The sequence below is a fragment of the Pseudorca crassidens genome, chromosome 3 (genome assembly GCF_039906515.1).
Source record: "Pseudorca crassidens isolate mPseCra1 chromosome 3, mPseCra1.hap1, whole genome shotgun sequence".
NCBI lineage: Eukaryota > Metazoa > Chordata > Mammalia > Artiodactyla > Delphinidae > Pseudorca > Pseudorca crassidens.
The window spans coordinates 142226612-142370790 of record NC_090298.1 but is presented as its reverse complement, the minus strand read 5'-3'; the positions used below and the strand labels follow the sequence as shown (position 1 = coordinate 142370790).

The window sequence follows — 144179 nt, the reverse complement described above, 5'->3', positions numbered from 1 at the left end:
TCCAGCAGTGTCAGAGGCTACTCCTGAAAGAACATGCATGGCGGCTGCCCTCTTCCCGCAGAAGGAAGAGATTGCGGCTAAGAGGAAGATGCGATGAAAATTTGGGATGGAGGAGGGAGCGCAGTGATGTCTCCAGATAAGAACATCGGATTTCGTGAGTCGCGTAGCTTCTCGGGGCTGGCTGGGCAAGATCTCTGTTCTGCCCCAAACCACCCTCCTTCCAGAAGCCACCGCAGCCCTGGTATAAGGAGCCATGCTCTCCTCCCTAGCCAGTCACAGCCCAGTAACCTACCCCCGGTGACTCTGGTATTTAACAAGAACCAAGGAACCCACGGTGGCAAGGGAGGAAGTGTGGAGCGCCTTCGCTCAGTTACTCCGTGAACATTTATCATTATTATAGATCTCACTTACTGAGCTCCCACCGTGCGTGTTGTAGGTTCCAGCAGTGCAACTCCAGGCAAATCAGTTCTCCACTCTCGGTCTGTTTCTTAACTATAAAATATGCATTGTTCTACTGTCTGCCTTAAGAGATTGTTGGAATAAATAAACAGAATGAGTAAGCCCTCAAATAATGTTTGTTACTACTGTTATACTACTTCTATCCTGACGACAGCACAGCTCAGAAGGTCCTGTTATTCCCGTTTCCCAGAATAGAAAACTGAGGCTCAGCGAGGTTCAGGACTCTGCTCAAGGTCCAACAGGGAGACCTGGGGGTGATACCAGACACTCTCTTCTTACCAGCTCCATCTTCACTCCCAGCAGCATATCAGGGACCAGGGGCTATCAGACACATCAGGCCTGATCCCTGGTCCAGTGGGGGAAGACCGACACATAAATAGTTACAACTGCATGGAGTAAGGGCTGTGATGGAGGGCCTAGGGAGCAGGGAGGCAGGGGGTGGGGAACGAAGGAGACGTCCTAAGCCAGCTGGGGAGCCCTGGGGAGACTGCATGAGAGGTGACCTCTTAGCCAGGTCCAGAGGATGAGATCTATATATGGGAAGCAAACTACAACAGTGGTAAGAACATGAGCTCAAAGCCTGGCTCTGCCCCTCAGCTGTGTGATCTTAGAGAAGTCAGTTTGCCGCTCTGAGCCTCAGTTTCCTCATCTAAATAGCTTAGTAACTGTGAGACTGTACCGATGAAAATACCTATCTGGCACCTGGTGGGTATTTGTCATTTACAAAGTTCTATCTCCTTTCAGTCTCCAGATGCTTATTGAGTGCCTCCTGCATGCCTGACCCTGGATGCAGGGTTATGATCTCATTCTCAGGCAAAGATGTTCAACGAGCTGAAGCGACTTGCCTAAGGCCACACGGGTTCAGAGTCCACCCTGTGTTCACAGAGCACTTACAAAGAGCTCGTCACCTTGGCAAATCCTGTAAACGTCTCTGGGAGGATGAAGTGATTGCGTCTATTTCACAGATGAGGGAACAAAGACCCAGGACGGTGGTCTTGCATGAGATCATCAAGAACCCCCCTTGACAAGGTCGTGACCCTGCCCACTCCCATCAGAGCACCTCTGCCACCAGGCCCCGAATAAAGCCCCGGACAGAGGCAGAAGTCAACACAGACAAGCTGGTTCCCAAAAAAGGGCTTTATAAGTTGCTTATTTTATGCCCAGGTCCCATCTTTCAGAGGAAGTAAGATTATCAGAGTAAGTTGAACTAGCTGCTCACAGACACAGGATGTTTCTTCACTTGTGAAATAGAAATGAAAAGAATCCTACTGCTTGCTATTCCTCCGGTCTCAGATAGCAGAGCCCTGTCCTGATTTACCTCTGGGACTCACCCCATGCCTCTCACAGCCCATGAGGTTAGAACGGCGGGGCTGAGCCGTCACCCCCAGCTGCAGGCACAGAACCCAGCAGGGCTGGCCAACATGTCACAGTTCCCCAGCTGCAGCGTTCGGACCCAGACCCAAGACTCTTGGTGTCTCTAATGGGAAAGGAAACCTCTTTCCATGGAGCTGCTGAGAGAAGAGGACGGAAGCAAAATGCTGGTCTACCCAAGAGTGAGGGTGACACAGGGAGCAGAACCAAGAAACAGACACTGCATCCTGGTCCATTGTCTGATTGAATGCAGCCTTGTCTTTGGCTTAAGCAACCCTCTAGAATATTTAATTATAGAAACCGATAAATGTCCTCTTCTCCTTAAGCCACATTGAATCAAGTTTCTGATACTAGCAACAGCAGAAACTTGACAGATACAGTAACCCAAAGCGGAGCTAAAATATCACATTTGCCATGAGAGAATACAAGAGAGAACTAACGTCTTAATGGTAGTAATTAAACAAACAGGAAAACAATCAAATTAAATAAGAGAGTTTTATTTATCTAGAAGGAAGTACTTAAGGAGAAAATTATTTATTTAGGGAAGCATAAAGGGAAAACTGGAGACTCCTGAAATTCTGAAGAAGGCTGCAGGGCACTCAGAGGGAGAAGCCATCATGCATTGAGTGCTAACTGTGTGTTAGGTGCTTCTCCAACTGTGATCGCGTTCCAACTTCAAACACCCAGCACGGTCGGTGGTTATATACCCACTTTCACAAATGAAGAAACTGATGTTCAGAGGAAATAGACCCTGAGCCAAGCACACATGGAATTTGCACCAAGCTCCATTTCATGCCAAGTCCAAGGCTGTTTCCTCATCAAGTAAAGCATTCAACACTAACTTATTAAGAAACTATGGAGCACAGGACCCCAGGATGTCTCTGTGGTCACAGGCTCTGTTGCTCATCATATGAACACCATAGAAAGTACCCAAAAGTGGAAATCCATGATGAAAATCCAGGCCAGCACCAATGGGGACAGGGCTCCAGAGACAGCCTCCAGCCCCAGCCACTTCTGGAGTCTCCAAAGAACAAGGTAAATGTTCAGGACTGTCTGACTGCAGAGCCTGTGTATGTCCTATAGGACCAGCGCAACTCCTGTCTTTGGAACTGACATACTCTCTGCTCTTGAGAAAAGCACAGTCTTGCCTGAAAACCCTTTGACTCTTCTTTCCATAAACAAGGAGAAATCCCTTGCAGATCATTATACAACCTCTACCCAATGGTTCAAATGAAAGGCAAACCTTCTGTAAATCTCTTTAAAAATTCCATCCAGAAACTGAACCGATGGGAGACTCAAAGAACTCAGAGCCACACAGGGTCAAGCTGGACCCAGCTTAGCCAGCACAGAGCACGGGACTACCATCGAAGGGGCATCTACTGTGGCACCCAGTGTTGGACTGTGAGTTTTCCTGATGCCCCAGTCCTCTAGCAGGGAAGTAGTGCTGGTCTCCATTGCACAGATGAGAAAATGGCAGCCTAAAGAGGCAGCAGCACAGAGTGACCCAGGGCAGAGCAGGACTTGAACCCAGATCTGTCTGCCTCCAGAGACTGTCCAACTCTCACCTCACCACCCTTGCCAGCACACTGAGAAGCAGTAACCAGGCAGGAGCAGAACTCAGCTCCAGAAGAGATAGTTCTTTTTTGCTGCGAAAAGAAGCTAAAAGCCCCCCCTCCCTGGCATCTGCAGAATACAGTTGCAGGGACGCTAAGGAACAAAGTCACTCACATTCTGCCCTGATATCCTCAGAATATACCGCGGTGCTCTGGGAACATGTCTCCTTAGTCTCATAAATAATTGAGAACCAGTGCGTCCCGTGGCATTTCCACTGAAATCATCACTCACCCACACTCTGTGCTTCCGACAGAGCCAAAGAAATTCTTTCTGATTTTTAAAAAATGCAACCTTTTGTTGAAAGCAGTTTTTTGAATTCAGCCTCCACTGAGCACCTACTCAGTGCCATGCCCTGTCTTAAGCAGTGGAGACAAAGAGATGACCTGGACACAGCCCTGCCCTCAGGGAGCTCAGACCCTGCAGAGAGGAGAAAGAGAGACTCAACAGACTATTAGAACTGCCACCATGTAAATTATTTACCAGAATTAGGAAAAGAGGTCAGTGTGGGGGGTGGGGGGGTTGGGGGGGGAGGGCAGGCAGGTAAGCGCAGACTGGACTGGCGGGGCTGTGCCTTTCAGGGGGACAGGAGGAGTCAAGGCTGGGCCCAGGGGAGTGCCACACTGGAGAGAAAGGTGTTCTTGGAAGGGGAGCCTGTCTAAAGGCAGAAGGCTCTGCTATGAGCCATATGATTCCTCCATAACCCTCAGGCCTTTGGTCAAGCTATTAAACTCATAAAATCACAAGTGTAATGGGTTTTTCATGGAGATGGAGTATGTACCAAGGTGTGCACACCAGTAGCTGATCTGAGGGGACATGCACAGGTGCAGCAGTTGAAGGTCATGTGGGAAGAAAGCCAGGGGCATGCAGAAATCAGGGAAGGTGTGAACAGGCACAGGCTCTGAAACTGGCCAATTCATTAGTACACTCCAGCTCCCCATGTCATTGGCTTAATAATGGACACAAGATCCTATCAGCCAATCAGAGTCAGTCCTGGGACTTTTGCTGGAATGTCTAGAAAAGAGACTTTTCTCTTCCCCTGGAGCTGCTACTGATCACTGCGAGGGGAGTGCCTGCCTGAGGGAAGCCAACACAGAGGAAAGCATATTCTTAAAGGCATTATTTAAGCACCTCTGCATGACTGAAGCTCCCTCCACCGTGAGATATTCAATTACACAAGCCAATAATTTTTCCTTTCCTTTTTAAAGGTATTTGAGATGGTTTATCACACTGGTGAGCTCCAGGGTCGTGACAATGGGTGCAAAGACCTATAGGTGGAAGATGGCCAGTATGTCCAGATGTTCGCACTCAGTAGGTTGTGGAAGGAAACGCAGTTGTGTAGGCGGGTGGTGGCCAGGTCACAGAGGGCCATGATGTAAAGCCAAGCGTGGGCAGTGGGAACCAGGAAAGGACTCTAAGCAGGGGAGTGGTATAATCAGATATATATTTGTGGACTCACTCGGTTTATTCAAACGTGTTTAAAACCTAGAAAGAATTCCCCAAGTAGAATGCGAGCCAGTCATTTTTCTTCTCCAGTTTTTTTCAGCACAAGCGTGCTATCCGAGGTACTGAGATCCCCAAGAGGACCCTTCCAAGAAAGGGAGCTTGCTAAGTCTTGTGGGAGGAGATGGGCATGCTGGCTCATACATTCAAAATGCCAGCGAGTTCTAGTCCCTTGTTTCTACACAAATTGAATCAGGTCTGTGCTGTTTGTCTCCCTGCTCCCATAGACAGGGAAGAAAGTCTATTTGTGTATGGCTGCTCCCTGAAATCAACCTCAGGACACACACAGATCTTTTGTCCTTGCCTCTGCCTGGGCTGATGGAGCAGGGGACTAATAAAACTTATAGTCATAAGGACTGGGTAATGAGTTCGTTGATACTGAAGTGTGCAAACAACCAGAATGATTAACATACTCATCTAGGGTTGGTGGTAGATTATTGGCCCCAATTCTTCAATTCTTCTTGCATCCAAGTTCTTTTCCATGTGACTCGTCCTTCTCATTAAAAGAACAAGGTGTATCTCCCCTTTCTTTGATTTTGGGCTTGACCATGCGACTTGCTTTGGCCAAAACATGTGGACAGAAGTGACAATGAGCCTGTTCCAAGCTTAGACGTTAACAGACCCAGGCATTTCCACTAAGCTTCTTGCAGTTCTGCCATCACCACAAGGAGAGTTTGCATCAGTGAGGCCACTGCTGGGGGATAGTTCTCCATGTCCCACATGTGAGCAGAGCCATGACTGGCTACATAATTCTGCAGGTCCCACTGTAAAATGAAAATGCAGGGTCTCTTATTCAAAAAGTGCAAATAATTTCAAGATCAATAATTTCTATGTGCATGGCCCTGTGCAGTTTTACAGGTCATACACCCAGGAAGCCAGCCATGGCGGAAGCAGTGACAGCTTTTGTTTTAGACCAGGGGTGAACAAACTACGGTCTTCAGGTCAAATCCTGTCCATCACCTATTTTGATTTGGCCCTAGAGCTAAGGATGTTTTTACATTTTTCAATGGTTGAAAAAAATCAAAAGAAGAATACTATTATGTGGCATGTGAAAGTTATGTAAAATTCAAATGTCTGTGTTCATAAATAAAACTTTATTGAAACACACTCCTGAATATTTATTTATGTCGTGTCTGTGCTGCTTTCACACCATTACAGCAGTGCTGAGTCATTGCAAGGGAGACTGTGTGGTCCACAAAGTCTAACATGTTTACTTTCTGACTTGTTAACAGAAAAATTTTGCCAACCCTGTTCCCAGCTAGACAGAAGAGTCACTTAATCAATTCCTGCCTGGATTGGCCGAGCACCAGCTGAACCACAGACCTCTGAGAATGAGTGCTATTGTTGTGTGCCCCCTGAGATCTTGTTGTCGAGTGTAACGTGGCAGTCGCTAACCCATCAGGCTGCAATCTAAGTTGAGGTTTCTCAAAGAATGGTATGTGGGATGATTTCCCAAGTATGTGGAGGAGACTCGCATGGCATTGAATTGCATCATAGGGAAGCACTGCTGTTTTCCATTCTCTTTAAGTCATTTTATCAAGGAGGAAGCCTCAACTTGGTGCTGGTTAAGTCTTTAATGCTCTCCTCACTCCTGGTCATTCTTCATAACAGAAACAGAGCAGACCTTGAGCTCAGTATCTCTATCAGGTAAGACAACGCTCTAGAATAGATATGAGTGTTATTTTCAACTGTGTTTCTTTTTTCTAATTTATTTTCTATTTCTAGCAAGCAGTACTAGTTTTCTATTTATGTCAGTGTGTTAGTTTCCTTTTTAAATGCAATTGTTGTAAAAATTGTGAGTTTATGTGAAGAAAAATTATAAAGGTGGTATTTTTTAAATAAAAATATTGAGTAAATCATTGTGCAGATATAAGTAAATATGAGAAAAACATCACAGAGGTGGTGGACAAATGGCTGAAGTTTGGGAAGCACGGATACAGTTGATTTCTGAGGACCCCCCCCCATTCTCTGGTTGCAGAGCAGTATACTAAGCATGTTAAATCTGGGACGACCCTCCCTGATTCAGGCTCTATCTCTGCTGCTCATTGGCTGTTTAACTTCAAACAAGTTACTTGACCTCTCTGAGCCTCTATCCCATTTTTGCAAGATGGAGATGATAGTACCTGTATCCAAACTGTAGTGAACACTGTTCGCTGCCTACTAGCTTGCTTCCTCCTTTGGCCCCTGTGTACAGAACCCCAATTTTGTTAAGGTATCTACTACTCCCCCAAGTAACCACGAGCTTCAAGAAAGCTGATTCCAGCTCCAGACAGGGTTTAATTGCCCCTTCCCCTTGCCAGTGATTTCTCCAGAGGGTTGGACTAACGGATAAAAATAATAATCTAGAAGTCATCATTGCTTAGATGAGCCATGAGAGGCCTTTGAGAACACTTTGTAGCTCCTAAGAGAAAGTCACTGGAAATGATGTTCTCTCGTCTTTGCTTGGCTATTACTGGGTCTCGATGTGATCTCTGGAACCACTGTAGCCAGCTGCCTCTGATAAAGCCAGCACCTATACAAGAGAAGAGATGGGTGGACAGACCCCAGGCTTGATGAGGTTGTTGAGTTGCTGAATCAACCAACCCTGAAGCTAACCCTACCTCTGCAAGTAAAATATGTGGCCTTATAAATGTCCTTGTTTAATAAGTCAGTGGGAGATGGGGTTTCTCTCCCAACCAAAAGATTCCTAACTGGTACCAACATTGGTATTTTATGTTCCAGGTTCAAATTGCTACATCAATACGTCTACCAAATGGTCCACTTGGTCTGTGATTATTCAGACAGTCCTTTGCACATAAGCATCTGTAACAGAGACTTCCATTTGTCAGCCGGTGTCCCTTCCTCTCTTCTTCCTTACAAGCAAAGGTTTTATTCAGGGTGGCAACGTGACCAGTTAAAAGACTACATTTCCTACCCTCCCCATGCGGGTAGGTGGGACCACATGACTAAGTTCTGGCCGACGATGTGAAAATGAAAGTGAATTTTGAGCATTCCAGGAAGGCTGTCCCAAGGGAGCTGATTCAGCCAAAGTGCACTCTTCTCTGCCCTTTCTCTCTTCCTCTTCCTGCTGCCTCCAGGGGAACTGCGATGGTTGGAGCTCCAGGAGTCTTCTTGGATCACCTGATATCCTTGAGGATGGAAGTTTTGTACCACAGAGCACAAAGATAGAAGGAAGCTGGGTGCTTGGTGAATTTCTGGAGCTTCCATACCAACCCTGCACTCTAACTTTACTTGCAGTAAAGTAAACCCTTGTGTGTTTAAGCCCCTGTTACTTTTGGGATTTCTGTTACATGCGGTAACACCTAATCCTGATACATATCTAATTGGAAATTCCTTGTTCTTTATCAAGAGGCTGATGTCTGCAGATATATAAAAGCACTGTTGGAATAATTTTCAGATACACAAAAGACCTAAGATTTAATATGATCTTTATTGACACTCAGATTCTCCAAAGAAACTTCGAGTTGTTGGGAGAGTGAAAATGGATCATTTATGTCATACACTTAACTCAGAATCTAGTGCAGACAAAGCACCCAAACAGTGATGACTCCTAGATTATTATTGTTGTCAGCTAGTCCAAACCTCTGATTTGACATGTGAGGAAATGGAGACCCAGAGACAGGAAGCACCTTGTCCAAATAATGTAGCCACTCAGCAGTGCAGGCAAGACGAGAATTCATATTTCTTCACTCTTGCTTCAGAGGTCTTTCCCCTCTCCTGAGCCTTTCTGCAAGGTAATGAGCTCCACCACGAAGGAAGTGTGCAAGGGGCCTTGGATGCCCACATCCTTCCAGGGATCCTTCTTGCAGTGTTCTTAGTCCATTAAAATCGCTATAACAAAATACCACAGACTGAGTGGCTTATAAACAGCAGAAATGTATTTCTCACAGTTCTTGAGGCTGAAAGTCTGAGATCAGGGTGCTGGCATGGTCAAGGGAGGGCCCTCTTCCAGGTCACAGACTTCTCATTGTGTCTTCACATGGCAGACAGGGCTAGGGAGCGCTCTGGGGCTTCTTTTATAAGGGCATTGATCCCAATCACGAGGACTCCATCCTCATGATCTAATCACTTCCCCCTCCCAATTCTATCGCCTTGGGGATCAGGAATTAAACATACAAATTTGGGGCGGGGGAAACAAACACTCAAACCATCGCATCTCTCTCCCAGGCAGCCAGCTCAGTTGAAGAATCTTTTAGCTTTCTTGCAAGTTCAGGATTCCATAACTCATTCAGGACCAGAATGAAAAGGAAGGATTGAAAGTCCTTTCCTCTCCCACCTGTGTGCTCCCCTGTGTCTGTTTCCATTATGCCTGTGAGTGAGTATAATAACGTGTGATGGAAATGAGAACAAAACTGGGAAAAGTAAATAGTCTAGCCTTGAATTTTACCAAAGCCTGGAACACAAGTAGGGTGGGTTATGACATACTTCCTCCTTTCTTTGCGGTCTTAGCTTGCTTTCCTTTTAATTGCCCTGTCTCCTGTAGGGAAGATGGCAGCGATATGACATCAGGGTGGCTAACACAGCCATGCAAGAGGGTCTAGAGGTGTCCAGCCTCACTTGAAGACCTACAGGGAAAACTGGAAGGCTCCAGAGACTGTTTGGATGCAAACTCCCTCCTGGAGGACTGTTACTGACACAACTTTATCAACATTTCCTTAGTGCTGTTATTAAGGCAGCCAGCTTGCCCCAAGCTGATGAATTTTAAAAGAAGCATAAAATAATTTTTTTTAAATACTTTGAAGCTGAAAGAGTAATGAATGTTTAAAAGCTTGGCTCATTTGAAGCTTTTCTTTGGAGCAGATTAACCCATTCACTGATTAGGGGTCCAAAAAAATGATTATTAGCAGATTCCGAAAACCATGTTAGACATTAAGATATCTCTAACCATTTAATTCTTAGGAAAACCCTATGAGGCAGGAATTGTTGTCACACACCCGCCAACCCAGTCGTAACTAAGGGAGCTGGACTCAAACCTGGGCCCGTGAGATGGCAGCACACACTCTGGCCTCCATCCTGGGCCCTGCCGTGTTTGGTTCTCCACCACGGGGCCACCCCGGGATTCAGCCCATTTAGCGTGCCCAAGGACAATCTCCCATACTTGCCTGCCAGCTCTCAAACTTTCCAGCCTGGCCAACAAGGTCAGAAAGCTTTTCGGGGGGTGGGGAAGGGAAGAGAAGGGGATGCCGTGGGGCATCTTCTTGGGCATCTCCTCCGTTCTGGTTCTTGTTGGCTCAGAGGAGCAGGCTGCTGAGCCCCAAGAGTGGAGGGAAAGCTGGTCTTGGTGGCCCCAAAGGGAGAACTAGAGACGGCAGAGAGGAAGCCCACACAAAGGCAGATTTGAACTCCATAGAAGTTCAGCTTCTAGCAGAACTGTCCAACTAGACGGGAATGAGTTGCCTGTCACTAGAGGTAGGCAAGCAGAGGTCATGCTGCCACCTTCCAGGAATGCAGTATGAAGAATCCCGGCCTTGGATGATCTCGGCACTCAGTGACATCAAAATAACCCTTGTTCCAGGAGAATGTATCACAATCAGCATTGTGTTAGCATGTACTGAGCACCTGCTCTGCCAGGCTCTGCTCCAGGTACCCAGCCAATCCCAACAACTCTGTAGGTAGGGATCATTGGCCCCATTTTACAGAAGCTCAGAGAAGGTAAATGCTTGTCCACGGTTACACAGCTTGACCCACATCCTGCTGTCTCCCACACCTGTGCTTCTGCCACTCTTCATCCTGCTTGAAGTCAGTCCCATTGGTGGAAAGCAACCTTTCCACAGGGAAGAGAGATCTTGTCTTCATAATATCGAAAATCACTACTATTTATTGAAAATTTGCTACATGCCAGCCACTCTTCCATGCATTTTGCAGATATTACCTAATTTAATCCATCTAGTAAATCATCTTTCTCCATTGACATATGAAGGAACTGACTTCCAAAGGTGAAGTCACTTACCCAAGGCCACATCTAGCTGGTCAGTGGCAGAGTGAGCCTGACTGGGAGCTTGAGCTCTGCTTCATTTTGATACCTACCTTTCAGACAGGGGGCAACCCCAGCCACGAGGCATGTGGAACAAGAGGAGGACAATGAGAAAGACGAGGGGGTGGGGATGGTCTGGGGAGCCATGTGAAAGAACAGGGCTCATAGGGCTGATGGGAGGCTGGGGAGGACCTTTCCACACAAAGCCTGGCTGCAGAATGAGAGAGGCTCCCCCGGCTCTGCTGATTTGTATGGCTAGCTGTGCAGCCTTAGTCAAGTCACTGCCCCTCTCTGAGCTTGGAATAGCCCACAGTTTAAAGCAGAGCTCCAAGCCCAGCAGGAATGAGAGGACAATTTGGGAAACTGAGGCAATTAGGCAGAGTTACGAGAAGCTAGGAATCCATAAACTCAGACCCTCTCAGGCCCACTCGCCAGTGTGCCAGCTGGGAGCGCTAACTTACCCTCCCTGCCCTGGGGGCACTTGGGAATGGAGCTCCCACCACTTGCAAAGCACTGGGTCCCAACCATTCACAGAAGGAGCTGGGGTGGCCAGATCCCAGAGAGTCACACACTTTGCCCTCTTCCAACCAGGACCTGCAAGGGGTGCCATTTTCCAACCAGCTTCTAGGGAGTTGATCCTCTGGGACTCTTTCACCCATTTGTTTATTCATTCAACAAACGTTTATTGGGCACCAGCAATGTACCCATCCCAGAGTTAGGCACATTCAGATCCATACACTTGCTACTCTGAGATGAGGCTAATTGTCCCACATGGGCCAGGAGAGAGGAAGCAATTCAGCCATGATCATATGGCTAGGAAGGGGCAAGGTCCGCACTTGAGCCCATGACCTTGCTGCCACATGGGCCAGCCCTGACTCCCTGTGTCTGAGATATACCCACAACCTGGGGCCTGCTGCTGGAGCCACGTGCATGTGTGTCTGAAGGTCCTGGATTTCCCACCGTCCTGGCACCTGTCACAGTTTAGCAGGTTACCATGGTATCGCTCCCCAGCACCCCGGGCAGCGGGGACCACCATCTGTTTACACGGCTGTCAGAGGAATTGATGTCATACGAAATTGTCAGCTCAGCAGGATGGGAGGAGGAAGAGTGGGCGGCTCTGAAAGCTTCCAAGCCATCAAAACTCATCTCAATCAAAGCCATGAGCAAATTGCTGCTTCCCTGGGGGGAACAGAGGAAAAAGGGGTAGGCTGAAGAAAAAAATATTTCCCCAGAGGAAGAAGCAGGTAGCAATAGTAATGGTTAGTATTATTCTTTCCATTTTTACACTCATTTACAAATCACAAGTCCATTTTGGCCTCTCACAGCCCTGGGAGGTGAGTGTCACCATTAGCTCCATTTTACAGGTGTTTTTAAATATACCACTGAGGCTCAAAGATGTGAAAAGTGTTCTCAAGGTCATAGCAAATCAGATGGCAAGGCCAATAGGAAACAACTCCCTGATTCTCAGACTAAGAGGCTGAGACTTGCTTTTGGCCAAGATGAGAGGCAGGCCTGCCGCAGGTGGCACTGTCCAGGGATGCCCAGGGGGGATTTGCCTGCTGAACACACCTGCAGAAAGTGGGAGGGAAATGACATGAAGAGCATGGTCTGAGAGCTGGGAGTCCCGGCCTCTAATTACAGCTCTGACACAACTGATGTTGCAGTAAAGGACAGAGCAGCTGGTGGTTGCCCACGGCTCAACGAAGAGACATTTAATATCCCTAGAAATATAACTGGAGAGTGGAAATCCATTACTTGCTGCTTGGCATCCATCCTTCTTCCTCAGTCAACTACTGATTCCCCTGGGAACCAAAACTCCTCTAGTCTCACTCCACTGGGGTTTGGGAGAGGCTGACCCACTGCCAGATGATCTGGATCTAATCCAACAAGGATATCTCAACTCCAGGCTATGGTGATTGACTCAGGCATAGGCACATGACCCAAAATGAGCCAATGAGAGTCAGGAAAGAGAATCTCTCCCTTCTGCTGGGCTGATGAAAGGACATGACATAAGCCAGAAGTAGGCCACTGTGCTGCACCAGAGGGCAGATCCTGCCTGAGAAGGGAGCCAACATCAGGGAAAACAAGCCAGAAAGGAGAGGATGACAGATTTCCCCTGGATCCAACCAATCCTGAAGGAGACTCTATTGGACTTATATCGACCAATACATTTCCCCTTTTGCTGAGACAATTGAGTTGGGTTTTCTATCATTTGTGTCACCCCTACTCATCTCAGTGAGAAAACCCTGTGGGATTGGAAGGAATCGTTGAAGAAGCTGGGGCAGGAGTGAGACCCCAGGGCAAACTGGATAACAGATGGTTGCTAAACTGCCTTCAAAGGAGAGTGGGCAGGGTAACTGCAGGATTTTGGTTCTGCTGGGTGGGTTATGCAAGTTGGGACCAGAATGGAATTGCTAGAGTGAAGGACAGGCTGAGGCAACCATCAGGGTCCCCTGTCTTCATCCTTCTCTGTGCAGCTCCCAGCCTCACCTCTAAATAAATGTTGACCAAGTATTTAGAAAATACTAATTTGAAGGAACCGAAAGTATTAGCCTGCTTAAGCGACCCCTTGTCTCTAGCTAGTCCAAGTTCTCTAAAATCTGATAACTTTGGAAAAATCCTATTTCCTCTCTGGGCCTCAGTTTTCTCATCTGTAAAGTGGGGACTCTCATTTGCATTTTGCTGATGAGGAAAGGGAAACAGTGAGGGGACAGGACTTGATTGACCTGCACAGAGGAAGGATCAGGAAGATCTTAGAATCTCTCATCCCTCACTGGGGATCATGGTCTTCCATTTGCATATAAGCACAAGTTTTCAGCTGGAAAGTTTTTCTTCCTTAAAACAATCTGGTCTTGTTGCTTACTTATTTTATACACCTAAAACTAATATAATATTGTAAATCAATTATACTTTAGTATAAAAATTATAAATATATACAATTACCTCTTAAAGACATGAAATAAAATATTAGGTGAAATGATACAATGTCTGGGATTTGCTTCAAGATCACATGGAAGAGAGAGCATGGGTAGAGGTATAATCTATACCTCTTGTTTAATCTAAACAAGAATGGCCAGGAGCTGTTGAAACTGGTGTGATGGATACATAAGTGTTCATTACACTATTTCTTTACTCCTGTATAAGTTTGAAATGTCCATGATAAAATGTTAAAAAATAAAAATATGCCTCCTAGTCTGCTATCACTGTGGGCTGTTCTGACATGTTTCAACGTGCTCCACCCAGGACCCAGCCCAAGGGAGGTGAAAAGAAGTGTTCCAGGATAATTGACGGAGACAATCATTTGAGCTTTTCGCTTACTGTGGTTTTTCTCTTCCTGCATCTCAAACAAGTTGGTGATTTTGTGCTCCTTGACACACAGGGAGGCCAAGGCAGGGCAGGAAGGCAAGGCTGCTTAGGTCTTCAGTGAAGAGAAGGGAGAATTTTATTGAAGTTGGCAAGAGAGGAGTGGGAGACGCTTCCCCAGCCTGGACAGGGTCCCACCTTGACAAAGCTCCTTGAGTCCCAAGGGCAGCATAGAAACCACAGAACCACCAGTTCTACTGGAGCCGGGACTGGGAACACCGCCATGGTGACTGATGGGCACTGCTGATGCCCAGTGACAGAGGATATCACTTGGAAGCTTTGGCAAGGTCTAAGAATGTATGGCCTTTGCCTTAAACCAGGGGCAGTCTGCTCCCCTAATGGCTGACACGGACCCTCTGGTCTGTCAAATGGGTTGGGGGTTTGGATTCTAATTTAAGACAATTTAAAGAAAATGAGGAATATAGAATGGTGGGTACATGATAGGGACAGCAAAATAAAGCAAGAGACTCTGGAGACCAGACAGCAGGATTCTGATCTGGTTCTGCTGCTTATAGGCTATGAGACCCTGGACAAGTCACTTCCCCATCCAAGACTCAGATTTTCCACCTGTAAGATGGGGACGACAGAACAAACATGATGGGCTTGCTGGGAGGAGGCAGATGAGGGGATGCCCTGCATGGTGCGAGACACTTGCCACTGCCTTCTCTCTCCCCCATCCCACCTGCCCCTCCACCACCCTGCATTTAGGAAGAAGCCATTTAAATGGAACTGTAATTCATAGGCAGTCACCAGAGGCTAATTCAGAATTTCTTTTTTGCTCCTTGATTAAATAACAGTTTACAGTCTGGTATCTCATTTTCTTGGTTGGCTACACAGAGTCCTCTGGAGTTTTCTGCACACAGGGAGGAGGCCCCAGTTAAATCCACACACAAAAATAGGTCATCTATAGAGCCAACAGCCCAGTTAAGAATCATCTTGCCCTCCAGCAACTACACAGCAAGGAGGATGAAAGTCATACCGACAACTCTTGATTTCCTCCAAACTCGCTCCTCTCCTGGACTACTCCATCTCAGGGAATGGAACCCTATCCCCCCACCCCCAATCATCCTTGGTTATCTCCATTCCTCACATCTCCCTATCCACCTATCACCAAGGCTTCTGTCTTCATCCTGCCCCCCGACATCCACTCACTTCGCTCCATTTCCACACCACCTCCCAATTCAAGCTGCCACCTTCTATTGTCTAGAGCTTCCTCGTTGGTCTCCCTGCTGCCCTTGCCCCCCACCCCCCAACCTTCCTCCCTCCACATGACGGCCTGAATTTTTTTCCAAATATAAACCAGAATGTTTAAAATATTAATCAAAGTCCTCCAAAGGCTTTGTACTAAGCTTAAAATAGAAATCCACTACTTATCCTTATCCACTCATACCAGCGTCTCCTATCCCCTGTTCTGTCCTCCCACCTCAACTCATTGATCATGGGCCCATCTTTGTTCACGCAGCTCCGGCCCCTCTGGCTTTGTCCTGTCTTCTGAACACAGATGCTAAGCGTTTTCCTACTTCCAAGGCCTTTGTATCTTCTTACAGCTGCCTCCTTCTCATTCCTCAGGTGTCAGCTCAAATGTCCCCTCTTCAGAAAAGCTTCCCCTGACTGCCCCGTCTAAAGTAGTCCTCTGACCCCCATAACTCTGTGCTATTTAAATGAGCCAAAGATGGCTACTGTATACTGGCCCCTACGTTATTTCTTCGAGACCCCTGTCAGCTTGAAAGGCCACCAAATTCAAATTTTTATACATCTACTTATTTTTAAATACCAACAAGCAGATTTTTAGTCATTTAGAGGCTTCCTGCTTTGCATAATCCACAAAACTACACCCAACATCTGCTGGCCATTGATAAGGCAGAGCTTGTGTTTATTAAGACATAAGCTGCTGGGACTTCCCTGGCGGTCCAGTGGTTAAAACTCCGCGCTTCCACTGAAGGGGGCGCTGGTTCCATCCCTGGTTGGGGAACTGAGATCCCGCATGTCAGCATGGTGCGGCCAAAAACAAAACGCAAACAAAATACCCTAAGCTACTATAGCTCTTCAGAGGCCTCTGACCCAGGGGTTCCCCACCATGATGCTGAGCGACACCACCTAGACATAAAACCTCATCTCTGGCGCCCCCAGGAGTCCCCTTCTGGATGTGGCCTCCTTGCCATAAGCCTCTGGATAGACTCCTGCTATGAGAGACTCCCTCCAGTATGCAGCCCCGTCTAAGCACCATGTTACTACCTCTCATGGTCACAACTTTCTCCTTGAGAGGCCCAAATTTCTTGAACCTCCTATACTCTTATCCACTAACCTGTTTTATTTTCTTTGTAATACTTATCACTCTCTGAAATTACCTGGCTACTCTGCTTGCTTGCTTTTTGTCTCTCTCCCTTCTTAGAATGTAAAATCCATGTAATCAGTCAATAAGTCTAGGAAAAGGATATTTACCCTCCTTAGTAATCAAAGAAATTGCAGAGTAAAGTAGTGAGATGTTATTTGTTCACCCAAGTTGGTAAAATTTCTAAAGTTTGACAATGGTGAATATTGCAAGAGTATGGGAGGAAAGGGGTACCCGCATACCCTGCTAGTGGGAATGTGAATGAACACAGCATCTTAGAGGATAATTCTAAACTTAAAACACATACAACCCCTGACCAAGAAATTTCACTCCTTAGTAGCTACCCACCCACCCACACACACACACACACACACAAAATCCTTATGTCTGTATAAAGAGGAATGTTAAGAAATAAATCAACAAAAGAGGACTCCTGCTTCCAGGAAGATGGAGTAGATGTGCTTTCCCTATTCCTCCTGCTAAGTACATCTAAAAACCCTGGATGGAATATATAAAACAAATATTAAAAGACTCCGAAAGATGAGAGAAGGCAAATGGCTGGGGATCTCAGAATCCAAGGAACAACACAATGATGAGTTCCCTGGGGTTTTTTGCTTTGTTTTGTTTTGGTTTTGGGTTTTGTTGTTGCTGTTGTTTGCCTCATTCATCCCAGAATTAGAGCCAAAGAAGCCAGCAACCAAGAAATGCCAACAGGCATAGACAAAAACTCTCAACAAAAGCCTGCTTTCACTAGCCAGTGGACTGGGAAAGGGACAACCAAGAAAGACACAAAACTTTTAGACAATAACCACTCTATTCCAGAAAAACCATCGTCCCACCCTCACCCGTACCAGCAAAGACCAGTCAGGGAGCCTAGAACTACTTCCTCATCAGGCTCTAAGAATGTGCCCCAATCCCCCACCCCATCAACCCCAGTTGATGTCTAAAAAACCCAAGCAGAGAGCAGAAATGAGCCCATCCTCCACCCATGGTGTCATGGAGGCCACACTGGGAGCAGTAATAAGGCACTCCTACCCCACCCAACCAGGGAGGTGTCAGTGGAGGCCACATGGGGAGCTGGAACTCCTACACCCAGCCAGCAGTAATGAGGAGTTCCCACCACCTTGGGTATCAAAGGGGGCCAGATGGGAAATCTGGACTTCCATCCCCATCTGGCAACAACAGAATAGCACCCACCTTCCCTTGCCAGAGAAGTTTCAAAAAAAGCCAGCTAAAATAGAAGGCTTAAATAAGATGCAGAGTCTCGTAACATAATACCCAAAATGTCTAGGTTTCAATCAAATCATTTTTCATACCAAGAACTAGGAAGATCTCAAACTGAGCAAGAAAAGGTGTCAACAGATGCTAACACTGACGTGACAAAGACGTTAGAGATGTATGACAAGGATCTTAAAACAGCCATCCTAAATATGCTTCAACAAGGAATCATGAATATGCTTGAAGCAAATTAAAAAATAGAAAGTTGAGAAGAAATATAGAGAGGCTCAGCAAAGGGTAAACAAGCATGAAAAAAGAATCAAATGGAAATTTCAGAACTGAAAAATACAATAAGAGTATAGGGCAATAGAAATTACCCAATCTGAACAATGGAGAGAAAATAGATTGAAAATATAATTAAAGGAAACTTGGGGACATATGGGACTATAACAAATATCTAACATTTATATCACTGGGGTCCCAGAAAAAAGTTTTCTAAATTAATTGGGAGTGATGATAGTAATATCAGATAAAGTGGCTTCAGAACAAAGAAAATTACCAGAAACAGAGAAGGACATTATATAGTGATAAAAAAGTCAGTCCACCAAGAAGATAGCAATTTTAAATGTGTATGCACCAAAAAACACAGCTGCAAAATAGATGAAGCCAAACCTGATAGAACTGAAAGGAAAAAAAAAGACAAATCCAAATATATATTTGGAGACTTTAACACCCTCTCTCAATAATTGAGAAAGCTATTAGACATAACAATTAGACAGAAAATCAGCAAGAATATTAAAGAGCTTAACAAAAACAACAAACTGGATCTAATTGACATTTATAGAACACTCTACTCAACAACAGCAGAATACACATTCTTTTCAAGTGCCCACAGGATATACACAGATAAACCATTAAAAACCAAAAAAAAAAAAGCAAACAGACAAAACAAACAACTTCAACAGATTTAAAACAACTGAAATCACAAAGAGTATGCTCGTCAAACACAATGAAGTAAAACTAGAAATCAATAACAGAAAGATAACAGAAAAATCTCTAAATATTTGGAAACTAAAAAAATGCTTCCAAATAATTCATGAGTCAAAGAGATAGTCTCAAGAGGTATCAAAAAGTACATTGAGCTAAGTGAAAATGGAAATAGGGCATATCAAAATTTGTGGCAAAACTAAGGCAGTGCTAAGACAGGAATTTATAGCACTAAGTGCATACATTGGAAAAGAAGAAAAGTCTCAGATCAATAATCAAAGCTCCCACCTCAAGAACTTAGAAAAAGGAGAGCAAAATAAGTCCAAAGCAAGTAGATAGAAGGAAATAATAAAGAGAAGAGGAGAAATAACTATAATTGAAAACAGTAAAACAATGGAGAAAAATCAATGAAAGAAAGAGCTGGCTCCTTGAAAAGATCAATAAAATTGACAAACTTCTGGCACAACTAACAAAGGGAAGAAGAGAGAATGAGGAATGAAGCCACGGATATCACTACAGACCCTGCAGACATCAAAAGGATAATAAGAGAATACCACAACAACTCTACACACATAAATTGACAACTCCGATAAAATGGATTAATTCTTTGAAAAGAACACACTACCCCCAACTCACCAAATATTAAATAGATCATTTGAATAATCTTAAAACTATTAAGGATATTAAATTCATAATTTAATTTTAGAATGTCCAAAAATGGACTCTCCAGGTTTGGATCACTGGAGAATTCTACCAAACGTTTAAAGAATTAACATCAATTCTCCGCAATCTCTTCCGGAAAATAGAAAAAGAGGAAAAAGTCCTGAACTCATTTTATGAATCTGCTATTACCCTTATACCAAAATCAGGTAAAGATAGTACCAAAAAAATTTTTAAATATAGACACAAAAAGCTTAACAAAATATTAGCAAATAGAATTTGCAGTATATGAAAAGAATTATTCACCATAACCAACTATTGGTCAATATTTGAAAAACAATTACTGAAACCTATTTTAACGGCCTAAAGAAGAAAAATCACAGGATATACCAATTGATGCAAAAAAGGTGTTTGACAAAATTCAACACCCATTCATGTTGAGAACTCCCAGAAAAATAGGAAAGGGGGAAACACCCTCAATTTGATAAAAGTATCTACACGTAATCAACAGCTAACACTATACTTAAAGGTGAAAGCCCAGTGTATGTTTTTCCCCTAAGATTAAAAACAAGACAAGGATGTCTGATCTTTTCCTTCTTATTCAGCACTGTGCTAGAAGTTTTAGCCAGTGCAATAAGGCAAGATAAGGAAATAAAAGACATACAGTCCAGGAAGTAATATATAATACTGTCAGCATTTGCAGATGACATGATTATGATTTTATACTTTAATAAATTCCAAGGAATCTGAAACATACAAACAAACAAAAAAATTCCAAAAAACAAACCTAAACCTTAGTAAGTATAGGTGAATTCGGCAAGATCACAGGATACAAGATAAACATACAAAAATCAGTTGTATTTTTATATGCTAGCGATGCACACGTGGAAGCAAAAGTTAAAAACAGTGTCATTTAGAAAGACTCAAAACAGAGAAATATTTAAGTATAAATATAACACAACATGTATGGGAAAACTATAAAATGTATGCTGAAAACTATAAAATGTTGATGAAATAAATCAAAGATCTAAATAAATGGAAAGACATACTCTGTTCATGGATTGGAAGACTTAACATAATAGGTCAATTTTCCCCAAAATTAATATACAGGTTTAACAAAATTACTATAAAAAGCCAAGTAATGTTTCTTCTGGCTATAGATTAGATTATTTTAAATTTATGTGTAAAGGTAAAGGAATTGAATTAGCTAATGCAATTTTTTAAAAGGAGAGTAAAGTGGGAGAAATCATTCTACCTGATTTGAAGACTTATTATATAACTGCAGTAATCAAGACCATATGGTATTGGTGGAGGTATAGACACATAGATCAATGGAGCAGAATAGAAAACCCAGAAATAGACTCACAAATACAGTCAATTGATTCTTGACAGAGGTGCAAAAGCAATTCAGTTGATTTCAACAAATGATACTAAAGCAATTGGACATCCATAGGGAAAAAAATCTCAGCCTAAACCTCACAACTTATATAAAAATTAGCTCAAAACAGATCATGGATTTAAATATTAAATGTAAGACTATAAAACTTTTTGAAAAAAAAAATAGAAGAAAATCTTCAGGGTCTAGAGCCTGGCAAAGGGTTCTTAGATTTGATGCCGAAAATCTAATCCATAAAAGAAAAGATCGATACATTGGATGGATCTTATTAAAATTAAAAAAAAAATGTTTCTCTGTGAAAGACCCTGTCAATAGGATGAAAGACAAGCTATACACTAGGATAAAATATTGTAAACTATGTATCCAATAAGGACTAGTATCTAGCGAGGAAAAGTATATACGTATTATATATATACACACATATATTATATATATATATTTGAGAAGTTCTGAGAGTATATAAATTATATATAACACCATTATATATACCATTTAATATAATATAATATATATACACATCACCGTATGGTAATGGAATGTTCTGTATCTCAGTTGTATCATCATTAATATACTGGTTTTGATATTGTACTATAATTTTGCAAGATGTTCCCATGGGGGAAACTGGGCAAAGGGTACATGGGATCTCTCTGTATCATTTCTTACAAGTGTATGTCAATCCACAATTATCTCAAAATAAACAGTTTAATTTAAAAATAATTGTTTGCAGCATTGCTTGTATTCTCAGGGAAAAACTGGAAACAGCCTTCATGTTCTTAAGAAGGAGAATGGTTGTCTATAATGTCAGCTCCATAAAATGGAATATTATGCAGAACCTAAAGGAAAAAGAAAAAAAATTCTCTCTGACCTGAAAAGCTATGTTGCAGAACTCTTTATAAAGCATGGTACCATTTATATTAAAATGCACACACACACAAATAAAATAAAATAAGATAAAATAAAATGCACACACACACAGAGTGTGGCTGCTGTGTAAATACACACACCCTGCATTCTCAATGATGGTAATATTACCAAGAAGGGGTTGAAAATTAATTTTGGGGGAGATGTATATATATAAAGCACAGATATACATAGCAGATAAACAGTATATCTACAGTATTAAGATACTTCATGGGGGAGGGGAGATGTGTTTAGTATTTTTTTTAATGTTTAGGAAAAAAAAAAAAAGAGAGAGAGAAATTCTTTAGGGGGACAATAGTGAAAGAACAAGTTAAGAACTAGCCTAGACCAGCATCTCTCAACCTCAGCACTACTGACATTTTGTGCTAGATAATTCTTCATTGTGTAAGGCTGTCCTGTCATTGTAGGATGTTTAGTGGCATCCCTGGCCTCTACCCACTAGATGCCAGTAGCACCAACACCCAGTTGTGACAATCAAAAATGTCTCCAGACGTTGCCAAATGTCCCTGGAAGGCAAAATTGCCTCCGGTTGAGACCTATTAGACAAAGGACTGGAAGTCACAGATCAAACCCCGGCCGTGGGGCACGCAGTGCAGCAGTAGTGATGGATCCGTAGTGCTTTCATTTTTGACCAGAGAATATATTCAGAGCTTACTTGTGTCATTAAAAATTAATTTTTCAAAAATTGCTCTAGCTGGGAAATGCAGTCCTAGAGAGGAGAAGAGACCTGGGCAGCCCTTGGGATTTGGATCTAATCTCAGCCCTTCCCCTCCCTGCTCTGGGACCACCAGCAAGCACCCCCTGTCCCCAGAGAGCCTCTGTTTTCCCCAGCTCCTCTTGCACACACAGCCCCATGCTGACACTTTTCACCATGCCCTCCATTCTCCATGCTTTGCGTCCAAACCTCCATGCTCAGGCAGCTCTCTATCAGGATGCTGTCTGCCTCTCCTCTGCCTGGAAAACTCTTACTTATCCCTAAACTCCAGTGTCCTGTCCTCCGGGAAGCGCTCATCACCTCCCACCAGCATTTAAAGGGCTTTCTGCTGTGACGCCACAGAACCATCCCTCCATGCAAGACACACACACCATGCCTGGCTGTTTACAGAGCATGGTGGATATTCCAAATTGACTGCCCCTTCCCATCCACCCCTTGCCACCTTGTTCTCAGCTGGGTTCCTTCGCCCTCTGAATCTGGTTGGTTAAGCAAATATGAGGCACCAGCTAAGGATGGAGTGGGGAGGAGAGTGAGGTGGGTGTTGCGTCTCCGGCTTCCTCCCTGCTGGGCCCCCCCTTTGGTAGGGCCTGAGTTCCTTTTCCTAGGGACACAGCTCTGGCAGGGCTCCAGTAACCACTCCTTCCTCTCATCCTCTGTCCCCTGAGGGTGGTAACGACTCCCCTGGTTCTACACCATCTCTTGTTAGCACCTTAACCTGGTCCCCCACCCTGTGAATCCTCCCTTCACTGAGCCCTCAACAGTTCTCGAAATGTTCCTGACGAGGCCCTGATCTGACACACACATGCATCCCCGAAACTCAACTATGAGCTCCCGGGGCACGAGACCTGTGTGATTTCATTCTGTTTGATTTTGTTTTTAATCTCAGAACCCCAGTGGTTGGCAGTGATAAGACCTAGAACATGGGCAGGGCTCAGTGAAAGCTCACTGAATAAATGGATGGAAGAATAGATGGATGGATCGACTTACCGATGGATGGAAGGACAAATGGGCAGATGGACAGATGGACCAGTGTATGGATGGGAGGACATTCAGACTCTACTTTTGCAAACATTAATATCAGCTGAAATTCCTTGAGTGCTCACAGCTTGTCAGGCATGGCACCAAGCCTTTTATATATGTTCACTCTACCTCTAGGACCAGCCTATGAGGCAACAGTATCATCATGAGCAAAGAGAAGCTAGGAAAGGTTAGGTCACTTGCTCAAGGTCACAGCTGGGAAGTGACAAGACTAGGATTCGATCCCACCAGCCACCAGGGCCTGCAATCCTGACAACATGGGGATGTTGCTGGGTGACTGAAGGACCCCAACGTCTACCACTGTCGCAGGGATGCTCTCCTGTCCCACGCCTGTCCCCCCACCTCCAGGCCCTGGGTGGCCCCTGCTCTTTTCACAGTGGGCCTAGCTTCAGCACGCTTCCCTCCGAGACCACTCCCTACCTCCGTCCACCCTGAGTGTCTCTGAGGATGTCTGGTTTGCACGTGTGGGGCCCAGAGAGGCACCAGGCCCCTTCCACTCCAGCTGGCAAGCCCTTGTTTATCTCTTGAGCAGGCAGGAGCTTTACAGGTCTTTGAGTTTCTGCTCAAAGGAAAAACCTCCTCCCCGGGGAACTGCTGGGCTTATGAAGAACAGCCTGGGGCACTTGCTCGTCCTAGAGGTGAGTTTCATCCTAGAGGTAAAAAGCACCGGCTTAGGAGACACGAGGTATGCTCGGTGATCCTAGCTCTGGAGTGTTGCGCTGGACCCTTCCCCTCTAAGCCTCGGTAAACCAGGACTCCTGGTGCTTTCTGGCTGGACTATGGTGAGGAACAGATAGAAGGTCATCCAGCTAAACTGCACAGGTAATAAAGAGTCATCATCATCACTCCCTCAGCCTGCCTTGTCCACCTGCTCACATTTCCCCAAACATTTCTGCAGAACCGTTTGATTTGGCCATCTCTGTGAGGATTGCCAAGAAGCCTTCCTCCTCATTCGGCAAATTAGGAAATTGAAATACAGAGAGCTTAAGAGGCCTGTCAGAGGTCACGCAGCTGGACAGAGGCAGAGCCAGGCTCTAACCCCAGAGATGTCTGCAACTTCCCTGCACCCTGCATCCCCCACTGCACCTGGCCCCTGGCTCAGCTCTGTGGTGGAAGCAGCAGGCGTTCTTTATTTCCTTCATTAGTTATGCATGGCACGTTTGGAACAGGGCCCTTGGTGATTAAAGCGCCTCGGGACAGAAAAGCCGAGCTGAAACATGAGTGAAACTATTAAAAGAAAAACAAAACAGCAGCATCAACAAGGATGTCTCCAGGCAGAAGCACAGGAGTGCCGCTGAGGACATGACCTCATCCCAGGCGCTCAAGGAGCCTGGTTTTCATCCATTTTGGCTGTGTGACCTTGGACAGGTGAATTAGCCTCTCTGAGCCATAGTGTGCTGGGCCTTGATTTCCAGGGCAGTCGGGAAGTATGTGAAAAGATGTAGGTGAAGCTATAAGCAGAAGACCTGCTACATTATAACTTTAATAAGTAATAGATTTCTGTTCTTCTTTTACATTCTAAAAAGCTATTTTACACACATTTTAGGGAAGGGCAAGCATTCAGGCTCTGCAGCAGGCGGTCTGCAATGCAGCCTGGCTCCAACTCTAACTGTGTGATGGGGGAGAAGGTTATATAACATTTCAAAGTCTCGTTTTCCACGTTCTTTAGATGTGGCTAACAATAACCTCTACCCCTAGACCTGCGAGAAGTTTAAATGTGATACCACATGCAGGGGCTTGTCACAGTGCCTGACACAGGACAAGTACACCACAACTGTTATTCATATTTTCCATCTTCCCAACGTGTCCACTTGGTAGTCGGGATATGTATTATTGCCCCTTTTTGCAGGTGATGGAAGTACGGCTCAGGGAGGTGAAAAAGCTTGACCAGGTCAAAAAGCCAGGAAATGGCAGAGCTGGGACCTCTGCACTGGGGTCCTGACTCTACATCAGTGAAGATCCTGACAAGAACCCTAAGGTTGTTTATTCCACAGGATCCTGTGTTCTTGGTCAGCTCTGCCCAAGCAGAATGGACTGGAAGTCACCTTGTTTAAAAAAAAGAAAAAAAAAAGCCTAGTACACAGCTTTGGGCTGAGCTGGTTTCAAACCCTCTTCATAGCTGTGTGACCGTGGCTGGCACACTTAGCTTCTCTGGGCTTCATTTTTTCTTTTTTAACTTGGCAATATAATTACTGCTTCACTCCTTGGGGTCGACACGAACAGGAAATGAAGATGGGTGTAAAAGTGCCCAGCACCGTGCCAAAGACACAGCGAGGCCTCAGAAAATGCCATCATTCCCTCCTGCCCCCACCAGTGCATCTGTTATTGCCTCCCCTGAGGCTCCTGGCACCAGCTTCATTCCCAGCCAGAGGGACCTGAGCGACTGACAGAACGTGATATTCTGGGTAACAGAGCAGCTTCGTCTCCATCAGCCTGCTCCAGCATCCCAGGAACCTGCCACAGCAGTGTCCTTCCACCTGGTCACTGGCGGCTAACGAGGCCACAAGGGGGGGTGGGAGAGGCCAGTCCAGATGCCCCAGGTCCTGCATCTCTCTTTCTCTCCCTCTGTCTTCCTCCCAACTCTGACTCTTCTTTCATTCCCCTCATCCCCCTTGAAACTTTCAAGGAAGCACCCTAAGGCCTCTGATGATGATTCAAAAATTATTAACATCCAGGAAGTACAAGATGATTTAATTCTACAAACTCAGTGGATTCTTGCTCTGATCGAGGGACACTAAGAATACCAAGTTGAATAGGACACGGTCATGCACTTGGGGAGCTCCAGAGAAAAATGATGTATCAACAGAAGTGTACAAAACAGGAGGATGTCCCGTAACAAATAAGATTTATAACAATGGCCATTTATTTATTCGGCTCTTTATATGTGCCCCTGTTGAAGGTCACAGTTCAGGTTCAGAGGGGTTGTGAGTATTGCCCCAGGTCACACAGCCAGGAAGGGATAGAATGGAAATTCAAACCCAAGTCTGTCTGGTCTCAAAACTTGGGCTCCTTCTACTTCATCAAGTTTATCTCTGACTATCCAAAACACAAAAGAAATAGTTGCCATGCAATGTGGAAAGTGAAACAGAGCACAAATGACACAGTGAATGACTTCGCCTGGGGAGGGGGCAGGAAGCCCTACACAGAGCATTCTCACGAGCTGGGTATGGAAGAGTGGTGATTGTGTATGTATTGCTCTGTATCTGTGTCTATATTTCTACTTTTCTATCTCTGTATCTATGTCTATCTATTATCTGGTCTCCCAACATCTAAGCTCCCTGCACTGTGTATGGTGATTATAATTGAATTCACACAGCTGGGGCTGGGAGTTGACTGGTTAATCAAAAAAGTCCATTAGAGCAGGAAATAATTTAAACAACAGAATATCTGCTGCCTGGCTTAGTCTGTTCAGGTTGGTATAACAAAATACCTCATGGGATAGCTTATAAACAACAGAAGTTTATTTCTCACAGTTCTGGAGGCTGGGAAGTCCGAGATCATGGTGTCAGCATAGTCATGTTCTGGTGAAGGTTCCTTTCCTGGGTCATAGCAGCACCTTCCGGCTGTGTCCTTACATGGTAGAAGGGGCTGGGAGCTCTCTGGGGTCTCTTTTATAAGAACACTAATTCCATTCATGAGGGCTCCACCCTCATGACCTAATCACTGTCGCAAGGCCCCACTTTCTAATACCATCACACTGGGCATTAGAATTTCAACATATGAATGGGGGGGGGCCTCAGGACTCAAATACTCAGACCCATACTACTGCCTAAACATCTTGTTCTAACTTAAAGCATGTAAATGTACATGTATCTGAACATATTTAGACGGAAGCCTGAGGCCTTTAAGAATAGTCTGTTGATAGAATTCTGCATCTCTTTCTCCATAAACTATAGCCATAATATGTCTCACATTTATACTTCAGGCACCCTCAAAATGAAAGAAGAAAAAGCAACCTGAGTGCCGACACCTTCTGGAATTTTCTGCTTATTTTCCTGACACTTTACAGGTCTCTCACCCACACATAACTGGAAAAAAAATTTTTTTAGCAACTGACCTTTATGGAGTCATTCAACTTCATTCAACTTACTTCTCATAGAAATGGAACTTTCTTCCCTATATTTTACTTGTATTGAACTCCTTATTGTAACTGTGTTATTTAGTTAAATATGATGTGGACTGATAAAGTATGAGTGCACAAAAGAGAAAGTGGTCACTCCTATGAAAGCTAAGTTGAATGCTTTGGAAACGCTCCATAAAAATGAGTGATTTCAAGGTAACAAATACAAATGACTCCTGCTACACTGCAGCTCAACTGGCAGAGCATAAAGACGTGTGTCAACTCAACTGGAGAGTAAGCTATTGGCCTTGACTTTCGCCCGCCACCAGCTTCAGGGAATTGGGAAGAGTCATTTATCGAGGCAGACGGTTAAGTGGAAGCCAGATGGAGACCATTTTGTACTTCTGAGCCCCTTCCCACGGCGTCCATGTAGGGTGGGGACCTGCCCATGTTCTGGCCTGGTCCTTGCCCCCCTTCTCCTCCCAAAAGGAAGGAAAGAACTAGCAAGACCCTGCAAACACTGAACAGCCTAGTTTTACTACTGGGTAGGGCCACTGTGCCAGAAATGGACAGCTCATTGTCACAGCCATCTCTTCTTCTCTCACTTTCAGAGCTCTCCTCTCTTGTCTCCTGTCTCACACTGGTGGCAGGAAGTCGTAAGAGCATATGTTGTGAGAGGATGGAGAGAGAAGAGGATCTGGTAGAAGAGGCGTCTGGGAAGTGGGCAGGCATCAGTCTGTGAAGGTCTTGGATACCAGGCTAAGGCATTTGGACTTTATCTTCCAGGCAATGAGGATTGATTGAGGTTGAATCTGTGCTAAAGAATGGTCACTTGAGCGGTTGACATGGAGAATGGAGAATTGGAGAAGAAAGGAGGCAGGGAGACCACGGAGGAGGCTGCTGCAGTCACCAGGGCAAGAGATGATGAGGCTTAAACTAACATGGGGAGGAAGGTGGGGATGGGGGGGACCATACCGTACCTAACAACGGATTAGACATGAGGAATGAAACAGAAAAATCTCTCATGATATCCAGGTTTCTGTCTTGATCAACTGTCACCACCCTGTCCCCAGTAAGATGAGGAAGACAGGAGGAGGATCAGGTTTGCAGTCAGAAAGATGAACGTCTCTCTGTAGACCATTTAATAAGCTTGAGAGGCAGCCAGAAGATTTCCAGAGACATTCAGACCTACAGAAGAGATGGCGTCTTAGAAACGGATCGGTTCTAGCTGCTTAAATCAAGTGAAAGCCACGCTCTGCCTTGAGGGTATTTGATTGTTCTTACTCAATTCAATAATTGGCAGCAGAACAGGTACAGTGGGAAAAGCCATGGTTGTGAGATCATCCTGATCTGGGTAGAAATTCCTAGCTCTGTTGATATGCATTCCATGAGGCTCTGCGTATGTGCAATTTCGTGTCTCTGAGCCTCTATTTCTTCCTCTATCAAGTGGAAATAAATAAAAATACATCTTCATGGACTATATTGAGAATCAAATGAGATCACGAATGTAAAGCCCCAAGCTAGTACCTAGCACATAGTAGCTGTTCAATAAACGGTGCTAACTAGTAATTAGTAGTGGTATTTTAATTGTAATCTAGAAAATGGCATCTATTATTTTATTAACCCTACAGAAATCAAAGAGTTGTAATTCTAGAGTGGTCGGTCTAGTGACTCCAAGGGGGTTAAGATATTTATTCATCTCAGTTCAACAAGATTTTCCAGGGCTCCCCTGGGTGCTAAAAATTTAGGATGAGCTTCCAGAGTTTGCCATGTTTCTCCCTGCTACACACACACATCCAAGGAGACAGTCGCGATCACCAAGGGGGTTCCTCCCAGTTGCGTAAGAGTTCTCAAGGGCTGAGTTAAACAGACATTGCACGCTGGGCACTGGGCACATAGAGAATAGTTATACCAAGCCAGTACCCTGTGGGCTTAGAGCCCAGTGCTGGGCATCAGTGAGTCTGGAATGAGCTTTTTCTCCAGGAACCAGTGTCCACCCCCGCCTCAGGCTCCCTGCCCATGCACAAGGCTTCTAGACCATCTGTGTCCCTGAGAACATGCTGGGCTCCTGACCCAGGCAGCAGCTGGTCCACTACCTGCTGCCCCTGACCAGGCACCTGTCCAACTCTGAGGCAGTGAGGACAGAGAAATAGAATCTGAGAGCTGGGAAGGAACGTGGAAATCATCCAGGGCATGGAATGTGCATCTCACTGAACCTGGAGCCAGAAAAACGTTTGATTTTCAGTGAACTTGGCCCTCTGCAAGCTCTGCAGGTAGAGGCAGGCACTTTTCACTTTGAGCTTGCTTCCTTATCTGTAAAAGGGACAATATTATGTCTCACATATATTAAAATATCTACCTCACAGGGTTATTGTACGGACTGTGTAAGAGATACACTATTAGAACTCTTGATTGGAAATGACAGACATTCATTGAATTCCAACTTAAGGGGAAAAAACAAGGAGGCATTTATTGGTTCAAGGTGTAACTGAAAAGTTTGAGTACATCTAACTTCAGAAGCCAGGTTCTCAAATGACATCATCAGAAATGTCTCTCTGTCTCTGTCTCCGTCTCTCCCATGTTTCTATCCCTCTCTGTCCCTCTGTCTCTGTCTCTCTCTTCTACTGTCCTCCAAAATTGCTTTATTTTCAGATAAACTTTCTCTTGAAGCAGCTCTAGACTTATATTCTACCAGCAGAAAGACAGTGTTTCTTTACCAATAGTCTTAAGATTGGCCTTTTTGGGGTTTGCTTGGCACAGTTTAGATTAAATGTCTACTCTTCAACCAATCACTGTAGCCAGGGAAATACCATATTCCCATCAGCCAAGTTTAAGTAGTGTGTCCAGGTTTGAAACCCTGGATTATGGGTTGGCTCAACTCCACCCAGTTAACAAGGACTGATCATGGAGAAAAAAAAGTACCCTAAGGAAAATCGAGATGCTACTATAGATAAAAGGTGAAACGATACTGGACATGTTAAAACAACAGACCAATAGACATGTGTAGGCTTTGTTAATTTTCACCAAATGGGGTTAATTTTCATCCTCATCAGCATCATCATCACTATTATTATCACTGTCATTATTAACATTTTTGTCATCACTGGCATCCTCACGGGTGCATAATAAATCTTACCTGTGAGCCACCGCTCCCCATGTAGCCTCTTCTACAACTATTCTGTACCTAGAAGAAGGCTCTTGGCACTCAGACAGGGTTTCTGAGAACGCAAGACTCCCCTGCTTGCCTGCCCCCTGAAACTGTCCAGCCCCTGCTTTCATCTTTCTCCATGTCCTGAGATGGATCCGCTCCGCATGTGGTCTCTGCTCTCACCCAGCATGAGATACCAGCTTTTACTCTCCTCATATCCTCATAGCTGAGGCCCACTGACCACCACTCTACGGACCCAGTTCTGTTCCAATTCTGGACAAATCAGGAAGTTTGAAAGAACCCCAGCCCCATTCTCTAAATCACATCACACACAGTACCACAAGTCTTTCCCCAACATTAGGACTTGTTTTCATCACTGGAATTTATCCTTGGTCCTATATCCTGAGTCTCTAACTGACAATCTGCGTTGGATGAGTATATCAGCAAACTTTTGTTTACAAATACCAGAAAACCTCATTCAAACTGACTTTTAAAAATAAAAGGAATTTATTGGCTGATGGGTGTTAAAAAAATTCAGAAGTATTTCAGGCTTCAGGCAAAGCTAGATCCAGCAGCTCAGTGACATTACCAAGGATCTGGTTTCTTTCCCTCTGTTAGCTCTATCTACTACAGTGTTGACTTCATCCCAAAGCTGTTACCCTAGTATTCCCAAGGTAGATTCAAGTAGCTTCCTGGGCTATATGTTCCACTTTTATGGCCAACAGGAAAGAACAGCTCTTTGTCACAGAATTCCTAGCATAATTCTAACAGATTAATTCTGATTGGGTCAGCTTAGGTCCAAAGCCCATGCTTGGTTGGCTTAAGAGAACCATGGTGGGGTCAATCCCAAGCAAACCACATGTCTGGAAATTTGGGATCTTATTACCATTAAGGAAGGGGGAATATTGCTGGCCAGCCCTCCGATTATGTCCATTATTGGATATTTTAAAGAGTTGTGCTCAAATTGTACCTGGAGGTGAGCCCAAGCTTTGCCTATATTCTCAGAGACATCCTGCCGTCTCCTTTCACTTAAACTCTCCTTCAGAGTTGGGAGACAATTAGTTGAAATTCTTTATCTTGAGTCTGGGTAAAGCATATATTGAGTTTCTTTGTACTCCTCTTGTTATTTTTCTGTAAGCTTGAAATCATTTCCAAGTAACATTTTTTTAAAAAAATCTATAGTGCATGACCCATGTTTTGCCCCCATAGATAAGATTCGTGTAATCTTGATATTTGCTTTATCTTTGCTGAGGGGATGATAGAAAAGGGAGGTGGGTATTCGGCAAAGTTGTTCAGAATGTTGGACGCACTGGTCTGGGAAGAAACTTCCAAGCTTTGGTTGGTTGGATGTGTATAAAGTAACAAAAAATCAAAGCCTTCCAAACAAAGATTAAGGCATGGGACCTCAAAATAAACACCTCCAAAGTGGAGTCAAAAGTTACTTTAGCAGGGTCGCATCTCCTGTCTCGGTTACCCCATTGCTTCATATGGGATGTGGGTTGATGAAAAGGGACTGGCTTGTTTTCTCTCTTTCCCAGTGGAAGCGTTTATAGCAATTATACTGTGCTTGCCTCATCATTTGGGTTGGGGGAGGAGGCATATAACTTGTCTGTTTAGTTCACCAGTTTTTAGATCAAGAAGAATGGCACTCGAGGAACTGTACGAAGACACTGCAGCTGAGGCGCCTCATCCACACCTGAACCTGATTTAGATGACATGATTCTAAACCTTGAGCCTGTACCTGACAACATAATTGATGAGATTTAGGGAAAGTACTAGTAGGAATGAAGGTAATTTACACATGGGGAAAACATAAATAGTTTCTGATTAGGGAGCAGACCATGGTGGTTTTAAAACATGGCCCCCAAATTCTCTGACATTCCTCCCATCGAGAGTTGGATCTATGTCCATTCCCCTTGAATCAAGGCCAAACTTGGTAATTGGTTGACCAAGGGAGGACGGCAAAAGTGGCACTATTTGACATTTGAAGCTAGATGAGAAAAGGCACGCAGCTTCTGCCTGGTTCTCTTGAGATACTCACTTTTGAAATCTAGACAAGAGGAAGGCTGACCAGCCTGTGGCACAGTCAAGTAGAGAGATATTGGGGCACCAACAGTTCTCAATCCCAGCTGAGCTCCCAACTGACCATCAGCACCAACTTGCCAGCCATATGAGTGAGCGATCTTGGGGGTGAAGTCACCAGCCCCAGTCAAGTATCCCCAGCTAATGCCACATGGAGCAGAGACCAGCCTTCCCCACAAACTCTGCCCAAATTGCAAATTAGTGACCTAAATAGATGATTGCTTCTTATCAAATCACTAGGTTTTGAAGTGGTTTATTATGTAGCAAAAGTAACTGGAACACCATGCAAATGGATGCAAAGGCACTTCAAAAGAGAATAATTTTGATATCAAAGTATTAAGAGACACCCTTGGGAATATTTTTTTAATCCATGAATATTTGTTCAAAACTAAGCCTCTTGATAAATGTACTGCAAAAGTCAAGTGAAAAATAAAGAAGGTTGTAATGAGCTGTCCAGTTGTACTGAAAAAAACAAAAACCCTTAAATTCAACACTTGATTCAATTCTTGTTTGTCCTTAAAATCAACACATAGCTTCCATTATGACCTGTGTTTTTCTAAATATAAGCTCTTGTTAATTTTATTTCATTTTTAAACTCTTGACAGAGTCCAAATCAAATCTATTATCCTGTATTTACTGCAAAATGGTAGTCCCTACTCGAAGTGGTTCATATTGAATGGGATATTTTTTTCTGGTCCCCAATTATTCTTGGGAAACCAAGATCCTCTTCAACTGCCTTGCCCACACCATGTTATTGTTGTGTCCCTTGGCTACCAGACTTGCGTTTTCCTTAGCACCAGAAGACCCCAATCTTCCAGGATATCCTGCCACTTCCAGCCTGCCCATCCTTCAGTATATGCCCACCTCCTTGTACCCACTGAGAAAGGACATCAGGGACAGCTGTCTCTTTCCACAACCCCACCATGCCCTGAACTACCTCATACCCTGCCTCCCACTCTGCTTTTCCATTTGTCTCCACCTCTTCAGTTCTTTGTCTTTCTTCACTCTCTTCTCTGTGCTGTCCTAAGCTCTCCTCTTCATTCCAGGTGTCTACTTGGATTATACCAGCCTCTTCCAGGGAATAACCCAGACCAATTCCATCCAGTCCCCAACGCCAGTTCACAATGCTGACATTTCTGCCAGATTGGCCCCACTTATCACCAAGAGAAAGAGGTAGCAGTTAACCATGGGTTCTCAAGGAAAATTGAGATTGACAAACGACTTGCCCTGGGGCAAGATCTTGGGACAGGAATCTTGTGAACGGGACTTCACATTAGGAAATTCCAAATCCAACCTTTTTTCATCAGACATTGGGGGCTCATAACCCACTATATAGTGGTTAGAATTCCTTATGTTGAAAGTATCAGAACCTCCAACTCAAACTGGTTTAAACTATAAAGAATTTCTTTTGTCTCACATAACCAAAGAGGGCAGAGGTTGGCCTAGCTTCAGATAAGGCTTGGTTCAGACTCTCAAGTGATGCCACAAAGAATCCAATTTCATTCCATCTCTCCTCTCTGCCTTCTGCAAAGGTATCTTCATCCTAAAGCTGGCTCCTCTCTTGTCAGAGGATATCTGTCAGTATCTCCCAGAATTACTAAATTCACTCACCAACAGCTCCATACAAGTCTCAGAAATGAGTCTTTATTATTATATTAATTCAGCCCCATCAGAGAGACCATAATCCTTCCCCCAACATTCTTCCTGCCCCCTGGTCCCCAATACATACATGTACATACACACACACACACACACACACACACACACACACACTGAAAAGCATAAAGGGATGTAAAGCAAAAAATAAACACTTGTCCCACCTCTCAGAGAATCCTGGACATATTAGTATATGCTTTTCCACCTTTAAAAATATATATATATATATACAAGCTAGGTAGAAAGAGATATAGATTATATATATATATATATATGTTTGTACACAACAAAAATGTTATACATAGTTTATACTTAACAAAATGTTTACTATATACACTCATTTTGAACTTTTCCTCCTATTAATTAATATTCATTTACAATATAATTTCTAATGGTACCATTTAATTCTGTCCCTTGTATCAGCACTTCTTACAGGCTTCCTAACCACCAGTGTTTTTATTTGGAAGCCCTAACCAATGCCTCAGTCTGCTATTGTCAAAAAACTTTAGAAAATTATTGTTAATTTTATTAGTCTTGATAATGGCATTATGGTTAGACTTAAAAGGAAGAAAACCTTTTTATTGGTAAGAGGTACATACTAAGTCAAATGATAAGATTCTAGGACTTGCTTTAAAATATTCCAGGAATAAATAAAAGGCAGGGTGGGGGGAGGTGGAGTGGGCAGGGGGTTAGAGGTTGCTGAACAAGAGAAAAAATATTGAGTCTTATTGGTCCCGGTTGGCTGACTTCAATTATTTCACTGGCTGACCCTTGTGTAACTTCTGTAACCAGGGAGATGAAAGACACTGTTGAGAGACAAGATGAGAAATGAAAGCTACTCTTATGAAGGGGAAAATGGTTGTTGGAAGGCTAAAACTTGACTCCAGACCACAAGTTCCACATACCTCCTGGATAGAGGGTGTGTTAAAGGTACTTAATTGCCCCCAAGGCGGTGATAACAATTTGTGTCTGCACACCTTTTCACATTTCATCCATTACCTCCATGGAGTCTCACACTTCCTCTTCCTCTGAAAGGTAAATACTAGTAACCCTGTTGTCCATATGAGCAAACTGACATTCAGGCCAAGAACATATGACAGGTCAGCAGTGGAGATGTGACTTGAACTCCTAAATTCTATATTTTTTCATGATAATGCCACTGACTTCTTACAAGATAAGTTTCTAGAAAACCAAATTCAAACCTGCCCCCAAATGGCAAAACATGGTCCAGGCCTAAGTTTTTGGTCCCCCACTCAGTACACAAATATATCCACTAGGACAGCAAGTTTTATGTTGATGATTCTGAAAACTCTGAATTCCACCATCGGTGAGTCTAGGGGATGATGTGTCCCGCCCTAAGGCTCCCTGACAGCATTACTCTTTCAGTTTCCCTACTTGTTTGGGTACTCCATTGGACTCCAAGGCCTTTCTTCTGTTCTTGCCTTTCTTCATCCAATGTTTATTGAATGTCTACTTAAACCCAAAGTCCTCACCATAACAGTCAAGCTCCCCCACCTCTATTACTCTTACCTCCCCTCCAACCACTTTCCCCTTGCTCACCCCAATCTAGCCAACTGGATCTCCAACTGGATTCCCATTCCTCAGATATGCCAAGCACACTGACACCCCAGGGCCTTTGCAGTCCCTGTTCTATGCCCACATGGCTTGTTCCCTTGCTTTCTTCAAGCTGCTGCTTAAATAGCACCTTATCAGTGAGGCCTTCTCTGACCCACCAGAGAAAATATCAACAACCCCAGCTCCCCCCAGTTCCATCTCTGCTTAAAATTTTTCCATAAAAATGTTCACAACAAATGTCTTACTCATTTATGTGTTTATTGTGTATCTCCTTGCCCTTGAGAAGGTGAGCACTTCAAAGGCAGGGATCATATCTGTTTTGTTCACTGATGAATTTTAAGAAGCTGGAACTATTCTTGGCACATGGTCGGTGCTCAGTAAATATTTGTTGAAATAATGAATGCTATCAATACATCCATCTAGCCATACTCTTTTGCCTTTAGGGTTTTCCAGACGTGGACGATGCCAGTCTAAGTGTCTTCTGATGTCAGAAGACCCAGATGAGACTCTCCAGGGGCATCTCTGCAGAGCCCTTCTTACTCTTCAGGTGCTCCTTTTTCTCCCCCATGGCAGTGGGAGGATGGGGTAGTACCCAGAACACCACTAGCTCTGAAGAAACCCTCTCTCATCCTCCCTTTTAACTTCAACATTTTTATGCCCGTAAGTATGGCCAAACTTGCTTCAGAATCGGTTAGTATATCTTTCTTGGGTGGACTGGCATCTCATGTTGCCTGGGGGTGCTTGTCACCTATATTTTATTTCTGGACTTTGTAGCCTCAGCTGACGTTGAGCTAGAAACAGGCCATTTTAACACATACAATAGATCATTGAATTTTCACAAGGACCCTGTAACATAGATGACTTTATCTCCATGTTGCAGATAGGGGAAATGAAGTTCAGAGAGTCCTTCCTCTCTGGTCTCTGAGACTGAGGAAACGCTCGTGAAGTAGTCTCTCAGTTGCCCCAGAGAGCTATGGATAATGCTGTCCTCAGCCCCTGGATGCCACCCCTATCCAGTGAGTCAGGGTCTGATTATCTGCTGTTTTCTCTGTAAGACTCTGACTCCCACCCAGTCATTAGAACATTCTCTACCCCCAACCAGGCAGTGCCAGAGAAGTTGCTGACCCTGACCACCTGGACCGTTGTCCACCACTGCAATAAGTAGCTTGGTGGGGAAATAAATGGATTTATTAGCTCAAATGAGGCTTGGGGTTATCTCTGGATTTTCTCTATCCTTATGGCAGACACACTGGAGAGGGGAGGGGCTGTGATTTCAGAAGCCAGAGGAGGGGACCAAGTACCTTTGTGACTTGAATTGTACCAAAGCTTGAGAGTCAAATGGGTTTGGGTTTGCATCCAAGCTCTGTGACCTTGGACAAGTTAATTCACCTCTCTGAGCCTATTACATTTCTCTGTACGAGCAAGCAGAGACACGCTCAGAATGTTCTTCCCCACTAGAAGAAGATTACTCTCAAAGTTCTGGTTTGAAGGATTTTACATACTTTTTTTTTTTTTTTTTTTTTTTTTGCGGTACGCGGGCCTCTCACTGCTGTGGCCTCTCCCGTTGCGGAGCACAGGCTCCGGACGCGTAGGCTCAGCGGCCATGGCTCACGGGACCAGTTGCTCCGCGGCATGTGGGATCTTCACGGACCGGGGCACGAACCCGCATCCCCTGTATCGGCAGACGGACTCTCAACCACTGCGCCACCAGGGAAGCCCCCGTTACATACATTTTAATTCTACATGAATTACTTCTAAGCATCTTATCTCCTGTTGCAACCCCTCAGCAACATCTTGAAAGAGCAAACTGAATTACTATTCAAAACAACAACAATAATAATAGCAGCCAACATTTACTGAGCTCTTTTATATACAAGCACTTTACAGGCAGATTACCATTTAATCCTCCCAATAATCCTAAAGCATAGATTCTATTTTATTGTCTCTTTACATATGAGGAAATTTGGTTTATGTGGCTTGCCCAATGTCACAAATTTGGTGAGGGGTAAGACCAGGCCTAGAACCCAAGTTCTATTCCCCAAAACCAAATTTAAATCCTCTGCTAAATGCCTCATTTGCATGTGCCATGAAGTCTGTGGAATATTCTGATATGGGCTAGAAGTGGCTTCATTAGAGTAACTTTTATGCAATCTGATTAAACTATTTTTTTGAGCACTTACTATACTTGTCTCTCTGAGTCCCTGTTTCTTCATCTGTAAACTGGGGGTGATAACACTTCAAATGGCTGTTTTGGATTGAATGAGATATAATAAGTGAATTGAATGAGATATAATAAATGTTCAAGAGGGCTTCCCTGGTGGCGCAGTGGTTGAGAGTCCGCCTGCCGATACAGGGGACACGGGTTCGTGCCCCGGTCCAGCAGGATCCCACATGCCGCGGAGCGGCTGGGCCCGTGAGCCATGGCCGCTGAGCCTGCGCATCCAGAGCCTGTGCTCCGCAACGGGAGAGGCCACAACAGTGAGAGGCCCGCGTACCGCAAAAAAAGAAAGAAAAAAAAAAAAAAACAGTGTTCAAGAAATATCAATGTTCCTTCTTTTCCCCTCAAAAATTAATATAAATTGATTTGATGAAATAATGACGCCTGGGATTTTAAGAACATCAATAAAAATAGGAAAATAAGTAAGGTATAAAATTGATAATGTTGGAAATTTTCAGCCTATCTATTCAGTGTGTCACTCAATGCTTCAACTTTTGAGATGCTGTGCACTGCACTGACACAAGAGTTGGATGACATGAAAAATAGAGTGGAGAAGGTGTCATTCTCACTGAATCAACAGACATCCATTGTGCCAGTTTCTCCAGCACTGTGGGCTCAGAGGTAAAAGTAATTGACTTGCTCTCATGGAGATTACATTCTGGTGAGAGAAACAGAAAAAAAATTAATGTTTCTAAGAGCAATAAGTGTTATCAAAATCAAAACAAGATAATCATATAGAGTGTAACTTGGGATAAGAGGGGCTATTTTAGAGAATGTAGGCAGCTAAAACTTCCCGGAGAAAACATTTGTACAAATGCCTGAATATTGAGGAATACTCAAGAGCAAGAGGATAAGTGGTGGAATAACAGGATTTGAAAGATAAGTGGGACCAGACAATGTGAAACCTTAAAACCTATGATAGGAAGTCTGGGTTTTATTCTGAGTTCAATAGGAAAGATGTATTAGACGTGTAGGAGGCTAATAACTTGATCTGTTTCATACTTTTAAAAGCCACATTGGACCCAAACAAATATGAACACTTGATTTATGACAAAGACAGCATGCAGAGCAGTGCAAGGGAAAATGATCTTTCTTTTAACATATGGTGCTGTGTCAATTGGGTAGACATACAGTCAAAAAAAATTAATCTTAAACCCTACTTCCTACCATGCACTAAAATCAGTCCTATGTGGATTGTAAATCTAAATATAAAAGCCAAAGCAATAAAGATGCTAAAAGATAACAAGGAGAATGTTTTCATGAACTTGTATAGACAAAAATTTCTTAAACAGAACACAAAAAGCACTAGCTGTAAAGGAAAAATTGATAAATTGAACTACAGTAAAGTTAGCAACTTTTGTTTGCCGAAAGGTACCATCAAGAGAGGAAAAGGGCAAGCCACAGGCTGGGAGAAGATATTTGCAATATATCTAGCCTTAAAGGATTCTTACCCAGAATATAGAAAGAATTCCTACAAATCAATAAGGAAAAAACAGATATCACCATAGAAAAATTGATAAAAGATATGAACAAGCACTTCACAAAAGAAATTTTCTAAATAGTCATTAAACATGTGGATAAGTACTTCATTAGCCATCAGATAAGTTCAAATTAAAACCACTACATACTCATTACATACATAGAATGGAAAAAAGTCAAAGTAGACTGACAATGCCAAGGGTTGGTGAAGATGTGGGGCAACCAGAACTCTCATACACAGCTTATAAGGCATAAATTTGTATCCTAACTTTGGAGAATTGTATGGAAGTATCTACTAAAGTTGAATATATACACACCTCACCCATTTATTTCATTCATGGGACTATAAAAAAAACTTAGATGTATCAAAAGATCTATACAAAATTTGAAAACCACTCAAAAATCCATCGACAAATTGAGATATAGTCATACAGTGGAATACTACACAGTGATGAAAAGCAGCACGTTGCTGACAAAGGCAACGACGCGAATGAATTCCACAAACATGATATTGAGCAAAAGATACAAAACACATGGCGTATGATTTTTTATAAGTCAGCAACACCCATCTGTAGTGTCAGAAGTCAGAAGTGTGGTTACCTATGAGGCAGAGTAAGGGCGGAATAACTGGGACGCCATGAAGGGGACCTATAATGTTGCATTTCACTATCTGGGTGCTGGTTGCACAGTTGTGATCACTTTGTGGTAATTAATCAAACTGTTTCCATGATTTGTGTTCTTTTCTGTATGGGATATATGCTTTAAAAATCACTTTGGGGAACAAGAGTGGAACCAGGGAGATCAGTTAAGAGGCTGTTGTAGTAGCCCAGGCAGAAGAGGATGATGGTGTGTGGGTGAGATGCGATGTGGTGGAGAGGGAAAGAAGTAGACTAATTTAGGATGTATTTTGGTGGAAGAGCTTAAATCATTTGCTGATGGATTGGATGCTGAGGAAAAGGAAGAATTCAACAGTGGCCAGTGACCCAAGCAGCTGCGCAGATGTGGAACACCTGGTCCAGATGAGGAAGACCAGGAAAGAAAACAGCACCATTTAGATGTCTTCATATATTACCTCATTTATTTCCCCACCAACCTTCCTTAGTAGCTATTTTTATCCCCAATTTACAGAGGAGGAAACTGGGGGTCTCAGAGATTAAATTATTTGCCAGGCTTACACAGGTCTGGGAGGAAACAGAATGGGAGGCAGTCAGGTATAACGTTGGAGCCTGCAGACCCAAGCCAAACAGCCAGGGTTTGAAGCCTGCCTCTGTCAGGCAAATCTCTTAACTTCTTTATGCTCCATCTGTAAAGTGGGGATGAGTCATACCTACCTCTCAGGGTTAATATATGTCAAGGGCTATAAAGGGACCTAATATAAGTCAGTGGTCTGTAAGTTAGCCATTATCAGGGTCCATGTGGACTTCCCAGAGGTGTGGAGAAACAGAAGGTAAATAGATTTTAGTTCTTGAGCCAAGACTGAGTTTCATTAGCATGGTGATTGCCCTTTAAAACACTGAAACAAATGATGGCATGTAATGTTATTGCCACATAATAGAGACCATCAGGACAGAATTTCAGGAGCCAAAAGACATAAAGTGCATACAACAGAGGAGATCCTGGCTTCGCTGTGCGCTGGTTGCCTAGGTGCCAGTGTGCTTTTCTGTATGTTGGAGAGGGAAATTGTTGCAATTATTTCAGCAACCATTCTGGATAAGTAAATTCCAGCCTTTTGACGGTGCTCAGGGGTAGGGGGCCATAGGTTTTTACCTTCCAGAGTCAGTAGTTCAAAGAATTCTGCACTCTTGGATTAAATGATGCTTCCCAACACTTCTCTTTTACTTGAATTATTGCAGCAACCTCTAAACTAGATTCCTCCAATTTCTTCCTCTTCAACACATACTTACTGAGCTCCTACATTGTACCAGCTTCTCTGCTAGGTGCTAGGGAACATTAAGAAAAGCCCCAAAATATAGTGCCCTCACGGAGCGTCACTCTAGAGCCATATTTCTGTTAGGAGAAAGCACTTTGCAGATTGTAAAGGACTTATCCAGTGTTGCTCTTGTGAGATGATCAAGGTGATAATGGCAGTTGTTAAATCAGAGCTCTTGCCTTTCAATTGTTCTCCACTGCCTGTAGGATAAAGGCATACAGCGAAGTCCAAACTGAATTCCAGACTCATTTCCCATCTCTCATCCCTTACACCAGCCTTACTCTCCATTCACACCAAACCACTAACCGTCCCTTAATTTCCATGCCTCAAGGACCTTGAATATTCCATTCCCTCTGCCTGAAATACTCTATGTTCTGTCTGCCTCGAAACTCCCACTTAATCCTTCAAGATCCAGTTTCCACCTCCTGTAACTCCTCCCCACAGATAGTTTTCATCCCTCCTTCCTCTCTTTCTGCAGCACTCTCTACATGAGTGTTTCTTAAAGGGGTTAAGATATTACAGAATGACCTAAGAATCATCTTCAAATCCCAGGCCCATCCCTGCTCACCAGACATTCAGGTTCAGTAGGTCTGGGGTGCATAATGGTTTAAGAACTCGGGCTTTGAGTCAGACAAACTCAGGTTAAGTCCCAGCTCAGCTGTTTACCAGCCTCATGACCTTGGCCAAGTTACTTAACCTCCCTAAGGTTCTGTTAGCTCTGAAAAATGGGGAGAGAAATAGGCAGGAATGATAAGTTGAGACAACATGTGTAAAACACTTAGTATAGTGCCTGATACCTGGGAAAGGCTGGACAAATTGAAGCTGCTATTGAAAAGAAGGTCAGTTTATTCTGACCCTAGCAGCATATCCATTTCTTTTCCAACCCATCCATCTCCAGGTTGAGAACCACTGCTGAATATTCATAAAACTGTATTATGATCCATTGTTTCTGTGCCATGTCTTACTAATGTGAAATCCCGGAGGGCAGAAGCCATGTCTTAGTTCTAGAGCCCCAGTACATAGCACAGTACCAGGAATAGCATCACCACTTACAAGCTGTGTCATCTTGGTCAAATGAGTCTTACTTTTTCGGCTTCAGATATTTTTGATGTTGGAGAGAATAATACCTGCCAGATAAGACTGTTATGAATATCAAATGAGACTTTGGATGTGAAAGTGCTTTCTATGGTATGGAGAAGGGAGTTGTTGTGGTGAAAGGGGGCTGTGATTCAGGCCTGTCATCTCACAGCCACATGTCTATGGCTCTCCACTTCCTCTTCTTCCCCATCCTATGGAATGTCAGTGTGACCTTCTTTCCTTAAACATTCTCAGTTAATTTACACCTAATAGAAGTTTGCACAATGACCTGCACAATAGCTCAAACCTTTCCAAGGGGAATGGGACTATAGATGCATTGGGGTGAGGTAAGTGCCCCTCAGAATGCTAACCGCTGAGAATACTGCATGGAGTAAGACATCCACGATCTTTGCCCTATTAGAGTTTCAATCCCAGCTGAGGGAAAGTCAATGATCAGCAAGAAAACATACTAAGAAAAATGAAATACACAATGTTAAAGAGTAATTCAGAAAGCAAACATTAGATGGCCAGAAAAGGCCTCCTTAGGAGGTGACGTTTGAGCTGAAACCCAAAGGACAAGGAAGATTCATCCAGGTGAAGATCAAGGTTATGAGGGTCCCAAACAGAGAAAACAGGAAAAAAAAATTTTTTTTAAAGCAGCTTGAGGGACTTCCCTGGTAGCTCAGTGGTTAAGAATCCATCTGCCAACGCAGGGGACACGGGTTCAAGCCCTGGTCCAGGAAGATCCCACATGCCGCGGAGCAACTAAGCCCGTGCACCACAACTACTGAGTCTGTGCTCTAGAACCTGCAAGCCACAACTACTGAAGCCTGCGAGCCACAACTACTGAAGCCCCAGTGCCTAGAGCCCGTGCTCTGCAACAAGAGAAGCCAACGCAATGAGAAGCCCGTGCACCACAATGCAGAGTAACCCCCGCTCGCCGCAACTAGAGAAAGCCCGCGCACAGCAACCAAGACCCAACGCAGCCAAAAATAAATAAGTAAATTAAAAAAAAAAAAAAAAAAGCAGCTTGGTACAAAATGGAAGTTACTGTAGGTGGAATTACTGAGTCAAGGGAGAGTTGATGGAAGGCCGCCATGTGGGGCTTTGTAGGCTGTGATTTTTTAAAAATAAATAAATAAATAAATATCTTCCTTTCCTTGCTCATTTGAATATACATTCATACGTTGAATGAATTATATGTTGAATATATATTGAATATATGCATATATATTCAAATGAGCAATCACATGAAGGAAAGGAAGCTACTGTGACTTCTGTTTCTCACATGTACATTCACTCAGCATATATAATTCAATGATTCAACAGTTCTATTGTGCTAGGAGATGGAGATACAAAGATAAAACATGGAAGCAGCTTTTATGAGCCTGGCGACAGAGGATATAGATACGTAAGTAATTACAAAACAATGTGACAAGTAGTCTAGTAAAGGAATTTAGAGGCTGAGGGAGCTTAGAAAAGAGAGTGATTGTGCCTTAAGGGATTAGGGAAATTTTCATTGAAAATGAAGACACTTTTACTTGCAAATAAAGCATAAGTAGTAAGGGGGAAGAATGTTCCAGCCCAAAGGAGCAGCAGGTGCTAAGGCACTGGGGCGCGCCTGTTCAGAAGGAGTGGTCATCTGTCCTGATGGGAACACAGCTGGAGAGGAGGCCCTGGGTCTTCCTGGTAAAGGATCTTTAAATGGCACACCAAAGAGTTTGCATTTTATTATAGATACACGATATATATGGAAGGTTTAGAAAGCTCTCTCTAGGGAATGATAGATGATGGACTGGAGTTACGTACTAGAGGCAGTTTGACCACTGAGTGGAGTTTGCAACAGAGCAGGTACAAGATATGCATTTGGTCACTGGTCACAGAAATGGAGAGGGAGGGAGAGATATTTCCAAGGCAGGATGCCCTTTGTCCCTTAAGTAACAGGACCCTGTTAGTCCCCAAACTTCAGGGCAGAAATGACTGTATGGGGAATTCCCCCATGCCTCCCTCTTGGTTTCATACACCTCTGCTGGCGCCCTCTCTCGTCCCCGTCGCCAGCCCCCGCCTCCTTTTTCAGGAAGCTTGGGTCTCCCTGGGAGCGGGTCTGCCCTTGGGGAAGGCCTCTCGGGTCTGTGCCCTGCAGCCCGACTGACATTCGGGTCGGATCGAAGAGGGGCTCGGCGGCCCCTGCGTGCACTTGTGCTAGCCCGGGCAGGAGGGAGCGCCTCTGCGGAGAAGCCCAGGAAGTGGGGGAGGGAGAGACGTGCCAGAATCTCGGTCCCGGGCGCCCTGGTCGGCCGCGGAGGAGCTGCAGCCTCCAACAGGTTCGTAGAACGCGCGCTCGCTCTCTGTCGCTGAGCCGCCACCGCCTCCGCTGGAGCAGGTTCGCCGGAGGCACCCTAGCCATAGGCCCCGCGCTGCGGAGCTCCCTGAGGGCGGCTTCCTCCGCCCTCCTTCCTTCTCCCAGTAGCTCTCAGCTGCCGCCGGCTCTTCCGGGGCGAGGAGGAGGGAACCCCAGGCTCCGTATCGCTTCAGCACCGCCTCAGGGACAGCTCCCGCTCCCAGCGTGGCACCCTCCCCGGGTCAGCACTTGCACAGGCGGACAGCGGCCGCCCGGGCAGCTCCTCTCCTCTTTCGGTTCTGGTTCAGTACCACGGCAGCGGAGGACAGTCCCTGGCCCCCTCTGGCTCCGCTCCCCGCGGCAGCACCGCGGCGGCGGACAGGTCTTTCCGGGCTCCGGCTTCCCAGCGAGCCGCGAACAAAGACAAGGGGCTGGAGCCTCCCGCGCTCCTTGGGAGTGGGTGGTTGACTCGATGGGGGGATTTCGACTTCCCCCAGAGCAGTGTCAGGGGCGAGCTGGGGAGGAGGGGCCTAGTCACATTCGCGCGTCTCTGGCTTAGGTCTGCAGTTCACCAAGGCCTGGCCGTGCAATGGCGGGTCCCAGCTGGAAGTCGGAAAGAGGGTGGGAGGGGAGACAGGCACGGAAGGGTCCCGGGCTGCAGCTGGGTAGGCTAGGCCTAGGCTAGGAGGAAGGAGTGCGCCGCCCCCTTTTTCCTCCAAGCCCCCACCCCTAGCTCAGGACCACGGACTTCCTTCGGAGAACCTAACACAGATGCCTGAGGCTGGCAGCTGCAATCACTGACTCTGGCTGTCCCCGGAACATCCCTAGAAAGTGTGAGCCTGAGTTTCCGTGGGGGGAGGGGGCCGAGAAACCGCGGGGAAGCCTCACGAAGCCGGCAGCTACATACTCCCCCTCCCTCCTGCCTAGGGTTCCGCCCCCACCTCCAGAGTGAAACCCGCAGGGAAGGAAGGGAGAAGGAGGGGACCTGGACAACAGGTTGTGAACACGGCTGGGCTCTGGGAGGTTGCAAGTAGCAAGCGAAGAGGTTGAGAAGCTGGGAGGTTCCCAAACAGGGAGGCCAGTTCAGAGGTAGGAGACCAAACGTGGAAAGAGGAAACGTTTTCTCTGCTAGCTGAAGCTGGGAGGGCCCTTGGATCACGTGATCCTCTCGCTCACTGATGGTCTCGCCGGGAGATGGGAAGACTGAGCTTAGGGGGCAGAGGTAATGTGCCCAAGGTCACTCAGCAATTTAGTAGCAGAATTGAGCCTAAAGTTCAGGCTCCCAAAACCCTGGACCTGTTATGTAAGATTCATAGATAAGTCTTAAAAATCCCAGATGCGCAGAGGAGTGCAGAGTAGTTTCAGTTCTGAGTCCAAATCTCAGCTCTGTCACTTACTGGCATGTGACCTTGGGAGAGCGACCTTCTGAGAAGACAGGTTAATAGTATCCACTGGCAGTGAGGATTTAACGAAATACCTATGTAATGTAATTAGGGTAGTACCTGGCAAATAATAAGTGCTCAAAAGTAATAGCTACCGTTCCTGTTATTATTCTCTCTGTAAACATGTTCTGAGGACTCTTATGTGCACTGGCTGTGAACTGGGGAGATAGAGAAGTGTCCTGAAAAGGACACAGACCAGCACAGGAAGCAGAAAGGAAAACAACTGCAATATGATGTGATACGTGCTATACTCAAGGTGAGTACACAAGGCTCTGAGATCACAGAGGCAGGAGTGATGAACAGTGAGGGAAGGAGGAATACCACCTTGGACAGATGGAACTGTGTGTAAAGGCCTAGAAGTGTGAAATCACAGCCACCAGGGTGATATCACTGTGCCAGAGGGTCCTCAGGGTGGGGACTATGAAATGAGAGTGGAGAGAAAGCTGGAGTCAGTCTCCAAAGGGCCTTTTGTGATTAAATATTTCAAACACATTTTTTAAAATAGAAAGAATAGTATAATAAAACCCTACGTACCCATCATTCAGCTTCAACAGTTGGCCAATTTTGTTTCATCTATACTCACTCTCGTCACACATACACGTACACACACACAGAGAGACTTATTTTGAAGCAAACCCAAGACATCGTATCATTTCATGCAAAAGGATTTTTAACATCAATAACGACCTCTGCCATTCGAATGCCATTCCACCTTGGAAGTCACTAACTCAAATCATGACTTTCTCTCTTCAATATGTTCTGAACGTTCCTGTCCTTAGCAGAAAGTTTTGAGAGAGGCCACCCTACGGCGACAAGCCACATGCATTAGAGAAACTATTTCAGAAAAAGCAAAGGGTACGTCAATCCTCAACAGATTTTACCAAGCCAGAATGATCTCCACTACCTACACTGGGGTTAGAGGCCAGTGACTAGTGGCAAGGCTGATCAAAAGACAGATTGAGCCCCATACAGAAAAAGAAAAGTAATCTGAATCATAAGCTCAGGAATATAGAAAGTGTGAAGTCATGGGAATCAATGATTTGGAAATCGTCCAACCCAACAGCTACCTTTTACAGATGAGGGAGACAAGGGTCAGAGATGGGGAGGAACGTATCCAAATGTCCACAGGACCAAGACAGAGTCAAGACTTTGAACTTATAATCAACTGTTCTATTCAGGTCACCATTTTGCCTGGAAGATTAAAGGTTAGACTTTCTCAGCCCCTGCACTTGGGATGCCATTTCCTTCCCCATCTCAAAGAAGCTGGAAGGAAGAGACAAAAGTGGTTCTCAAGAGGATGACGATGTGTGGAAGTAGGTCTCTGAGGTACCCTGACAAATTTCCCTTCTATATCCTTTTGCAGAAAGTTGAGGACGGTGGTACCTCTCTTCTGGCTGCTTCACATTAGCAATGGATCTGCAGTCAGGCACCCAGACCTTATTTCTGTGCATTTCTGTCCATCCTGCTTGCTTTAACCAGAAGCACGTGAAGCCTTTCTTTTCCCATTTGCCCTGGGTTTGGCTACACGTCCTTCTAGGCTACAGACTGCCACTCCTTCGAGGTGTTAAATGAGGCCCAGGCCCTGGCAGGACTCGGAGCTCTTGCACCATCCTGGAGCGTGATGTATGTCCTGTTACTAATGAAATGTGATGGCCGTGACGGGTGTGTGTGCTCCCATTGGGCTCTGGGCACTTCTCAAGTTTTTGCTTTTCAGGGATATCCCTGCCTGCAAAGTGGTGAGGACAATATCTAACAAGTTTCATTGAGTCTTAGGGGGACAAATTCAAACGTGTGTAAGAAGTTCTAAGCATCCCTGATAAAGAGAAGTCAGTAGAGAATAGTCAATAAAATTGCTTAATTTCTGAGAGTATGATTGCAGGTAAGACGTAGGAAGGTGATAAAGGTAGTGAATTTCAGCTTGTGAAATTCTCTCAGATTTTAGCCTGAGATGAGACCAATTTAGATAAATTATATTATATTATCTGGGCTTAGTCGAATTGTAGGATCCCAAAGGGACCTTGGAGAGCAATGTAATCTTCCTTCAACACGTACTCATTGAGTGGCTATGATGTCAGGTACTGTTCCAGGTGCTGAACGAGACACTCCAGACCCCTGCTCTCATGGGGTTTACAGACTTGCAGTAGACACTGTCCTTAACAACAATTAAAAGGTAAATATGAAAACATTTAAGTAAACAAACAAACAGTAGGGGAAGTCTGTCTGCAATGGTGACATGGAACTGAGGTCCAAATTACAAAAAGTCAGTCACATGTGGATGTGGGGTGAAACATTCCAGGCAGAGGAAATAGCTTTGGCAGAGGCGCTATTGGCTATTGAGAGCCTGGACAGTTTGGGGACAGAGAGGAGGCCAGTGTGACTGGAGCAGAGTGAGTGAGGAGAGTGGCAGCAGACGAGGGCGAGGAGGAGGCAGGGACCAGACCATGCAAAGCCTTCTAAATGCAATGGATTGTCACTGGATGGGTTAATTAAGCAGGTTTGATTTTACAACTGCCTCTGGTTGCTGAATGGAGAGTGGATGATATGGGGATGCTGGGCTGGGCAAGAGCGGGTAGGAAGTGTGAGTTGCAGCCTCCCCCACTGAGGTGTTCATCATCCAGCAGAGAAGACAATACACAAACCAGAACAACAGTATTCCAAGGGAAGGGCTGCTGTGGGGAGACATGTGCAAGGCATTCTGGGAACCAAGAGACAAGAAGAATTCATTCAGCCTGGGAGGCATGAGGGAAGGCTTCCTGGAAATGGCCAATGGCTGTTGAATTGTATCTAGAAAAGGAGAGTAGTAGGGCTGGTGTCCAACACAGACAGAGAGGTAACGTAGCAGCAGTGGAGTGCATGGAGTGAGAGCCGGGCTGCCTGTGTCCAAATCCCAGCCGGACCATTGAGCAGCTGCGAGCACTTAAGCAAGTTGCCTACCTCTCTGTCTCAATGTCCTCAACTTTAAAATGGAGATGTTGAGAATCACAACACATTTCAAGGTGTTTCTGTGAGGATTCAACAACTGAAAATCTGTGAAGCATTTAGACAGCGCCTGGCACTTAGAAAGTGACAAATGAGTGTTGTTTAAATAAAAATGGAGCAGAATGGGGGTGGGGGAGCAGGGAGTATGTGCTGAGGAAGGTAGACTAGAGGCCAGCGCTGAGGCGCCTTGAAGATCAGGCCAGAGATACCCATCTTGCTTTTTTTTTTTGCAACGAGGGGCCATCAAAGGCTCTTAAGCATGGGGATTAGGGGTAGTGAATAAGCTAAACCCCAAAGGCCCAGAGAGAATAAGGACCTACTCAGAGTCACACAGCCAGTTACTGGACACCGTCATCTGTCTCCCCTACAGATCCATTATGGTAGGAGGGCAAGGGCAGTATGTATTTTGTTCCCCCGTTGCAGCCTCGGGGTTAGAAGAATGCCTAGGATATTCTCAGTAAATATTTATGGAGGCATTGCTGAATCAAGGACTGAATAAGTCAGGGAAAGTCAGAATCCTTGAATATACTCAAGAAGGTCAGTGCATTTTGGGCAGCGGAGAAACTGCTCTCAGGAAAATAGATCAAATTCCTGGAGCTGTTGACTGGGGACCTTCCAAACCCTAGCTTCTCCCTCCTGTGACAGAGACACTGCCACCCACGCTCCTCCAGGTGCCCCCTCAAGCAGCAGCGAGCATTGCTGTGTAGGGTTCAGAAGTTAATCTTGGTAAAGTGCCTGGAAGATGAGAACTGTTCCCCAGACATTCAGCGTGGTAATTGCCGGTGAGAAGAAAATGTATGTCTCCGTGGGCAAGAGGCAGGACTTTGTGTTCCACAAAAACCAGCCATTAGAATTCCTGTCTCTGACTTGTCAGATTGCTGGGACGGCCGGGCGGGCAAGTAGGGTCTTGCTGTTCAAGCAGCAGATGACAAGAGACTCAGAGGCGCTCAGATCCAGCTCTCACGTTGCTGACCGCCTACTCCGAGCCAGGCCTGGGACCAGGCGCTTCTCCAAATTGAGAGAATCCTATAGCCCCAGCACTTCCAAGCTGGGTGATTTTGGGCAAATCCCTGCATTTTCTGAGCTTCAAGTTCATCAGATATAAAATGGGGATAATACAGCCGGCCCGCCTGGGTCATTTTCTTTTGATTCTGACACTGTGGGGTTCGGGTTGTTACCTCGTTTCACAAATGTGGAAACTGAAGCTCAGGGTATGGCTCACTGATCCCTCAATACTCGCGGAGCACCTATGATGGGCCAGTAACTATTGCAGGAGCTGGAGAGACAATGAAGAAAAAGATAGACAAGATACAGTCCCATCTCTTGCAGAGCTCACATTCTAGTGGGGAGACAGGAAACAAGCAAGTAAACCAATATAATTCCACCAAGTTATATAAGTGCTAGGAAGGAAATAAAAGAGGAAGTGTGCTAAGGAGGGTCGGGGATACTTACATAAGGCAGGCAGGGGAGACTTGAAGGAAGGGGCATTGAAGCTGACATCTGGATGGGGAGAAGCAGCTGGCCATGAAACACATGTCCAGGCAGAAAGTGCAAAGGTCCTGGAGTAGGAATAAGCCTGACGAGGTCACAGAACAGAAACCTAGTCAGTGAGGGGGAGGGTGGTAGAGAAGAGGACAGAGAGGTTGACCAGGGCCAGAGCAGACAGGGCCTTGAAGACTCATTGAAAGAGAGGGGTGACGGAATCTAAATTCTGAGTCACTTCCCTCCATCACCACACCAGTAAGGGACCTGATGTGGCAAAGCGCACATCAGAGTGATCTCCTGGACCCCTTCAGGCCCGCAGTCCCTGCTGCCATCTCCAGAGCAGGTCAGCCAACGGGCAAGCAAAGTGATGGATTCCCCCGCTGGGAAATAAATCCATCAGCTGGCTGGCTGTCGGGTGGGCACCACAGTGCCTCGCAGGCAGCATCCTAATGCCATGAGGCAGGAGAGGGAGGGAGAAGATACAGGGCCGGCCAAGAGGAAAATCCCAAGATGGAGAGAAGAGATCCTGATGTGGTCACCTCGTTAAATTTTAAACGGTCAAGTTTTGAAGCCAGGGAGTCTGGCTGAGCTCCTTCCATACATAACCATGTGGGCCCTCCATTTATCTGGAAAATGGGAATAATAATAATAGCAAGTATCCTAATGATTGTTGTGAAGAGCATTGTCGTGCTGAAGATCAGCACAGTGCTTGGCACACAGTAGGTGTTCACTAAATGCTTGTTGCTGGTGGTGGGAGGGGGAGGAAAGTGGGGTTCCATATGTCATTACTGCACACAGCTCACGTGATGAAATAGGTAACATTTGTATAGCTCTTTGCCATTTACAAAGTACTTTCAGTCATACCATTTCACCTGACTCTCAACCCTTTGGCTGAGATAGCATGAGATTTACTTACTTTACAGAGGAAAATAATCTAGGCTCAGAAATGTGCAGTGACTTGTCCAAGTAAGCCAGGATTTAAATTCCTGGAGTCTAACACTAAAATCCATGCCAGCAACAGAGCATCCAACCAATAACCATGGAAAAGATTAAAAACTAGAATAACTGGAATAAGACAATATTAGACTCTAGAGATGGTGCTGTCCAATCTCTTTATTTTACCAAAGGGAAAACTAAGGCCCGGGGAAGGGAAGAGCCTTGACCAAGGTCACAACGACAGAGCACCAGCCCTGGGGTCAGAACCCAGCTCACAAGGTTCCCAGTCCAGGGTCCTGTCCAGTATCCAGACCCACGTCCCTCATCTGATAGGCCTGTCTCCACCTGATCAACCCAAGGGTGCCGGCGGCCAGGGGTGCAGGGCTTGTTCCCTGGGCAGGTCTAGTGGACAGGAGGTGTCCCACCTCCTCCTTCCACTCCAGCCCAATCAGAGGACGAGAGTGCAGAGGCTGCAGTTGCCAGGGTGAAGCCTGCAAGTTGCTAGGACAGAGTTTGGGAGCAGTCAGGTGGCAGAGGAGGGCTCAGCTGGGGCCGGGGCTGGGCCAGAGACCAAGACCTGACAGTGCTCTTCTTGGAGCTGAGGGAGGACCCCTAACTCTACAGGGTGGGTCAGTCAAAGGCGAGGTTGACTCTCAACAGACAGCCCCTCATCTCTGCCCTCGACACACCACCTAAGCCAGGAGACCAGGTCGTTTCTCCCTGTATCCTGTAGCTCATCAAACACAAGTCCTGCTGCTTCCTCCTCCCATGCCCCTTAACCCCGTCAGCTCTGGCTCCAGAAGGAGCTCTCTAGAGCACAATGCCAAGCGCTGCAGTGCCCTCCATCACCCTTGGGGTGAAGCCCACACCCTGCTAAATTTAGACCCTGAAACTGGTCCCAACAAACACCCAGCCTCATCTCTTTCCCCAAGGCTCTGGCCAAACCTAATCCTCCGAATGCCTGGGTACACCATGCTCACTCCATGCCTTTGCAGATGCTGTTCCCTCTGCCTGGGAGACCCGTCCTGTTCCGCTGTCCTCTAAGCCTCAGCTCCAGACTCACCCTCTCAGAGAAGCCCACCCTGCTGCCTCCTGGCAGTGAGGCACCTCTGGCCAACCCACCTGAAGGTGGGTGTCACATCAGATTTTAACTATCCACTTTCCTGTTTGCGTCCCCATTAGGCTAAGAGGTTTTTACATCTCACTCCTAGACTTAACCCACGTTACAAATGTGCAAAATCAAGACTTCTCGGAGCCTCCGTGCCCTCCTCTGTGTGATGGGGATTATGACCCTGGCCTTGCCAGGCTAATGGAGTATTAGAGATTTTGGATGTGAAGAGCTTAACACAACACAAGTACACTGAAACTGCTGTCACTGTGCTGTTGTTTACGTCAATACCACTAGCGCCAGCACAAAGGGCTCACTTGTAAACGTCTGCCACATGGGCCCCTCACCTGCTCAGTGAGAATAATCACCACGGCTTGAAAGGGCTCTAGAAAGAGCAAAGCCCCTTTCAAGTGTCAGCATAATAATTCTGATAGTTAACACTCTTGATTCCCACAAGCCCCTAGACCTGTGTCATTCCGACATGCTCATTCGCTGAACAAAATTTATTAAGTACCTACTATGTGCCAGGCAACATGCTAGCTCTTTGGGACTCAGCAGTAGGTAGACACGAAATACTTAATTGCAACATCTACCTTTCTTTCCTTGCCTTTTTTTTTTTTTTTGAAGTATAGTTGATTTACAATGTTGTGTTAATTTCTGCTGTACAGCAAAGTGACTCAGTTATACACACATATACATTCCTTTTTATATTCTTTTCCATCATGATTTATCCCAGGAGACTGGATAGAGTTCCCTGTGCTCTACAGTAGGACCTTGTTGTTCATCCATTCTAAATGAAAGAGTTTGCATCTACTAACCCCAAACTGCCAGTGAAGGTCAGCCTCCTGACTCGGTACGCGCAGGCCCTTGCCTGAGCCCAGGGAGGCTGCCGTTTGCTCAGAGATGTTCCTGGTAGCCAGCAGGCTCCACCTGCATACCCTCTTCCTCTCCACCTCCCCCGCGTTGCCAGTCTGGAAACAGTAACTCTGCCCTGTTTCCAATCCAGTTGCTGGCTTTAAATTCAAATACTGTCAGCTCCCTCAGAGCAGGGAGCACACCTGCCCTTTTCACTGCTGTGTCACCAGCATTTAGGACGTGCCCTGGCACAGTCATTCAGCCTCTTATGTACTCATTCATTCACTCACTCAACAGATATTTATCAAGTCCTGCTAAGTGCCAGACTCTGGGGAACCAGCGGTGGAGCCCTGCCTCGCTGAGCTCCTATCTTAGTAGAGGGATTGGGGGGCGGAGCAGAAGACCACCAGTCATGGAAAGGGCCTTGAGTCAGCTGATCTGTTGGAATCCCTGACCTGGGGCAAAGCCCCAGGCCCCACCTCCGTTGATGAGATCAGGATCTCCACCTGGTGAGTCACGGTGAGCATGGTTATGGAAGGAAGAGAAAATACTCGAGGCGGAGGTGACAGGCGGTGCTCAGGTCCCCGAGCAAACATTGCAGGTCCCTGCAGTTTCTGAGGCCTTGGCGTCCAGCCAGGAGAGGAGCTGACTGCAGCAGGGTAGAAAGGTGGGGCTGTGGGTGCTCATCTGTCTCCACACTCAGCCCCGTGGGAAACTGAGCAGATCATTTCCCCTCTCGGCACTTGTGTTCTCATCTATAAAATGCGAGTGAAACATTGACCTCATTCTTCCTAACTGTGTGAAAGCAAATGGGGCAAATTTGTCGAGCGCTGCTCGGTCGACAAATATTTACTGGGTACCCGTTGCCTTTTCCGCAATGCTTGGTAAGCAGAGGACGGTAACTAGGATTTGAGAGGCTACCATATCATAGAAATCTTCACAGACAACATCTTATTTAACACCACCGCCAATAATAATAACACGCACTAAGATGGTGCTTAAGTACGACGCTGGTGCTGTTAGTAGCCCCATTTTATACATGAGGCAATTGAGGCTCAGAGAAATGTAATGGATTTCCCCAAAACAAAAATTCAAACCCAGATGTGACTGACAGTAAATCCCATCCATTGACACCAGTCAGAGATCACAGTTAAGCCAGAAAACAGTGCGGTCAGTGGTACCATAGAAGCATTGCCTGAACCAGTGACCAAGATTGGCAACTGCCGTCAGGAGTAGGTGAGGGGGGCCCAGGGGTTGGGTCTCATGCCAAGCAGGGCCCCACCCTGCCCAGCCCTTTGCTGGAATCCAGAGGATCAGTGTGGCCTCAACAGAGTCAAGGGCATGCCCTCAGGGAACAGAGTTGCGGGCATGCCCTCAGGGGGTCTGGGGTTCAGGAAGCCACTCCCCCCGCAGCTCTCTCCCCTCAGCCCTTAACACCCTCTCTCCTCCCCCAGGAAGTTGTGCGTCTCTGGCATGCTACCTGCTCTGCTCAGTAACTGAAGTCTCCCCCATCAGAGCTCGGCCAGGAAGCAAAGGTAAGGGTACCACCCACGGTCACACCCATGGGCAGTGTTCAGAGTGCCCCTCACTCCTGGGGAAGGGGGCCATGATATCACTTCCCCTTTGCAGTCGCCAAGAGTACTCCTAAGTGGGAATGAGAAGGGTCAATCTAGCAACTTGTTAGAACGGCGTTAGCTTGTGTTACAACAAACCCTTCCCTGTGCGTGCTACCTTATCCAGTGATGCTCCCCAAAAGACCTGAGGGATGGATCCCCAGTTTACTGATGAGGAAACTGAAGCACAGAGAGGGGAAACAACTTGCCCGAAGACATACACCTGGAAGGTGGTTAAGCCTGAATTCCAACCCACTTTTTCTTGTCTCTATCCCCGAGTGGTCTATGCACATTGTAGGTGGTTGGTATTTGTTAGATGAACGAATGAGTGAATTAATGAATTGCCCGAGATCAATGGCAGGGCAGAGCAGGGCTGGAAACTCGCTTTCCTCTCGCTCCCAGTTCCTATGTTTTTCTGCTGAGCTGTGGCTTTCTGCGTTGATGAGGTCAACACTCCCTTCTGCACCCCTACCCCAGGGTCTCAAGCATCTCACGTGTGATGTTCATTACCCCCCCCAACCCGCTGCAGACAAAAAGATGAAAGGTGGACCAGTCAGCCTTGGTTACTCTTCTAGGTGGCCCCCAAGCTTGGATCACACCCAGCATCCCTCATCCATCCACATCGCCTCTTCCCCACCACCCACTACCAGTAATCCAACGTGCATAGTTGTAAACTTGTTTCTTTAAATAAACAGTCTTGAGTTTCATACCAAATAGTCTTTTAAGAGGAGGAACGTCTCCAGGCCACCTCGTATTTAGCATACAGTGAGCCACATATTTGCACAGAGAGAGTGTGTGTGGATATAGAGATCGCCCGATCGCTATAGATATCGTTGCTCATCCAGATGGGAGCTATTTATGATGCTGAGTCACTCGCAGAGAATGCCACTGAGGGATTCCAGGCTGGGCTCAGAGCCCCAGCACCACAGACCTCATGGCTGTTTGCCTCATCCTCACCGTTCACAAATAAGAGAGACAGAGAGAGAGAGTGGTCTCCCATCACAGTGCAGGGACAGAAGGAGATATTTTGGCCACAGTATATGAAGACTTTCTCATAATCAGGTCCTATTTCAAGGATGTCCTTCATCCAGAACACCGCACCCTTTAAGATCATCTAGTCCAATTTCTCCATTGTATAGGAGCAAAAACTGAGATCCAGAGAGGGAAGGAAGTTGCTTAGTGTCACACACAGGTCAATAGCAGATCTGGTCCCAGAGCTCAAATTTTCTGATGGCTATCTGGGGCTCTCTCCCAACCCCCAGCAACCTTCTTTAGCTTCTCTCCAGTGTCATGCCATTTCAGCCCCTCAGGAGCTTCTGTTCTTGGAGACGCTCTTGTTCTTTACTGTTCTTTACAGAAGCTCTTGTTCAGGAGCTTCTGTAAACTTGGAGCTGTCCCTGAGCACTACCTTCCCTGGGCTCCTCTAGGAGCCGAGCTGAGTCTGGCTTGTTTGGGTATCCCCCATGCTTAATGCAGGACCTGCACACACTAGGTTCTCAAAGCTTGTGCACTGGGTGTTATATAAAACCAAACACAGTACCAATTCCTGGTGAACCCTAGTTCTCCATTTGAAAAAGCACCCATTTATCTCCACCCTCTCTTTCTTTTCTCTAAGCCAGTTCTCTATCCATGCAAAAATAGACTCCCTCCCACTCACCACCCATCCCTGCCCAATTCTATAATGAATCAATTTTATTAACAGGCTTTGGGATGGAAACTTAACAAAGGCTTTTTGTGAAAGTCACCCTTTATCTCTGTATATAGTTCACTTCTGAAAGAATTCTGCTAAACTGGTCAAATGGGATTTCGCCTTACATAAAATATTCATTAACCTACTCTTTCCCTCCCTATAGAATGCGTTTGTTAAAGTGATCTCTGTCCATTATGATGGATAGAGATATGGATGTTATTATCCATCTTTATCCATTATTATGGTGATCTCTATCCATTATTATGGATCCTATTCAGTTGTTCTAAGAGACAGTGGGATGAGATGGAAGGGGCCTGGGCTTTGGAATTAGCACTGGGTTACATCCTAGCTGACCTCTTAATAGTTCTTCATCCACAGTGATTGCCGTGAGAATTGAATGATACAATGTCTGTAAGGTATCTTGCACATATAAGTGCTCAATATACGTTTGTGAATGAATGAATTACTCAGGACCCTTGTGACTCATCATATCCTGAAGGGTGAGAGACCAACTAATGCTGCAGTCTGAAGTCTTGAAGTCAGAGAAGTTCAGGAGAGTAGTTTGAGAAGTCTTGTGAAACAGACCCCAGGGAGTAAGCTGCTGTCTCCAGGCCAGAAAGGGATGCTCTTTCTGTGGTCCCTTGTGGAAGGGATTCCCTCAGCTCGAGGAGAATGTGAGAGTTAAATCTAGGTTCCAAATAGAAAACCCCTTGAGAATAAATGTTGTGCCTTGTTAATTGTCAGATTCTAACTTTACCCAAACCAGAGCCTGGCTCAGGTAGTAAGGAATAGACAAAGAGATATGCAGTCAGTATGCATTGAGTTGGGTTGAGTTGAGCTGAGTAGAACTGACTTGTTGACTTGAATTAACTTGAGTTGTTTTGAGTTTACTAATGGACCCAACTCTAGGGTCTACCAAGGGAGAAGCTTCCTAGACCTCAAGCTTAAATTAGACCTGGTCCCACAGCACAGGGGAGACCCTCGTGATGTTCTGGGGACATTCAGAGCCTTCCAAAGATGAAGGCGTCTCAGAGAGGACCAGGACCATAGCCAAGACTGAGAGAAAAGGGTAGCAGTCTTGACTTGGTCAGGGGGCACCACGAGGCTGAACGTCCTTTAGGAATCTTTAAAACTTACTGGAGCTGTGTGGGGATCTTTCCATATTTTTAGGACAACAGAGTCTTCTCTTCCGGGCAAACAAAGGACCTTTGGGGGTACCCACTTCAGTGGGAGATGGCCTCTAGCTTTGAGGGGGTCAAATAAACTCCACCATGAGGGGAGAAGGCAGGCAGAGGCCAGGAGTTAGGCAGAGCCCCATACTGCAGGTGCTAGCACAGTCATAAACTGGTCCTCCTGTTGGAGTGAGGGCTTGGGGGTCTGAGTGAGGTATGATTCTAACTCTAGATTTTCATCAGGTAGTGGTTGCTAAAGGGAACAGTGATCCAGGAACCATAGTGGGGAATCAGACAAGACCTGTGGCATCACAATATTGAGGTCAGTCAGCACCGCTGGGGCTCACTTTGCTGGCTCCAGCTCAGTCACTGCCCATCACAGGATACAACCAGGCATCCGAGAGAAAAAAGAACGGAGGGTTTAAATGAGATTCAGGTGAGCAGTGGCTGCTCAAACCTTTATTGTATTCATCTGTGTCTGTGTGTATCCCTCTCCCACACAAGCTTGGGAACCCATCAGAGGCACAACATCTATTCTTCTCAGTCCTCCCTGTGCCAAAAACTCTGGGTACAGGTTAGACATCAGTGTTCAGTGAATGAATAATTAGGTCAGAGTAAGGCTTACAATGCCAGTGGAAGATTTCAAGAGGGAAAGATGGAAAATTTCAAGATTTCAAGGTGGCAAAAGTCCAAAGTAAGGATGTCTAGCCAGAGAAGATAGCATAGATTCAAAACCTGCCCCTCAGCAGTGTGGCTGCAGGGAAAATTGGACTAAATGGAGTCAAGACAGGGTGGTGGAGTGCAGGCTTAAAATAATGTTCCCCAGAGACCCAGACTCCTGAGACAGGCTCTCAGGGGCCATCGTAGGATGAGTTTGAGCAAGAGAAGTTCCCCCAAAACAACCCCATTTAAATTTAAAAGTTGCAATTTTATCTCTTTTATATATTGGATTTCCACACACATTTTCATTTTTAAAGAAATCTTTGGATCGAAAAAATGCATCTGGAAAGCACTAGTGTTGAAATAGCCTAGGCATCTGGAGTTAGGCGGTCTGCATTCAAATCTCAGCCCCAAGGCTTTCCACTTATGGGACTTCAGGAAGGGACCCCTTTGAGCTTCCACATTCTTGTCTATAAACCATCCTTCCAGCAATGTGTGAGCATTAACTAAGATGCTACAGTATTTCCCAAAGGCTGGCATGTGTGTGATTGATGGCGTGCACAGTGGTTTTAGGTGGTATACGGATGAACATTTATCATTTGAATAGCTCACAATTGACGCATGTTAGAAAAACACAAGCAGCACATTAGACTCCATGATTTATGGAAATAATATAGCTTTTCCTTTTAAAATAAAATCCTGTGCTTTTTGAAAGGCAAATTGATTTAAAGAAAAACACTAAGTGAATGAATAGTACTAATACAGCCGAAATCATGAAGGTGGTACATGAATGACTGAAATGTGGGAAAAACTGAGATAACCTGTGTAAAACACGTCTCACAGTGTCTGTCCTTTAGGAAGGGCTCAGAAAGTTTCGTTCTTGTACCCTTCTCTCCATCTTAACTTGCTGGGATGGCTGAGCCTAGAATCAAGCTCATCCCCTGCGGCAAAGTAGAGGCCCAGGCCTGGTCAGTCTGGAATACGGTGTGTGGTGGGCGTGGGGCAGGCAGCAGTGGTCAGTTTGGGGCAGACAGCAGTGGTCAAGGCCAGGAGTGGTCAGGTCCTGGCAGCCAGCTGGCCACAGGATCTTGAAGCAGGCAGAGGCTGCTGAAGCAGCATCCGCAGGCATCAGCCATGAGTGGTCCATGAGATCACTTTGAAGAGCTATTCAGGAACAAGTCAAATACCACTGGGAGAGAGTTACTTCCTTTGTTGGTTGATTCCATCAAGGAGAAAGTCTCAGTTGGAGGTTAGCATCTCCTTGAGGCCTCTCTAATACTTGCTGATCTTCCTTTTCAATACAGAAGCCCAGCCTTCAGTTGGCAAGAGTATCTAGCTAAAAATGAATAACAATGTTGTATTTTCCATGTATTTATTTATTTTTGCGGTACGCGGGCCTCTCACTGTTGCGGCCTCTCCCGTTGCGAGCACAGGCTCCGGACGCGCAGGTTCAGCGGCCATGGCTCACGGGCCCAGCCGCTCTGCGGCATGTGGGATCTTCCCGGACCGGGGCACGAACCCGTGTCCCCTGCGTCGGCAGGCGGACTCTCAACCACTGCGGCAGCAGGGAAGCCTTCCATGTATTTATTTTTACCATTACCTTCCACGTATAGGACACGATACAGGTGTCCTGTTCATGAGAATGATCTCATGTTCCCTTTTCAAATATATGTATTAAAGATTAAAAAGTGAGTGTGTTACTTTTGTTCAGTATAAAGTGAATAATAGTACAAGCAGGATATGTACATAGAAACAGATAAAGGTGGTCCTTGACCAAGAGGAAATCCATCCTGGCAGAGGCACAGCTCTAGAGAGCCCATGCTGGGCCCACAAGCAGGATGTCTCCCGACTCAGCCACAAGCTTTGGGGCAAGTTTTGTCCTGGGGAGGGCAAACAAGGCCCCATCCTAAGAAAGAGTCAGATTGCTGGGCTCCCAGACCCTGAGCTCCCAGAATGAACTGGAGGTCTGGGGACCAGGGCAGCGACAGGCCAGCAGTCAGTATAGTCAGGCCAGAGGGTGGGTCTGGAAGGGATCCCAGGCCTCTGGTTTCCAGTGAGGTTGGGCCTGCAGAGGATGACCCAGTGGCTCCAGCAGAGAGGGAGGAAGGGGCTGAGGATGAGGAACAGGCAAGGTCTGACCCCACAGAATCTGGTGTGAGCACAAACTAGTCACACCAGCCTTTGAGAGGGGCTGTGTATGAGTTAGGGTGTGTTGGTAGCAAGCAACAGAAACCAAATCTGCCCCACTCAAGCAGAAGCAGGGGTTTTTAAAAGATTATCAGAGAGCACCCAGAATCAAAAGGCGGGCTTGTGGTCAGGCTCAGAAAAGGAGAGAAACCAGAGCAGACCAGGAGTTTGGGAGCAGGAACTGAGGACTTTTTTTTTTTTCAAAGTTCCTCTTTGGGATACATCAGCCACAACTGTTTTTTCCTCTTTGCCTCAGTCTTCTCATGATTCACAGCCCCAGGAGGAGCACCAGGTAGCCTGGCACATGTCCTTTGTCCTCCTCTTGGCCAACAGAGAGCATGGAGGCTTAATTAGACTCCCTCCAAGTTTGAGCACTGAGGAACGGGTGGTTCCCAGAAAGAAAATCAAGGGGCTGTTACTAAGAGGAAGAGGAATGGATTCTGAGTAGCCGAAACCAGCAAATGTCTACTACAAGGATCTGGGAAGGGGCAGGGAGGTGCAGGCTATGTGGTCCCCTGGGCCTGACTCTCTGGGATCATGACTGGGGCTTCCTTTCTCCCACCCTTGGCTGGACCAGGGTCCATCCCACTCTGGGGCCAGGAGTCAGCTGAGGCACGGGCCTCTCATGCTTCCCGCGAGGGGCTCCTGGATCCTCTCATGGTCTGCTAAAGGGAAGTGGCTGGACAAGCCTGGTCCGTGGCTCTTCAGCCTTTTTGTAGCCAAAAAGGATCTGCTGGGCTGAGAAAGTCTAATGAGAATTGCTCGCTCAGGGCTTGCAAACCCAACTGTCTGCTGGCTGGCAGAGAGCAAATGCATGAGAGTAACTGAGGTGACCTGGAATATGCATGCCTGTCTAAAGGGGATGCAACTGCCAGCTCCAGCCAATCGTTGCCATACAAGCACATGGACCCACCCAGTGTTGATTAATAGCCTGATTTTTTTTAAGTGAAGCCCCAAATCCAGAATTTCATGAGATTCCTCCTTTCTAAATATTGCTAACTACCAGAAAAACATTTTAAGTATTGTGCTGACCGAACAGTAGAAACCACCAGTTTGCGGCCATTGGACTAACTCCTATTCATCCACTACAACCCAACTAAGAAGTCACTTCTCAGCTGGGAAGCCTTCTGTGACTTGCCCCTCCCTCTACCTTGCTACCCTTTCTTGAGCCTCCTCTAGACCCTTTATTTTTTCCTGTCACAGTACTGACACTCTGCATTATAAAAATTCATTTGTTTTCATCTGCTGTCTCCTCAAGGATGAGGACACCCACCACGTCTTATGTCTCTTCCCAGCACAGCGCCTGACACATACAAGGTGCTGTGGCATTGTTGAAAGGGGAGCTATGGGGACTGCATTTGTCAAGGTGGCTAGGTTTTTCAATGGTAACAAATCACTCCTGAAATCTCTGTGGCTTAATACAGCAAAGGCTTGTTTCTCTCTCATGTGAAGGCTGCTGTGGGAGCAGCAGCTCTCCAGGCAGCTTCCTTCCAAGCGGTGACTCAGAGATCCAGGCTAGCTCCATCATTAAGGAGCAGGAGAAGAGAGCCAGGGAGAACTCACATCCACTCTTGTATACCTCAGCCTAGAAGTGACACTCATTGGTTCTCTTCACAGCCATTGGCCAGAACTAGTCCCATGACCTGTCTCACTATAAGGGCCTGGAAATATGGGTGGAACACAGCCAGGGCCCATCATTCACAGGAAACTGTGGAACTCTTACAGTCAGCGCATGGAAGAACCTTTTAATTTGTGACATCCAGAAAAGTAGGAAAGAAGTAGGGAGAGAATTTCATTAATTGAGCTTTCTACCTTTTCTCATTTTTTCCAATCAGTAAACACCCGGAAAAGAAAATCAAACTGATGGAAAATAGGGGTCAAATGCTAATGAGCAACCCATTTATAGTGAAATCACACTGGCTCTTTGGTATCTCATTTGAGATCCGTGAGGGCCTGGGAATAATTGCAGCTGCTCAAAGGGTCTCTCTTCTGTGATTAAATGCCAATGCATTCAAGAATCGTGACCCTCGCTGTCACCCTTGGCCAGAAACTCAGCCAAGGTGAGTCAGTGGGCACCCCCAGAGGCTCAGAGACACACCTCATGCCTTCTACAGGCTGGGCACAGTACAACCGCAGATGTTTCCTTGGAATGGAATCACAAGACGGTAGACATGCTCTAGAAAGAGGGCAAGCTTGAGAACCAGAAAGACCTGGGTTCAAATTCCAGCTCTTTCCTAATAAGTCAAACTCCTAGCAAGACTCTTCACTTCTCTGAACCTCAGTTTCATCATCTCTAAAATGGGGACAATAGCACCTTCCTCCCAGAACAGCTGTGCACAGTCTATGAGGTTACACGTGTAAGGGGCCTGTTGCTCAGTAGTACCTCAGCTGACATCATTTCTTTTTCCCCACTGGGTTGGAGGGACTGAATCTAACCTCCCACCAATAGCACTCCTGAGTGCAGTCAGCCTGTTCCCATTTGCACGCCTCTGGTGACAAGAAGCTCACTATACACCAGCCCCCTGCCCACCACCCCCAAGCATCCTGCTCCATTTCTGAACCACTCCAATGGTGTTTGTCATGAGAGGATATGATGTCCCCGGGGACTAGAGTTTGAGGGGAAGGTACCTGGCCTAACTCCCCTCTCTGGATAACTTATCACTGCCTCGGCCCCCAGGAGCTATCTGGGGAAATTGAGTGTGGTGAGAATGAAGGCAGTGAGGGGTTCAGAGTAGGGGAATATGTGTCCCTTTCCTGTTTACAGAGAGAGAGGACACAGAAACCCATCACATGGGAGACAGGATCCCAGAGAAGAAAATCTCTGGAAGACTGTCACAGGACAATGATGGGGATCCAGCCTGAGATGAAATGAGGGAAGCTACAGGGGAGCAAATAGGAGCTCAAAATAAGGGCTCCAAAATAATTTATTCTGCAAACATTCACTGTTTGTCCACAGTGCTAGGCCCCATGTGAGCACCGGGGTCAGAGACAAGAATCAGCCATCGGCCCTGATCTTGGGGGAGTGGGGCAGGCATGTGATGATAATGTTAAAACCATAGGGGGGTTGCTGAGATAAAGGGAAGTGTGGAGTGGGGACTGTGAGAGCTTAGAAGAAGGGTACCTAGCCCACCTGGGGATGGGGTGTTTAGGAAAGGATGTCGAGGTGGACAAAAATGGGGAGAAAGGATGCCAGGCAGAGGGGCAGCATGGGCAAAGACACAAAGATGAGAAACAGGGCTTCCCTGGTGGCGCAGTGGTTGAGAGTCCACCTGCTGATGCAGGGGACACGGGTTCGTGCCCTGGTCCGGGAAGATCCCACATGCCGTGGAGCGGCTGGGCCCGTGAGCCGTGGCTGCTGAGCCTGCACGTCCGGAGCCTGTGCTCCGCAACGGGAGAGGCCACAACAGTGAGAGGCCCACGTACCGCAAAAAAAAAAAAAAGATGAGGAACAACCTGGCCTGTGGAAAGACCTACCCACTGTCCTTTACTACTTAAGGCAAAGAGTGATGATGGGGTGATCAGAGCCGGCAGCAGACCTCCTTGAATGACAGCCACAGAGCTGGGACCCTGCCCCCAACCAGGAGGGAGCCATGGAAAAGTGGGAGGCTTTGCAGAAAATTGTTATTGAAATACAATTTACGTTCATAAAAGTGGTCGTATCATATATTTACAGCTCAGTAAATTTTCACAAAGTGAACATACCCCTGTAACCAACCAAGAAACAGACACTTACCAGCATTACACAAAGCCTTTTTTGCTCCCCTTCGCAGTCACCATCCTCCCAAAGGAACCACCATCTCCACTTCTAACGGCATTGCTTAGTTGACTTGTTTTTGAACTTCATGTAAATGAAGTCATGCAGTGTTTTTGTCTGACTTCTTTCAATCAACATTATGGTTGAGATTCTTTCCTATTGTTGCATCATGTTGCATTCTTTCATGGTGTTCATTCTCATTGCTAAATTTTATTCCATTGTGCGTCTGTGCCAAAATCCATTCATTATTCTAGTGCTGATGGACACTGGGGTTGTGTTCAGCTTGGGACTCTCGTGAAAAGCGCTACCATGAGGATTCTTGTACATGTCTTTGGATGAACATTTATATACGTTTCTGTTGGGTTTATGCCAAGGAGTAGAATCAATGCATCATAGGGGTTGCAGGTTGCCAGGGGAGAACAAATGTTTTTTTCCAAAATGGTAGTCCCAATTTACACTCCCTACTCTACTGTATGAAAGTTCCAGTAGCTCTCTATATCCTCACCAACACTTGACGTTTTCTGGCTTTTCCATTTTAACCATTCTGGTGATCGTACATGGTTAAAATGGTAGATGTGATTTGCATTTCTCTGATGACTAGTGAGGTTGAATACCTTTTTGTATGCTTGCTGGCCATTTGGACATCATCTTTCCTGAAGTATTTGTTCAAGTTCCTGGGAGGGGAGAGACAACATCTACATTTCATTTCAGAAAGTCATCTTGGGTGGCCAAGTGGGGCAACTGGGATTGTAGAAGTAGGTTCTCTGGGACCTCTGGCTAATACCAATGGCATCTCACTTAGATGCTGGGCTTCCTCTACTTCCTCTGCCTCTGTAGATGCTCATAGCCTCCTTGAGAGGTCAAAATTGTTATCAACATCTCACAGATGAGGTGACTGGGCTTACATGACTTGCCCAAGATCTCACAGTGGTGGCCTCAGACCCTCAGTTCACTTCCTCATCAGTCTCAGACCAGAACAGGAAGCTGTGGGAAAAAAAAATAGAATAGAAAGAAACAGAAAAAAAGGTAAAGAAACAATTACAAAGACATCTATCTCACTCATGTTCCACAAGAGAAAATTCTCCCTCCCTTTCCCCTCTTCCTTCCTCCTCGCATCTCCCCAAAAGTCCAGCAGAGATGAGCGGTCATCAGAAGCCTGGTGTCCGCCAACCCCAATATTGTGTTGGATGCCCAGGAATGTGAAGGGAGGAATCAGGCCAACCTGCGTCAGATCCCGGCCAGCCACTGCTCACTGTGTGGCCCAAGACCAGTCATTTTACCTCCCTTGGCCTGAGGTTTTTGTCTGTTTCAGTAATCCCTTCCTCAGAGCCTTGTGGAGAGGAGTCAGAGAGCCAGCTCCCTGCCTGGCTCAAGGTGGCCCCTGGTTAAGGTGACATATGCTTGTTCCTTCCCTTGACCCTTCCAGGACTGGGGGTGGAGCACCCCATCCTGCCCAGGGCCCAGTCCTTTGGGCTCCTGCCTCCCTCAGTAGGAGGGGGAGCATCCTTTTGTCTCATGCAGCCACAGCTGGCCCCTGGAGAGTTTCCTCACTGCTGGAGAACAGGTGTATCAGGGGCAGGAAGAGTGTCCCTCCCTCCAGGAGCTCCATCTCCCCACAGCTGCCCACACTCAGGCTGACAGCCACACAGTTAGCCCTAGAAGGGCCTTTCTCTTCCCAAGGGCTCTCATCTCAGAGCCCAGACGCCTTTATTTGGGGAGCTTTGCTTGGTAAAGTGCTTTGTCAATGCCACCTCCAAGCAACCCTCCCACCCCACCACACACATGCCACGCAGTGCCATCCTGCCTGTCCTTCCGTTCATAGTGAGCATTCCAGGCACCGTGCTAGGCACTGGGACATGCACAAGGTCTCTGTCCTCATGCAGTTTCCCCTGCAGGAGGAGAGATGGATAATAAAAAGCAGATGGATACAGTAAATAAGATGGTGCCCAGGGCCTTGGAGATGGGAAGGGGGAAGCTTTGATGGAGAAGGGCAGCTGGGTAACCACTCAGTCCCAGAGCAGAGTGGGGAAAGTCACAGGTCTGCTGCCTGCAAGGGTATGTCCTTCTCTGGTTTCGGCTCCAAACTCAACTCCTGGAGGGAAGGGTCACACCGCAGCCACCGCCAACATGTAGCACCGGGAGGTCCTAGCTGCTGCTGACCCCCAACTACTTTGCCCCCTTCCCTCCCTCATTACCGAGCCTGCCTGCTCCTCACAACTGTCTGCCTCTCCTGTCCCCCAGCGGCAGGGAGAGGGGTCACAGGAGCTCGTTCTTAATCCACCAGCTTTTCCCCACCCATCCCATAGATTTATCCTGCCAACTCGACTGGATTCAGAGCAAACTGTGTCCTTTCAGGAGGATCCCCCAACAAAGCAACAGAGGTAAGGCCAACTGAGCCCCAGTCAAGGCCAGCAGACCCTCCCAGATCTCCACACCCAGGACTCTCTCTCCATCTCTCCTTCTCAGGCTGTCCCTTCCCTCTGTCTTTTACCCTTTCACTGACTCATTCTTTATCTGTGTGTTTGTCTCTGTCTCATTTCAGTTTTCCCCTCTATCTCCCTGTCACTCTAATTCACATCCTAAATGTACTTGTTATCTGGGCATTAATTTACTTCAAATACTGATTTTTAAAAAATGCATTGAGCCCCTGCTGGGTGCCAGGCATGGAGCAAGGAGCTTGGGTCTAATCAAAGATGAGTAAAGCACAGACTTCCCTGGAAGGGAGATGAGTCATGTGCTTAAATAAGTGAAATGGGGAGGCTGAAAGTGACCGATGTTATAAAGGAGACACTGATGGGAGCTGAAGAGCATCAAGGAGAGGGGTTCCTGGGGACTTCATGGAGGAGGTGACTTTTTAGTCAGACCTTAAAACATGGTCATGCCATGGAAAGTAGGCTGACCATGGGGAGGAAGGTTATCTCCCACAGACTAGTTACTCAGTTCCCTCTCCTCTCAAATCAAAATCCTACTCTCCAGCATCCTTATTATTTAATCTCCAAGGAATCCTGAATATAGTATGGACTTTGTGTCTGAAAGACCTGGGTCTGAGTCTCACTGACTCAACATTCTGAGCTTTCATTTCATCATTTGTAAACAGCCTCCTGGGGTTGTTGTGAAAATCAAATAAGACAAAGGATGTGAAAATGCTTTCCTATTGTTAATGAGGCTCTTTACTACTAATGAGGGCTCTTCTGACTGCAAGCTACAGAAAGCCAACTCGAAATGGCTTAAAGTAAAAAAAAGGAAAAGTCTGACATGGCTTACATCAGGCACACCTGGATCTAGGTTTCAAATGGTGACCTCAAGACTCTTTCTACATCTCTCGACTCTGCTCTCCTGTACCTTGGCGTCACTCTCAGGCAGGCATTCCCCCTCAGAGTGGCAACACAGCAACAACCCTTCCACCAGCTGAGTGACTCCAATGGAAATAGGATACCCCATTCCCAATGGTTCCAGCAAAGTTCTGGGATTGAATCTAAGTGAACTGATTCCTAACCCATACCTATAGCCAGGGCTGGGTCACGTGCTGACCCCTGGAGCTGGTGATGACGTGATCCTCCCACCCAATCCATAAGGACCACAAGTGGGAAGGGAATAGGTCCTCCCAAGAGATGCTGTTATACTGTTACAAGTAGGAGGGGTAATGGGTACAGGGTGTCAATTCACTTAGGTAATAGAGACAAAGAACACAGAGGGAAAGAAGATTTACTCCTTCTTATCTCTCAGGTCTCAGCTTAGTTGTCATCTCCTCCAAAAAGTCTTCTCTGATCCCCCAAGGCTGTATTGGGTACCACCACCACCACCACCACCACCATCCTTGTGCTCCTGCAGCACCTTACACTTCCCTTATCATCATACTCATCACATTTATTAGAACTTTCTATTTACTTGTCTGTCTCCTTCACAGTACTCTAAGTATTGGGAAGAAAAACACGGTGCCTGTCTTGCTCTAGCCCTCATGTTGACAAATGTTAGACACTTAGTAAATGGTGGATGGATGGATGGATGAGTGGTTGAATGTAAGGATGATGGATAGATGATTAGATGGTCAGATGAATGAAAAATGGATGGATGGTTGAAGTGAATAAATGAACGAGTGGTTGGATGAGAGGATGGATGGATGGATGAGATGATGGATGGATAGATGATTGGTTAGATGGATCAATGGTTTAGGAGAAAACTGGTAAGACCATTTTGGGATGTGCTAGGCCTAGGTTGCCTGTGAGCAGAAAGAGATGTCCCTCAAGCTGTTGACAGATGAACTTGGAGTTCAGGAGAGAGGTCTGGGCTGGAGATAGAGTTTTGAGAGCTATTAGCATGGAGACTGTCATGGAGGCCATGGAAGTGGATGAAGATCACCAGAGAGGAGGCAAACGGTGCATCCAAGGTCACACATCACATAAGTGACACTTGGACTCAGGGCTGTGTGGTGTCAATGTCTGCTCTCATTCCTTCGTTCCAAGGCAAGCTGGCCACTACTTGAAGTGGCAGCACAGAATTACCATCTCTCCTTTCTCCCCTCCCTCCCCCTCCTCAAACCGCTCAGCCAGAAGGGAGCAGCTGCCTGGGAGGACAGAGAGACAGATTATGTAAACTGTGATTGCCACCCACAGGAGGAGGAAGAGAGTGAATAGGTATTGAAATGCGCTTTCAATAATGCATGTCCTCCTCCACAAGGCCTGGGGCTCGGTGGAGGGGAGAAGAGCCTTAAAGGGACAAAGCCTCTGGTCCCTCGCGGCAGCACCCACAGACCCCAACCACACAGTCCTCTACCCCAGACATCTACCCCAGGGGTCCTCAACCTTTCACCATCAAGGACACGTTTTTTACCCCTCCTGGTCCCAGTAGATTTGAGCTTTTAAAGATTCTGTTTCCCAAACACACTGCATTTAAGTCATGATTAATTCATTTCCCCCATTTTTTATTAATCAAACACACCTAATTGCCACTCAGCGTTTTGTTCAGCAAGAGGTAAGTCATGAGGTGGTATCATTCCAACCCAAAGCTGAGAAATAGGACAACAGTGTTAGCCAGGCCCACCTTGCTGCTGGAAAAATGCCTTCTCTCCCCATCCCCCATTCATTACTGTCTTTGGAAAACCCCAGACTGGAGAACAGGGATTCTGCCCAGCACTCTCATTTCACAGAAGAGAAAACTGAGACCCAGAAAGGTGAATGGACTTGCCTGAGGTCACAGGATCAGTGGGAACCGAAGGCTGAGGCCTGACCTCTCCAGTTTCAGCTGGCTTAGGACTTGGCAATGAGACAGAGATCTGAAAGTAAAGATGGCAGGGGGAGGAAGCCTCACAGCCAGCACCTTCACTGCACCCCTACTATGCACCTAACCCAGTAGATATATTCTCCTACTGTGTTCTCACACAATGGTCCTGAGAGGTGGGATTACCATGCCCCTTTGTGCATATGATGAAACTGAGCATCAAAGAGGCTCTGTGGGTTACATAATCCACTTGGCTGGAAAGTGAAAGATCAGTATTCCAGTAGGTTCGTCCACTGACTGTGAAACTCACACTCTTTCTACCTCACTGGCCTGGCTAGGGGGAAAAGAGGCAGTCATTCAGACTGGATCTGAAGTTCTGCTCACCACTCACCAGCCATGTGTATTTGGCTAAAGATCTACCTCTCTGAGCCTCCATTTCCTTACCTGGGGAACTAGGATAGCATCTTATTCCTTGGGTGATGGTGGAAAGTAAGAAGAGATGATAAGGGTTCAAGATTCCAGCACAGAGTTTGGGGTACAGCATTTGGAAATGGCCTCCTCTCCTTTCCTCCCCCCCCCCCTTTTTTGTTAAAAATCCTCTGAGTTGGCAGAAGCCAGGGTGAGAGATCTGATTGCTTATGTCTTTGGAGATCTTCTGGGCTGGGGATTAGGAAAGCATTGCCCTGTTCTCTCTCTGTTATCAATTAAATGTACTGTCCTCTTCTGGTTCAATAGTTCTAAGACAAGAGCCAAGGGTAGGACCAGGCTTTCTGCCTTCCGTGTGAACGCTCCCCTGGTCATCGCCATCTGTTTCCACGTCTGGTTTGGGGGCATCAGGTCGAGACGTCTTAAAAATTCCCCCCACCCTCCTGGAAAGCCCATTTATTCCCCAAGGCAGCCTAATGAAGGTGAAGTGGAAATCTCAGCCCCCAGGAGCTGGAGAGGGTAACCTCCCGGACCTGTCATAATTGTTCCCCTGGACAAGGTAGAGGTTGAGTAATTGACTCCCTGGTCCCTCCCACCCTGAAATGGTTTTAAATGATGAAGTTCAACAAACATGATAAGTAGGATGGAGCACTAAGAATTCCTTGGGCATTACACAATGTATCAGAGGATTACGAGGCTCCTCCCTGTGCCAGGAGTGAGCTGGGTGTTGAGGGCTCAGGGATGAATGGGACCTGGCTCTGCCCTGAAGGAGCTCCCAGCCTAGATGGAGAGATAGACACAAAGACAAGCTAGGACCACCAGGCAATTTAGGGATTGTGATAGAAGGATGTGCAGGGTGTGGGAGCCCAGGAATGTGTGTGGCTGACTTGAGTAGGGAGAGAAGCGTGGGGAAGCTTCTGAAGCTCAGCGTGAAGATCGACCTTTATGCTGAACCTGGTATAAAAGGCAACTTCAGACAGTGGGACAGATGGAAAGATAGGACCATGTGAAAGCATTTTAAGGAGGATTCTAGGTTGAATAAATGGAAGGGGATGGACAAAAGGAAAGGCTAGGTTGGGTCAGACAGTGAAAGGTCTTGAATGTCATTGCCAGTGGACTCCAGGCTTTGGTCGTGGAAAGCCATGGCACAAGAGTGTCTGTGGTCAGACTAGCATCTAAGAAAGATCTGTTTGTAGAAAAAAGATCCACAAGGACAAAACCAGAGGCAGATGTACCAAAACACGAGTGACAGTTCATGCAAAAATCAGAGGGGGCTTGAACTGGGCTGGAGAGGTTTTGTGGTGGATGAACGGATTGAATTTGATGACCATTTGGATGTGGGGATGAGAGACAAGAAGGAATCTCTCAGGAAGACAGCCTGCTTTTTGGACTCTACCTGCCCTTCTACTCTGCTTCGCCAACCATTGTCCAGGCCAACCCAGGTTCCCAGGGAAGCTTGGAGAAGGATGGCTTTCTGTCAGCTGTCTTCCAAAACTGAAAAGGAAGTTTACCACTTGTACTCTCCTACTTGTCAACACACTTCCAGTTTCACGTGAAAGAAACTCAATTCAGTGAGACTTTAGCTACTATATGATTCCTACCATATGACATTCTGGAAGAAACGAAACTATGGAGACAGTAAAAAGATTAGTGGTTTCCGGGGGTTAGGGGGAGGGGGGATGAATAGGCAAAGCATGAAGGATATACAGGACAGCGTATTTATTCTTTTTGATATTATAATAGTGGATACATGTCTTTATACATTTGTCAAAACCTATAGAATGTACAACACCGTGAGTGAACCCTAATGTAAACTATGGACGTTGAGTGACAATGATGTGTCAATGTACGATCATCTATTGTAACAAATGTACCACTGTGGTGGGGGATGCTGATAATGAGGGAGGCTGTGTATGTGTGGGGCAGGGAGTATATGGGAACTCAATACTCTCTGCTCAATTTTGTTGTGAACCTAAAAGTGCTCTAAAAAATAAAGTTTATTAACTTAAAAAGGAAAATAAGGAGACTTCCCTGGAGGTCCAGTGGTTAAGACTTCACCTTCCAATGCAGGGGTTGTGGGTTTGATCCCTGGTCAGGGAGCTAAGATCCCACATGCCTCAGGGCCAAAAAAACCAATACATAAAACAGAAGCAATATGGTAACAAATTCAATAAAAACTTTAAAAATGGTCCACATGAAAAAAAAAGAAAAAAAAGACAAAAGAAAAACAAGTGACTTTAGCAAAAAGGGAAATTTATTGGCATATGAGATGAGAAGTTCAAGGGATGATTGGTTTCCACCACAACTGAATCAGGCAGCTCAGATGATGAGAGCAGAGCTCAATTTCTCTCCACATCTTGGCTCTTCTTTCCTCTGTGTTCAGCTCCCCTGCAGCTCCAGACTTAGATCCCACTAGCTTAGCAACCCACCATAGAAGGAGGCTTCCCAACAACTCCAACAAAAGTTCCAGAGCTGAGTCTCATTGGCCTCTTATGAGTCACATGTCCATCCTTGAACCAATCACTGTAGCCCAGAGGAATGGGCTGCACTGATTGGCCAAACCCTGGTCATGTGCCCTCTACTGGAGTCTCAGGCTGGGGGCTCAGCCCACCTAAACCACGTGGAAGGAGATTGGGGAAGGAAAGGAAATGGAGGTTCCTTACCGAAAAAAAAGGGAAATGGATGCTTAGAATACAAAACCACCAGCTATCCTCTTGATCTCCTTTCCATAGCAGCCTGGAGCTATCCAGAAGGGCCACAATGCTTTCCAGAGTTTGGCAGCCATATTATGGTCTCGTACCCAGGCCTGCTCAACACATCTCTAAGGTCTAGAAGATGAATGAGCAAGGAGATGCACTTGACCTTTTGCACATTCAAAATAACAACCAACTGAAACTATTCATTCATGTAGCCGTTGGCCTCCTGTGTGTCCTGGGCAGCTCTGAGTGATGGAAAGACTCAGACTCTTCCCCAAGGAGCTCATAGTCTATTTTAGGTATAGTTCTCTGATAATTCAGTAGAGTCTGACTTACACTCCAAAAATTACATTTCACTGCATAATTTTTTCTGGCACTTGGATGCTTTTATTTGCTTTTAGATTAACTGCCTCACATGAAAATCACAAATTGAAAAGGCCTTTAAAATTCCCCTTTTACTTCTGAGTAAATTTTGTCTTCACTCATAAAAAAAAATCTAATTATTATTACATTTATTGAACATCCTCCTTGAGGCAGCCTCTGGTGTTTTCATGGCTTTTTTCTTTGGAAATCTGAATATGAGCCCTGAGAAGCCGTGTGGTCCCTTCATGGACTGAGGGTAAAAGTCTGTCCTGTTAGAACAGGGGCAAAACTGGAACCCAGACAACATAATACTGGTGGTATGTGATCTCTATTGTCAAGTAGCTACCTGTGGAAGTAATGCATGTTGATCCTGAGGGCAGAGGTTCAAGTGGTTGGGAAAAAAATTTTAGCTCAATGTGAATGAGAAATATCTAAGGACCAGAGCCATCACGAAATGAATAAGCTGCCGTATAAGGTAGTGAGCTCCTTATCCCTGGAGTCCTGTAAGCAGGGACTTTTGGATGGGAAGTTGAACCAAATGATCTCAACCTCTTCCAACCGGGAGATTCCTGAACCACGGGTTGAGTTCTAGCTCAGTCATTGTCTTGCTGTGTGGCCTTGGGTGAGGCCCTGCCCCTCTCTGAGCCTCAGTGACCTAGATAACGCCTATGTTCACACCTGCCTCTGCACACTCAGGCAATTTCTGTTCCATGTATATTCCAAGGCTCCTATTGCCTGAGAAAAGCAGGCCTGCAAACCTGTTGGTGTGAGGCAGCTTCTGTTCCTAGAAATGCTGTGATTCATAGCCATGGGGACAGGCAGGTCTGGGGAAGGAAACCAGCCACTGGGGCAGGATGCATCCCCAATACACCTGACTTGGCCTCTAGCACTGCATCATCTCTCTGTCCCAGGATTGACCCTCAATCCACAGACAGTCTTGGGCACTGGCCTTGCCCCACCCGGTCAGGTAAAGGACAGCAGAGGCTGATGCAGAAATCAACATCATGGAGGTGGAACGTTCATTCTATCTTTTCATGAGCGGTCTTACGTCTTCTCTCATTTGATTTTTACAGCAGCCCTGCAAGGGAGGCATTACTCTCCCCAGTTTGTTGGGGATCTGAAGCTCAGAGAAGCTGACAACTGTCAGAGTCCAGCCAGCAAATAAGCAGTGAAGAGGGCACCGGACGAGGCCCACCTGTCCCCGTGACCATGTTTCCTCCCCAAGGATGCTCATAAGCTCACCTTCCAGAAGGAGGCATCAGCTCCTCCTCGGAAAGTGCCCCTTTGCCAGGAGACTTGGTAAGAGGCAGATCAGAGCCTCAAATCCCACTGTCAGTGTTTGCCAAAGGATGGTGAGCATTAGTTGGGCCTGGAGCAACACCTGCCCTCTGAATTCTGCTGGGCCTTTTGGGGAAGTCACTTGCCTTCTCTGAGCCGACTTAGTCCCTCCAACACTAACATTCTAGGATTCCATGGTCCAATGTCTCCTCACTCCCAGGTCTCCATCTGGGTGGGGATGATGTCTTCTGGCCATATACAGGCTGACAGAGTATTTTCCACGGCCTGTCCACCCTGAGATGACCCTGAGACGTGGACAATAGAGGTCCCTCTGTACAGATGAAGAAATGAGAGGCTGCGTCTCATGCCCAAGGGCACACAGTCAGGAAGGCACAGTGCTGCGAATGAGGCCCAGACCCTTAACGCTCTGATGTTGACCTCCCAGAATACGCAGAGACAATTCAGGGCCTCAGCGGGGAGTAAAGTGGGGAGGGAGGCAACCAAGCAGGGGAGAGAGGACTGGACCTATATTCTGTGGCTTAATTTTCACAACTCATGAGAGAGAGATGTGATTTGTCCCATTTTTCAGTTGAAAACACTGATGCTCAGAGACATGAAGCGATTTGCCCCAGGTCACGAAGCCAGGGAGCAGCAGAACCCAGGTATAAACCACTACCTCATGCCGCCAGGAGATGCATGATGCGCCCACCCAGGGCTGCTGAGCCAGTGGCCTTCGTCCAGGAAGGGGAAGTTTAGCAGTGAAGCACAACCTACCCCCAGCCATCCAAACACCCTCAGCCTTTGCCTCTTGGTCACAGGGCGTGACCAGGGAGACTGGGAGACACGCGGGAGGTCTCTTGGGCGTACCTTTGCACACAGCGCCACAGGCAGGCGAGGAACAAATAAAATCCAATCTCTGGAGTCCTTATTCCCCGGAGCTTTCCTGGAAAGAGCAGGAAGCTATTGTTAAAAGCACCATCCACAGGCGGTAACCTGGGAGAGGGGTCCCCAACCCAATCGTCACCCCTGTTGCCCAGGAGCGACATTTATCCTGCTCACTGATCAGCTAAGAGGCCAGCAGCTCCTCCCCCTGGCCCAGGCCTGGGAGACAGGGCAGGGGGACATGTCACCTGCCAGGGGAAGAGATGGGCGTCAACTTCAAATCATCCCCACCCTACCACCTGGAAGTGGTCTTAGATTTCCCCAAAGGGAATGTGTATGTGCTTGTGCTCACACACCCATAGGTGTCAATGAGGTTTTGTGTCTGTTGAGTATAGTAAAGTCGAGTCTTGTGTATCTGGGGGTGGTGTCTCTGTGTCCTGTGCACGTGTGACATTTAGGCGCATGGGTGTCTCTGTGCTTGGATATCAGCATGTTGATGTCACTGTGTGTATGTGTGTCTGAGTAGGGCTGTGTCTGTTTGTTTCAGTGTGTAGGTGTGTATACACATGAGTGCGTATGTGTGTCTGTCAGTCTCCAGGAAGCCCAGGAGGTAAATACATATAACTTTAGATGCTGGAGGAGCATAAGCTATCTCTAGAGCTCAGTCCCTTCTTCCCCACTCTTCAAGTTACAAAAGGAGAAATCAAAGCTCAGAGAAAGGAAGGGGTTTTCCTGAGGTCAGGCAGCAGCAGAGAGGACTGCAACCCGGGTCCCTTCTTGGCTGTCAAAACCCATCTACCCAGACACTCCATACAAGCTTCATTTCCAAGGTCAACAGCTGCTCCCTCCCTGCCTCCATGCACGTAAGGGCCAACTGAGGCCATCATCTCCACTGGGCTTTGAATTGGCTGCTGAGAAGGAAGAGGTACCTAGACACAAGAACATCTATTCCGGGCTCTGCGTAGAACATTCACTAGTATAATACACCTTTGCTGTGGGGAAAGAGTATGAGATGAACGACTGGCTACTGAAGCCTGAGAGATCCCAAGAGAGGCTGGGTGGTCCCTGCCCTCAAGGAGTCTGCAGGAGGTCAGGCAGGTAAACCAAAAACTATGACCTGGAGTTAAAAGTGCTTACCTGAGGCATGAACAGATTCCTGAAGGATTCTGCACAGAGACAGGGGCAAGTGATTGGGCCCAGAGGGTTGAAAAAAGCTAGTGAGGAGGTGACATTTGAGTTTGGTGACATTTGAGAGAGACAATGTGGTATGTCAGCAAGTATGTCAGACATTGAAGAGAACAGGCACTCCAAGCTTGGGGCACAGCTTACGCACAGGTATCTTATCAACTTCCTGACACTTTATTCTAGCGGGATCCAGCTCCTTCCTGGACTATGCTAACCATCTGATTAGTCTGTCCTCCATGTCTCTTGTCTCTGCTCCTGTCATCTCCACCATCTGGAACTTACTCATTCTTTCAGCAAATGTGTCCGGGTCACCAAAAAGCACCTGGCCCTGAAAGTAGTATGGGAGATACAGATGGGAATTGAGCACAGTCCCAGTCTCTAAGAGCAGGAGATGGGAGTAGTTAACAGTCAACCAACCACAGCTCCTTGTTTTCTATGTGCTTGGTCCTGTGCTCAGTGCAGTAAGGGATGAGAAGACCACGGGGAAAAGGAAGGAAGCTCACTGAGGGCCTTGCTGTGCTGTGTTGTTGAGTCCCCGCAACAGCACAGAAACCTAGGTCCTGATGGCCCCATTTCTGGAAAAGCAAGTTGAGGCTCAGAGAGATGAAATGACTTATTTGACGTTGCACACAGTGTGCAAAGTCAAGCCAGGTCTGTGGGACTCTGGAGTCTGGGTTCTTTCTGCCAGGCCCAGCTGACTGCCTGCATAACAAGGAACATGGGCTTTGGAAACTGCTGTTTCTGCTGTTCTTTCATTTGTAGCCATCTCTTTACTGGGTCCCGTAAGCTTTCAGCTATGTTCCTTTTGAAACTATGCAACCCAGACTGGGACTTGAACCCACGGTCTTTTAATTGACATCATGCACCTGGTCTCAGGACTTAATGAAGCTCAGGTTCTTGACGTCTCGTCACAGAAAGAATTCAGTGAGAGACAAAGTGATAGGTAAGAAGTGGATTTATTTAGAGAGACACACACTCCACAGATGGAGTGTGGGCCGTCTCAGAAGGCGAGAGTGGCACCAGGGTATGGGGTTGTCAGTTTTTATAGGGGTGGATAATTTCATAAACTAATGATTGGGAGGGGTATTCCAGCTATTTGGGGGATGGGGCAGAGATTTCTAGGAATTGGGCCACCACCCACTTTTTGATCTTTAATGGTCGACCTCAAAACTGTCATGGCAGCGACACACATGGTGAGTGTGTCACTTAGCTTATGATAACGTATTACAATGAGCATAAAATGAGGCTCAAGGCCCACTTGAAGTCACATCTTCTGCCATCTTGGACCTAGTTAGTTCTAACCTGTTTTGTTTTGTTTTGTTTCTTTTTTTTTTGCGGTACGCGGGCCTCTCACTGTTGTGGCCTCTCCCGTTGCGGAGCACAGGCTCTGGACACGCAGGCTCAGCGGCCATGGCTCACAGGTCCAGCCGCTCCACAGCATGTGGGATCCTCTGGGACTGGGGCATGAACCCGTGTCCCCTGCATCGGCAGGCGGACTCTCAACCACTGCGCCACCAGGGAAGCCCTCTAACCAGTTTTTGTCATGTCCTATAGCAATGTCATTCTTTTAAAGGCTGTGCCCTTCCCCCTTCCCTCCTGTTTCACTTTTGGAAGTACCAGCAAAGTCAGCAGTAGGGCCCCAGGCAGTAGGTGGCTTGCTTGCCCTTGGGCTCAAAGAAAGTGGGATTGAACATCCCCCCTCCAAGGAGCCAATGTGGGCCCAGCAGTGCTGAAGTCAGAGTACAGGGGGAGGACTCAGGGGACATGGCTGGACCTCCTAGTCCTCTGTGCCTTCTAAGAAAGCATCTCTGCCCAGAGCTCTTCACTTCTCAGACCAAGAAAGGAAGTGTGCACTGAGAGGACTCAGTAAGGCCACGCACAAGAAACTCTCAGCATTCTGCTTGCTTGGAGTAAGTTCTCCATAACATTAGCTGAGAAAAAAATGGCTAGACTGAATGTCAGCCATAACGTTTTGCAGGTTTTCAAAATCTGTTTTATGACTGAAACTTCACAATCTGCCCTGTGATTAGGATTTGCCGCCTCCATTTCACAGATGAGAAGCTCTGCCTGTGTGGAGGTGAACAAAACACAGCCCTCACCCTCAGAGAATCACAGTCAAGAAACATGAACACACAGTGAGACTCCAGGGTGCTCAAGCCTGCAATAAAAATAAGCATGGAGGGGGAAGCACAGGAGCACATGAGGGACTCCTTTTCCAACATGAAGAATTAGGGAAGTCTTCCTGGAGGAGGGGACATCTAAACTGAGACCTGAGGATGAGTCAAAGTGAGGCAGGCAAATGGGAATAGGAAGGAATGGTAAGCGATAGAACAAAGCTTCTAGCCCAAAAGCCCAAGTTCAACCCCGTGGTCTCTTAGAAGCCTTGGTTTAACATTCCTTAGATGAGTGTGGTCTGAAAAGGTTTGGCAACAAGAATCTGGGGTGGGGATGGGAGACCAAAGAGGGGATAGCTGATTCCACCTCCAAAGTCAGTTGGTCCCCATACTGTAGGGGACTCTCTCTACCCCGCCCTGTCATAGCCGTCCCCTTCTTTGGAAACCCTACTCAGACCCTGGGCTGGGCTGCTGCCTGCCTTCGGGTGCCTGCTCCAGTTTTCCTGTATCACGTCTCCTTTCCTGGTGAGCTGTGGACTCATCAAACCTAGAAGCCCAGGCTTCGGCAGTGTACCTGGCTCCAGCCCCCATCACAGATCAGCACTCCTCCCTGGAACACCCTCACTGGCCACAGTTTCGGCACAAGATTTCGCTCAGGGGTAAATCCTAAAACATTTTCCAGACCAACAGCATCTTGGCATGTAACTGAGATGGAGGGGGAATGGCTGGGTCTGGAGTCAGGAAGACCCGCCTTTGAAAGGCAGTTTTGCTACTTACATAGCTCGGCAAGTCATTACACCTCTCTAGGCCCCAGTGTCCACACAAATATAAAATCAGGCAATAACATCAACTACACAGAATTCTATGAAGAGTCAGATGAGACAATGCATGTGAAAACTGCTTGTAAACTGTTCAGAGGTATATGCACATGTAGGTGTTATTATTGCCGTGATTGTGGTCGTGAATAGCGATAAATGTTCATTCATTCAACAAGCATTTATCAAGGGCCCATGTGCCAGCCTCTGTGCTCAGAGCTGGAATCTAACAATGAACTGAGTAGATGCGGGGTCGGCCCTCAAGGACTTCACCATCTGTGACAGAGATAGACATAGACAAGTTCAAAATAATATGATTTGTGCTTGGGTGGGGGAAGGCACAGGGGTTGAGGGTAGCCAGGACAGTCAGCTAGCTCAGCCTGGGAAATCAAGAAAAGTTTTGCAGAGGTGACATCCCAGTGAATAAGCTAGGGCAGGGTCTGGGAAGAGAGCTCCAGATAGAGGCGACAACATAGGCAAAGGGCAGGAGGCAGGACCAAGGGGTCAATTTGGGACACCACAGAGTGAAAGAAGAAGTTGAAAATTAAGCAGTGCATATCCACTTGGAGATAAGATCGAAGTTAACTATATTATGTTGATGTCTTTTAAGCGGATTGCAAATAACTTGTTGATTTTTTTAAAAAGTAAAAACACAAAACCACGACACATAAGTTTAGATCATATAACAATTGTCAGAGCCTGGTGCCGCCCAAAACAAGAATTCAGGTCGCAAAATATTGCCATTAATACCAAGTGTTTGTCTGTCAGCTCCAAGTCAGCTGGAAAGGCAGGACCTCTTTCCTCGTAGTGTCCACAAAAGTCCTAGGTTTCATTCAGATTGGCTTGCTTTAGGTCACATGGCCTCCCTAAACTAGAGTGATGCGGTGATCTGATGGGCTAGACTTTGGTGGACAGCAGGGCTATGGTAGTTCCCTAGACAATATAGCAAGGGGCTGTTATCAGAAGGGGCACAGGAGAGAGGGAGGTAAAGATAATGGTAGGTAAAGACAATGTACGAAATTAGAAGTTCTTTCCCTTTCTATTCTTTTTTGAGAAAGCTCAGAGTCATCCCAGCAGGCATTCCAGCTTCGGGTTCCGTATTTTCTCTCATTTAATTGGATCCTTGCTGTGGCCCTTCTAGGAGGGTATTATCATTCCCATTTTACAGATCACGAAATGGAGGCTTAGAGAGGTAAAAGCCCGTACCTAGGGGCCCAGATATTAGAAGGGGAAGATTCTGGATTTGAGCCCTGGTGTCTCCAAAGCCCATCCTCACTGCACGTCACCAGGCTGCCCTGTTGGTCCCTCTGCTCCCCAGGTATTTCTGGCACATTTTCTAGCCCCGAGGAAAACTTGAATGGTACAGCCTTCTTGGCTGCACTGGTTTTCCTGCTCAGGTCATTCCCCTGCAACTTGGAATCCAGACCCGCTTGTGAACACTTGTGTTCTGGGCTCTGTTCTCCTAAATGAATAGGGCAGGTGGAGAGATGGAGCCCAGAAGTGGGACTCAGCCAGGGTGAGTTACATGTGGATTTTGTCCAAGCCTCCTGCCTCCTCCTACTGTCCTCCACAGCCTGAAAGACAGAGACCTGGGGCAGAAGACAGGAAGCAAAGAGTAGCAGTCATTCCCATGTGGACCGCCCTTTAGAAGTTACGAAGCCACTGTCTGAGCTGATCTCCAGCCTGCAAGGCGGAAGAGCAGATGCCAGTGTCATGCCCATTTTACAGATAACATGGTCCAGGCTGGAGGAGAGCCCAAACGTTGTGGAGCCATAGCTTGTGTTCAGATCTCCAAGATATCATGTCCCAGGGTTTTTCAATACTCAGAAAACCTCTCCGGAGGAAACCAGACCCAAGCTTGGGGTCCTAAAGGAGTCGAGGGGAAGGGGACCATGGTTCATTGTGTGCCTACAGGGCCCAGGTTCCAGAGCTAGCGCTTTTCCACCTTGGGTCTCATTCACTCCCCACTCCAAACCTGCAAAGCAGGTAGCATTGTTCTGAGGCGTGGAGAGGAGCTTTGACCTAGCCAAGGCCAGGCAGCTAGGAAGGGGAATTAAGACCCCAAGCCCTGCTTTCCCATGACCTTCACTCGGCTTTTAGAAGAAAGACCTCCCTGCTACCCACAGCACGATACCCTGGGCTCCCACATCAGGTAGGGGCTAATTGGAAGGCAGAGCGCTGCAAACTTCCCGCTTGGCGCAGAGCAGCCCCGCCCTCCCCCTCTCCACCTGGAGGCAGGGCCATCTGTTCCCTTTTGTCGGGATGCAGGGGAAGATGAAACTAAATTTAAATACTAATAATACTTAACATTTGTCTGGAAAATGTTCTGCACGCTAATTGCTGATTAATCCTCCCCAGGCCCCAGAGAGATTCTGTCTGTATGTCCCCATTCGGCAGACAGGCTGATGGGACCTGGACCAGGAGGCTGGAGGGTGGCTTCAGGGCTCACTGGGCAAGAGTGAACCTCCATCTCTACTCAGCAGGACGGGGGTGGATGAATAAATTCATCCAATTCATTGCTGCTCCACAGCTAACAATAAAGCCGAAGTTGGATCCAAATTGGCTTGGCCGTCTACCAGCTGCTTAATCACGGGCAGCCCATTCACCTCTCTGAGCTTTGGTTTCTTTATCTGTAAAATGGGAATAATGTTCCCTTTTGTTTCCGTCAGTCACTCACCAATGTGAGTCCACACTGAACGTGACAGACAAGGTTCCTGATCCCTCGTGGCCCACAGTCTGGCTGGGGAGATAGATCAAGCAAGATAATTACAGCTGGTGATAGTGAAGTTGTTAGGAAACAATTTGTCAATACATTCTTTTAAACGATGATACACCTCAAAATTTTTCTGGGTGATAAAGTTGAAACCGCACAACTCAGATGGGATTTGAACCCACTGTTTTTTAATTAAAATCGCTCACCTGGTGTCAGGACTTACTGAAGCTCGGGTTCTTTATGTCTCGTCACAGAAAAGTTAGTGAGAGACAAAGTGGTAGGTAAGAAGTGTATTTATTTAGAGAGATACACATTCCATGGACAGAATGCCATCCATCTCAAAAGGCGATAGTGACCCTGAACTACAGGGTGGTTAGTTTTTATGGGCTGGGTAATTTCATAGGCTAATACGTGGGAGGATTGTTCCAACTGTTTTGGGGAAGGGGTGGAGATTTCCAGGAATTGGGCCACCGTCCACTTTGGGGCCTTTTATGGTTGGCCCCAGAACTATCATGATGCCGGTGGTTGTGTCATTTGCATATGCTAATGTATTACAACGAGCATACAATGAGGCTCAAGGTCCCCTGGAAGTTGAATCTTCCACCATCTTGGACCTAGTTTGTTCTAACCAGTTTATGTCGTATCCTCAAGGGCTACGTCATTCTTTTAAAGACCGTGCGTTGTCCCTTTCCCTCCTGTTTCAAAGTGACTCCTATTTTTCTTGCAACGTTCATCTAGAAATCAGAGATATGTTCCCAAACTGGAGGAGGTGGCCACAGTGGACGGAATCATGGGCCCAGGAATTTTGCTGTGGCTGGGAACACCCTAACATATCCTGGCAAATCCAGGGCAACAGCAGCTCTCCACCCTTACGTTCCCAGGTAGGAGATGGCTGCTTCTAGCATTTTCCACATCTCCCCTCTTTTATCAGTCACCTTTACGCTTCCCCAGGGCTTCCAGAGCCAGGCCTTCCTTGTGGAGTCGGAGGCTGGGGCCACATGGTTTTCCAGCTGTGTTCTTTGAAACCCCAATATTCCACAAGAGGCCTTGGGGGCTAACTCAGGGATGAGAAGGGACCCATGCAGGGGTCTCCAGCCCCCCACCCCCACCCCAGCCAACACAGCTGCATTCCAAACGTCTTATCTATTTTCAAATTTATCTGAAAAAAGGATTCCATTTCTTTAAAAGAGCTTGAAAAATAGCCATCTTCGTGGAGATGACTTGGAGTCAGGAGACGAGGACTTAAATTCAGACTCTATCGCTTAACAGCAAATGACCCCTAGCAGGCTGGTTGCTTCGTCTATATAACGGGGTTTCCATCTGACCAGAAGAATGATATCACATGGAGAGCAGTGCTTGGCTCAGTGGAGGGACACAAAAAACATATTTAAGCCTGAATCTTTTCCCCTGAGTGTTTAACAAGATAGAATAGAGCTAGGTTACAATGTCCAACTTCACCACCAGGTGAACCCTACTTGAGAAGGTCATGAGATCCGCAAAACAAACGCACACCTTAATTTATCAAGGCTGTAACTTCAAAAACTCTGTGTAGCCCATTCATTTAAAAATAGGAGATGCCTCTCTCTTTAAGAGCTTGACGTCTAGCCTTCCATGCAGGGTGAAAAATCAGCACGATTCATGGCAGGGCTAAATCGAGAAAGCCCGCACGAGCCATGCTGTCCCAGTGACAAGGTGTGCAGTTATTCTGAGACACGGCAGGGCTGAGAGGGTCTCGCCACTTCTTTCCTAGTCGGTGCCAGAGAAAAGGATGAGCGTGGCCAGGAAGCAAGGAGATTATCTTGCAATGATGTCTCGGAAATAGCCCCTGCTTCCACACATGTGCGGAAGCAAGAGGGATCACATGTGGTGTGACAAGACTTCTTTCTATAGCACGTTGAGCTCAAAGAACCTCCTCTGCTCTGGACACAAGGGTGTCATCTCTGGTCGTCAGTACAGTTTGACAGAGGAAACCGGGGCCTGGGAAAGTGGGTAACTTACCAGCCTCCCGCACAGCAGATGGTGGAGCTGGGATTCAAACTGAGAACTCTCTAACTACAGAGGTTCTTTGAAAGTGGAGATGAGGAACGTATTGCATTTTATCACGTGAATGATTCAAGAAGCAGAGAGCTTGAGGGGGCCGATGAGACTCAGACAGTGGCTGCTGGGCGTCCCCATTTCTAGGAAAGCTTCTCACCCTTTACCACAGCCCCCCCCATGGCCAAACGTAACCCCAAAACTGCAAATTTTTACACAGATACAAACACTCAGAGGTACAGTCAGAACCCATGGCTACACAGGTGCGTACCTTGTGGAAACCCCCGGCAGGTGCACATAGGCTTACCCACGTGCTTATGTTGGTACAGACTCAGTGACACACAGAGGCCCGCCCAGGGAGCAGTCACATACGTGCATGGAGACAGCACATACACACAGGAGACACACACCAGGAACACACAGCCTGAACCTACACGTGGAAACGACTGGAGCATGGAAACGCTGTGTGCCTGTCCCTGCTCCAGACAAAACCCTGACTTCTGATCCGTAGATTCCAGGTACTCCAAACCTCCTCCCCACTCCACCTCTGCCCCTTGCAGCACCAGAGGATTGAGGTCCCGGCTCAGCAGGGACACAAGGGCACCTCTACTGCAGAGGTGGCTCTCAGTCACGTCCAAGAGCCATGGTGTCTCAGGGCCATGGTGTGGGCTGTCAAGGGGTCTCCCTTCTTTGCCTTAGACCAGAATGGCATGGTGATTAGAAGCACAGAGTGAGTGAGAATCCAGGTCACCTCCTGCCCAGCTGTGAGTGACCTCAGACTAGTCTCCCTTCTCTCTGAGCCTCAATTTTCTCATCAGCAAAATGGGGCTATGATACCTACCTTGCAAGGTTTTAGTGAGAAATGAGGTGAAGTATGTAGAACACCTAGTAGGAGCTGAATACGTTTCATTACCTTCCCCTTGACCTTGCCCTTCCAGCGCTCACTGCTCAGTGCAGCGGACAGATCCACACCTTTCAGTCAGCCACAGGCATTCCTCCACTTGTCTCCTCTTTCCAGGAGCTCGGAGAATTATGGAGAAGATAGAGGTCCAAACTGATAATAATTGTCTAGCAGGAAGTGGTGGGAAGGAGGGGACACAGGGCGCTCTGGGAGCTGGGAGGAAGAAGCGGCAGTGCAGGCTGCCCAGAGGGGGCGATGCTGGGGCTGCCTTGCAGGATGGTGCTACAGGGCCACATTACAATGGAGAGCAGCAGGCCTCCTGGTGCCCCTCGTAATCATTTCCTCGACCACCCCCACCGTTGCTGCTTAGTTAGCACCTATATGTGCTATGCACTTCACGTACGTATCCCTGTTCAATGAATCAATGCTCGCAACAATACAGCCCAGAAGCTGTTATTACCTCATCTTCCAGAAAAGGAAACCAAGAGAAGGGATGGGACCTTCTCAAGGTCACAGAGATCTGGGCCAAGCCTGACTCCAAACCCTGAGCTCTTCCTCTACGTTCCCCTCTCAGCTGCTGTCGCAAAGGGACCCCCGTGACCTGACTGTCTTCCTCCCCAAGTTCACGGGAAGCCACAAGGCATCCTCCCGACCTGACATCTCTTCAAACACTCAGTGCATATGGAAGGATGGCCATGGGGCCGGTGCCCCCTCGTTCCCCAGCCCTGCTCTTCTGGCCCCTCTTGGCCCTCGGCCTCAGTGGCCCTGCTTGCCCACCTGCGATTGCCAGATGGCTCTGCAGTGGCCCCAGCGTGGCTCTGGCCTTCTGGGGATTGAGGCAGCCTTTCCGAGCCCGGGCATCTGCTAGCGCTGCTTTCTTAGACTCTCTCACTGTACGTCTGACTTGTGACAACCATTTCACAGAGGAGGAAACTGAGGAAAGTAAGACCAGAGACCCCAGAAATGAGGGCCAGAGGCCCTGGGGAAACAGTGGGTCTGAAGGTCTAATGACCCTTCTCCTTATTGCATTCAGGGAATCAGGAGTCATAGCTCCAAACAGCAAACAGCCCACAGGCTGAGCTATGACTGAACCGGGCTTCCCAGAGAATGGCGAGAGAGAGGCGAGCTGCCAGCCCAGCAGGGTCAGCCAGCCAGCGACCGGGGAGGTCAATGGGCTGGGCAGATAACATCACTGTCTGGCAGGCAGTCTCTGAGTCAGTCGGGCAGGGGCAGTTGGTCAGAGGACGACAAGCCAGCCCTGGCTCACACCCTCCTCCGAGTCTCCCTCTCTGCCTTTCCTGGGGGCTTTGGGAGGAGGCGCCAAGCTCAGATGTACATATCTTGATGACAGCCTGACCTTCCTCGGCTCCTGATGGGGCCCTAGGGTATCAGCCCGCTAAGCCCTGAGCTGTGAACAGTGGCCCCCAGGAGCACACACTGTGTTCTCTCTCTCTGTCCTGCCCCCCACACACACACACACGTGCTTACTGTGTAATGTCACACACATGCACTTATAGAGTCATGCCCACCTACACAAGCACACACCCAGGCACACACATGCGAGCACGCACACACATGCATGTACACACACATCCTCACCACAGCACACATGCCACCTCCTACCTGTTCATATTTTTGTAATGAAGGCACTCAGGTTTCCCTGCCTAAATCTGTCACCTAAAGAACTGAAGAAGCCTTTTAGGAGAAGAAGGAGGTCACTCCTCACCAGCAAGGGGTTAATGAGAGATCAGGAGAGCAAGACAGGGGCGGCTGCCTCTGCAGGGCCCAGCAATAACCCTTCAAAATTATAGGGGGCCTCTGGGCAAGCCAGCCATGAGAGGGTTTGCAGGAGACACAGAGCAACAGAGGGCTCCACCCCGCCCTCTTTCCCTGAGATCTCCGTCCACTGCTCCTCACACAAGCGGTGGTCAGTTTTACTGCGTCCTCCCCTGCGGTCGTCTTGCCTGGTGTGGCACAGTCAGCATCGCTCTTGACCTCGGTTTCCTTGTCTCTAGGACAAGGTTAATGAGCCTTGTTAAAAGGAAGTGTGGGTTTACATGCAGTGCTATCTCGGGAGAGTTTTGCAGACTGAAAGCGCTGTCCAAATGGCAGTTATTAGTGGCCAGCTGGAGGTCGGGGGCGGGGCAAGGAGCAACAACGTAGCCAATGGGTGTGTCACAATTTTAAATCTTAGTGGGAAGGCGGCAGTGGGGGTGGGGAAGGAGCACCAATAGAAATGGGGGTGCCCAAGATAAATAACAAGGTCCAAGCACAGGCAACTATATTTGAATATCTTGTAATAAACCATAATGGAAAAGAGTATGAAAAAGAATACGTATATATAGAGACTTCCCTGGTGGCGCAGTGGTTAAGAATCTGCCTGGCAATGCAGGGCACATGGGTTCAAGCCCTGGTCTGGGAAGATCCCACTTGCCGTGGAGCAACTAAGCCCGTGCGCCACAACCACTGAGCCTGCGCTCTAGAGCCCACGAGCCGCAACTACTGAGCCTGCGTGCCACGACTACTGAAGCCTGCGTGCCTAGAGCCCGTGCTCTGCAACAAGAGAAGCCACTGCAATGAGAAGCCCGTGCACCACGACGAAGAGTAGCCCCCCGCTCGCCGCTACTAGAGAAAGCCCACGTGCAGCGACGGAGACCCAACACAGCCAAAGATAAAATATATTAATTAATTAATTTTTTAAAAAAGAATATTTATATATGTATAACTCAATTACTTTATTGTACACCAGAAACTAACACAACATTGTAAATATACTTCAATTTTTAAAAAAGAGAATAGTGAATTAATAATAACCAAACAAAAAATTCCTGTAATTTTTTTTTTAAAAGTCAGATTATACGGGTACTCAGATAATCCTGGGTCATATAAAAAACGATTTCTCATTCTGAATTTTCTTTAACATGAAATAAAATATCTGCTGTTCAAAAAAAAAGAGAAAGAAATGGGGTGCTCAGAAAGGCAAGAAGCTTCTGTTTTCTTCATCAGGAAAGTAAGTGTCTATCTCACAGAATTGGTCATTTATTCATTCAACAAACCTTTATTGAGCTGCTGCTATGTACTAGGCACTGGGGTTACAGAGGCCACCAGAGCCAGACAAAGACCTGCCCCAATGGGCTTCTGTCTACTGGAAGAAGACTGTCCACAAGCACGCAGATGACGGTCCCATTTGACAATAAGTGCTTCTTAAAAAATAAAATAGACAAATTATCACCCATGACTAGGAGGGTAGCTTGTTTGGTAGGAAAAATCAGAGACGGCCTCTGAGGGGGTGGCCTGAAATTGTCTTGCCAGCTGAATGAGAAGCCACCAGCCATGTGACGAAAAAGGAGAACAGCCCAAGCAGAGAGAACAGCAAATGCAAAGGCCCTGAGGCAGGAATGAACTTGTCATACTTGGAGAAATAGAATGATACCCCATGAGGCTGAAATAAAGTGAATGAATATAAAAGGGGGAGTAGAAAAGTGCATTTACGGAGGACAGAAGGGACCATCATGTAGGACATTGAGGATGACCAAATGGGGTGTTTGTCAGCTGCAGGTGCTAAGAAGATGAATCTGTGTTTGGGGGCTGGATTATACCCTAAACATTGTTTCAATGCAGGAGCCCCTGGGGAAAGATCGAAGAGACTGGCACAGACACAGAGACAAGGTTTGGTGAGCTTCCAGACACCCCTCTGCCTAGAACATCCCCTAAAATGATCAGTTCTTAGAGAGGGAAACCCCAGGCGAACCTGACCTGTGACTCCCGGAGGCCTTGCCAGCGCCCATGACTGGGTGTGGCTGCGGATTCCACGGCCAGTGGCTCACTCTCCTGAACGTTTTCTCATTTTAACTTGTTAACCACCCTATGCGAGAGGCAATAGCAGATCCCTTTTCTGGACCATAAATCTTAAGAGGCCAAACATTTCTCAACACCTTCACTGTCTGTCTCTCCCAGGGAACAGCAACAGCCTTCTAACCCACCTCCTCGCTTTCAGGTCCCTACCCTGAACTGTTCTCCACACAGCAGCCAGAGAATTCTCCTTAAAAGGCAATCAAACCTGTCCCTCCCCTGCGTATAACCCTACAGGGATCCACTACTCTCACACTAAAATCCATAGTCCTCTCTGGGACCCTTCTGGCCTTGCATGGCCAGGCCCTTGCTGGCTTCTCATGGCTTGTTTGCCCGACTCTCCCCCTGCTCCCCCAGCTCCAGCCACACTGGCCTTCTGTCTACTGCTCCAAAGCACCAAGCTCATTCCTGCCCCAGGGCCTTTGCACCTGCCTTTTCCTCCCCTTGGCAGATTATCCCATCGTGCAAATGTCACCTCCTCAAGGAGGGCTGATCTCTCTAGAATAACCCATCTCACGGCCCCTCCCCACACCCTTGTGTTAACTTTCTTCAGAGCATATATCACTGTCTGAAATAACCTTGACTTTTGTGTATTTAGGCATTGTCTGTTGCCCCTGCTAGACTGAGAGCCTCCTAAGGGCGAGGCTCTCATTGGTAGGGCCTGACACACTGCCTGGCACAGAATGAGAGCCCAGGAAATATTTGTGGGATGAATGGATAGACGTATGTCCAAGGTCACATGGTTGTATGACCATGTGACCATACATGGTTGTCAAGTGACAGAGGCATGACTTGCACCGACAGAGGGGTGACTTTGACCCTCTAAGGCCAGAGATCTTCTCAGGGCCCCAGGACAGGGAGGGAACTCGGGATGGGTGGTCCTAGTCGCAGGTGAAGGGAGCCACTTGAGACGTCATCCTCTTCAGCCTGAGTGATACAATGGCCCGTCTCCTCGCCCACCCCTCCCCCTCCTAAAATCACTGGGACCAGACCTTAATCATGGACAGCAATCCTCCTGCCATGTGGTTCCCGTGGCTCCCTCCTCCCTTCGCTTTGAGGCTTGCCTTGCAGCTACTCACTGCTGACCACGCCCCACGCACACCTCAGCCTGGTGCCAGGCCAGTCCTCCCCAGGGGTGGGTACAGGGCCCAGCACCGGCCATTGTGTGCCCCCAGAATCCCAGTCTGCGACTCTACAGGACAAGCAGGACACACCAATTCTCCACCCCTTGGGTTCCCAGGGGCTCAAGGGAGCATCGGTCAGCCCTGCGATGGTGTAACCAGGCCACAGGGTTGAGAGAGGAGCCCGAGGACTCAAGCTCCAGGCTTCTCTGCCCCCCTCTAACTGTGTGACCTTGGGCAGGGCATTCCCTCCTCTGAAGCTCAACTCCCTCATCTGCAAAAGGAAAGCAGGGTGGATTTAATGATCTCTGAGGGATCTTCCAGCTCCCAAGAGATAGAAAGGGCAAAGCAAATCAGTCCACCTCTCTGAGCCTCATCTTCCTTGTACACAGCATGGGGAGGGTACTTCTTATCTTGGGGGACATTGAGATGAATCTAGGAGGCAATGATGCCAAGGACACAAAAGGAGACTCCAGACAGGACCCTGAGTACAGAAACAGAGAGACGCGGGGCTGGAGGGGGCTTTGGGTACCAGTGGAGGAGATGGGCTCATCCCAGGCAATGTGGGACCACCGCAGGAAGCTTCTGAGCAGGGGAGTGATATGATGTGAGTATTTTAGGAAGATTCTTCTGGCAACACAGCACAGGTTGGATTGGAAGAGCTGTGTGGAGGAGGGTGAGTCGCATTTGTGCCTGGAAAACGCATATAAATGAGGCCCCCCTCTCTCGCAGTCCTCCAGCATCCGAGGCAGTTCGAGAAGCACGGCTAGGGCAGGGGGCTTCCTCCTCCCTCACCCAGATTGCATGTAAGGCCCCAGGGCCGAGGGCATGCTCCAGGGAAGCTCCAACTGGCTCCACTTCTGAGCTGCATTAGCCCCTTGGCAATGATAAAGCACTTTCTTGCACATCACCTTTGGCCATGTCGGTCCAGCTCAGCGCTGCCGTTGAAGCTGGAGAGCTGGGATTTGGACGCAGGGCTATAGGACACCGAGTTCCAGTGCCCCTCCACGCAGAGTCACAGAGACTCCGGGGGAAAACGGGCTAGTCCCTGGAAACCTGTCTGAGCCTCAGATAGGCATTCCTCACCTCAGTCCAGGGCAGGATTAGACAGAGTGGGAAGCCTTCCTCACCCTGAGGCCCTCCACCCCAGAAGGGGCACAAGCCAGCAGATACAAAAGTTGCCCAGACCCAGACGGGCCCCATTACTTGGTACCAACCATGACGGAGTTAGCCCTGGCTTCCCCAGGTCCCACTCATCAGCAGGGGAAAGAGAAGGGCACAGGCAACCACCGTGGAGGAGAGGGTGCTGCTGGCCCTGCCTGGGACCCCCCCATCCCCGTGGATGGCGGTGCCCTGTGAGGCTGAGGTCTTCTTGCTGTCAGTGAGTTTTCTGGCCAGGGGTGCTGGCAGCTGCCTCACAGGGCCGATGATCTAATGATCACTGCTTATTCATTCAACAAACTGTCTTCAGTGCTTGCTTTACTGCCAGGTCCTGGGTACGGTCCTGGAGACCAAGGGACATTTAGACAGATCCCTGCCCTCAAACAACCCATAGGCTGGTGGTGGATGTCGGAAGTTGCAGGATAGTAAGTGTGCAATTGGAGGCACACAGCTGGCTGCAAGAGACAGGGGTGCCTCATCCAGCCGGCGAACTCAGGAAGGCTCCCCAGAGCCCACCCAGCCTGCTCGGACAGCTGGGGGCCACGGGAGCCAGGTACAGAGATGGGCAAGGAAGAGGGAGGAGTGTCAGGGCCCAAAGACAGAATGGACAGATTGCCGTTGATGGGCTCATATGCCCGTCGGTCAGGAAGTGTGCCCCGATGAAGCGGCGCTGAGCTGAGTCGGCCAGGGATATAAGAGCCACGTGACAAACAAAGGCGTCCCAGGCAAAGGGAGAGGCAGGTGCCCAGGCACAGAGACAAGAACGAATGGGGTGTTTTCAGGAAATTGTAGTAGTTCAGTGTAACTAAAGGAGAGGTGGTGGGGTGTGGAGTAAGATCCTAGAGGGTCACAGGGACTAGATGGCAGAGATCCTCGTTCACCGTGTGGAAGAGGTAGGATTTTATGTGGAAAGTAGGGAGGAGCTCCTGCGAGCTTCTGTGCAGTGGGGTGCCACTGATCAGATCTGGGGCTGGGGGTGAGGGTACTAGAGGGACCAAAGTCCAGCTAGGGAGCTGGGACAACAGTCCAGTCTGGTGCAGAGGGTCTGGTCACTTAGTAGTGGTCTGGTGACAAGGTGGACGGTGGGTAAAGGAGGCTGTGACTCAAGGGGGCCGCAGGCAGCAGGGTAAGGACACAGGCTTCAAACTCCCCAGACCACCAGCTTCTACCTCATGCTGTCCAGGCCCCTCAGCTAATGGGACCCGTGACCCCTACCCAGGGCTACCTGGGTGCTTTGTGTACAGGTTACTTAACCTCCACATGCCTCAGTTTCCTCATCTGTAAAGTGGGGATGTCATGTGCCAGTAAATGGCAGGGCTGGGATTTGCACCCTGGCTGTCAGCCCCAGGGTCCACATTCTAAACCGCCCTCCTGTCTCCTGATTGTCCTCGTGTCGCCAGTGGGTGACACAGGCGGCGGGACACAGCAGCGAACAGAACAGATGAGGTTCCTGCCCTCGTGGAGATTTTATTCTAGCTGGAGAGGCAAGCAATAACCACATAAACAAATGTACTTAAACAAATAAAGATAAAATCATTTCAGACAGTGGCAGATGCCATGAAGACCATTTAACAGAGATAGGAAGTGGCATTTGAATAGAATTTAGATAGAGTAAAAGAGGGGCGGTCTCTTTAAGGAGGGGATGTTTGAGACAAATCTGAATACCTAGAAGGAGGCAGCCAGGTAAGGTTGTGGGGGAAAGGTGTCCTAGGCAGAAGGAACAGCAAGTGCAAAAGTCCTGGGGCAGCAACAAGCTTGGCAGCCCAAGGAAGACAAAGAGTGTGTATGACTGCAGTGGAGCTAGCAAGGGGAGAGTGGTGGGCTAGAAGGCAGGGGGAAGAGGGCCCACTCACGTTGGGCCTTGGGGAGCCAGGAGACGACTTCGAATTTCATTCTAAGTGTGGTGGTTTTGTTCCAAGCTAATGGAGGGTTTTAAACAGAGGCAGGCAGTGATCTAATTTGCATTTTCTCAGGATTCCTCCGCATACCAGGAAGACTGTGTTGGTGTGTTTTAACGCCAACCAGCGTTGCTGTGCATGCGGCAACCACATCCACGTTTCAGCAGGTACCAACAGAGAATACCAGTTAGCCAGTCTGCTCCTTTGGATAGGGCTGACCTGTCCGATGTCACTAGCCACCTCCAGTTGGCTGTACGCAGCTCGAGGTGACGTTCTTAGTCATCGGGCAGGCCAGCCACCATTGAGCCAGAGGAGAGGGATGGACTTGCTGATTCCATAGGAACGCATGATGGTGAGTTTCAGAGCACTGGACCTCAGCCTACATCTTCCTAGGACTATTCCCACAAAAGCCCAGAATCTTCCTTAGGCCTGGACATATCTATCCCTCACCTCATGCACACGACCTCATGCAATGCAGACTAACCCCATTCTAGAGGTTGGAGGTGCAAAGACAAATAAGACTTGACCTTGAGGGGCTCCCCGCCCGGTGTGGGAGATAACACATGAGCAGAGGCTCTGGCTGAGTGAGGGGAGCCTGGTCCGTGAGATGAGGGAAGGCTCCTGGAGGAGGAGTCCTGTGACGTGGGTCCTGATTGGAGACCTTATAGGAGAAGCCGGGCTTTGGTGCTGCCCTGGGCCGGTTCACGTCTCTTTCCGACTGTGTACCTCCTGCAGGTCCCTCAACCGCTCCACGGCTCCGCTCCTCCTGGGAGCTCCCTCCTGGCACCATTCTGGTCATGAGGTGACATGACATGTGTAAAGCACCAACTACAGTGCCCTGTAGTGCCCTCTCAGTAAACGTGAGCCCCTCCTGGACTCTTAATAAAATCATCCCTTTAGGGGGAATGGACCTGTGACTCTCAGCATCAGAAGCGTGGTTTTGCACGCCTTCCGTTTGCCACATGAATCAGGGGTTCCCAGTGCCCCACATACACGCATGCTACCCTTGGGGGCTGTGCTGTCTATGCAGCGGCCACAACCACTGCAGCAAGATACGTCAGATACGCATCGTGAGAGAACTGCACTGATGCTGAAGAAAAAACTCAAGTTTACATATTTTTTTAAGCAAAAATTAGAGGAGATCCAAAGATTTCCCTATAATAACGTCACACCCAGAAGGATAAGGGCAGAAAGATTTGCTGCCACGGGGCCAGAGGTGGGCGAGAGGTCTCCCGTGCTGCACCACTCGGGAAGACTCCGGCAGGGCTGACATTTGGGCTGGGCCTTGAAGCAAAGGCGGGTCTGGATGGATGGAAAGAGTGAGCCAGCAGGTGCATGAGTGGGTGGCAGACAGAGGCAAGAAAGCCACAGCAGGCACAGGGAGCATCTGGAGTTTCTCTTTGGCTGGGATTTTCTGGATGTTAGTGGACTAGGCTAGAGCAGAGGTTAGAAAGGTAAGCTTGGGCTGTGCTGTGGAAGGACCCTGACCACCAAGGCAGAGCACTTAGGCTCCAGCCAACACAGCCGCATTTCCCAAAGCACGTGCCTCAAAACCCCCCTTGCCTTGATGTTCCACACGGAAAAGGTCCGTGACCAAATAAGCTCTAGAAATGCCACACACTAGGCCACCTCTCTGAGAATCATAATCCAAATAGCACATCAAAGGCCCTGAAAATTCCTGCAGGGAAATATCTGTTTGACTTCATTTAGCCCAGCGGTCCCCACCCACTTGCCCAAGGGCTGCCTTACTCACAGAACCCCTGTTCACACCTGCACAATCCACTTGAAAAATGCCAGTGGAGAAAGGAGTGAGCTGCCAACTGTTTCGAGCAGGGTCAGCGCTGCGTGGTCAGAGCTGAGCTCACAGAGGAGCTATGAGTCAGCCTCACGAAAGGGACGTGAACGAAAGTGGTGCTGAGGGAGCCAGGCAGAGGTGGGGAAACACGTTAGGAGGCTGGGCCATGGTGCAGGGGGAGCTAATAAGTCCTGAGGAATCCACAGGGAAGGATGGAGGGAGGGAGGGAAGGAGGGGGAGAGGGAGGGAGGAAGGGAGGGAGGTAAGAGATGGCATGGGGTGAGTAGTCCGGACTCGGACCTGGACGTTCACGCTGACCAAGGCTTTGGACTTGAGGAACCAGGGAGATGGCAGGGCTGCCACCTATGACAGTTCTGATGGGAGATGAAGGAGTCCAGTTTGAGGCACCTTGCATGGGAAGAGCCTGTGGGCTGGTGGCTGTACCACTCTAAAGCCATGAGCCTGTTTTCTTGTCTCCCTGAAGCTACCCTCAGGTTAGGGAGTCGGAAGGAGGTCCTACATCCTCTCTTCCATAACTGAGCACTCAGTCAACTCCCTGTGGTTTAAGTGGGGAGCCCCTGGATGAAACACTCCAATGCCATTCATTCCCTCAGTAAATATTTGTCAGGCCCATCCTGGGCAGGCCAGGCTCAGCCCAGTGCCGCAGAGGTGACTCTGCCCTCTCTGAGATGAGTGGCTGTGCAGAGTCACCAGACAGGCAAATAAGAGCTACCTGGCAGCCTGCACAAAGTCCCGATGGGGCAGGGACCAACTCTGCCCAGAGAAGGAGGCATGTGTCCTGGGTCGTGAACAATCATGAGAGGAGGAAGGGCACCCTTGGCAGAGACAACGGCAGTTCAAGGTGCAGAGGAAGGCTTGGAGAAGGGGAAACACAGGGCTGGAGTGAGATCTCATCCCAAGAAGACACTTCATGGCCTAGACCTCAGGTTTCCCACCTGTGAAATGGGTGTAACAACCCCCATTTTAGCTTCCTCTGCGAGGTCCACAGAGGAAAGCCTGTTGACACTCCTTCATCCACTTCCCAGGCCCTGTACAAGCCACGGGGGTCACTGAGATGAATAAACCTCAAGACCCAGGTGGGTTCCTTCACGCCACTGACAGATATCTATTTTTTACCTCTGGTGCTGCGGAGGTGGTTATTGTTGGGAACAAAGCAAGGCCTGTCCTCAGCTCCCAGGGGCCCGGTTCCAGATGTGCCCATCTGGCAGCCGCGCTTGGGTCCTGGCAGAAGTCTGAGGATCCATGGGCCGCTCGGGAAGAGGCAGATGTATTTTGACAAGACTGCCGCAGCTTCTACCGTATCCTGAGTCAAAATAAGCCCTTCTCATGGGCAGCCCCTGGGACGGGCTATTTCTGCACCACATTCCTTTTTCCCACATGGGGGGATGTGGGTGGGGACTCAGCAGCAGCGGTTCCAGCTAAAAACAGGAGCTGCCTCAGCTGGAGCTCATGACATTCCCCTCAACAGAGGCATCAGCTCGCTGCCTGTCCTGAACTCAGGAAGTCTTTTGTGTGGGATCAGACTCAGATAATTCCCCCCGAGGGTATGGGCAGTCTAACCTCAGGAACACTCCAGCAACCCTCCCATCCCAGGGGGGTCCCAAATCACAAAAATAAGTCTTTCCACGTGTACAGAACTTTGCCAGTGACAGTGTTCTCTTGCCCATACAGCAACTTGATGAGGTGGCTGCTCTTGTTCCCATTTTAAAGATGAGCAAACTGAGGCTCAGAGAGGTGACCTGACCCTGGAGGGGATGAAGGAGAGAAGATCTGAGTCCAAGGCTGTCAGAGTCTCTGGTGAAAAGAAAGAGCCTGGGAGAGAGGACATGGAATTGAGGCAAAGGTGGCTGCAGAGTTTCTAAATTTCACTGGATCAGGATCAAAGGGCAGGAAGGCATGTCACCTGAGTCCCTGTTCACTGTGATGGGTACCATGCAAAGTCACTCCAACAGAGAGCAGCTCATTTTAATCACCCAAACAGTCCTGGAAATAGGATTTGTTATCCCCATTTTCTGGATGGGGAAACTGAAGATCAGAGAGACAAAGTGCCTTCCTGCTTGGCTATAAGGAAAGCGGTTTCAACCTGGGGTCTTGCATCTGGCAACCAGGCTGCAAGGTCTTTGCTTCCTTGGTGCTGCAGGAGCTGAGGCCAAGGAGGACTCAGGATGGAGGGGAAGTGAGGGTGTTCCAGAGGAAGCAGGGTGGGTGGTTAAGGTGTCTGCCGGCGTTTTCCGTGGCACAGAAGCCTGGGTCCCTCAGTGACTGCAGGTACTTCGGTAGGTACCAGTTTAAAGAGCAAGTCCTTCACTGAGCTTATTTGTCCTTTGCAGTTCTCTTTCAATGTTTCCATTAAGCCTGTGAGACAGTCTCGGGCTGAGTCCTTACAACTCTCCAATATCAGCCCCTCCCTTTCATTGACCTGAGACTCAGGCAGCTCCAGGCCCCCAGAGCACAGACCTGGACAGCTGGATGCCCACACATGGTTCCTTTTCATTGCGTGTATGTGTACTATTACCCCTCTGCAAGTGGCACTGGTTTTCCGGCGTGAAGAGGCAAGATGAGGTTTCCTTTTTAAATAAATGTAATGAAGGGTTTTATTTTTGCAAGTGAGTGGAATTAGAGAGTGATGTTAAGTAAATAGCAGAGGTGGTATGTAGATGTGACTAACCCGTGAAGGTTCTACTCCAGGGAGAGAGGCTGGCACAGGCGGGCTCCTCACCTCTGGGCCGGGCCTGGCACCAGCTCCACGTGGCGTCGCCAGAACTCACTGGTGGGACCCCTGAGAAACCGGCTCCAGCACCCCTCCTCCCACTGAGCATGAGGTCTTCTTGGTCCTGGGCCCCAGCGCCAGCACAGGCCAGCGCAGCTTTGCTGACAGATGTCTGTCTGCTGCCCCCTGAGATGCACTGGGGAGAAGGGAAATTGGCCCTCAGGGAAGAACCATGAAAAGAGAAACTTGGAACCTCAAAGAGGCAAAAGTACAAAGCAAGCAACTGTCCACCTGACCCCTTCTCCCACCAAGATCCAAGTTCAACCTTCTTGAAGAGAGCAGAGTGGTAAAGGGAGGTTCTGGAAACACACAGCCAGAGCTCAGGTCCAGCTGCCTCGCCTGTGCTGGGTGACCCTGAGCAAGTGGCTGCACTGCCAGCCAAGCCCCTCCTCTGCAGAATGGGATCGTCACAGGGCCCGCTTCCTAGGGTTCTTGGGAGGGCCACCTGAATTCAGCCAGGTGAAGAATTTATAGAAGCCCTGGCACGTGGCTTGCACCCCATACGTGGTGCCTGTTATTCTATGTTAGGCACTGGCTAGGCAATTTCCAGATGTTATGTCAAGGCTGGCATCAGCCCTGCAATGTGGGCTCAGAGAGGTGCAGTGCCTTGCCCCAGGTCACACAGCCAGGAAGTGCTGGGGCCAGGGGAGGAATCCAGGTTCTCCAGCTTAGCCTGGTGCCCTTACTACGGCACACCTGAGCTTTCCCCCGACCCTCACTTCCCTGCCCTTAGAGTCCCCCCATCACCTCACTGCTCATCCCTCCCTTGACCTTCACAGTTAAGATGCTTTTCCTTTCAAGAGGGCACAGCCAGGCCTCCATCTGCTGGGTCGACCTTTTAGTTCCACTTCAGCCTTTCTGCTACTCCTGCTGCTTTCCAACCCCGCCCGCATTCCCCCATTAAAGTCACTAGGAGAGCGAGTGCTCTTTTCATTGCATGAGACCGAACCTCAACTCAAACTGGAGAAGCAAAAGAGGCCATATAACTTCTCTGAGCCTTAGTTTGCCCTTAAGTATAGCGGGGTCATAATAGTATACATATACAGTTGATGTAAGGATTAAATGAGACGACGCATGTTAAAGCCTCAGAGCTGTGCCTAGTAGATAGTAAGTGCTCATTATTAGTATTATTCCTTGTATTGTTGTTGTTATTATCATTACTACTCCTCGAGGGATGATGGTCAGAGACACTGCCCCAGTTTTCACAGAACGCACTGTCTAGTATGGACACAAAGATAAGGAAGCATCCCAAATCACAGGTACCCTATAATAGAGCAGAGTGAGGGAATTTTGCAGTGTCAGAATGATACATCACTGCGGTCAAACAAGTGCACAATGGTCCGCGGCCACAGCGGGAGTAAAAAAAACTGCACAATTCATTTATTCAGCAAACATTTACCAGGCGCCCACCACGGGCCAGGCACTGTGCCAGGCATCGGCGCGGCAGCAGTGGCCAAACAGACATCATCTCTGCCCCCGTGCGACCCCCACCCAGTAGGAGAGATAAACCTGGAACAAATCATTACTGAAGTTCAGTGGAGCTAAGAGGAAAAAGTACATTGTGCCATAAACATTTCTACCAGGAAACAGAGCTTAGTCTGAGGGTGTAGATGGGGAAGGCTTCTTTCCCAGAGGAAGTGGGGATTAAAGGGGATCAGAGGAGAAGTGGGGAGGGCAGTTGGATGAGATCTGGAGAGTAGAGATTACAAGAGATATTCAGGGGGTAAAACCAGCCTTCTACCATAAGGCAAAGTGATCAGGGTGCAGTTTAGAGTCGAAATGCCTGGGGCCTAATCCCAGGTCTGCTGTGACACCTAAGCCAATATAAGAAATCTCTCTGAGCCTCAGTTCCTTCATCTGCATAATGGGCACCAGGCCAACTACATCGTTGGATTAAATGTAATAATATACATGGCGTAGTTAGCACAATGCCAATCGGTCCAATTTTAGAGATAGAAAATGATAGAAAAGTTAAAGTTGTGTAAGGGCAAAAAAGGACTGTATTAGTTCGTGTAACTGAACAATTCAAGGGCAGTTTTCAGATTTCAGGAAGGGCTTGATCCAGGAGTCATGCAATATCATGAGAGCCCTCTCTCTCTCTCTCTTGATCAGTTCTGTTTCTCTCTGGTTTGGCTTCCCCCTTAGGCAGGCTCTTTCCTCACCATAATCCTGAAGCTCCAGGCTTATATTTTCTCAGCTCAGTAACTCCAACAGAGGAGAATTTTTCTAATATTTCCAAAACAAGCTTCAGGACTGAGTGTCCCTGGACCATCTTAAGTCACATATCCATCCCTAAATCCTATGCTTGGGTTATGTACCAATCCCTAGAGCTTGAGGGAAAGAGGACTTGAGGACTCCATTCAAACCACATGGCCAGAGAACAAGAGAAGGGTGGATCCTCAAAGGAATACTAAGAGGCTGAATGGAATCAAAGCTACAGGACAAGCTAAGATAGCCCATGTCTACCGTAGCAAATACACAGAGACACAGGGTGGCCAGTCTGCAGCAGTCGGTGACACACTGACAGTGCTCAATAACCACTCAGTGTCTCCTCAGCCTGAACCAGCCATAGAATGAGCCCCATCTCCCAGGCGGACATCCCGATCCCAGAAGAGCAGAGGGGAGTGCAGACTCCAGGACCAGATAGGTTGGATGCAGATCCCGAATGGCACCTTCCATCTGCATGACCTTGTTTCGTGTCCTCTCTCTGCCTCTTTCCTCATCTATGAAATGGGCATAACAGTAATACCTCGTAAGGTTGTTGTGCAGCGTAAACAAGGTAGTATGTATAAAGCACGTGGAACGGCGGCTACAGCACACCGCAGCTCAGTCAGGTTAGCTCCTATTATTACCATCATTCCACAGGGGCTCAACCTCAGGGGTCTTGTTGATTTATACCCCTCCACAGGTAAAACCCCTTCTCACCTCTTCCGGAACATCCACCAAAAGACAGTGCAAGGCCACATTCAACTTCTCCCTTCCACTTGGTGAAATTAGATGGAAATACGAAACTTTGGGGCAGCAGGAAATCTGAGTAGATCCTGCAATCTGGTGGGGTCTGCGGCCAGCCCTGAGTTAGAGGGAGCTCTTAGGAGGAGGCATCAGAGACCCCTGGACCACCCATGTCCTCCCAGTGACCAGCCTCCCCCCAGGTTACAATCTCTGTGGAGGTCTGCTCAGGAAGCCAGCTTCTTCCCAGCCCATTTCCAAGGCGTTTAGCAGCATCCTCCGTCTGTCACCTGCTTGACCCTGCAGGTGACCCAGTGTAAGGACCCTGCCATCCCCTCCCTGAAACATCTAGGAGGAAAAACTGATGAGAGTAGGAATAAAAGAGGAAACTCACTTTCACGAAGCACGCTGAGTATGTCCCACACTCAGCTGGACCCTTGTTTACAGGTCCTAAATTAACCTTCATCATGACATTAGTTACCATCCCCCGGCCCAAGCTTCAGGTGAGGAAACTGAGGCTCAGAGAGGTGAAGTGACCTGGCCAAGGTCACACAGCTAGTGAAGGAAGAACCCGGGGGCCCCGCTCCAGGCCCTTAGATGCAACGTCGCAGCTCCCGCCACGCTCAGCACTGAACCGTGCCGGGAATCTAACAACCGGCAGCCCAAATCCAAAGAGAGAGCAGGTTTCCAAGGAGAAGGAGGAGAGGTGTTGGGAACATGCAGTTATTTACAGGATGCAGTGTGGGTTGCTGCAGGAGAGAGGGAGGTTGACTGAGGTTGACTTCCCAAAGTCCACAGTCGGGATAGGAACCCAGTTCTTTCCATGCTGCCCTGCCCTGGGAGAGACGATGTGGAAGGCAGTACACCCTAAGAGGTGTGGGAACTCACTTACCAGGATCCCAGAATGCTCCATGCCAAGGCCTGGGAGCTGTGTGCCTGAGGCGGAGGTGGCCAGAGCACACCCGCACCCTGCTTACCTCTCTCCCCGAGCAGAGGTAGCACCACACTTCCCAGTTCCCTGAAGTCAGTGAGTCCAAGGTACTAGGTTCGGCCAACCAATGGTGAGCAGAAGTGTCGATATCAGTGAGAACACTGGCCAGAAACATGGAACACTTCACGTGGGCCATTTGAGCAGAGCTTCATGAAGCTGCAGGCAGGACAGGAAGGTCCCACAGGGACAGTGCAACTCCCCGGGGCCAGCTTTGGTGGGGAGCCATCGCCACCTCTAAGCCTGAAGGGCAAGGAGGGAGTCGTTGCCAAGCCTGGAGAGGGTACATATGTGGAAAGGACCGCTTAACAGAAGCAGTGGCCTTCAGCCAAGGGACACTCTCATTTTGCTCTTTTCTCGCCTCTAATCCCTGCCAGTAACTCCCATTGATAAAACCCAACCAGAAGCCCAAGGGCAAAGGGAGCCTGTTGATGGGTCCATAGCAATGAGCCTCCTGGGCCCAGAGCTGGGTGGGGAGGGGAAGAATGGGTCTGAAGGAGCAACCAGGAGCCAGCCTGGGGCAACCACTTCCCAGCTGGGGCTGTGGGGACCTCTGTGATACTCCAGCTCTCCCCTCCTGCCACAGTGGCCCTGGAAGCCGCACATTGAGTTGGTGGCATCATCAGATGGTAGAGCCCTCCATGCGCCTCATCCACCTTGCACGGAATCTTCCTCTTCCAGCCACAGCCCAGTGTGGTCTGACCATTACAGTCAAAAACAAAACAAAATAAAACAACAAGCTAAAGAGAGATGTCCTAGAGGCATTGCAAGGAAAAAGGCATCTTTTGGAAAACCTTTAAAAACCGATGACTTAGAATCAGGAAGCTTACCCAGGTCAGTGAGGCCTTGAAACGATGCATTCCAAAGACACCCCAAAAGTCACCTTGAGAAGGACTGTGGGAACAAGAATCAGAGGTCTTTCAAATCCATCAAATGGAAAGAGGTCAGATAAAAGACCGACAAGATGCTCAATGATCACAGTTCTGGGAGACAGCTCAGAGATGAAAAGGAGAAATCCGGAACATCTGAGAGAGCCTCGGCCTCAGCCTTGACTAGGGAGAACCTCAGGGAAATTCTTGCTCCCAAATTGCTTTTTGGAAGTAGAGGTGCCAAAGGCACGGCTCTGTCGGACAAATGTTCCAACCCCAGTTGACAAACGAGACGCAGACAAATCACCACAAAGGGATGGCAGCCGTCCAAGAATGCCGATGCCACTCAAGGGTGAAATTGCAGAGCTCTTGGCCAAAAATATGTGCATTTTTGAGGGGATGTGGATATATGAACTGGGATCTGTGGATCTGAAGTTTGAGCTTTGGCAAAGCTTTGAGCAAGGACCCACATGTGAGTTCCTTCTCTCACTTAAGTCAACATTACCGTGGGGACCTTGTTGCACAGGTGAGGAGGTGTCATAGAGACAGAAAACTGGGACCAGGATGATCAGCTCCTTCTTGGGATGTGAGAACATTAAACAGAGGGTCCTTTCAGGGTCAGAGCCTGCTTGATTAGAAGTTTTCTTTTTTTTTTTTTTTAACATCTTTATTGGGGTATAATTGCTTTACAATGGTGTGTTAGTTTCTGCTTTATAACGAAGTGAATCAGTCATACATTAGAAGTTTTCTGAAGGAGGGGGCATACAGCTCCAACGTTACAGATTCCAGCAGGTGACAAAGGTAGAAACCTCATTCAAAGCAACTTAAGTAGAAAGATGGTATTTACTGGTCACATAATGGAAAAGTACATGAGCAGATGATGCATAAAGGCACACTGGGATCTGGACACTTAAACACTGTCATCAGGAATTTGTCTCCTTCCCTTCTCTTGGCTCTGTTCTACTCTGTGTTGGCATCACCCTCAGGCAGCCTCTCTCTGGGTGGTGACAAAAAGGTCCAGCTGCTCAGGCCCACTTTCTGCCAGCCTTACAAACCCCATAGAAATAGAAAGCCTATGTCTCATTGGTTTTCAGCTAAAGTCCTAGGGCTGACTCTCATTGGCTTAACTTGTGTCATGTGCCAACCCTGAGCCAATCACAGTGTCCAGAGCTAATAGTCATCCAATTGGCCAGCTGTGGGTCTAATGCTCGCTCACCCATGGGAGTGGGATGTGGAGTCAGCCCCACCCAGACCACAAAGCCTAAAAGCGGAGGAGAAAGAGATGCCGAAGAGATACTAAACAGGCCAAAATGTGTGTCGGCACAGCAGACAACACCAAAAACATCCCAATGCCAAATACCAAAGCGTGGAAGGAAATCTTGGGGTTATGTGTATGGACAAAGAAATGCAAAAAAAAGGGGACGCAAGTACAAGATTTAAAGGAGGAGGCCAGCACTATAATTGGGGTCTGCGGCCCAGCAAGGAGCCTAGGTCTCCAAGTTCCCCGACCTGAGATGGGGAACTTAAGGCCCACAACCATTTCAACCCCCAGAAGCTAGGGCTATGCAATGCACAAGTTTTGCCTCTGGAAATAGTCGTCGAGCATTCACAGTGAGGAAGTTCACTGTCTGATGTTGGAGATTCAGGGATGAGCAAGACACAGTCCTCGCCCTCAAGCAGCTTACACTCCAGTAGGCGGAGACAACCAAGGATGTACAAATTAATAGAGGAACAAAATGAACATCAGAGGCGTGGAGTGCACAGAACAGGGAGTGATCTGTAGGAGAGGAATCATGGTAAACAGGCTGGCAGAGGAGGTAGAAGGCAGGCCAAGGGAGGCCCCCACGGGTCTGGACTTGCTGTAGGCAATAGTGAGTCATTGAAGGTTTCTGAGAACAGGAGTGACACAGCAGGAAGAAGTTTCATCATCTTAATGGAGCCAGACAAAGCCCAGAGGAGAGTCACAGAGATGATCAAAGGGCTGGGGACAGGCCTGTGGAGGGAGACGACAGAGTGAGGACTGGAAAGATGAAGGCCAAGCAGAGCCTTGATCTAAGTCAGGCAGAGGAGCACACCGCTTCCTGACGCTAGACCAAGACACGGATGGAGCCGCACCATGAAGTCACTGAGAATGTTGCTTTGTTTAACTCCCATTGAGAAAGTGAGTGTCACACATACAAAAAATGTCATTTATATAACTGTGATCCCCACCCCCCGGAGGGGGTGTAGGCTGGAAATGGGGAATAAATCACTAATAAAGAGGTTCTGGTAGAGTTCTGAGCGGTCATCGTAAAGGAAGACTGAGGGGCACCAGGGCGTCTCGGGATGTTCCGTATTCATTCACGAGAAGACCACTTCCTGAGGGCCGGCTTTGAGCCTGGCCCTCCTCTAGGCTCTGAGGCCAGAGACAGGAGAAGGCTTCCCCTTGTCTTATTACATCATAGCCCTACCACCTTCTGAAACAAGCCAGCTCCCTGCGTGTTTACTGGGGCAGCATCTGCTTCCCCCATCACACAAGACAGAAATTTGCAGGGTTTTTTCTCTCCATTGTATCCCCAGGACCTAGAGGAGTCCCTGACCTGTAGTGGAAGCTTAGAACATATTTGCTGAGTGAATGAATTCCTCACGTTCGGTGAGTCCCCGTCCTCAAAGGGTTCAAACTCTAGGGAAAAAGCCAGACAACAAAGCCAACGTCAAGTGTAAAATTTCATTTCAATGGTGCTACAATGAGAGGTCCATGTGGGAGCATATAGGACACCCCTGACTCAGCCCTGCTTCCCAGAAGGGATTCCTTTATACTTTAGCTGAGCCATGATGGTCAAAGTAAAACAGAGCAGGTAAAGCTCTTCTGGGAGCAACCAGTATGGGCAAAGGTGCAGAAACACCAGGTGGCAGCAGGTACAGGAGTGATGGAGCATAGGTGGCTCTTAATGGAATTGGAGAGAGCGGTTCTGATCCTGGAGGGCCTTAAGGGCCAATTTAAAGGATTTGCACTTTCTTTTTGTGCCAGTTAAGATCCTTTTGCTTGTGAGAAAAGACAAAACTAAAGCCACTTAAAGCAGCTTTAAGGACAACAAAATGGAAGGGGTGGTTATCGGCTCATAAAAATGACAAGACCTAGGAGAGCTGTGGGCACAGCTTGATCCAAGGTGGAGACAATGTCACCAGGCTAGGGTTTCTCCCTCTCCTCTTCTCGGCTTTACTTGCTCTCCGCATTCTGAGGCTCCATATGGTAGCTCCTGGGAAGCCCAATTCATAGCCCAGTGAAGCTGAAAAGAGAGTCCATTTCCCTCAGCTCAAGCAGAAGTCCCGGAATTGAGTCTCTCTGGCCCTGACTGGTCTGATTTGGGTCATGTGACCACCCCTGAACTGATCTGGGGAGCCATGGAGACCTAAGTGCTGATTGGCTTAGCCCAGGTCATGTGATCCATCCGCGGCTCGAAACGAAATACCCCGGTTGGCTCCTCCCGAGCTGATGCCACACGAGGGAGTGGGTGCTAGGTGGCAAAAGAAGCTGTGACCACCATGTGTTTCAAGGAGGAGAGTGATGCAGCTGGACCCGTGTTTTAGAAAGCTATGATTCTCCTACGGATTTAGAAACCAGTTAGAAAGTCAGTCTGAAGACAAGAGCAGAGGCAGGAGCCATGGTTAGATGGCTGGTGTTAAGAGTCAGGTGGAAGCGAACTGAGCGGAAGGGAGCAAAGGACTGTGACAGAGAGGGCTTTTTTTTCATTTAAATCCTTAGGACAGAGTTCCAGGGCCCTGACCTACAGCCACCATCACTTTTGATCACCTCAGACTTGGAACGCCCAGCCCCATTAAGGACCAGCTTGTGGCAAGGTCCCCATATAGGTGCCCTAGCAGGGTCACCTACACTCTGGGACCAGTTGCCCCAAAGCTGCAGATCCCGGCTTGGCTGCCAGCAGCCCACCTAATCCCCCTCTAAAAATGTGGCCACCTGTAGAGACGTACCGAGCTCCAATACTGCTAATGCTGCCACTTCTCAGCTGTGTTACCCTGAACGAGGCCCTTAACCTCTCTGAGTGTGAATATCGCTATCTGAATATAAAGTGGAGATGATGACATTTAGGGTAAGGGACGCGTTGGTGTAGGGATTAAATCAGTTAAAGATATGAATCACCTACCACAGTGAGAGGCTCAGTAGATGAAAATTCCTTCCTCTTCAAACCTTTCAGCTTTTCCCTGGTTTCATCTTCCCGACACCTCTCCAACCCCCTGTTTGTTTGCCACATAAAAGGTGGTTTTGTTTTATTTTGTTTTTTCTGGCAGAAAGAAACAACTGGAGGTTGAGTGGCATAGACCAGCCATTTTTAGATTTGTGGGTAGAAAAAAGTCCTCTTGTTCTCAGGCCGGAATCTAAGCTCCTCTGGACTTCCTTCAGGCGATTCCCATCTGGGGACATGATACTCCACTCCCTTGTGTGGTGGAGAGGAAGGAAGGAAGCCCAAAGAGGGGGTAAAGAAGTAGAAGAGGGCTTCCCTGGTGGCGCAGTGGTTGAGAGGCCGCCTGCCGATACAGGGGACATGGGTTCGTGCCCCGGTCCGGGAAGATCCCACATGCCGCGGAGCGGCTGGGCCCGTGAGCCGTGGCCGCTGAGCCTGCGCGTCTGGAGCCTGTGCTCCGCAACGGGAGAGGCCACAGCAGTGAGAGGCCCGCGTACCACAAAAAAATTTAAAAAATAAAAATAAATTAAAAGAAGTAGAAGAAACATCGCCCACCCCTAGTTTCCTCTAAACTTCAAATTCTTCTTTCTCACTCCAACTTAAATGAACTCAGGGGACTCAGGAGGCAGAGTTCTCTGGCAAAGAAGATCATAAAAGTAGGCTTTGTCTAATGATTGCACAGCCCCAAACTCCAGAATCCCCGCCTTGCTCAGGTGTTGGAGGGAAAGAGGATTAACACTTGCTGAGATTGTGCTGCGATTCCCCAAACATTGTTTTATCTGAGCCTCACAATCACCCTGGTGGGTTGGGATCATTGACCCATTTCACTGAGGAGGGAGCTGAGTCTCAGAGAAAAACCACACTATCTGGAAGGGGCAGAGAGCTGCTGAGATTTCACCCATGTCTCTATATGAGCAGAGCTCATTGCTGTCTCCTCCACAGTGCCTCTGAGATGACTCCGGCATCCCCAGAGCCAACCTCCCTGTCCCCTCCCTGCTTTGGACTTCCAATCCCATCTGGCTTACAAGCTGTGTGTTTTTGATTCTCCTCCTCAGAGCTGCCTCTTCACTAGGATAGCACTTAGTGTGTTGTATTATCATTGACTGTTGGTGGGCATCTCTCCCCGCTCACTCCTGAGTGCTTCAAATCACAGGCTCTGATCTGAAAGGATCTTGAGCGTGTGAATTGGTCCATGTGTTATCTCTCTGTGGAGTATTCGCCTCTCTTACTGTGGAATAAAGAGGGGGAAGAGAAACTCCGAAAGTTCTTATACATCTTTGTCTGCCTAGGACAGTGTCTGGTGTGTCATAGGCCCGCCACACAGGTTTGATAAATGAAGATTTGAGTGAAAGGAGACCTACCACATAGGGTTGTCATGAGCTGAAAGGGCTGAGATCTATAGCATCCTTGGAACAGTGCTTGGCGTACTGGATGTGTTTTAAGAATGTAATGCTGAGTTACAACTGGGAAGGAATACTTACCCAGGAATTAGGAGTTTCATTAACTTGCTGTGTGGCATTGAGAAAGTCCCTTCCCATTTCTGGGCTTCTGTTTGTTCATCTGCAAGTTGAAGACACCGGATTAGATGACCAGAAATATACCTTTTCAGTGCTGACTTTTTATGCATGTTTCATCTCCTCCCTTCACTTCAACTCCTCCCAAAACATACACACACACACACACACACACACACACACACACACCCCACGTGCATACCCGTCAATCTCCAAGACAGAATTCTGCTGCCTCTCTGCCCTTTCTGTCTTTCATTTCCTTTGACCAGAAGCTCCATGAGCTTATTAAACTTTGTTGTCCATGTTCCTCAGCTATGCCTGCTTTAGTAAAACAGCAATAATGTCCCCTGAGATTCATTTTATTAAAGAGCAAAATCTGCTTTGTGGGCCAGAGTGTGCTGGTCCTAAATGGAAAGTAGAAGTCCTTTCCAGCTCTCTTGCTCCATAAATGCAGGGGTTCTGCTAGCTGCCTTTGCACTGAGATGGAAAGAACATTTATCTTCACAAATGTAGGCAACACCATGGAGGCAGCCCTGCAAGGGACAAGGGAAAAAGCCTTCCATTCCAAAAGGTGCGGCGAGACCAAAAAAGAAAAGTTCTTCCTAGAATAGGAACAAAATTACACGGCAGGTTCTCTTCTAACTCCACAATTCTAGACATTAAGATTCATAGGATTTAAGATTCTAAAGTTGTGAGCGAATGTGTGTAATTAGTTGCATCTAAGCTTCTATTAGTCCTAAAATATTATATGATTCCATGATTAAGTATTTTTTCCTACAAGACCAGGGTCCTATGATTCTCAGATTCTATTGACCCAAGACAAGGGTCTTTCAACTAGTGGGTGTATCCAAAACACCTGGGGTCTTGGTAACCGATGCAAATTTCTGGGGTCCCATCTCCAAGATTTTGGTCTATCCACGCGGGATGAGCCCCAAGAGTCTGCAATGTTTTTAACATGTCCCCCCAAACCGCAGTGGATCTGAGTAGGAGGGGGCCATTCTTGAACATACAGTGTTTAGAGAGCCTGTCATTCTAGATTCTGTGATTCTAAATGTGATTCTAAAATGACCTTTTGCTTATGATTCTAGCATTCTGGGACTCTTATTCTGTTTCCACGTGCCTAAGGACAAGATTCCAAGGTGTAGAGATTATCTTTCTGAGCAAGAGTTTCACATGGGGGAGGGGAAAAAAGACCAAGTGTCATGAGGTTGGAGGGACATTCTAGAAGGGGGACTTCCTGAAGGCACGGAGCAAACGTTGATGCTGCACCGATTTGCCTGAGCAAGTCCAGTGTTAGGACTCAAATGAAGAGGCTTGGTGAGGGGCGTTGGCTGGCTCTGGGGTGATATGAGCATCTGGGGTCATCAGGAGGAATTCCGGATGGACAGGGAGATCTAACCATGTCCTGGAGAGTTGGAAGGGCTGAGGTTGGAGGAGGGGAGGCAGAAATCACAGCAGAGAGCTCGAAAAAGAACCAGTGGCAAGAGAGGAAGGAGTTATCCCCAAAACATCCCCCCCGTGTCTGTGTTGGATGGTAGGGGAAATGCAGACTGGTCTGGCAGACATGAAAATGTAAGGTTTCAGGAAAACTCAGGCTGAGAGGGAGTTAACTGTGTGGGGATGTCCCTGGGTACAGTGTGTGGGCTGAAAGAAGACTGCCTTGACATGCTAATGAGTGCTTGGATGTTGGAGGGTAGGGATGAGATGAAGGGTAGCAGAGGACCTCTAAGGAGCTTGTAGGCAGATGCTGGGCTGGGGAGGGGCTCTGAGTTGGGGACAGGGTCTGGAATAGAGAGGGTTTCCTCAGGAGGTTCCCACACCCACTCCATGTACCACCGATGAGTCAGGATTCAGATGAGGAACGTGGGACCATCTTTCTGAAAACAAAAGTGGAGAATGGAGAATCCAAATTTCTCCAGCTTCCCAGATGGGGCAGGTTGGGTTGCCAAGCATTTCTCTGGCGGTGGGAGCAGGGGGAGAATGGAAGAGAAAGGATCAGTAACTTTTGGCGATACATTTAGCCTGTATGTCTGCACAGTGGTGATGACACATTCTGGCTGCACATACAAACCCCTTCTGCCCCACACAATGACAATGACACATGTGCCAGCCCATTGTGACACACTTACACCTGCACCCTTACCACCAATGATGGCAGCATTTCAAATTGATGCTAACACACTATGCGTCATCTCTCATGGACAGCAACACTTAGGACGTGCACCATTGCACAGAAATGGTGATATGTCCCCAGAACTTTTGCATCTGACACAGTCTAAGTAAATGGCACCCTCTGTGGCTGCACAACTTGCAGAGCTGCATCTAGTACCCATGCCTTACACCCCAACCATCACGCAATGCCATTAACATATTCCACTGTAACTGCAACCTACTTAGCTCTACACCCAATAACATTCACACCAGAGTCACTTCATATCGGGAGGGATACACCACCGCACACTGAGAGTCACATGGTGTCAAACCCACGCTTGCCCTACTAGAACCTGTATCCCTCCACATGGATGCTGCCCGCTCCCACCTGCACGGCCCCCAGAGGTGGGCACACACACACAAAGTCACCTTTGCACACCAGTGGTTTGCCTTCACGCCGTGTCACCGCATGTTGAAGGAGACAGACTGGGACCCTGACCTCACAACCTGACAGTGATGGTACCATAGCCTTGTTAGTGACAAGAGGGGAGGCACTCGTCAGATGAGCAAGGTGGCCTAGAGCCCTTCCCTCTGCACCACCCCCATAGTTCTCTTTCTGCCTCTGGCACACGGCCACCCCCACAAACCAAGACCGGCTCTGCCCCTGCAGGCTCAAGCTAGAATGACAGGATGTGGAGTCAGCATCTGGAGCATTCAGATGTCTCTATGCACTGACCGGCTCAACTCCTAGTTGAGGTCAGGGCCAGCCAGCGAGCTCTTCCTCATCTCCCACATGGCAGCCAGCGTGCCCTTTGGACGGAGGCGGCTGCGGGGAAGAAATGGGTTGACCTTTGGACAAGAGCCATGCTCACTGATCACATTTATAGTCTGTGACAGCTGTCATTCCTCACACACCCTTCCTCAATCCTCACACAAAGTACTGACATTAGCTCTCTTGATTGGCTTGTTAGTGAACCTTCAAGGCATGTATGTATCATTTTAAAAATCTGGCCCCCGGCCCCAGCCCACAGGGCTCATCAATAAAGGTGGAAATTCAGCGCCAGCCAGGGTAAGACACCGTAAGCAGAGCCGCATTCAGATCTTACCAGGTGTCTCTTAGAAGCTGTCTACAAAGCAGGGTCTGCAAGGGCCAGGGCTCAGCGTGGAGGGTGGCGACTTGCAGCAGGCTGGATTAGAGATGCAGGAGACAAAGGAAATACTGACAACCCACATGACATGAAGACCCCAATCTGAGTGTGAATTCATGGCAGGTTTTTTTTTAAGTGAGAAACTAGAGAACAGGGAAGATGATAAATGTCAATGTAAAAAAAAAAATATCGGCAGAGCAAAAATTACATTTCCATAGGCTGTGGGATGTGTCAGAAGAGAAGCAGCCCAGCCTGGTGGAAGGACCCCAGAGCTCAGTGTCATGCAGGCATGGGCTGGAATCTTGGATCTGCCAAAGACTCACTGTATCTCCCTGGGCCTTGTCTTCCCCATCTTGAAAATAGGGGTTTATGTGAACTAAAGGAGAGAATGTAATTTATGCAAAGCACCAAAGTGAGCACCTGAGACACAATGGGGGCCTGAGAGTTGTATGATTCGTCATATTATAATCAGTAAGAAATGTTTATAATATTTAGCAACATTTCTGTAGTTATAAAACAGTATTTGGGAACCATGTCCAGGCTGGTAACACTGAACAGGAACAAGTATTTATCTTTTCACTACCTTTTTTTGACAGGAAGCATCAGTGGCTCATGTCATCCCCTAATTGTTCAAAGGATAAAGCCACCAAAACATGACTGAGCTGTCCTTTTGTTCACCAGGAAGATTTTCTGCAGCTAGACATGACTCATGTCAGCTCATGCAGTTCTTAATAGGCTCATAGAAACTGGGGTTCAAAGGGTGCTTTAGCTGTCACTGACTGCCCAACTGCCATCTTCCAGGGGTAGGGAACTCAGCACCTCACATGAGGCAGTCCGTGCTATGGTTGGACAGCTCCAGCCGGTAGAAGGTTCTTCCTCTCAGAGCTTCTGTCTGCCTTCCTTTACCTTTCCTCCATTGCCCCAATTCTGTCTTCAACACTAGTAAAAACAGTAGTCCTTTTCTTTCCTGGCAATGGTCATTTATTCATTCCACAAGCATTCTTTAGCTCCTGCTTTATCAGGCACCAGGCTAAGTGCTGGAATTACAAACTGAACAAGACTTGTCAGTCCTTCAAGGGCTAATCCCCCTTCAGCATTCTCTACTCCAGGTAAAACAGCCTTAAATCCTTCCACCATCCCTCATTGAACCTGATTTCCAGACACCCACCACCCAACCACTTCCTTCTTTTCTAACCGTACTTGAGCCTACTAAAGTCCATCTTACAGTGTTGTGTCCAGAACTGAGCTTAGTATTTTTCTGAAGGCTAAGTTGGATTTTTAGCCCAGCTTAGTCAACATCCATGTCAAAGGCAATGCCCATTGTGGAAAAACCCCAGTTGTAACTAGAGTGCTGCCAGCCAGGTCCCACTCACTGAGCTTCTGTTCTAGGAGAACAGGGAAGAGGAGGGAGGAGGAAAGAGGCGGACTATGGCTCTTGAAATGACGGGATGTCAGATCTCCCTTCCCAGAACTCCCCTCAGGCATTAGTGGCAATTCTAAGTCACTCTAATCAAACAGCCTCCCCTCTGCCCCTTCCATTAGTGTCTGCCTCTGGAAAGGGAAGAAAAATTAAAAATGAGCTGACAGGCCAACACAACACAGAAGAGAAAACTCAGCCATAAAGGGAGGGACTCCCCTACACCCAGCCCCACAGCCTGTAAGGGGAAAACAGAGATGAGCTTCAGAAGGTGACTCTCTAGATGAGGAAGGTCGGTCCACCAATGACTTCTGATTTGTGGGGAGTCCCCCATTTTGAGGCCTCTGCTGTGAAAATGTATAAAGGAATAGTCCCCCCTTGTTGGAATAAAATCATGCCTCCTTCCTTTCCCAGATCCTGTCCTTCTGCAGCTCTTGCCGCTCCCTTCTTGGAAGGAAGCCATCGCCTTACAGAAGCAGGAGTCATCTCCACTCTGACATAACCCCTGATTGATGCATAAACTCCTGCAAATCTTTCAAAGGCCTGGTGCAAGGCTCCTCCTCTCTGAAGCCATTTTCCTACACATTGGGCTGGATTAAAGGAAGCATTTTAGAGCCAAGAAGATGGCAATCAGAATGGAAAGGCTCATTAGGAGAGAGTCATAAAATGAAAAATGAGTGTAAGCAGAGGAGGAAAGGCCGGGGTGAGGGACAGATGTTGCCCTGCCTCTTGGTGGTCCCCTTTCTTCCCAGGGCAAAGGAGAGAAAAAATGGCCTTCTAGAATAGGTTTTGCCAAAGAATTCCTTATTCTTCACAGGATATCAGATCTAGAAGGGCCTAGCAAGTGACTTGCCCAAGGTCTACAGCAATTTTGCAGCAGTCTCCTCCCTCTGGGTCCACGTGGAATGTTCCTGAACCCCTATGGAGGCCTTGCCCACATGATGCATCAATGTTTTCTGAGTGCTCATGCGGAAGGACAGGATACTGAGGGGCTGCAAAGATGATCTGACGGTGGTCTTGTCATCCTGTAGGAGCTCACAGGCAAGAGGCATGCAAACAGAGGAAAAGGGGACCCTGAAACAGGGGTGTGCCTGGGGGTGGCAGGACATCTGAGGATAGTGTGACCAGTTCTGCCTGGAGGAATCAAAGTGGGCTTTCCTGAGCAGGCGATCTTGTATTTCTGCTTTAAAAAAAAAAAAAAAAAAAAAACCTTCCCTCCATCCCCTGACCCGCACTGCCCCTCAGAACATTGAAGCAGCAAGCTTGTGGTCCTAAGAGCTGTGGCCACGATACGCAGCTTCAGGGGGGATTGCTGTGGATGTCTGGAGGAGAAGATACAAGAAAAGGTGGAGGAGGAAAGGGAGTGGAGATTTTTTTTTTTTTTAAGAGAGGGGAAAGGAGAGAGAAAGGGAAAGGGAAACGGAGGGGGGAGGCGGAAGAGGGAGAGAGGGAAACAGGGAGGGAGGGAGAGACGGAGAAAGGGAGGGGGGAGGGAGGAGAGAGAGGGGGAGAAAGGAGGAGGAAGAGGAGAGGGGGGAGGGAGGGGGAGGGAGGGAGAGACAGAGAGAGAGAGAGACAGAGAGAGAGAGAGAGAGAGAGAGAGAGAGATTTGAATTTCCCATCTGGAAAGGGAGAGGTAGCACGTCAGGGTCTGGCTGACGGGCGCGATTGGAGGGCGCCTCCGGCAGCCGCCCGAAGCAGTAGCCGCGGCCCCAGCTCACCGGGCGGAGTTGCACGAGGCGGCAGCGGGAGCTGGAATAGCAGAAGGAACCGCCTCGTTGAGTTCGGCCGGAGCCCTGCAGTGGCTCAGACGGTTGCGAGGACCTCCAGGTCGGTGCTGGCCACGGGCCGGGAGGGCGGAGCCGGGCTGTGGGCAACAGGGTCTGGGCTCTCGCCTCCAGGCCGCAGCGCAGCCCGGGAAGCTGCAGGGTATGGTTTTCGGGGGCACAGCTCCCCAAGACTGCCCGGGCGCGAGAAAGGGAGGCTGCGCGGCGGCAGCAGGGACGCTCCAGGGCGCGCTCGCCGTGGTGCTGAAAGGACAGCTCCCCGCAAGGGGGAAGCGAGCAGGCGGAGGGAAGGGAGTGAAGCGGGAGCCAACTGGGAAGGAGGGGTGGGGCCCCGAGATGGAGACCCTCGGGCAGAAGCCCGAAGCTGCCCGGCTCCCGGGGAGCCAGGACCGCCCCGAGGGCGGCGGGAGACTCAAGTCTGAACCTAGAGAACAACTTCGAGCTCTTGGGGTAGGGATGGGGGGACGTCGATCTAAGCTACTTCAGGTTGTGGTTAATCTGGAGCCCGCCAGGGCCCTCTTCGCCTAGGGAGAGGGAGCCGCCCCTGAGGGGTACAGTTCGGGTACCGGAGTGAGTCAGAGGGCGGCGGGAGTGGGGCGGACAAACCGAAGGTGCAGGGGAGGAGAACCTAAACGTTGACTGGGGGTGGGGGACGAAGAGGACTCTGTCATGGAAGGAGGAGGAGCGGAGGTTTGGGCTGCACCTGTCAGCTGCCTGGGGTCATTAGGAACGATCAGTTCTTCGCCCTCGCCGGCCCCACTCTGCCCCCTCCCTCAGCAAAGTTTGAGACCAGGCCAGGTCTTGAGGTTGGAGCTCTAAGTGTTGGGGGGGAGGGGTGCTCTCAGTGGCCAAACGTGAGCTCGAGGCAGAACTGCCGGCTACGTTGATCTCGGTGGGGGACCGATAGAGGGACACCAGGATTCCTGTCCCCCTCTTCTGCCGGGAGAATACGAACCCCCCGCCGCTTCCGCTTTTCTGCAGGAGCCAGTCCCTTACCCACTCCCATCCTCCACTGCTCCTTTCCCTCCCCAAGTGCTTCTCCCTTCTAGAGGCATGGGGCGGGGGAGTAGAGGGACATCCCCTGTCACTGCACCGCCATTAGCGTAGGGTCCCCCTCAAAAGGCAAATGAGTGTTGAACTGACTTGCAGTGAATATGGCCTGGACATGAGCTATTTAAAAAAAAGACAACAGATAAACAGCCACAAGGACAAACCCTGCAGGTGCCCGAGTCTGCTTGTCAGATGGTGGGGTCCAGTCCTGAAAACCTCCTGGGGCTCTGATGGCCAAGCCTGAGGAGGTGCCTCAGCTGCCTTCGGGTTAGGATGGGTTAGGAGGGAGCCTGAGAGGGGAAGCTGGAGGAGCATCCCGGGCACGCTGAAGGCAAGGAAACCTGGTGCTGCAGCAGCATCCCTCCCCCACCCCTCCGTGTGTCCCCTCCCCCAGCCTAACGTCCCCACTACCACCACCACCACCACCACCCTTCCCGTGCTGGGATAGACCAAGTCTTCCCGCAGACCCGCTGAGGAGCGCCTCCTGGCGGTCCGGCCAAAATCCTCAACTGCACGCAACCTGCTGGACCTCAGCACTCCTACAGGCATATGGCAAAATATCTACACACACGCCTGCACACACGCTTACGCAGAATCACAACGTTGCCTAAGTTCAGAGTTAGACACGCAGGAGCATACCTTGAACGCGTACACTCTCACATACTCGCTGACACACGTTAAATTCAACCCAGCAAATACGTCCTGAGGCTCTACCATGAGCTAAGAAATGTAGATGCTGGGACAGGAGAAAAGCACACGATACAAGCCCTGCCCTGGGAAGAGTTCAGAGTGACTGGGAAGGGAAAGACACAGAGCTGGACAGAGTGCATGAGCTGGAGGCAGGCAGGGCTGTCCTAGAAAGCGCCATGGGTCTCAGAAGAGGAAGACTCCATCACATCTCACCGAGGAGAGATTCCATGGGAGGAGTGATGTATGAAGTGGACCTTTGAAAACTAATGCTGCTGCTGCCGCTGATGATGACGGTGGTGATGACGATGACAGCGAATATGTACTGAGCACCTACTATGTGCCAAATGCTGGGCTGATCACATTTGCATTATTTCATTTAATGCTTACAACATGCATTGGGTATAGACATTATTGTCTCCATCTTGCAGATGAGAAAAGATTAAGTCATTTGCTCAAGGTCACTTAGGAAGTAGTGGGGCCAGGAACTGAACTGGCAGAGATGAGGTTAAGAGGTTCCAAGGATGTAGAAATAGCAGATGAACAGATGCCCAGGAGTTTTTGGAAGGAATATGTGTGGAGGTATAGCTGATAAAGAGCCACATACAAAGGATAGGAAATGAATGGTGAGGCAGGCAGATGTTAGACTCTGCAGGACTTGAAGGTCAGCACAAGGACTCTAGCTGGTTTAACCAGGCCATGGGGAGCCACTGCAGGATGTGTTTGCATGAGCAGATCTGCCCTTTAGGAAGATTAATCAGACAGCCTTGCGGAGGATAGATGTAAGGTAGGGGAGGGACAGAGTTAGAGATTATGCAAAAATTCAGAACCTCGAGGCCCTGACCAAGGCATTAGCAGCCATAGGAGAGGGGATGTGTGGATGCAGGAAACACTGTGGAGCTATAATCTCTGGACCTTCTTCCTCAGCACCCCGTCCCAATTATAACTTGCCAATTCCGTGTGTGGTTTTTGCCCAGCGTCTACCTCCCCAACTGACTGAATGCTGTGAGAACAAATGCTATGACTCCCTTGTTCCCTGCCACAACCCCAGCACTCAGAACAATGCCTGGCAGAGAGTAGATGCCCAAAGCATATTTGTAGTGTGAGTGAATGAATGAATGAAGAATTCCCTGACTGTGGAGTTTTCCACTGAGGCAATTGGAAGAAGGAATGCTGGAGGAAAAGGTGGCTGGCGGGGAGGGGAGACAAGGATGAGGTTGATCTTTGGATAGAATGAATTTAAGAATATCCAGCAAAGAGTTAAATGTGCAGGTTTGGGGAGAGGGAGAGGGAGAGGTCTGTGACTGAAGAAGTGCATAAACCAATAAGGGTAGGTGAGATTTCCCAGGTAGACAGTGGGAGAGGGAGGGGCAGTGGGAGGGGGAATCAGCAAAAAAGAAGACCATTGGAGAAGTAAGATGATGACCACAAGAGTGCTGTGTCATATGGCATTCAGGAAATTCAAGAAGAAGGCTGAAAAAAGGCAGGGTGGGTGAGAGGGAGGTAAGGGGTCTTCATCGGCATCTGATACTACAGAGGGATGGAGAAGGAGAAGGAGGGCTGTGAAAACATTCCTGGGTCTGGTGATTAGGAGGACTCTGGCAACTCTGAGTAAGGCAGCTTCAGCAGCAGTGCAGGGGCTGCAACTCTCCGATCTCACAGAGCCAGAGGGTTTGACTGGGAGGTGAGGAAGTGATGACACCAAGTGGAAACTACTGGATCATGAAGCTAGAGGGCAGAGATTAAGAGAAAGATAGAGTTCGGAGCAGGAGCTGGAGAAGGAAGGGGATAAAAGAGACGTATGGAGAAGAGATTGAAGGTGTGAGGAAGAGGGAGTAAAAAATGGATCAAGGAGAAGGTGTAAAGAGGGAAAATCTGGAGCTCAGGCAGATGGATTGGCTTCAGGGGGAAGGAGGGAGACTTCTTCCTTGGGAGTTAGGAGGGGAGTTAATTGTTTTGGTAATGATAACAAGAACCATTTACTGAGCCCGCATCATATGCAAAATACATTTCATAGATTAATTCTAAGCCTTCAAAATGGTATTATAATCCTCGCTCTATAAAGAAGAATGAGACTCAGAGAGGTTAAGTCAATTACTCACTATCACACAGCTAAAAAGCAGCAGATTCAGGATCTGAGTCAGGTGTGCCTGACACCAGAGCTCACAAGCCTTCCGCTGTACCACACTACATAAAGTGGCACGGAAATCACCTGCTGAGAGGGATGGGGTAGGAGTAGGTTGGGCCTTAAGAATTTGGTTAGTGGAATCTCTCGACAGGGTGAAGAAATTGCTTAACAGCTAAAAGAGCCGTGCTGGGAGTCAGCAGCAGGACCTTGAGGTGGACCCAAGAAGTTTGGCTAAGTAATCCCAGGAGGCTGGGAGTAAGAGGCACCTGGAGTGACAGGATGTAAACATGGAGAAGACTCATCCCTTGAGTAGATTACTTTGCATGCGGGGGCTTGGGGTTGGTAATCAAAGTTTTCTGAATGAATACAGGAAGCAGAGGAGTCTGGAGAAGGAGGTGGTTTGGTGACAGAGAGGTGGCATGTTGAGGTTTTTTTTTTTTTAACATCTTTATTGGAGTATAACTGCTTTACAGTGGGGTGTAGTTTCTGCTTTATAACAAAGTGAATCAGTTATACATATACATATGTTCCCATATCTCTTCCCTCTTGCGCCTCCCTCCCTCCCACCCTCCCTATCCCACCCCTCTAGGTGGTCACAAAGCACCGAGCTGATCTCCCTATGTCATGCGGCTGCTTCCCACTAGCAATCTATTTTATTGCAGCTCTATTTACAATAGCCAGGAGATGGAAGCAACCTAAGTGTCCATCATTGGATGAATGGATAAAGAAGATGTGGCACATATATACAATGGAATATTACTCAGCCATAAAAAGAAACGAAGTTGAGTTATTTGTAGTGAGGTGGATGGACCTAGAGTCTGTCATACAGAGTGAAGTCAGTCAGAAAGGGAAAAACAGATACCGTGTGTTAACACGTATATATGGAATCTAAGAAAAAAAAAGGTCATGAAGAACCTAGGGGTAAGATGGGAATAAAGACACATACCTACTAGAGAATGGAGTTGAGGATATGGGGAGGGGGAAGGGTAAGCTGTGACAAAGTGAGAGAGTGGCATGGACATATATACACTACCAAACGTAAAATAGATTTCTAGTGGCATGTTGAGTTTGAGTGGTGCTGTGGGACATCCAGGGCAAGGCAGGCAAGAGGGAGGCAAGTGTATTTCTTGACTTATTTATTGCCTGTTTCACACACACACACACAGTACACACACTCCCAGAATGTAATCTGCACGAGCACAGGACTTTGTCTGTCATGTTCACTGTTATATCCCCACTGTCACTGCCTGACACATGACAGGTGCTCAACTAATACTTACTGGATGAATGAATATAGGGGTCTGGTGCTCAGATAAGACATCTAGCTGTCATCAGTGTTAGCAGTCATAAAGCCCCTGGAAAGGGTGGTTCTCCCAGGGAAATATTAGAGATGAAAAGGAGATAAGGACTGAGGTCAGAGTCCTGGAGAACACACTTCTGAAGAGGCAAGAGGAAGAAAAGCAGCAGCAAAGGAAGGGAGGGGAGAAGGAGCAGTAGGAGAGGAGGGAGAGGAAAGAACTGAGTCACAGAAGCAAGAAAGGAGAGAGGTTGGAGGATACAGTGGGGTGGCTAGCAGTTCAAATGCTGCAGAACTGCTTCAGAAGAAGAGCTGGGAAAAGGGCCCAGAAGATCATCTGGTTCAGGAGAGATGCTTGCCAGAGCAGCAAGTTAGGTGCCCTGTGGACCAATTTGAAACATCTCAAATTAGAGTCCTGCGTCCTCCACAACCACCTGGCAATTCCTTGAGCTAAATGTAAACACAGAGGAGGAACCCAAGAGTTCCTGAAACCATTTGGTTATTATTCTTTTCCTGTTCTTAGAAATGCCGTCTCTTTACAATGTTTTTAGTCAAATGAAAATATCTTGATTGACTGAGCTGAGCCACCTTCAAACTCAGAATTCTAGATCAGGGTGGGTCCTTCTGCATTTCCTGGAAATCCTGTTCCTTTCTGGCATGTCCTCATAAACATGCAATCAGCAATAGCTGACATTAACTAGCACCTGCTACACACCAGGCACCTGACCAGTATCTTCTCTTCCCCTTCATACATCAGCACAGGGTAGACTTAATACTCCCTCACTTTGCAGGGAGCAAACTGAAGCTTTCCCAGGGAGCCACAGACAGTGAGGGTTGGGGGCCAAGATTTCAAACCAGGTGTGACTGATACCAAAGTCCCTGTGGATGGTTTTCTACTCCATCATGACTTTCCTGAAAACAACCTATCAGGTGATCTGATCACGTGGAAGTCCTCAAACTCTCAGGCCCCATGGTATGAAAAGATCTCAGTCTGCCAATATGTTTTCTCATTTTGAAAGAAACGAGGAAAATCCATCATCAATAAACAGCCAGTGACCTTGAACTCAACTTGGTTGCAATATCCAGCCTGACTCCTCTGCCACCATTTCCCAGGACCCCTTTATCCTCCTAGCAAATCAAAAAGACCCCAAGTCTATGTAGAATGAAAGTCCTGGGGGAGTAGACCTGGCCCAATTTGACCATCAAGGTACATGACACTTTGGCTGTTAGATCCCCATCCCCATGGATATCCCCCTCCATGCTTGAAAAAGGATTTGCGGTAGTTTTGCCTATGAAAGCACCAGTGAAACTGAATGGTTAAAATAAAAAGGAAGTCTCTAAGAGTTAGAGCATCTGGGTTCAAATTCTCAGGGATGCTAGAAGAATGGAGTAAGAAAGAGGCCAAGTATAGAGGGAGGCTCCAGGCCCGCTACCCTTCCCCTCCCACTATGGTTGGAACAGTTCCATTTTTATGTATTTTGCATATTGAGATTCCCATTAAGATTTTATTTGGAGAAAATCTTCTGAGGCAAAATAATAATAATAAAAACTGAAAGTCGGTGATTTAGGGAGAGGGAAATGAGGACAAACATAAGCTGAGTGGTTATGAGGCCCAGTGCTTGGTAATTTAAAGGCCCTTAGCCCCAAGAAGATTATTGTGTCTCCAACCCCCTCTGTGTAATTCAAAATAAAAATCAATATTAAGCTATAAAACTTACATGTTTTATGCAATGAAAATAACTTATTTCTCCATTTGTCTAATTTCAGAAGTCTGGATATGTTCATGTAAGCTGGCTGTTCTCAATTTTTCACCTACCTCTTATTTGCTGGGGCCCCGAGCGCAAGCTCACTCCTTCTAGGGCTTGATGCAGTGGTCCAGGCTGGAATTCTCTCCAGTCTCCACAGTATCCCTGAGAAAGGAGGCACAGCCATCTCTATCTCATAGAGGAGGAAACGGGGGCTCAAGGAGATTGGATAACTTGCGTGGAATTCCCATGGCAAATAAGGAGTTAGGGTGGCATTAGAACCCAGCTCTGCCTCTGTCCAAATTCTGGGCTTTTTCCAACATGCCTGGCTTCGATCAAATTAAAGCAACATGGTCAAGATGAAAATTTTAAAATAGGGATCAGAAGCCATTTGGCAGCACACATGTGCCTGGCACATAGCAAGTGCTCAGGAAACAGCCCTTTTCCATCCCTTTCCATGCGATACCAGGCACTGGGTCTTGGCCTCTGGCTGATGGTACCTGATGCCTGAACCAGGGTGACCGGTCGTTTGTCCAACTCCACTGCCCTGCCTGTGCAGAAACTTCTCCCATCTAACCCCCAACTCTTCTTTTGACAGGTTGCCACATCTCCCCAAGCCAGGCCTGCCTGAAGTGCTGCATGCAAATTTGGCTGCTGGCTAGGGCACATTAAACAGAGTTGTAGGCATGGACTTCGTCATGAAGCAGGCCCTTGGAGGTGAGGCCCTAGCCCTGCATCCCATGCCCGCTACCCAATCCAGACCCAGGTGGGAGGGGCCTCAGCACACCAGGCCCCCCCCATCCCCAGGCTTGCCTCTATGACCCTGTCCTCTCCCTCCCCAACCCATTCCCCACAGGGGCCACCAAGGACATGGGGAAGATGCTGGGCGGAGAGGAGGAGAAGGACCCTGATGCACAGAAGAAGGAGGAGGAGCGGCAGGAGGCACTTCGGCAGCAAGAAGAGGAGCGCAAGGCCAAGCACGCACGCATGGAGGCCGAGCGTGAGAAGGTCCGGCAGCAGATACGAGACAAGGTCAGCACCACCCTCTTGCCCATCCTGGAATGTAAGGGGTTAAAAGGGTTTCCCAAAACCTCGGGCTCCCTTGAATCCCAGCTCTCACCTTAGACCTAGTTCTCTCTGAGTCTCACTCTTTTCATCAGAAAAATGCGTGTCAAGGAACACCTCCCTCAAGGACCGTTCTGGGGATTAAAAAAGGTAGTGGACATAGTAAGTGCTCCCTAACGTTTGCTGCTACAGGTCCACAACCTTGTACCCAAAATCCTGGAGACCAAACAAGTTTGGAGCCCAGAATTTGGGGATTTTGGGAAAGTACTATAGCGCCCTGAGCACTGTTATGTGTCACTCCCAGTGAGTTTGCAGCTGCCACCCTATGCCAAACAGCTCAATACTTGTCTGCTCATACTGCGATAAATCAAGGGTATGAGTAGGCTTCCATCAATTCCAGTCAAGTTTTGTCACCAAAATTGGGCCCAAAGCCTGTGGGAGAACATTCAGTTTTCAGATCTTGGAGGATTTCAAAAGAGCAAAGAAATTATGTGGGCAGGTATTAATTTTAAAGGAAACCCCAGGCACCATCTCTCTTTTATTAAATACCAACTGAAGGCAAGCACAATCCCACAAGGAATGTGCCCTTATCCCCATTTTATAGATGAGAGGACCCTTGGGCTCACAGGGAGTTCCCATGAGCTGCCTCAGCCACATGTGCATGACCTTGAGATCCAGCTCTCTCCTTGCCCTGTTCATGCTCCTCTCCACCCTTCCCCTCCCCAGTATGGGCTGAAGAAGAAGGAGGAGAAGGAGGCTGAGGAGAAGGCAGCCCTGGAGCAGCCCTGCGAAGGGAGCCTGACCCGGCCCAAGAAGGCCATCCCGGCAGGCTGCGGGGACGAGGAGGAGGAGGAGGAGGAGAGCATCCTGGACACGGTGCTCAAATACCTGCCCGGGCCACTGCAGGACATGTTCAAGAAGTAACCGGCCCTCCCACCACATCCCCACTCCACTTGTTACTTTTTTTTTTTTTTTTTTTTTGGTTCTTTCTTTTCTTTTTATTCATTTAAGTCTCAGTTCTGAAGGGGAAAACCTCAGTTGGCCTCTGTCCCCCTTCGCTGGCCAGGGGCTCCTCCCCCTCAGCACTCTTCACACTCCCTTCATCCCAGGGTATCCAGCCTCCACCTCGCTCCCAAGTTGCTTGACAAGAAGAAGACAGCTTTTCTCCAGCAGGGGGTATTGAACCCAGTACAGGAAGCACTGGGGGGCCCCCTCCAGAAGCCTAAGGTCTGTGCCGGTGTGGTAATCCCCATACATTCCTTCATGCACCCCACTGCCAGGAGGACCACTGTCCCCAGCCAGCCAAAGTAATGACACATTCCAGCCCTGCCCAGCATGCTGACCTTTGGCCTCTAAACCCCAGTGGGCCTCCAGGTCAGGGCAGGGGCATTGAGTGGCCTGGCTCTGAGGAAGGGAGTCAGGGTAAGTCTGTCCTGTTAGGGCCTAGCCTGAGGCTGGCCTGTTCTGTTCTGGCCAGGCCTGGGTCTGGGCAGGAGGCTGGGGCTCTCCTTCTTTCCTCCCTCTGATGACACCCAGTCTAGGAGCATTCCTCTCCCAACCCCCACCTGAAGAGGCCTAGCCCCTGCCAAGCCAGTCCCTCCAAATGGATCCTCTATGGACTTTAACTCATCTATGGAGGGGCCCCAGGGTAAGGCAGCCCCTTGTTTCTTCCCCCCACTCCACTTAGGTCCTGGAGCCCCACTGCCAGGCTGGGCCCGGCTTGCCCAGCCAAGGGGCTGCCCAGGCCCCCCAGAAAATACTTGGAGCCATTGGGCAGCGATGGCCCATGCCATGGGACTCCCCCATTGGTGCAGCCAGGCTGCCCCCCTTCTTATCCACCCCTCTTTCTCACCTCATCCTGTTCATGTGCTTCCAGGGCCCCACGGTCCACAGGAGGACCCTTCCTGGCCAAAGCCCCAAACTTTTTGGGAAAAGCCAGTCCCCAGTTGACAGAGGGCATCTGTTCTTTCATCTTATTGGCCAAGAACAAACTCTCCTCTGGGATGTGTGAGACTGGCATTTGTTCCCCCCACCCCGAATTGTCAAGGCCTCCTTCTCAGTAAGCTGTGTGAGAACTGGGAAGCCATGGAGCAAATGAGAGAGGAAAGTGTTTGTCCAGGCATGCGTGAATGTACATGGCAGAGACTGCATCAGCAATTGTATGCCCAGAGATTATACATATAAGCCTATGATTAGAGTGTCTTGAGATTGTGTGTGTGTGTGTTAGTCAACATCCCTGTGTGATGTATGTTAGGCAGCCTAGTGTATGTATGCTTGTTTGAGGTGGTATGTGTGAGTTGAGATTGTGTCATATGTGTGTACTAACCATCTCATATGTGTGTTAGAGCTTGCATGTGTTAGCTAGTATCTGCATTTGTTTTCAAAAATAGCATGTATGTCAGGAGTGATGAGAATGTGTTAGATGTTGTAGAAGTATGTGTTTGAGAGAGTTGCCAGATATGCTGAGACTGTTGTGTGCATGTGTTTGGCTCTGAAAAGGCAGTTGTGTGCAGGACGTGTGCCTGGGGAGAAGGAACATAGGTAAGATGACCCCTCTTGGTCCCCAAACCACTAGTCACAGATGGCCACATCCAAGAGGAGACCTTGTCCTTGGCCTAGAGTCCTCCTGCCCTTGGAGGGTTCCTGCCTGAAGTCCTCAGAAGTCCACTGGGACAGACCCAGGCAGTGCCCCAAGAAGCCATGCTGGGCCCCCACCAGGGCCTACCCCAAAAGCAGGGGATAGGGAGGGGGCGACTTGCCTGTCCCGAAGCCCCTGCCCCATTGGCCCCAGTTTGCATTCTGCAGGTTTTCCATTTTAGTGAATTTATGCTTTTATTTCAGAGAGAGACATGGGTCTTCTCTGTCTGTTTCCAATAGTTAAAGCCATATCAGTTAGACTGCAATACTTTAAAGATGAGACAAAGCAATCCATATGTTTAGGGAACTAGAAAAGTCCCCTGGTCTGTCCCTTCTCTGGGGAGCAGGGCCTCAGCAGCTCCAGCTCCCTGGACTTGCCCTTCTCCCCCGCCCACACCCCCTCCCCTGTGCCCCTGTGTCCCGTCCCCCCAGGGGGCCTGTGTCTGTGTCTGTACCTGTTTCTGTGATGGGGAGCCACCTTGCACCCCTGTTGTCTGCTTGTCTGTTTGTATCTGTTATCCCGGGCAGGATGGTCATTCTCAGGAGCCCCGGGGTCCTGGGGCAGAAACAGGCAGAGCCCAGTCCTGGGCCCCAGGCCTCCCCAGACCCTGTGTGTAGGTCCTACCTGGACACAGGGGTGAATCCCAAGTGTTCAGAAAGCTCTCCCTCTTGACAGGGGCCCGCAGACCTCAAAGGTGGTACCAGGGCACAGAGAGTGCCAGATGGACAGTGAAGACCGAGGCCCAGGGAGCTTCAGATGAGCAGGCCCGAGGAACCCCAGATCCCCAAGTGACATCCCTCACAGTCTTCACAGCCCCTCTGCACCCCCAGAGCAGGCTCAGGGCTTTTCCCATATGAGAGTGCCTTCCAGGCTGGCTGGCTTAGTCTGGTGCACATCCTGGACTCCTTTAGACTCCTCCGGCCTGCTTCTGAGCAGGACGACTGGAGGTTTTCCTGGAGGCAGGGACAGGGGGAGAATTTCTGCCTGGGGCATACCACCATAACTCTTGGGTCCAGGGGAACACGATGACCATCATTCCTGACACAGACCTTACTGTGGAGAGAGGCTAATATGTGGCCCAGAGAGGATGTCATGTGCAAACACACTTGTGGGAGCACAAAATATTTGTGAGGTGTTCGAGCAGGGAAGGGATGGTCACATGAAGTACCTGGGGTGGGAGGTGTATAAGGTGGGAGGGGGAAGAGTGTGTCACACACAAATGGGGCAGTGTGCATGTGACACACTTAGGAGGTGGGGCAGGGAGGGAGTGGCCCCAGAATTCAGCATGCACTCACACAACATACAAGGGAGACATCCCCCAGCTAGGAGAACAGGAAGAAGCAATCATTGCATGTGGGTGAAGACAGAACAAAATGCCCGCTTGCCAGGGACGGCCACTGCTGTGCTGTGTGCCTGGGAGCGGACCAGCAGAGAGAAGGGAAGTGCTTCTCTGGATCTCCTGTGCTGGGCACTGGCAATGTCCAGAATTTCCACACAGGTACATCCTCTGCTCCAGGTCCAGAAAGTGTCCTTAACTACAAAGGTGTCTCCTCCAAAGGCAAGCAGGAGGTCCAGAGACCCTCCCAGCTGTGAGAGAGGGAGAGAGCCAGAGAGAGAGAAAGGGAAATAGAAACAGAACAGAAGTTCTTCAGCCCAGGTCCCTCTCAGGTGGGACCGCTGGTGGACAAAGCAACCTCCCCGAAGGCTCAGAGCTAGAGTAAAATGGGGTGAGCCACCAGCCCCGGGAGCCCCTGGTACCCAGCCAGCAGGGTTGCCCACCACCACCACTGAACTGCTCCATCCTTCTAGGTTCCTCAAACCCTTGACTGCACAGGGGGCTGGGGGTCAGACTGGCTCAGATGACGGGACATCTCTCAGGCCTGAGGACATGACTCCCCCCACATGTCCCCTGCTCTCCTCCCCACTCCTGTGCCCCACCCTCTTCACTGGAAAGAGAATGAGAGGTGCTCCTGCTGGCCCTCGGGTGGGGATGGGGGTCCTACTGAGACCCAGGTGAGGACGACCATCCTGCCTGCGTGGGGGAATCCATTTCCCACTGTGCCGTGTCCTTGTTGCTCTGCTTCCTTTAAATGTGTCAGTGCCTGGGGGGAGGGGAGGGGCAACCCCCATGCCCCCCTGAACCTGACCAAAAGCCATGGCTGTTGCTCCCCCTTTGTACGACGCAGATGCTAAGATGTACCAAACCAACCATGACAACAAGCAAAAGACCTTGTACAGCAGCTCTCGGTCTGTCTGTCCTCTTCTGTCCGCCGGCACTGCCAGAGCTCCATGGGATGCCAGCTGAGAGGAGGGGGGCCAACCCACAGAGCTCAAGAGGTCCCAGAAAACCTTCAGTTTTACCCTTGCTTCTGGCCAGGACACTCTGGCAATGACCCCAGAAACCAGCCAAGGCTAGAGTTAGGACTGGCCCCAGAGATTCAGGGCCACTCACGTCCTGCCCTTCAAAACCAACTGACAATCCCAGGAACTGGTAGTCCAGCTAACACCCCACACCCTGTCTCTGGCCACCCTTCCCCCCAAGCCCCGTGAGTGTGGCATCCTGACACAGAGTCAAGTCACACGGGTAGGCAAAGTCCGTCATTGGTTGTCCCTCCAACATTGATGGAGTTCCTACCTCTGCTAGTCTGTGTGCAGGAGGCTGGGGACACAGAGAGAGGATGCATTGCTCCTGGACACAGACACATCCCAGACCTTGTTGAGGAGTCAAGAATAGACCACACTCGGCTGCCCCCCACCATCACCGTGCCTTAAGCTAGGCCTCTTCTCTCTGCTTGCATAGGCACCTCTCATTCCCCACACACTGCTCTCCTAGCCTGTATCTCTTCCCTTCCACCCATCCTCTCCCCACCACCCCATCCCACCGAAAAGACTTATCTAAAATTCAGACGTAACCATGTCCCTTCCCTGCCCAACACCCTTCAATGGCTTATAGGACAACGTCAAAATTGTCAAAATGGGCCTGTGTGATGTGACCCCAGCTGGCTAGTTCCAAGCCCACCTAACTGCTCCAAGCTCCCCCAGTCCCCACACATACCATGTTGTTTTGTGTTTGCCTATTCTGTCCTCTCTGCCTGAAATGAAAGGTACCCTTCCCCTTTCTGGTGTATTCCCAACTTCTCAAGATCCAGCTCCAATGTCACCTGCTGTGTGAAGCCCACCCTGACATAGCCCTGTCCCCCCGTCCACAGCAGAGTTTGTTGCTGTGTTCGCACAACACAGAGCATCGTGGCTGAATGCTCAGACAGTGCTGGGTTTGCTGGTGGGTTCTGTCACCTAGAAGAGTGATCTTGAAGGAGCCACTTAACCCCTGTGAGTGTTTTCTTGTAAGTGAGATGGGATAAGAATTGCTCTGACCTCCACTGTGGTTGTGAGGCATGAATGGGGTGCTGCCCGCATCCTATTAGCACCATGTGCCAAGCATTCAATGGATGGAGGCACTGTGCAAATTATGCTCTAACTGGGGTCCCTGCACATCTCTCTCACCAACTTGAGAACTCTATAAGGGCAGAGCTGGCTGGTACCCCAATGCCTCCCAGCATCTACCACAGAATCTAGCCTACATTGGGTGCTCAGGAACCCCAGTGCTGACTTAGCCACATGATCAAGCCCCATCTCCTTTACTTGGTGGCCACAGCCACTATTCCCTTAGCTCTCTGCACTTACTGGATAGTGCAAGAGAGGAAAACCGGACCCCTCCCTCTTCTATGCGCAGACATCACCTCTCCTGCCTGTTCTACCAGAACTTCCCAGGAGCCTGGGCTGGTCCACTATGGGTAGCATGTCCCCTGGACTCTTGGAGTGTGCAATGGGAGGCTGTATTAGTTATCTACTGCTGCATAACAAATGAGCACAAACTTAGTGGCTTAAAACAACGCATGTTTATTACCTCACAGTTTCTGTGGACCAGGTGTCCAGGAACAGTTGGGCTGGGTCCTCTGCTTCAAGAGATCTCACCAGGCTGCAGTCAAGGTACAGGCCAGGGCTGAGGTCTCATCTGAAGGTTCAGCTGAGCAAGGACCACTTGCAAGCTCACGTGTTTGCTGGTGAGATTTAGTTCCTGTTGGATTGAGGGCCTCATGTCCTGGCTGGCTGTTTTCCAGAGGCTGTCCTCCATTCCTTGCCATGTGTGCCCCTCCATTAGGGCAGCTCACAACATGGCACCTTGTTTCTTCGAAGCGTGTAAACCAAAAAGGCAATAGAGGGCGTTGGCTAGTAAGATAGAAGTGTTATGTAACCTGATCCTGGACGTGAAAGACCATCACTTTTGCCATATTCTATTGGTTAAAAGTCACAGGCCCCAACTACAGTTACAGGGAGAGGATTACAGAAGGGTGCAAATACTGGGACAGGGATCGCTGGGGCCGTCTTAGAGTCTGCCCCCAGAGAGGCTGAGGCAACTCCTTCCCTACAAAGGAATAGGAGTTGAGCAGGGCCTCAGTGGAGCCAGACTTCAAACGTCTTCAGGCCCAGATGGTGGCAGAAGTGTCTCTGAGCTGGGCAGGGGCCAATGGCAGGCTCCCCTAGGGCTTCTGCAAGACTGAGGCCATTCCCAGAGCTGGAGGTTGGGCTCCAAGGGCCTTCCTAGGCTGGGAATTGGAGAAAAAGGGCTGATGAGGGCTTCAGGCTTCCCTGGGGGTCCATCTGTGTGCTCCACCAGCATGCCAACCACTGTCCCCCCAAGGTCCAGGTCCCTCCTCAGTAAACAACCGAGCCCCAGGCACTCAGATGATTCCTTGCTGCCCCCGTCTCCTCTCATTTACACTCAGTAGCACCCCGAAGTGTCCTGGTGGGAAATGCCAGCATCCTCTCACTTTGGGTCCTGAATGTCTTCTCCTAAAAGTCAGTTAAATCGAACTTACTGAGTTCCTACCACTTGCTAGGCACTGTACTAGGCACCAAGAACACCACTCAACAGCCCCTTCCATCCAGGAATCTACCCAGGCAAGTAAACAGACCAGTTACCCATCTCACCACGTGCAGTGATACAGGCAAACTCGGGGCACTTGAGGAAGGCTCCCTGGAGGAGGTGGCATCTGAGATGAGTCTTAAATGAAGAGGATTCAACCTGGTGGAGAAGGAGGGCACTCAAGGCAGAAAGTCTGGCATAGTCTGACATGGGTGGTGGGAGTAGGGGAGGAAGAGGTGGGGGATGTCTGCAGGAACTTGAGTTCTTGGTGAAAAGCTGAGAGCCTGGGGCTGTCCATTGGAGTGGGGGCGGGGACAACACATAGTGGAGCTTGGGCTCTTCCTGCAGGTCTTGAGCAAAGTGTGACATGATCAGATGTGCAGGTCGAGGAAGGTCATTAGGGCTGTGAGGAGGATGAACTGGGAGCCCAGGGAGGAGCTGGTGCAATGTCAAGGTCAGAGATGGTGAGGACTGACCTCAGGCAGTGGCAAAGGATTGGGGAGAAGTAGGCAGATCAGAAGGCCATATAGGAGGGCAAATTATCAGGACTTGAGGATTGAATGGGAGGGTTATGGAGGAAGGAGGGGTGTAAGCCAATGCCTGTGTCTCCATATTGTGTGGTTCCATTCTCCAAAATCTAGAACATTGGTAGCAGATAGATTTGGAGGAAGATAATGACTCTGGTTTAGGGCTTCTGGGTTTGAGGTGCCTGCGGAGAGTCCAGTAGGGAGTCTGGAGGGCAGGAGAAGCACAGACCATGTGCTCAGTGGGATAGCCCTCAAATGGGGCGACGTCTTGACCATTTACTTCACCACAGGGATCAAAGCTACACGAAATCAAGAAACCTGGAATGGGAAGAGGATTTAAAGTCAAATCCATCCTCCCATGGAACTCAGGAGTCCCTCCTGTGCCATCTGTGGTAGAGGACACTCTACTTGCATTCCCCATAGTGTGGGAGAGCTCCTTACAGTGGGACAGTTCCCTTCTTTCTCCAAAACTGAGAGCTGCCAGGAGGCAGGGAGTTAATGAAAACCCCTCGGCATCCCATTAATTGACTGCAAAACCCTGCTTCTAGACCACTCACTTAGCACTTGTAATTAATTGGGGCTTCTTGCCTGATCTGAGATGTGATTCGATACCCCCCAAGGGCAATGTTTTCTTAGCTGGTATCCTCCAGCTGGAGCTGTCTCTACACATTGGCCTCTCCATAGTGCCCTGGCTATGAATGCAGACTCCTGCCCTTCCTTCCTCTCTGTGTGAGCTCAGGCAGGGCCCTTCCCCACTCCAAGCACAGAGCTGAGTAGTACAGGTACATGGTACAGGCTGAGTGGCTGGGGCTAGGGCTAACATTACCACCTCCTTGGACACCAGGTCCAGGGGATCCATCCTGTCCTGGGACAGGCCCAGTGGTCTCCAGCCACATTAACTCCCCGCTGCTCTCATAGTAAGAGGCATTTGGCATGACCTTGTCTACAGGAGGGTCAAGGTAGCCTACCTTAAAGTACAAGGGGGCGTGGGGAGGGAGCTTCCACTTACTAGGCCCCTGCTACATGCCATCCACAGGGCTGATTGCTTTAAAGGCACCACCTCTGCTCATCCTGACAGGAATCTCTGAGGTCAGGATTATGCCCATTTTGCTCATGGGAACACTGAGGCTCAGAAGTAGAGGCTTATAATGGGAATAGGCATAGGCTTTGGTTTTCAGACAAACATGGCTTTGAATTCTGATTCTTTCTGTCTGGTCTTGGGCAGATGGCTCAATTTGTCTGAACTTTGGTTTTCTTATCTTTAAAAAATATATATATATTGAGTATAATAATGCTTAACCCCACTACCACAACCAGGTGGTAATTCTGAGGGAATTAAATAAAATAATGTCTGTAGGTCCCCTGGCACAGTGCCTGGCATGTAGCAGGTACCTAAAAAGTGACAGCCATTACTACAAAATGCTACTACTACTATGGGCAGACTGATGAAGACAAATAAGAAGAGGAGGAGAGGAAAGGAGGGAGAAGACACGGAAAGGAGAAGGAGAAGAATTAATTCCATAAAAATCCTCAAGTCATCCAAAGAGTAAATTGGGAAGCCTGGATTTAAAACCAAATCTGTCTCATGTCTTTTCACTGTAACACAAGACAATCTGAGAGGCAAGGGTCACAAGTGAGAAGGGAGGCAGAAGGGAGTAACTGCCTTTTCCAGGAAGCTCTCTTCAGCTCAAAAGACACCTAGCAACATGGGTAATTTGCATAACAAATTACCCCAAACTTAGTGGCTGAAAGCAATGAACATTTCCTTTCTCTCACAGTTTCTGTGGGCCAGTAATTCTGGAGTGGCTTGACTGGGTAGTTCTGGATTGAGGGCTCCAGTGAGACTGCAGCCAAGATGTCAGCTGGGGCTGCAGTCTCATTTGAAGTCTTGACTGGGGCTGGAAGAGCCACCTCCAAGACGGCTCAGTCACATTGCTGGCAAGCTGGTGCTGGCTGCTGGCAGGAGGCTCCCTTTCCAGGCGGACCTCTCCTGAGGGCTTCTTGAGTGCCTTCACCATATGGCAGCTAGCCTCCCCCAGAGTGAGTAATCCACGAGAGCAAGGTGGAAGCTGCGACATATTTCATGACCTAGCCTCAGAAGTCACCCACCGTCACTTCTTCAATATTCCGTTGGTCACACAAACTAGCTCTGATTCAATGTGGGAGGACACTACACAGGACATGGGTACCAGGAGGAAAGATCATTGGAGGTTGGGGTGGGGGGGTCGGTGTGTGCATCTTGAAGGATGCCTACTTCACAATGCATACCTCAGCCCACCTTCAGCCGCCAGTCAACTAACACTCCTTCATTTACCCATCCACTCAGCAAACTCTTCCCAAGGGCCTCCCCATGGTCAAACACTGGGCTAGGCACTGCTTTTCCAACCTGAATCTGTCATGGTCACCGGAGCTCAGAGTCCAGACACACACCAACACACAGCAAAGCCCTGTGAACAAACATTTGGATTTTTCCCTTCAGTCCTGGTTTCAAGCCTGGCTTGTAATGTTGAAGTCATTTGACCTTGAGCACCTTATTTTACCCCTCAGGGCTTCCATACAAAAAGATAATAATATCTGCACTGCCCAGCAATTGCAACAAATGCATTAAAATACCCAGCACATAACAAATTCTCAATAAACGATGACTCATACTTCCAATATTATTACTTTAAATAAATGGAGATTGCACTCCCAGATCTGGACAGCAGCCCCATCTAGGCTTCCCCTGCCCCCCCCCCCAAGAGAAGATTGGGCTCTTGGATCCCAAGGCTGCCCCCTGAGTCCCGCCTGTCACCTCCTCCCAAAGGCCTAGCTGAGCCCTGCTGTGGCTCTGACAGCCAGAGGCTCCCTGGTGCCAGCCCTAATCAGAAGCTCCAGCCGAGACCTCAAATTGATTTGCCATCATTTAGCTGGGAAGCGAGAGCTCTTCTTGACTCGCAGCCAAAATCCATTCTGTGATAGCAAAGTAATCACCTACATGGCGGTGTCGGGAGACTGTGATAGAGATCTAGGACAAAAAGTCTCCATCCTACCCCCCAGAACCCGAGCCTCACTGCAGCTCGTCTCCGGTCCCCCTCCCTCCTCCTGCCTGTGTGCGGGCTGCTGTGTGTGTCCTCGCAAGGAGGCACGTGCCCCCCACCCCACCCCCACACACACACACCCGCGCTGCATGTGGTCTAATGCGGCGAGTGGCTCTCAAATTTTGCAGAAAGTGCAACTACCTGGGGATCCTTAAAAAAATGCCGGTGCCTGGCTCAGTCCTCCAGACATTCTGATCCAATCGGTAAGGGGTGCACCCTGGGCACTGGGGTTCTTATAAGTTCTCCTGGTGGTTCTAATGGACAGCAGAGTTGGGGGAACTGCTAGTCTCATGCACACAGCAGTGGCTTCACCTAGATGCACGTCCCTCCACATTCATTCAGTCACTCGCCAGTTGTTTATTGAGCACCTACAATGTGCCAGGCACTGTTCTAGCAGCTGGAGACGCCACGAGGGACAAAGTTACGGCCCTCATGGAGTTGACATTCTGGTCAAAGAGGCAGATAAGAAACAAAAGAATAAGGAAAATACATAATATGCTAGATGAGAATAAAAATGCTTGAAAGGTGACATGTGGCCAACGTCACCTTTGTATGACACCTGGGTCACCCACACACAAGCTTATAGCAGCTACCCTGTCTACTGCTGACCAGCTTCTCACCCTCAGCCAAACCCAGACTGAGTCTCCACCTCAGCTATAAATGACCCCAACGCTCACAACGACCCCAACCCTGGCCACACACTAAGCCCTGACACCAGACACAGGGTGAGGTTTAACCCCAGTGGCAGACAAGCCCTAAATCTTAGTAGTCCCTGGCCATTTGCTCAGGCCCCAAATTCTCCCATGAACCCAGTACTTCATGTGGAAAATTAAGCCTCTCTAGCCCAAACTTAGCCCTACTCTCCGAAACTTTCCCTACGCCCCACCGGGTTTTCTAAGGATTCTTACTACTAGAATCTAGAGGCACAAGAAAACAGATGGACTAAACAGATGGGAAAGGCCCCTGAGTGGTAAGCTTGTTGATGCTGGAAGGTCCCTTAGAGAGCATCCCACCTCACCCCCTCATTTTACAGTCAGGCCCAGAGAAGTTAATAAGTAACTCGCTCAAGGTCACACAGTGAGTCCACAGCAGAACCAGAATGGGAACCCAGGCCTCCTCTCAATCCAGTGCTCTCTCTGTCCTCCCTCCCTCAGAGAGAGTAGGGAGCATCACTCATCTGGTAAAACAGCTCCCAGAATTTCCTTTGGGAACCCACTTTTCCCCTGTTCTCTACCCAGGGTTTTGGTCAAATCCAACCCACGCAGTACCAAGTATTCCCATGGCCCTGTGGTCAGTTGTGGGCTAGACTCAGGAGCCAGACGAGGCAAGGCTGAGACCCGGCAGCTTCTCTGGTACACTTGAACCTGGGGACTATGGGGCGGGAGTGGCTGCTGCCATGTGGTCATCTCACGTGGGCTGAGGACTAAGCCAACCTGGGACGGAGAGGAGATTTGACAGATGAAGAGAAATGGAGCTGCAGGGACATCCTCTGACCCCCTACCAAGCCATACCTAGAGGAATTCCTACCTATGCTTCTTTTTTAGCTTCATGAGTCAATAAATTCCCCTTGTGCTTAAAACCAGTTTGGGTCGGGGTTCTGTTACTTGCAAGCCTGACCACTACAGACAGGAATCCCTTTCTGGCTCTCCCAGCAACTCTCTTACCTGCATCAAAGCACCTGCTTTCTGACCCCACCTGCCCTTTGCTCTTGGTGTCCCCAACTCTTAGAGCTTCACAGAGCATGGTCCCTAAATGCACATGGTACTGCTTCTCCCTTCCTCCATATTGAGAGGGGCAGAACAGTGTCCCCCCAACAAAGATGTCCACATCCTAATCTCTGGAACCTGTGAATATGTTGTTACTTTAGACAGCAAAGAGGAATTAATCCTGCAGATGAAATTAAGCTTGCTAATCACCTGACTTGAAAATGGGAGATAATCCTGGATTATCCAGTTGGGCTCAATGTAATCACCAGGGTCCTTAAAGAAGAGGGAGGCAGAAGGGAGAACCAGAGACATAGCAGCATGAGAAAGACAGCCTAACATTACTGGCTTTGAAGGTGAAGAAAGCGACCACAAGCCAAGGAAAGCGGAGAAGGTCCCAGATGCTGGGAAAGGTGAAGAAATGGATTCTCCCCTAGGGCCTCCAGAAGGAGCCTAGCCCTGTCCACATTTTGATGTTGGCCCAGCGAGACTGAGCCCCATTGGATTTCTGATCTCCAGAATTGTAGGAGAATAAATGTGTGTTGGTCAAGCCGCTAAGTTTGGGGTGATAGGAAACTAATACACACATCAAAGGACCCTGATGTTGCGTTAGAGAGATTGGTCAACATTCCATGTCTTCCTGTAGCCCTGGTTGAGCATTTACCATATGCCTGACTCTAAGCTGGATGCTGGGAACAGCAAGACCAACCAGACACTTGACCCCAGCCTTCCAGGCCCCCGCAGCCAGCATGGGGACGGGGGACAGATCTGTAGTCAACTCTGATGGGCAGTGCTAAATGCCATGATGAAGAAGTGTGTGGGATGCTACGAGACCCCACAGTAGAGGCACCTAAACCTGCCGAAGATGGAGAGAAGGGACATGCTCAGGGAGTGTTTCCTGGAGGAGTCAAAAGCTTAGCAGGAAAAGGCATTCCTGGCAGAGGGAACAGCAGAATCAAAGGCTCAGAGTGTGAGGAAACATGGCACATTGTGGGACCTGGAGCATTCAAAGGGTTGGAGGGGCATGGAAGCAGAGGCTGCACTAGGGGCTGGGCCATATAGAGCCCAGAATGCCAGGATGAATATAGACTTCATCCACAAGTGTGGGGAGCCACTGAGAATTTTAAGCAGGAGAGAGATATGGACAGGTGGCATGGAGGGTCAACCAGAGAGGCTCAGAGACCAACATGGACACTCCAGGAAAGAAGGAAGGGTGTGTGAACTAGGGCATGGCCATGGGGAAGGGAGCAGAGAAGGAGACACTGGAGAGCTAATGAAGAATGGAACAGGACATGTGTGGCTTGCTGATGGCAGGCCCAGTAAGGAATGGAGTTGAGAATGACTCTGCATTTCCTTTCCTGCTCTAGTGGGAGCCCTTCTCCAAGATGGGGTGCCACAGAGGCAGAGCAGACTTGAAAGGGTTGATGAGAAGAGGTAGAGTCAGTGGAACCTGGAAGTAGCCCCAGGAGATGTCCAGGAGGCAGCTGCTCAGCAGAGTCTGAGGTGGCAGGGGGAGGGGGGGGACATTTGGGTCAGCACAGATGAACTTCAAGGCCCTACAAGCCAACAGCCCAAGGGCGTGGTGGGAAGGGAGAAGATCAGAGGCCTGGGCAACTCAGTCACTTAACAGATTTCTCTACAATATGGGAGCAGGAAGACGCCTCAAGACTACAAAGAGAATTGGCAGGATACTCAGAGACAAGTGGGACAGGGACTGAGAGTCCAGTGGACACTACAGCCCCCAGCCCAGGAGCCCCCAGGATGGCAGTGCACCTTGGAGGTCCTAGGGTCCAGATCTGGGGTCAATCCACCTCCCGGCCCGCATCCAAATATGCTTAGGACACCATCCCTGCTGCCAAGGAAGTGCTGGTACCATGGTGACAGGTTTAGAGCCTGGAGAACCCTCAGCCTTCCCCTCATATAATGAGCAGAAGGGGTTCCCTGGTCTGGACAGAGGCAGAGGCAACCTCATCCCACCTCCCGCATCTCCCATGGATGCTTTCTTCCCGCCTCCGCGGAGCTCGCCATCTTAGCCAGCATTTGATAACGGGCTGCCAAGTCCCCTGGGGACAGACTACTGACGCCGCCTCCCGCCTCCTCCCTGGCCTGAGGCTCTGAGCCCCAGCCTACTCCCATCCCTCCTGTCAAACCTCCCACTTCCCCATTGAAGCACTCAGGCCTAGGGGTCTCCATCTGGCCCCCAAATTGCCAGGCCTTTGATGACAAAGGGAGCTCCAGGCTCCGGGAGAGGCCTCAAAATGAGGAAACTGTCTGGGGCAGGGGATCCTGGAGCCAGAAAGTCCCTGCCTCATGCTTGAGTGTCCTCAGAATATTTGCTGCGTGGCTGCAGGAAACAGGAAGCAGAGCCCACCTGCCACGTTTCTGGGGGCATTGGGCTATAAATGGGTCTTTGGCCCCCAGCACCTAAGGAGTCCCAGCCTGGAAGAGCCAGGGCTTGGACATTAAATGGATGTCTCTGCCTCCCAGTGTGTGACCTTGGGAGAAGCTTCCTAACTTCTTGGAGCCTTGGATCTCTCGTACGTAACATGGGGACAATGATACCCCTCTACGCAGGACGGATGGAAGGAGGTCATATATGTAAAATACTTGACACAGGGCCTGGGGCACAGAATGTTTGCAATAAATTATATGCCAGAATGTTTCAAATCGCACTCTGTATCAAGGACAGGTGTCCAATCAGGATGTGGCTGTTGCCCTGGAAACATAGGTTTCTCTGTACAAAGGGTCAGTGGAGGCTGCGGGACTGGACTCCCCTCTCTGGCTCTCCCTAGGCTGGTTCCCCTCCCTCTAGAGGTTGGTACTAATTCGGAAGACCCTTTTCCTCCTCTTGCTTAATCACTGCAAATCCCTGGAGGGCTTCATCAGGCGGAGTCGATGGTTGGGTCCATAGGTCATAGAAGCTCAGATCCTTCCATTCAGCCTCCTTACTCCAAACTATAATCCGGACAGTGTGGGGAGGAAATAGAATGCTACCCACCCCATCCACGGGGCTGACTGTGACCTTGCCATTACACTAGCAAGGGCTATGGTACCCCCAGGTGTGCTGCCGGGACCCTGATTACCTTCCCTAAAGGACTTCAAGGGCTTTCCTGACCACCCAACTTCCCTCAGTCTGGGTCATACGAGACCCATGGACAGGTCTGTCTCCACAAACCAGTCTGTGAGCTCCCCTGGGGTTCTGTGAGGAATTCCCACTAAGTTTGCCTGCAAGTCATCTCCCCTTCCTCTGGGTGCAGGACCCCAGTGTTACTTTGGAGAACCACTCCTCCTGCTCTCTCAGCTCCCGTAGTTCTGCATGCCCAGGTCTGATCTGCGAGAGGGCCACACCCTCTGGCCATTTGATTGGTTCAGCGGTGGTCCTGTGATCCGGGTCTGACCAGTGAAAGGACCCCATTCCCCTAGGCACAGTGATGGACTTGGCAATGGCCTGTGACCCAGGTCTGACCAGTGAGAACCCTACCTGGGGCTTTACCTGGAACCACCAGGAAAGAGGCTCCATCTCTGCTGTGCTGTGGCTGAGCTGGCCCAGTAAGAGCCTTGAGCTGCCAGCAGCCATTTACCACCTATTGAGGAAAACCCACCTGGGAGGGCAGCTCACATAGAGGAGCTCAGAGCTGAGCTATGGTGAGAGACACTGGTTCGAGCCCTTAAGGCAGTCTCCTTTCCTTCAGAGAGCAAGGCCGCCCCACATCCCACAGCAACCAAACTTATAAACTCTGAGCTGCAACGTGAATGAGTCTTGGGAGTGACAGCACTCACATTTTGAAATGAGCATTGACCATCAGGCTCAGAGTCAGACAGAACTGGGTGTGGGACCCAGCTCTGCATTCCTGCGTGCTTAACCTCGGGTAGGCCACATCTTCTGTATGAGAGGCAGTTGTATTCTTTTTGAAATGGAGTTAATACCTGAAGGCAAGCCAGGAGACCCCACACTATTTCTTTGGTTAGAATGTACTATGTCCACCTTGTGAACTCCTACTTAGCCTTCAAAACCCCACTTATTGTCACCTCCAAGCAGTCTTATCATTCCCTCCACTCTGCCCGCACAGAGATAATACGTATTGAGTGCTTACTATATGCCATGCATTGTGCTGTTGCATGTAACGTGCACAATAATCCTAAAAGATGGGGACTAAAATACCCCTATTTTGCAAATAAGACATCAGAAACTCAGAGTTTAATTAACTTACCCATGATCATACCCTCCATTCTGGTTGTAGCATTGTCCAGTTTGCTTCATTCTATTCTCCTCTCCCCACCCCCAACAAGACTCTGAACTCCTGGACCTTGTACATCCCTGCATCCCTATCCACTCACCCCAGAGCCTCTACACCAGACGGAAACATCCACGCCCATGCTGACCACCAAGAAAAACTCCTATTTATCTAGCCATTTTTCTCCCAACCTGCTTGGCCCTGACATTCACTGAGTGTTCCCAGGACAGACTGAGGAGAGTGAACTCTAATGTCCCAGGGGCCCACTGGGTATGTAAAGAAGAAAGCTGGTGGCAGGGAGACTTCAGTTAGTGGAGAACCGGCCCCTCTGGGTGGCCAGCGTCTCTCTACAGATTTGGAAATATCTGCTGGATACATCATTAAGTGATCTAAAGCAAAGGCAGGACCTATTATAAATGAGAGTCGAAAGAATATCTGATTCTTATTGTATGTATTCCTTTAACAAAACTGGAAGGATACCCGAGAATCTAATACGAGGGTTTATTTGTTGTGAGGGGTTGAGAACAGAGTGGGTGGTGACAGGTGTGGGAGTTTAGACTTTTCATTCTATTCCGTTTTGTACTGTTTTGATTTCGGAACTCTAAGAATGTATTGTCTATTTAAAATAAACAAATAAAAAATGTTAAATATCAAAAGAGGATAGCCCCACTCATCTCCAGCTGACTGTTGCCACGCAAAGATGTAGGCCCTGCATTACTGGAGTTTGCAATTATTCAGAAGAAAACAGAATACAGGAGTTTAATGTGAAATAGCCCCATTTTTAAATGTTGGTGATTACTGTATTTCATCAATACAGCACATATTTTCACGTGGTAAAATCGCTGAAGTTGGGGTTCATCTTGCAATTGCTGGTATGTCAGCGTTCGTGAGCTTTTCTTCCTTAATGGCACATAAAACAGAAGCACACCTTGCAATCAGTATTATAGTACGTTGGATGAAATAATACAGTAATGGTAACGTAAATACATGTTTTAAAATATTTACCAGCCAAAGAGAGCATACCCGAGGGCCAGATAGGCTCGGGGCTACTGGACCTGACGCCCCTCAGCCATCCAGTTCTGTGCTACCTTGTCCCGCGAACACAGTGGGGCTGGCTCCTCGGCCACCCCTGGCCTCTCACTGGAGAGGGACCATCAGCCACCCCCACCGGGGCTCAGCACTGGGGCTAGGAAAAGCACATGCTAAAAAATGTGTCCTGAATAGGATGCCAGACTGTCAGAAAGAATGATTTAGAGACAAATTGGAGTTGGAGGTGGCCTCTCAATCCACCCGCGTTCGACCTCGGTCCCTGGATCCAGCCTGACATTTCCCAGAATCATGGCGGGTGGGCCAGGCAGCCACACACGTTTCCCATGTGAGACACATTCTTGGACTCAGCACATGCCCCTACATAAGCAAGACCAGTCTGATGCCCTTCATCCTCTAGATAGAATGAAAAAGATCTTCCCAGGTGCAGAGGGCATGGATACCTGTTTGTGTTTTTGTTTTTGTTTTTAACTAGCATCTCCCTTTTATTTTGCTCACAGTTTCTCAGTTTTCCTTTGGGAAACCTCCTCTCCCCAACTTCCCACCGAGAGGGGCTGGCCTCATCCCCCTAGCTCTAGGGATGGGCACATGACCCAGGCCTGGCCAATGAGTGTCAGCTCTGGGATTTACCCTAGAACTATTCATCAGTGGGTGGGATGGGGGTGTGTGTTTGACTGCCAATGTTGCTGAACTGGCAGGATGTGGGCCTGGAGCTGTTGGGGGCCATCTGTAGCTCCACACAAGGCCAGACTGCCTCAGACTGAAGCCAACGCAGAGGAAATCAGGACTTTGAGATGGAGAGACAGGTGTGTGAGTGTGGAGAGAGAGATTAAGACCCAGCCTGATAACATCCTTTGAGCTCCTGGATCCATCCATTCCTGAAGTCTATGCCATCTTCCTAATTATGTGAACAGTGCATTTCTTTTATTACTTAAACTATTCTGAGTTGAAGTTTTATCATTTGTAGATATCCTCAAATATCCACCTGTAAGGTATGGGATATTTTACGGAGTCCTTATCAATTAGCCAAACACCAGCTAAGGACTTTTTCATCTTTATTTTACAAATAAGTGAACTCCTTGGGGTGGATACTGTGATACACCACTCAGGTACCCCTTTAAGAATAAAGGACCTATTACCCCAGCTGCAGAAAGTGCTACCATCAGATAACCTTCAGCTACCAGCACCTTCAGGGACTGCCTCAGGAGAAGAGGATCTTCTCACCTAAGGTGACACCCTGTTCCCAGGGCTTCCCACATCCAGTGACTGACCAACATGGGGATGTAAAAGCCAGGCCGTTTTGCCCCAACTCAAGACAGCTCTAAAGGTCTTCAGCACATACCACCTACAGAACTCACCCCAGGGTCAGCTGAGGCCTCGATTGGCAGAGTAGGGGAACCCAACTTCCCTCTCTGCCCAATCCTGCTTCTGTCCCTTCCCTTCCGCAGGTGTTGATTCTAAGAATAATTCTAATTAAATATCCTACATACTGAATTCTGTCACAGAATCTGCTTTTGGAGAGCCCAACTTGTTACACACAGTTGGTACCAGAAGTGGGTCAGGAAAGCAGACACTGGGATGAGAGTTCAGAGCTGAATCACCTGCTACCCAGCTGGCAGTGCCAACCCGCCTCACAGATAGCCCCCGGCCTGGGTGATAAATTAAGATGGCAGCCTGGGAAAGAGAACTCATTAACTGGTGTGATACATTTGAGAAATATGGTGGAAACAGTAATTATCAGGACAATTGAAATGGGTGGCTGTTAAACCCAATTGATCTGGAAAAAGATAACAAAGAGCAGAGTGTGGTTAATCAGCAATTAAAAGCTAAATGGGAGTGTATATATGTCCATGCCACTCTCTCACTTTGTCACAGCTTACCCTTCCCCCTCCCCATATCCTCAAGTCCATTCTCTAGTAGGTCTGTGTCTTTATTCCCGTCTTACCCCTAGGTTCTTCATCTTTTTTTTTTCTTAGATTCCATATATACACTACCAAATGTAAAATAGATAGCTAGTGAGAAGCAGCCGCATAGCACAGGGAGATCAGCTCGGTGCTTTGTGACCACCTAGAGGGGTGGGATAGGGAGGGTGGGAGGGAGGGAGATGGAAGAGGGAGGGGATATGGGGATATATGTATACGTATAGCTGATGCACTTTGTTATAAAGCAGAAACTAACACACCATTGTAAAGCAATTATACTCCAATAAAGACGTTAAAAAAAAAAAAAAAGCTAAATGGGAAAGCCAGAGGCCCTTCCACTGGCATTTAGAAAGACTGTCATCTTCCTCCACAACAGAACAGAGAAAGTGATAACTTATTCCAGGTTCCGAAGAATGTTTGACTTCAGCCAAGGTAGGTCTGCTATGCCAAGGTCAGAGCCCCAGTTAGGAAAGAGTGGAGCCATGACACATGGGATGGGGACATCTGAACTGATTCTTCAGATTCCCCTGAACCCTCTAAGCCTGCAGAGGGCTTGCCCCTCCCACCCATTCCCATCCAGCACCCCACTGGGGGCTAGCACTTCCTCCTTGCTCAAAGACTGCAGAGGCCACGTCCGCACTCAGGATCCACCCCACTTCTCCTGCTGCCATTGGGCCAGTAATTAAGGTTAAGTCGCAACAGAAACTAGCCCTGGGCATGTTGGGCCTGAGATGGAAAGATGGGCATTATACCCCAAAGGGGGAGCAGCATGGGACTGGATTTGGACAGAGGGTGTTTGATCAAGAGGGTCAGATCATAAGGTTGGATAAAGGGAGTGTTTATCAATTTGGGAGCCCTCTGCCAGGATGCAGGATTTAATACCC

At 48.3% G+C, this 144179-nt stretch overlaps 1 protein-coding gene and 1 long non-coding RNA gene across 4 annotated transcripts; both read left to right on the top strand.

Moving 5' to 3' along the window:
* Positions 1-6447: 6447 nt before the first annotated feature.
* Positions 6448-8277, top strand: LOC137220871 (uncharacterized). The gene is made up of 3 exons (XR_010941819.1): positions 6448-6591; positions 7666-7871; positions 8022-8277. It is a non-coding gene; the product is annotated as an uncharacterized lncRNA (long non-coding RNA).
* A 36594-nt stretch (positions 8278-44871) lies between these two features.
* On the top strand, positions 44872-128094 carry CPLX2 (complexin 2). 3 transcript variants are annotated; one of them, XM_067732803.1, is made up of 5 exons: positions 44872-45097; positions 55374-55454; positions 122750-122868; positions 123008-123183; positions 123943-128094. In XM_067732803.1, exons 3-5 carry the CDS (start codon positions 122838-122840, stop codon positions 124138-124140), a joined length of 405 nt encoding a protein of 134 aa, XP_067588904.1. In that variant the 5' UTR covers positions 44872-45097; positions 55374-55454; positions 122750-122837; the 3' UTR covers positions 124141-128094. The 3 variants fall into 3 exon arrangements, with proteins under 3 accessions (XP_067588904.1, XP_067588905.1, XP_067588903.1); XM_067732804.1 differs by lacking the exon at positions 55374-55454; XM_067732802.1 differs by lacking the exons at positions 44872-45097; positions 55374-55454 and adding an exon at positions 115020-115287.
* The last annotated feature ends 16085 nt before the right edge of the window (positions 128095-144179 follow it).

What these genes read in the sequence shown, in the direction of transcription:
- CPLX2 (XM_067732804.1), top strand. Translation starts at nt 122,838, where the DNA reads ATGGACTTCGTCATGAAGCAGGCCCTTGGAG. An exon ending in CATGAAGCAGGCCCTTGGAG is followed by an intron (nt 122,869 to 123,007) that starts GTGAGGCCCTAG and finishes CATTCCCCACAG; the next exon opens with GGGCCACCAAGGACATGGGG. An exon ending in GGCAGCAGATACGAGACAAG is followed by an intron (nt 123,184 to 123,942) that starts GTCAGCACCACC and finishes TCCCCTCCCCAG; the next exon opens with TATGGGCTGAAGAAGAAGGA.